Source organism: Sparus aurata, chromosome 4 (genome assembly GCF_900880675.1).
Source record: "Sparus aurata chromosome 4, fSpaAur1.1, whole genome shotgun sequence".
NCBI lineage: Eukaryota > Metazoa > Chordata > Actinopteri > Spariformes > Sparidae > Sparus > Sparus aurata.
In genome coordinates this window covers 13749964-13883525 of record NC_044190.1, presented here as the reverse complement: position 1 = coordinate 13883525, position 133562 = coordinate 13749964, and the positions used below count along the sequence as shown (strand labels likewise).

The window sequence follows — 133562 nt, the reverse complement described above, 5'->3', positions numbered from 1 at the left end:
AGCAGTACTCTGACTCCACAACTGCAAGGAGAACGATGGAGTAGGTCCCCTTGTAGTTATAGAAAAGAGACCCGGAGTTATCTGGGGCTCTGATGACTACATGCTTCCCGTCAATGGACCCGAGGCAGTTGGGGAACGCCCACCGGCGACGGAAGCCCTCTGCAATGCTCCTCCAGTCCTCTGTGGTGGGCACTGGCATGAACTCCGGTACCAAGGCATCCCATATTACCCTGGTGACCTGGGTCACGATGCTGGCCACGGTGCTCACGCCCACACGATAGCTGCACGCTATTGTGCGGTACGAGTCCCCCGTGGCCAGGAACCGCAGACAAATCGCCAAGCGCTCAGCGGGAGGTATCGGACGCCGGTAAATCGTAGTAGCCATGGTAATGACAGGCCCAATCTTTGACAGCAAGCTGTCAAATTGTTCCCTGTCCAGACGGAAGTAGCACTGGAATCGCTCGCCATCCAGCCGCAGCTCCTGCACCAGCCGGTGAAATTCGCCGTGCTGCTCACGTCGCTGGAGAATTTCGTGCACCCAAATCCGGCGACGAGGACGGCGTCTCCGTAAATGCAACAGGGCAACACCAAATGCAACTATCTCCCTATCATCCATAACGATAATGACACGCAACTGAGTTTAAGTGCAGCTATTTATAGAACATGTTTATGTTCTAGAGCGCTACATTACAGCGGGAATGCAATTCATTTGCTCACATTATCGTAGATCTAACCAATTGCACTACACATCACAACTAGACTGAAATGTAGGCTACACAACATTGACAGTATGCTAGAATAAAACACTATGATTAAAGCTATTGCCCATCAAACAAAAACGCTGTTCTAAAAGCTTTTGTTAAGCTAGTTGTGTTATCATTTTGCTACCCTCTCCATTTCGTCATACATCCGGCAAAATCAGTGTTTATTTGGGACAGTGGCGTAAGTAAGAAAAACATTTTTTTTTAAAAACCCAGCTGTCCAGAATTGCCACAGGCCCTGTTTTTGTGAATGAAATATCTGGGGGCGGGTCGGTAAGCTAACGCTGAGTGGCCTTGATGCCTGTCTGTCATGATGAGTCGCGTCTCGTCACCTCTCCGCTGTGTCTGCAGCTGAGCACTGTGATGCATGTCTCTCTCGTGGCGTGGCCGTTTGCTGATAACCCATCCCCGCATATTTATCTCAGTCTCCTCGCTAGACTTCTTCCTCCCTCCAGCAGGCAGCCTGGCCCTCTCGCTGCCCTCCTCAGACAGACGCTGAAGCTCAGTTTGATTTTTTCGCCAATCTCTCACTCTCTTGGGGTCGACACAGAAACGTCTAGGCGCAGCAGACATCAATAAATAAATAAATAACAATAAGATAAAAAACGGCCGTCCATCGGCCCATTACTGATCAGCCCACCGGGGAAAATCCCGGTACTCCCGATGGCCAGTCCACCCCTGCAATAGCAGTTCTCTCCAGTGGCTGTGTGTGTGTGTGTGTGTGTGTGTGTGTGTGCGCGCACACGCGCGCGCTATCAAGTTGCTGTTCATCAAGTAACTTTACGTGATCAACGATGTCGGTAAATGGATGGGCTGTGCTACAGCAGTAGTTGCGTGGTGGTGTTTAACGCCAGTGGCTTGCGGACCCTTTAAATTTAGAAGCAAGAACAAACAGAGTGGACAAGGCGGACAAGCCGGAGTGGACAAGGCGGATTTTCCTCTTTGTGCGCTTTCGGTCTGAACGCACAGTAACTGCAACCAGCACAACAAATACATCCCAACAGGAGGAGCCATTATTTTTTTAAGCTTTAGTTTTTATACTTTACCCTGTGACTCTGCCTATAAAGGTTGTGGATCCCCCTGTTGGGTCTGTGTGGCAATTGGGGTGTTGTCCTATTCTTCTGTCAGCAGACTGTAAAATAAAGAGTTACACAGTAACACATTCCATTACTTTGTACCTTAATGAAATGATAACCTTTGTTTCGATTTCCTTTAATGTTTTGGATCATTAGCTTCCCTGTTACCAGGTACTAACAGGTGTCGCGGTGAGAACGCTGATCCATTGTCTCCCAAAAAATAGAACCATTAGAACAGCTGTAGAAAAATAGAAATTGAACAATGTATGAAGCCTCAAGGATGTACAAAGGTGAACTGATCTCAGATATGATTAACTATTATTAACTATTTACAAACAATGGTTTAGTCCATGCACAGTTCTACACAAGCTTTGGAAGCATGTGATCCTTGCAGAAGGACTCCAAGATCCCCAAATTAGGCAGCCAGAAGTCATCACAGGAGATGGGTATGATCACACACTGCTTGGGTGTCCAGATGGTGAATTAGCAGGTGGTCTTCTTCAGCACACTTCCAAAGTTGCTTGCTATCAGCCTACCTTTCCTCAGAGCATGCCTGAGGTGATTGTCCTTCTGCCCCACTGTGGCTGTCTGGATGGCCATTAGCTGCTCCACTGCCATCTTCGTAGCCCCAACGATGCCATCATTGCCCAGGTGTTTGTGGGTGGCTATGATGTAGTCAGAGGAGAAGTGAAGCAGAGGTTCCTGCGGGATTTCAGGCTCACGAGTGAGCAGCCGGGAAATCCCAGTGAATCGGCCCTGGAATTGACTAAGCAGCCACTTACGGTCATCCGGTTTTACTGCACGTCAGATGCTTGTAGTCCCGTTCTGGAAAAAGCTCCTCCACTGCCTTGACCTTCTCTGATGGTGCACTGGGCTTTTTCCACTGGCACTCAACATCTGTGGAGCTGAGGTTGTGGATGGCCCAGATCATCAAAGCAGCGGAGTGGCTGCACTTGTACATCCCACAGTGACAATCGCACAAGACTGAATTGATGATTCAAGAGTCACCAGTGCAAACCTGTACAGAGGAAGAGAAATACTTAAAAAAAAAATCCCACTCACAGCTACTTAAACACTATGAGTAGCATTTGATGTGATTTGATTTAAGAATGCCATAATCAATACATAATCAATAAAGTTTGCATACCTTCAGTTACCCCTTGATAGAAAGGACAACATAACCAAAGTGATTTTATTTATGTATGTAGTGTGAACATTTATATTGGGAAGGGGCATATTGTTCTTTCTAATTACTTCTCTTATTGTTTATATTGTTATAGTATACTATACTAGTTTTCATATTAGGTTTACTTTTCTTATTATTTTTCTCTCCCTTTTTAAACACCTAAATTCTTCTCTTACACCATCATCTTTTTCACCATTTAAAGCTCATTTCATCGAACGTTACAGCTCACTGAACTTAGTTACAGTTCTCTAACTTTCCATAAGTTTTTGTTATCGGCATTAACTTGGTAGCTAGACATGTAATTTGCTATACTATATAATTGTATTTTTTTTATTCACAGCTGCATGATAACGACATGATTAGTACGACTCATGTAGTTTCATATAGACTCATGTTAGCTACATTACCTAACTTGACAGCCTGCAGTACTCACCACAACCCTTTACCTCTAGTCTGTCATACTGGCCCTGACAGAACCCACAAGCTGGCCATCAAAAACACTACACTCCAGGACATGCCCTGACTTGTAGTGATTTTCACCCCTTTCGACACTCTTCTCCTCATCTCTAAAAAACCACAGTAGATCAGAAAGTGAAATCATGGTAGCTCTGTGGTAAACGATCGTAGAGTTAAGTGGTAGCAGTAACTAGCGTCTAGTGAACATGAAATTCGCAGGTTCGGAAAACATTTCCATGTTAACAGCGAGCTCCACCATTCAGAGTCGCTGTTACACTATAGGATTGTGGGCAGTGTAGTACTTTTCCATGACATCGCGAATAAAACATGTTTCTCTGAAAACAAGGTTGATATCATACGGACTTGTGGCTTCTACAGGATCATATACCATCATTTCACAATTTCATAACTCGTGGTTGGTCTACTTTAGATGGTTACGACATTATGGCCAATAATCAATATCCTCTATTCAGAATATGAATGGCATTTTCACTTCCGGAACCTCACCCTGAATTTCCACTGGATACATGTCCGCTGCGTTACGTTTTGAGTCCGCCACTGTGCAGTACGGTAGACAGCTGGCGTCGCAAGGCCTAGGAGTTCCCGCGATAATCACATGATCACAATCAGTTATAGGTCTGTGTTATAAAAACAACAACACGAAGTGTTCCCGACCGAAGGATTAGCAGAAGAATTTGTGTTTCTCTCTTTTTTGAGATTTGTGTGCTGGTGTCAACACGGAGTGTTTTATTTTGAAAAGTAACTGGATGTTATATTGTTGTTTCCGTGCTTGACTTCCTGTCTGCTTGGTGCTAAATTTGCCGAATTGCTGCATCGTGCTCCGGCATCCGTGAGATATAGAAGTCCTGCGTATCTGCTCCGGAGGGCTCCGGACTGCCGGAGCTGGGACGGAGCAGATACGCAACGCAGTGGACCTGGTTGAAATTAACATATAGAGTAGAGTGAAACCAGCTCTGCAGTCGACACGTATCTGGTGGAATCTCGGGGTAAGTGACTGTTGTCGTTTATTCTGGATACCTTGTTTCCTCATTATATTTGCACAACCTAACTTAACAATGTCACTTTTAATAATTTGCATTTTCAGTGTGTTCCTGTTTTTGATATTAATTATTCTTATTGTGGTATTTTTTTAATATATTTTCATATTTTAATTCTATGCTGAGCCTCTGAATCAAAATTTCCTTTCAGTGTTTACTTGTTGCACACTGAATGACAATAAAGTCGAAGACCAAGTCTGCATTGGTGTGCCGGACATTTACGAGTTTGAAACATTGGATGTCATTAGCTTTGACCAGTTTTGCATCATTATGCCAATGAAAAGCTTCAACGACAGTTCAACCAGCAAGTCTTCAGCCTCGAACAGGAGGAGTACATGAAAGAGGAGATCCTCTGGAAATTGACTTTTACGATAATCATCCGTGCATTAGTCTACATCTCATTGAAGCCAAGCTGGGTGTTCCAGACCTCTTTTATGAAGAGTGCAAGATGCCCAAAGGCTCTGACGACATATGGGCTCAGAAAATGTCAAACACCTTCCTGAAGCACAATGATCACTTTGATAAATCCAGGTTGTCAAATATAGATTTCATCATCTTACACTTTGCTGACAAGGTGGAGTACCAGTGTGAGACCAAGGATGCAGACAACGAGAACCAGATAAATGTGCTGAAAAACAGCTAGACAAAAATCTTCTTAAAGGAACCCTGGCAATGAAGACTTGTAGGCCTCTTCATTTTGATGCCAGTGCAACCTTATGACGACACTTCCCAGAGTGCTCGCAATGCACTCTGGGAAGTGTCGTCATAAGGTTGCACTGGCGGGCTTCGGGACCCTGTTGTGACTGTTCAGCAACATAAACATGTCATCTGTTCAGCCTTTTCAATTTGAACCCGAGTGAAACATTACTGAGGAGGACAGCAATGACAATGTTTCACAAAACGAGCATCAAAATGAAGAGCAAGAAAGACGGGATGAGGCGAGAGTGGGACAAAACCGGTGGTGTATATGCGGCAACTGTGTCTCCATGGTAACCAAGAGGGAGGGTGTTTGTTGTCAAGAGCTCCAATTTTTCAGCTGGCCACTGTACCGCTGCATCTGACGTGTCTGAATCTGTCTGAGTGGCAGCCTCGGTCATATTAACAACAATGGCGACCTACGAGTTAAACTATTTTTACAAATTTTATAAAAACGAAGACATCAGGAAGGTTTTTATATCACTTTATTATAACTGATACTAACATTTATCTTTTAAGAACTACAAGTCTTCATAGCCGGGGTTCCTTTTAAGGGCTGGTCAGGTGGCTGCGTCCTGACAAGCTGTGTATGGCTTGTGTCCGCATCCAGAAAACTACTTGCTGCTGTTCCTGATCCCCTTGTTAGTGAGTCTGTGTATATAGTCTTTGTTGTCCCTCATGTGTTTGTCAGTTCGTTAGTCTCTCCGTGATGTTCCCTATTATTGGTCTCAGTCTGTCGTTCCCTGTGTTTCCTCCCAGCATTCATTAGTGTTTCCTCCAGTGTGTCCCCACTTGCTAGGTGCACAACGGTGAGGATATAATTTTCAGGTGGTCGCTGGTCAGCCTTTTCATTTCCGGTTTATTCTGTGTTGTTGTAGTAGCTAGCATGTAGTAGCCTTACGACATGATTCTCTTGCATGTGAAGGAGAAGCGTTTTAACTTTACAGTGTGCAATAAAGAAATCATCTCTACATTGCTGTGTCCCGCTGTGTAGTAATTTGTCTAAATATAATTCTCAACTCAGCTTTCAACATTTCCCCGCGGATCCTGAGGCAAAGTCTTTGTGGTAAGGGTAAGGTTAACATTTTCTGATGCACTTTTTAATTGCTACTTTGTTTTTTGGTGTTTGTGACTCATTTTTGGTTTGTCTAGTTCTCCTGGTTTTTGTGCATTTCAGGTTTGTTAAATTAAAGCTTGCTTTTAGTTTCCCCCAATCCTGCCTCCTGTGTATATCTGCATTTGGATCCTCATCTAGTTTCCCCCAGTGTAACAACAGCAACTACGACAACACAACAGTTAAGGAGACAAACACTTGGTGACTTGAAGTTTTTTTTTTTTTAGTAAAGGGCCTGTGTAGTTATCAGACCGTGAACACCATCATACCGACACGCCCCGGCTCTGTGTCTTCGGCTCATCCATTCACACAGACAACGGCTCACCTCTGTTGCGGCTCTGACACTACCTCCGGAGGGGCATTCCCGCCTTCCTGCACACAAGCTGAACATCTTGATAGCTGAATGAGGGAATCGGGGAGAATGAAGCAATAGAATCAAAGTGGACCAGGAGAGGAGGGGAAAGAGAGAGACAAGATTCAAATTGATTGAAGGCAGATTGTGTGTGTGTGTGTGTATGTAGGAGAGAAAGAGATAGAGGTAAAGAGAAAATGAAAGAGACGGAGAAAGAAACGACTGAAAGATAAATGTAATCTGAAACAGATTCAAGTTTGACTATATAAACCGTTAAAGCAGTGGTCCCCAACCACCGGGCCGCGGACCGGTACTGGTCCATGGGTAGTTTGGTACCGGGCCGCAGAAAAAGAATAAATATGTTATTTTATTTCCGTTATATTGACGATCATACTCGGAAAGTTGTTTTATTTTGAAAAACGGATTCTCTTTTAACAACATCCGTCTCTTCCTCTTGGCGCGCTTGACGTGTACCTGTAAGTCACGGACCGGTATACCCTAAAAAATCAAGCTAGCTGAGATTAGTGGAAAACAAACGTCTTCGGAGAGCTACTTTGCAAAGAAAAAAGGAAACGGCCCAAAGATGAGACGGAAGAAGAGGGAGATGGACAACTGTATTGAAGTTGGCTGTTGAAGTGGCTGAACTGCAGCTGTGGGGAAGGTGAGTGGACAACTGCTATAATTTTATTATCGTGGAATCACACGCGCACCCCCCCCCCCATTTGTCGTACAGGTTAGGGGACCACTGCGTTAAACTCACTAGAAAGAGCTTAACATCAGTCCACCAATCAGAACAGAGGAACAACATGATTGGAAGATCAGTCAACACCTTAATTCCACCAGATCTGTGTTTGGTCCATCTCCGCTTCGCCATGGCAGTGTAGCTGATCGGTTTCACTCCAGTCGGTGTGTTTACTTCCACTGGCTCCGCTGTGTTGTGTATCTACTCTTGTCCGGACCCTTACGTAACAGATACACAAGGCATTATTTCTGCCAGACGCCGGAGCACAGCACATCAGTTCAGTCATATTCAGCATATAGCAAACAGCGAGTCAGACACCACAACAACAACAAAACATCTGGTTAATTTTCAGGATAAAACACTATGTGTTGATGCCAGCACAAAAATATCAAGAAAGAGGTATGAATCCATGCACTCTCTCTAATCCTTCGGTAGGGAACACTAACCTTTTGTCTGTTTATTGTTGGGGTTTTTAACACATACATAGAACTGCAGTCACGCGTTTATATCCGTAATTATCACGGGAACTGCTCATCTAACTCCAGCTGTCTGCCAGTGCTGCGCCATGCTGCACTGAAAACGCAGCTGGTGGGGGCTGACGGACGAGGGAGCACAGAGCAAATCTGCAGCTGAGACATTCCGCAACGTACGTGCAACAAGTGGAATTCCCGGGTCAGGCTGGAAATTGCTGTGTCATTGAGAAAACTGTGGAGAAAACTGAAAATCTCCACTTAAAGTAGGCAGGAAAAACTGCTACTGGTACTGCTGCTTCCAGTGATGATGCGCTAGAGCGACAGACAGAACCGTACCGTACCGAGCCTCAATTGAGGCTCAAAATGAAAACTGCTGCTCATGGGGGTGTTGCTGGAGTACTTGTTGCTTAAAGAGCAACTAAACCCCTCAGTTTTGGATGACGTGCTCTAAGCTGGAAATTCAAAAAATGCCTTGATGATGGGCAGGGCTCCAGGAGTACTCTCCGATTCCCCCCTCCCCCCTCCCCCCTAACCGTCACCACACTACACTACCTACTCAATAATCACTATGCCTCTCTATTCACAATTCTCTCAATCCAACCTACTCGCCACAGATTCCAGATCAGCAGGCGCTAGTTTTTATAGGAGGGGGCGGAGCTAACCGTGGTGGACTGTGACGAAAGCTGCCTCCAAAACGTCATCTGCCTCCATCTCAGCCAATAGGAAAATTCGATTGTAATAACCGGGTTTCAACCCATAGAGGGCAGTCACACTTACATTTTTACTACAAAATACGCCAAATTGAAATACTTCGACTAAAATGTCAAGAGTTGGACCAGAATCACTCAGCAAAACTACTTCATACCCAAATACATTGGTTTTCAGCAGAAAAAAGTGGTTTGGGGGTTTAGTTGCTCTTTAAGGGCAGGGGTATTCAACTAAAATTCAAATAGGTCCAGTAAGTGTTGCCAACTTAGCGACTGTGTCTCTTTATTTAGCAAGTTTTCAGACCCCTCTAGCAACTCTTTTCAAAAAAGCGACTAGTGATAGATTAAGTGACTTTTTCAGGTGTTATTGGAGACTTTTTAAGACTTTGATGTGAAAGCGCGTATTAAAGATGGCTCCTTTGCGAACAAACCAGTTTAAAGGGATGACTCTTTACTGCGAAGAACTGACCTGATTTCACGTTTCACTTTTCTCTCGTTCGTTCTTTCGTTCTCACAGACTAGTCGCTGTGTTGTTCACTGTTTAGTTATCAGAGTGGTGAAGAGGACTGAGAGCCAGCCAATCGTATGCTGAGTCTAGGACACTATCGTCGAACTTTAGCCAATGAGAAACAGGAAAGCATAGCAACCGTTTCCATGAAAAAGAACATCTCATTTTGTTCGTAGCGCATCGTTCTCGTTCAGTCAGTCAGTCACCCTTGGCTTACCTTCAATACATGACAATTTAATGTCAAAGTGAATATACACATTATCCTAATAATGAAGTTGCAACTATGTATTTGCCATGAACTACAGTGTTATGTTGACCATTGGCACAATCGTTTGAGAATGAGGAGCTGAGAACTGTGCATCACATGATTCACCGCTAAACGACGTACCGGAAACACGACTGAATGAACGATATAAACAATTCTTCCTGCCGAACTGACCGACAGGAACTGAATCTCGACATCGAACGATGAAATCCACCTCTGGCGCGCATCGTTCTTGTGCTTCTCAGCGAGTGAGTGCTGCCATGGGCCCCTCCCCCGTCACAAAGCACTTATAGATGGCCCAGTCCTTGCGCAGCAGTCCCTCTGGAGGAGATGTTTACCTCTCTGCGTCCAGACTGCAAAATTGTGCATGTGCTTCTGGCTGATAAAAATGTTTCTCTCTAAAATAAATCACTGCACTAATAAGTATATTTGTAGTAATAAACATTGTAAGGGTGTTTTTTACCCCCTTTTTCTCTCCCAGGACATCATTCCTCTCTCCTACAGTGCATTACAATTAAATGCACATAGCCAGTTATGTAAAATGGGTGATGACGTCATTTAGGCGTCTGGCATCTTTTAGGACAGCCAGTAGCGAATTTCCTTACTGAGGAGTTGGCAACAGTGGGTCCAGTTAGCAAAACATTTTTTATGCAAAGGTCTGGAACATCATTAAGGAAGAGCTTGGAAGAACTGAAAAAAAATAAAAAAATTCACATGTGGCCCTAATCCTCTTCCGTACATCATAATGTCTCAATGGCATTATGATTAACCCTGATCACCAAAGTTTTGTTTAGTGAAAATTTATCTTTACATATCTAAAATACATTTTATTTTTGTCATTTATGGTATGATAAACCTTATTTACATAAAACTATACCTAATCTTTGAGTACAAAAAAAGCAGAAATTCTGAATTATTTTGACTGTAGTTAGGATCAGAGGCATTATCACAGACTGGTATATGTCAAAGTTCAGTCATGATATTGTTTTGAAACCATTAAATTTTTTTCAATGGCGATAGTCATAACTGTTGTCATCCCGGGTCAAATTGGCCCATCTAGTTAAACTGTTTTTAAAGCAGAAAGTGTAAAATGATCACACCATTCTGTGTTACATATTTCATTCTTGAGAGTCGGGACAAAACACCTTTTCAAAAAATGCACACTATTAATTACAGTTACACGTTTCTGCAGTGAAATGTCTTGGCTGTTTAACCATGTAAAGGAACAGGTTCTAAATAAAAACACATTTTTAACAAATAAACATGTTTCCCTTCTGTGTCAACTCCGTCATACACACTAGAAAGTATACAATTTTAATTCTTCCAATGTATGTTGTAACTTTGTTTTTAATTTCAATATTGTAAAAACAAATTCCTTAAATAAATAAGACATAAGAGGATGTAGATCAGATCATCCTTTAAAACAAAAACAACATAAACTGAAGGAAGAATTTTTTTTCCCAAAACAATTAACAAAAACATACATCTGACGGTGTTGACGAAGATCTGACGGTGTTGACGAAAAACTGACAGTGTTGACAAAAAATGTGTGTGCATTGCTGATTATTGAACAAATGTGCTTTTTAAACACTACTACTAAAACTACTCCATGTATTGAACTTACTGTAAAGCAAATTATAATAAACATATTGCACATACACCATTTCCAACTATTGTAAATTAAACTGTTTCTAACTATCAAAAAAACAATAAGGGAAACCAGGGGCCCTGTGCGTGTGTGGTTGGATGTGAGATTGCCCTGCACTGCCTACTTCATACTGGGTGTGATCCTAAATTGACATCCCTTAACAACAATACTGCAACTCAAAATCTGTAGCTTAGAATCAGGTTCAGTTAGCTTACTTAAGATTTCATTTTTGTCTAACCTGCGCTTATGCCTTAAGCAACAGGTGTCGGACATGCTCACGCTATGAAGTCCATCACATCAGGGGCTATGCTGTAGATCTCTCGTGCTCTTAATTGGACTGGTGATGCATTTCCCATTAGTTTCACTATCTTCAACTGGGCAGAAACAGACATCCCTCGCGAGAAGCTTAGGCTGATACTTTGCTGTTGGACCATGGGGATGCAGAAACTACACTTTCACATCTTGATGCTCAGTATCCCCAGCAATGGTCTTGGCTAGCCGTGAAGTGCAACTTCATAAAATCAAAAACAGGAGACTACCAAGACTATGATGCCGTACTTGCCAGGTTTACTTGGCATAATAAATGTGTAGGTCAGGTTTTGGTGGCAGAAGGCTTAGCGGGGTTGTCAGACGTCCCTTCGTCCCAGCAGACATTAGCTGTCTTTAGACAGGGCAGCAAGCCGCCAATTTACCCATCCTTTTGGCGGCTAGGTCCATGGTTTTAGACAGAGGCCGGCAAATTGGGGGTCTGTTTTGGTTCGCCGATTTGCTGCCTCGGAGGATACACTTATTTCCGCCTCATCTGCTATCTAAATCCGAGGTACCAATGTGCCGTTCCCTGCATAAGATGGGCAGAGGTGTCGATGACCTGCACTGTAGTGCAACCCACAGCTGGGAAGTTTTAAAACCAGGAAACAGCTGATCACAGCAGTCAGTCCATCACTTCATCCGCGGACATTAAGATGAGCAACTGGACAGCCGCAGAGATCCAGGAGATACTAGTCACTCCTCGGTCTCTGTAGCTCTCTTCATTGTCCGATTGTTGTTGTAGCAGCAAGCTAGGAACAGTCGCTACTTTCAAATTAAAAGCCCCCCGCTAAGAACCCAGTTCTAAACTCCAATGGGGTGCAATGTAAAGCTCTTATTATGTAGGCAAATTTGTTGTCACCGTTCACAGCCCAACTTCGAGCTTCACGTCACGTCACATGTTTACGCCTACCCTGGTGGCGGCTTTTGGAAAAGGAGGCCCTTACCTTGGAGCAAATGTGCTGCCTTTTCTATTTAAAAAGGGCTACATTTGCTCCAAGGTCTTTCTAAAATGGAGACGTAATGTTCCTCCTTTTCCAAAAGCCACCACCGGGGTAGGCGTAAATGTGACATGACGTGAAGCACGAAGTTGGGCTGTGAACAGTGACAACGAATTTATCATCAAAATAAGAGCTTTACATTGCACCCCATTGGAGTTTTAGCAGGGAGCTTTTAATTTGAAAGTAGCGACCGTTCCTAGCTTGCCGCTATAACAACAAGTGCACACAACCAAACAGCTACAGAAACCAAGGAGATGCTAGCATCTCTAGGATCTCAGCGGCTGTCCAGTTGCTCATCTTAATGTCTGTGGATGAAGTGATGAACTGACTGCTGTGATCAGCTGTTTCTTGGTTTAAAACTCCCCGGCTGTGGGTCACACAACAGTGCAGGTCATCGACACATCCACCCATCTTACGCAGGGGGCGGCACATTGACGGCTCGGATTTAGATAGCAGGCGAGGCAGAAATAATTGTTCCCTCCGAGGCGGCAAATCGGCAGACCAAAACAGACCCCCAATTTGCCGGCCTCTGTCTAAAATCCTGGACGTAGCCGCCAAAAGGATGGGCAAATTGGCGGCTTGCTGCCCTGTCTAAAGACGGCTAATGACGCCGTCTCTATCCTGCAGCTTTAGGACTGCCTCCTCCTTCCAGAGGCACACCTCCACCCTGCCAGTACCCTGTTAAAAATAGGGGAATCTTTTTTTTTTCAACAATAAAACTTTAATACTACCAATTACTTTTCCTCTTCCCGCGTTCTTTCTTCTTTTCTCTATCTCAGTTCCTCTCAAATTTTCTGTGAAAACAGCATGCAGAACATCCTACCTACAGTTCAGATTTGGGTCAGACACACACACAATTTCTTTTTCTGTTCTCTTCTGGTTTCTTCTCTTCTTCCTCCTCCTCCTCCTCTCCTGCTGTCTTCCTCTCCCTTCCTTTTCCCCATCGCCTCCTCTGCCTGCCTTCTACTGCCTGATCTCCATGTCCTTTCTTTTCATCCTCCCTCTTTCATTCCGCCTCTCTCTATTTCCCCTTCCCATCTATTGTTCATCTTCTTTCGTCACTCTGCCCCTTTCTCTTCCCCATCTCTATCTGCCCATGAACCATACCTATGTCTTTACAGCTTACAGAGGGAAGAAGTCCTTCCCGGACACAGCTTTAATCACCAGTGACGCCTGAATGACAAGATGGATACATGTTTTATAATGATTTTCCAAACTCAAGTTTATATCATTATGATAGTACTCTTAATTGTAAAAAGAAGTTTTGGTCTTATCAACTAACAGACAATAAACTTCTGAACACAGACACATAGGTTATTAGTATCAAAAAAACATTTGTTACAGGAGTAAATGGAAAGTGCCCCCCATAGTACTGTGGACTCTCACTGCCACTTTACTATCTTAATACTAGAAGCAATGAAAAAACTTGCCTCCACCACCTGGCCCTCCACAGTCATGAGGCCCTGCGAAGTGTGACACTCACTCAGGGGAGTGACAGGTGATGCGGAGTGCAGCAGGGCCTCTGCCTCGTGGTGTAGGTCTTTCCTGACCTCCATGTGCGTGGTACGGAAGAACATTGTTCTTCCTGTGACATTTATAAAATATGGGGGTTCATTTCCCCTGATGCTGTGGCCTCTGATTATGTATGTGTTTCCATCTTTCATCTTGGTGCCGAATTGATCGAATTGGGTCAGTTTGGTACATGTTTGGCCATCGGATATGACCGCTACCATTTGTCGTTTTTGTAATGGCTGGCCAAACCGTGTTTTGAGAAAAGTGCCATGATATAACTTTCAGGCTTTTTATTACAGCAATCTTGAGAGGTGGTGGCCTGAAATATTGATTTTCTGATTTCGTCCACAGGAGGTTTTTGAGTGCCATTCTGAAATGACAAAAAACAAAAACACACAGACATAAGTGTCAACAGCCCAACTGAAGATGGAGGGCCTTGTCAGTCCGTCTACTACCTACGCACAAGAACACTCTTGAATAGTGACACATACCTATCAGAGCTATGGAGAAGGACATTTTGTATGCTACAATGCCTAGTAATGCTTCAATACATGTATATCCAAATGACAAGATATACTATACCTAAGGATATACCATTACCATTTAAAGGCAAAGTTATTAGGTTTCAATCTGGGGGAGCCAGTCAAAATACCTGTGACCCTACATTTTATGAGACAATATGCCGCTCCACACCATGCCGATATCTACACAGGAATGTATAACATATTCTTTATAGTGACATTGTGGATTATCAACTTCTGGGTGATAGTTATGTCACAGCTTATGCCACTGTATAAATGTGTTGGACGAGGGGCGGCATCTGCTCACTCTGACTTATGACAAGCCTTACTACACATCACTCTCCAAATCAATTATGGATTACATGGAGATCTTGTTAGCAGTATTTCCAATCACTTTACATAGCCTGTACGTACACTCGCGATGATGCTAGATATATGTCATACTATATGAACCAAGATGGGGGAGAATCACCAGGATTTATAGGAACAAGTACACCATATGGTAATGGGTAAGGAGGAATATTTTGCAGTCTATTCAGGATGCCGGTGCCTTTGTTAAAAAGAAGGTTTGGTCTGGCTGAGCCCAGATGTGGGCATAACCAAACTGTGTCTATATATAAATTTATATTAGTATCTAAAGTAAAGACATATTGAATGAAATGTGTAATACATTTGGGCTAATTGAAGGCTAAAAAATAGGGCAGTATGCTACTTTTCCTTTAAATATGTGATGAAACAATTGCAACTGAGTACCACAATATAAACAGTTGAGCAAAAATAGATGCTTATCTAAGTTAATGAGCATTATAATAATAATGTAGGAGGTCAATTGGTTTGTCAAATATCAAGATGTGCATGCAGAGGCAGCAAAATTACCAGTCTTACCTAGGCTCATCTATGCAGTTATCCCAGCCCTGGCCACATCTAAGTATCTGCTAAAGGGAAAAGAAGTGAAAAACAATAGAGTGTGTATGTTGGTGTTGAACCATGGTCTGAGTCAAAGCCAATTAATAATAATAATGATACAAACAAAACCAGATTAAACAACAATCCATTAACTAATGTGTTTTTGTCACATTTATATTATAATGGATTTGTTCTCCTTTTGGTCGGAGACTGGAGGGATTGCTCAATTTTCCTATGGTCACTAATCTTTTGTCTGCTACAGTCAGGCGTTTAGTCAGTTTTCACGTGACTGAAAACTATTCAAATGACTGCTGCGCACATTTCGGTTTAGAGCATCAACACGGTTGTGGCTGCTGGTTTTATGTCTGCAAAGGCACCTCCTGTTGTCGGCGATTAGGTTGATCCACCACCTGAAGTAAAAACCGGTTTGGGTTGTTGTTGTGAAACGCCACGTGAATGGGACGCACCCCTGCTTTCGGTTGTAGTTGATGCCAACGTCGCTGATGTTGCTCCGGTGATGTTTTGGACGCAGCCGCAGTTTGTCTGGTTCCTGTCTCCGTCTCAGTCAGTCACATATTGGGGCTCCCTGCACTCCCCGCACTCGCTAGCTGGTTAGCAGACTTAAAACCATAGTAACCTCTTAAAAATTAGGCTATTTTAAACCCAGAAGAGAAAACGTCACATTAACAGGGAGCGAACAAAATGCCTGCGGTCTCCAAAGGGGATGGGATGCGTGGCCTGGCCGTGTTCATCTCTGACATTAGGAACTGTAAGTTTGTTGATCTCACTCATAGCCAATACTTTGTTGGCTCGTAACAAGCTTGTTCGCTGGTGTAACGTTGGACAGCATTAGCGACCCGAGGGGAACATGTCCAGAAGTGTCTCCATTCCCCCTTCACTCACAATTTTGGTAACTTTCAGGTGTTAAAGTGGGTTTAGACTACCGCTCAGCTGGCTAGCCCTGCACTAGCTACGTTAGCTGCTAGCTTCCAGTTGCTAATGTCATGTCAAAGGGCGTGGACCGCACCGCTAGCTGGAGATAATGCAAAACAGTTTTATCAGTCAGGTCTGTAGCATCTCAGTTGTGAGCATCTGATGGTTTTCAGATTACATTGTGAGGATTATTTCAAGTAATGTCAAAAGGACGTTCACAGTTACGATCAGAAACAAATACAGATTAAAAATTGATAAAGAGAGACAGTGTTTTTAACTCATACAAATCCTTCATAAAGTGAATTATAAAAGGGCTGTTAGAACTTTTCAGTACTTGATGCCACTTCCCTTTTGGATAAAATCACCAGGATCACTGGTTCAGTGAGTTATCTGCAACTGCCATGAAATGAAACTCGCCTCATTTCCTTTTTATGGGTAGTACTCAGAAGATTTCTCTATAGCATTGTGTAACATTACATTGTCTTGCAAAGTAAACACGTATATTGTGCAATATACAAACTGCATTTCCTTAAATCTATTACAAAGAAAAAAATGTGCGAGATACACTCCAATTGTCATTTTCCCAGTGTTCCACCACCCTTTCTATATTTTGATTACTGTTACTTAGAAAATTGTCATAAAATATGAAAAAAAAATACGTTTGTTTCTTGGTTAATATGATAATTGATTTTTCCAAAGGCCCAAGTATGGTCTTATCCCAAAGTAACTTAATATCTTTATTAATATAATGGTGAACCAAACAAAAAAAGAACATCATCATGGTCAAACCGATATCATATCTCTCTGATACCTCTGTCATGCCATGAACAAAAATATTCCTCTTAATCCCTGTTAGGGACAGGTAGGTAGGTAGAGTTAAATATTAAGTGTTTATAATCAAGTTTATAATTTCCTGCTAATCCTTAATAGAATATGTGAGTATAGATTTTTGACTTCCCTAGAGTGTGATATCTTGATACTTGTGAGCTCTCCTAGAAATACAGAAGGATCACATAACGACACAGCATAAGTTTAACAGTATATCTCTCTATTAAACACAGCTGTTTGCAGGATCCATGTTGAAGTAATGTATGTATTTCAGGCTATGTAGATCAGTAACCATTATATGACACTGGTGAAAAAAGTCAACTTTGTTTTGGTGCTACAGAGCAGCAGGCTTTCAGGATTTAAGACTCCTCAATTCATCCTCAGCACTCTGCTCTAGAAAGCAGTTGTCATTTTACTTATTAGACTGGCAATAAGAATAACCATAATAACTATACTGAATTTACCAGTCTTCATGCTTATTCGATTATTTGGTTATGTAGATCATATAGATTGGTGTAGCCAAGACACATTTTTGTAGGCTAACTCGGAAGTTAGCATCACCCCGATTCCCTTCACAAAAAGCCTATGGGATTTTTCAAGTTGACTTTGGAACATCGCTGAAAATACGCCCTGTAGCTTTATGTTTATGATACTTGCGTGTTGTCTTCAGCAAAATAATCTTCACAGATGAACAGCACTTTTGTGATTAAAAATGTAAATTAAATTGCCAAAGTTAAAAGCTAACGTAAGGCTACAAACAGACTACATTTCAGTTGCAAGACTTAAACCTTAACAAACTTAACAATGTATTTTATGTCGTAGAGCAAAACGTGTAAAAATCTTAAGCCTCTAATAACCACAGACCTCATTTCAGGAATTTGACCAAAAATCAATCCCAAAAAAACTCTGACTTTGAGACGAGGGAGCCAAATTTACAATAGTGCAAACCAATTTCAAGGTTTTAGGACTAAATCACACTAAAGAGGCATCAGTATTAAATTGAGACTGTTTCAGAACCAGTTAAAAAGTCATTGAAGTTAAACACTTTGCAATAAATTGACTTGCTAGTAATTCAACTAAATTCATTTTTGCATAGTGAATCAAGTAGTTGAATTGCATCCCCCCTACCCTTTTTTTCTGAAACGACCAATAACTTTGGGCCACATCGTGTTTTTCATTCTTCTTCTGCTGTAATTGAGACTTTCATCCTGACCAATGTGAATGTACGTTAGTGCTATAAATGTGTACATGTTCAGAGAAGTTGTTTGATTTAATAAGTTATCTTGCTAACTGAGAAACCCTTTGTGGTGCAATACCCCTACCTTGGCTTGTTTCTGGACATCACGTTTCTCACTGATGGAAATCGTATACAAAACCTAAGCTGACATTTCCTAGCACTTTCCCATGAACCTGGGGGTGTTTTATTTTTTGGGGTTTATGTTTGATATATGAACAAGTGGGTACATTTTGTGGTATTTATTGCTGGCATATGTTTTTTGTATTATGTTTCCATATCATCCTATCATATGTACGCTGTCAGATTTATCATTTTCACAAAGCAGACTAAGCAAAACATTTTTTAAAGGGACAATGTGTAACGATTTAAGTAATTTATTAACTCAAATCAACGTCTTCGTTCATAAGTAAGTCCTCATTGGTGTACAATTACCCCTGCCAACAATCTGACTTATCCTCCTGAGCGAAGAATTATATAATTTATGTAATCTGAATATACATAGCACGGGCAAGCTCTATGGAGGCCGCCATGTCTTTCCGGTTTTAAAAAAACTATGGACTGCCGAGAGGGACACAAAGCACTACGTGCAGGGTTTCCTGCAGACCTTATTTGGCCAGGCGCCCCGCCCGGCTTGAAATCTGTAGCGCCCGTGCTAGAATGCCGGACCGCCATTAACCACCAATAGGTTTTAACAGACCAGGTGTTTATTTGGGACAGGCGTTTAATTCCCTCCTCACAAAAATCCGGGATGAAAATGTCACAAACTTCTCCAGCTTCTTGGTAAATTCTCTGGCATCCTTCTGGGCAATAGTTGTCTTCTGCGAGTGAAGTTGTTCCGGCAGAGGAAATGATTCAGCCAACCAGCACTCGCTGCAAACTCCTCATCTCTGCTGTCACTCACGGTGGCGGACATTTGTTTCTCCATCGCCCTGATAATTTTGTGGGACACTCTCTCGTGGCGTGCCCGTTTGCTGATAGCTCATTCCCGCATGTTTATCTGAAGCTCCTCTCTAGCCGTCTTCCTCCCTCCACCAGGCAGCCTGGCCCTGTTGCTGTCCTCCTCGGACAGACGCTGAAGCTCAGTTTCATTTTTTCGCCAATCTCTCCCTCTCTTGGGGTCGACAGAGGAACATCTAGCGGCTGCTTCTCCCGAGTTTCTCCTGCATATTTTAAGACAGAAAGTTTGCTGCACTTGAGTCATGGCGATCATCAGTGTGATGACTGACAGAAAGCAAGCGCGATACGTGAAAAAGGCGAAGAAAAAAATCGTGCAGCGTCAGGGGACCACATGATGTGTTTTATGATGTTTTTATGTGTTTACAGCTGCTAAAGTATGTAACGCTGTTACTGTGATGACACATGACAGTTAAATATTGAATCTGTCTATAATAACCACATCCCGACATGTAACTGAGATTTTTGATAATCTAAGTACTAATAATAGCAATCATGACAAAAAATTAACAAAGACTGCAGATCACGATAAGAAGCTGCAACTGGCAGTGAGCTGCTTTCTTTTCTTATAGCAGTGAAGTGATATACTTCATGACAGAACATTATAAAATATGATAATGTATAAAATAACATTTAATGGTAAAAAAAAGTACAGTTGCAGTAGACTTCTATTATAAATATGCAGCATATATATAGTTTTTTATTATTACTGTATTATTATTATTATTATCATTTTTATTGCGACTACTATTTTTCTGCATATTCTTGACTTTGAATAGGAGCTGCTGTAAAGCATTTCTGTTTCTGATTCATATATTATGCAGTCAGTTGTCCAAATTGTAAGTTAAATTAAATGAACCAAGACAGATGTCACATTTACATGTCAGGGTGTGGTTATTATAGACACAGATTCAATATTTAAGTGTCATTTATCATCACAGTAACAGCGTCAGAAGTGAAATTAAACAGCGACATCTGCTCGTCAAGAAAAATGCCATAAAATGAATGCAACAGGTCAGTGGACGAGATGAATTATGCAAGAGCGCAGGAGATCTTCTTCGAGAAGCCAAGAAGAATGGCATGCAGTGACCAGTCTTGCAAACTTTGCCAATAGCATAAGTGCTCTCAGCTCCTGATTTTTTTTCTGTTTCTGTTTCCTGAATTTTCTGTTTGCTTTGTGTATCAAGGGTTCCCAAACTTATTAGGCCATGACCCCAAAAATAAACAGTTCGTGTTTTCCATCATCATGTTTGTGGGTTTGTTGTTAAGCAACTTCTCTTTCATTTTGAGGGCAAAAATAATAATAGAACAATCTAATTAATTAATTAATTTATCTTTTTTTTTTTGCCGAGAACGGTTCTCGGCAACCGTTCTCGGGTTGAACCCCCCCACTCATCTCCCCCCCCGGCCAAAGTTTTTTCCTGCAGGAAACCCTGACGTGGTATTACGTAGTAAGTCTAAACGCGTTTTCGCTCAGAGCCAGCTTGACTGCGGAAATGAGAGGGAGCTCAGCGAAAGCGCTTGTCACTAACAATAACAATAACTAACTACATCTTTACCTCATTACTTGAATCAGTAGAAATACTCAACGCTGTTGGGAAAGAGTCCATATTTTGAAAATGAGTTTCTTGTCCGTCAGGGCCACCGTAGCTTCCGGAACGTCTCCAGCGACTTCAGAACGGGAGGGGTGAGCAAAGGAGTGTTGCAGTGTAGAACCTCACAGCTAGATGGCGCTAAAAACTTGATATATTACACACTGTCCCTTTAAGTATATTTCAGTAAACCAAGTTAAGTTTCTCCCTTGGGAAGATTTACTATACAGCAGTTCAACATATTCCATTGTGAAGTAATTGGTAGCTATGCTTTCAAAGTAGATTCCCACACACAGATGATTATAGACTCCATTGTGACCACTCACAAACACACACAAATATCACATATTCACTGTGTATTTCTATAGGGTGGAACTGTTGCCAAACAAGTTGCCTAACGTTTCAATTCCTCCATCAGCTTTCACTTCTGTCTCATTATAGTACATATTATATATGTAAACAGTGGTCTGATTATGGTACTGACTGTATGTTAGTTTCTCATCAGAATTGTGCTGAATAGTGACTTTGAGAAGTGTAAACAGTACTACGTCAGAGTAGCAAACAAACAAAGCACACTGCACTCACCAAAGGAAAACAAATTCAGAGATTATTTTGAATTTACTTTCACATGCCATAATTATAACTTATGATATTGTAATTAGGACAAAACATATTTGTAGTTATTATATGAATGTCTTGTAATTATAGGTTCTTTATCTCATCAATTATGACAATACTGACAACTTATAATAATGACATCTTAAAGGATAATGATTCAAGGACAACATGAAGTGTTTAGAAGATAAGAGAATAGCGATAGCTTATGAATGTTTCTTCCTTGGTTTGGAAGATGTTATGACTAAGAATCATATGTTTCTGTCAATGACTCAAGCATTGTTATTTATTGGTAATGTCAGATCACAACCACACACACAAAGCTCACACTTACTTACTTATTGTTTTGTTAGTCCACCAGTCACAGCTGCTATAGGTCACTATACAGGTTTGAGCAGAATATATCCACAGTGTACAGTGTGTGTAATGTTTACTTTCACTTAATGCTAACTTAACCTCTGCACTCGAGATTTTTGGAATAAGGCCTACTCGGATGAAAGAGAGAGATCTTTGGATCTGTTAATTTACACCTTCATTCATTATTGGAGATAACTTCCGCCTGGTCTGCTGACTCTGTTTTTGGTATGACATGTAGATGGTAGGGTCAAAATCTGGTTAAAACAACATGAGAGTATGGATCCACCCTGTCTTGTATCAATGGTTCAGGCCTAATGAGTGTAGCTTATATGGTATGATATTTTGCAGCTTTTTGTTAAAATACATGAAAGAGCCGTAATGTTGCATTGAGTGACATGTTTTCTTTATGATGAAAACAAGAAGTGTTTTTTTTATTTCTCACATCTTGTCAAAAAGGAGCAGAGCAGTATATACAAGGAACGTAGATGGCTTATTCAACCGTATCACTTGATCACAGCATTACATAACGCGCATCATATCTTGATCTGTTTACAGGTAAAAGTAAAGAGGCTGAAATTAAGAGGATTAACAAAGAGCTGGCCAATATCCGTTCCAAATTTAAAGGTAGGTGAACAATCCTGACAAACCAGACAAAAATGCTGTGATCGGGAATGGACAACTGACTGTAGCACCTGATGTATTATTGATTATAATAAAAACCTTTCCTTTGCATGACACAAGTTTTCCAGTAGCTGCTAATCCACTTTGCTAATTTATCATGTGACTTTATCTCAGCTTTGCACTTTTTCAGTTTCTCCGCAGTTTTCAAATGGCTGTTGCTTTGTCTGCACCGTGAGAGATGTATTATGTTGGTGTTGTTTCTTTTGCCACCTGTTCCTCCTTGTCTATAATTAGTTTGCTCCAGAATTAAGCTGCCTCCTCTGTCCATATTGACCAGCATATTGGCCTATGTTCATTGTGGCATATTCCCTATGTGTTCTCCTGCCCTTGATTTATGTCAAGGTTTTACCTTACCTCAACAATCTCTCCAACTACTGAAGTCTCTGATGATGTGTGTCCTGGGCATAATTAAAAACTAGGAAACAAAGAAAGTAAAAAGCTCTCCATAGTCAAGTCCATTTAATGATAATGAAACACACAAATTCGACCCATCACTGCAATGTCAAGAAACATCTTTGTAACTACGGTGAAAACAAATTTCAACTGAAGATAGAAGGAAGGTTTTTTAAACTTTTATTCCTTAAAAGCGGTCGTCTTGACCTGCTGTTGGTTTCTGTGTCAGCCTGACCAAAAAATTTTTTCAACATGTTATCATGTGCAACTTGGTGAGTGTTTTTACAGACTTAAATGTGCAATGTGCAATATGTAATCTGTTAAAAAGACTAAACAATGTATTTAGTTGGAAGCATTCAAAAGAAAGTTGCGGGACAAGCCGTCCATGTTTTGGCAAGCTTCGTGATTGTCTCATGGGCCTATCAGACACAGTGCGATTTGTACAGTGCTCACTTCTGGGTTCAGTGCAGTTATAGCATTGTTAAGCCCAAGCTGACTGAACTTTGGGCACAAGCTTACCAAGTGGTGTACTGAGCGTTGCTTGATGCAGTAAAAAAAAGCCACCATGGTGTGGCACAAACCTTTGGAAAAAAAAAGTGTAGTACTGTCGTAGCGTTGTGTCTGAAAGGCCCTTCAGTCGTCCTCTTCAGAGTATAAGTTTTCCTCTAATTTGTGAATTTGGTCTCACATTTATGTGCATGGAAAGTGAACGTTTCCCTTGTTTATGATCATTTATTTTGCTAGAAAGCCTAAAAGAAATCTGGTGACATTATTTAGAGATGGACAAAGGTTAGGAATCAGAAAGTCATGCTGGCTGAGTGGATCTTGTACAGGAGTTCTATGCAGGTGCTGCCATCAAGCTAATAGTTTTTAGGGACACTGCACAGATTGTAGAGCACCCTAAAGAACTGTGATGTGTTATATTTTGGCAATGTAAATGAAATTGACTTGAATTAATTCACAGTGTGATGCAGATCAACTTGGCTCTGTTTGCTTCTCCAAAGTGCTGACCCTGCTGCTGTACACTGGCAAGCTTTTTCACCAGATGATGGGGAGATGCTCTGTGATGGGATTTATTACTGAACTTTGAACAGGAAGCACACTTTTTATTTCTTTGATTGTTAAAGTGTGTTTATACAGGTAAAACTTTAGACTCATGCTACAGGAGTTGAGTGTGGTGTAGGTGCAGCTGCCCTTGACTGTACTGTAATGGGTGGAGGCCATAATATTATTGTCATTCTCATAATTTTGGCAACATGGATTAAAGAAAAAAAGGATATGAAAATGAATATCTATGGGTAAGGCAAAGCATGAACCACAGGAACATAACAAATTTAAGTCCGACATCAGCCAACTCTGAATCGACTCTGAAAATCCTTTTCAATGCTTTGTTCATTCCAAAATTGAGTATTTGGCTGTAAAAATTGGGGTCAAATTCCATCCTCCCTATTCCCCCATTACTCACAAGTTTGGTATATGATGACTAAATGCATTGTTTGGAATCTCTGCTTTTCGTTTTTTTAGCTTCATGTAAACATTCAAATCCATTTTTGGGTGTGTGGGTGTGGATGTGTGTGTGTATTTGTGCATGTGTTGATAGGAGACAAGGCTCTAGATGGCTACAGTAAAAAGAAGTACGTCTGCAAGCTGCTGTTCATCTTTCTCCTGGGCCATGATATTGATTTTGGTCACATGGAGGCTGTCAACCTCCTCAGCTCCAACAAGTACACAGAGAAACAAATTGTAAGTTTGTCCTCATGTCCACCCAGTGTCTAAAGCTGAGAGCTTGTTGATCATTTATGTGACAAACATATTTGTAAGGGTTGGGACTAAACCCTATACCCCTATACAGTATTGTTTCTCCTTTATATGGTGGGATTGCACTAAAAGCATTCCTCCCATGTCTCCTTGCAGGGTTACCTATTCATCTCAGTGTTGGTGAACTCTAACAGCGACCTGATCCGTCTAATCAATAACGCCATTAAGAATGACCTGGGCAGCCGCAACCCCACCTTCATGAACCTGGCCCTGCACTGCATAGCTAATGTGGGCAGCAGGGAAATGGCTGAGGCTTTTGCTTCTGAAATTCCCAGCATCCTGGTGGCAGGGTCTGTACATAAACCCTAATCTTATTTTTTTTTCAAAAAAGAATCTTCTTCAGTCTTCACCTTCTATCACATCTAGGAGTTTTTTGGTCTTGCAAAGACAAATTGAGTGATGTAGAGCTGGCTGAATATAGCTTTGGAGCTGAAAATATAACTTTTTAACCTATTTTGACTGTAGATTTTTTTTATTTTAAATGTTCATTCCATTTAGTATGTGAATTTTTGAAAAAAGATCATTCTTCCTTCTTTTAGCTGTAATAATACATTCAGTGGCTTCATTTCGTAGGTAGATATTTGTACTGAGTTGACTTAAAGGTTTTTTGTCTTTGTGATACCTATTATTAAACTTTTTTTTATATGGTTCAGGGAATTTGCCTGTGATTGTCGCTGATAGACAGATGTTTCATTCAGTGAGGATTATTAGAATTGTATATTGCGTATGAACTGGGTTGTGATGACTGAAGTTGTGTATTGCGCTTGCTTCTATCAGGGATACCATGGACAGCGTGAAGCAGAGTGCAGCACTATGTCTGCTACGACTCAACAGGACATCTGCTGACCTGGTTCCCATGGGTGAATGGACAGCACGAGTGGTCCATCTCCTTAATGATCAGCACCTGGTAGGACTGTACCCATGTCCCAGTTCCATACTGCATACTGATTAGTGTGCTCTCTTTGGAAAAGCTTATGTGCCTCAAGACATGAGGCATCCACCTTAGACATATTTTACAACACTGCCGATAGACAAACAATAGAACATGAGACAAGTACTCATAACTCCACCAATCAGGACTTTGGAGAGAATCAACACTAAAAAACACTGAAATTAATAACCATTAGAATCAATAAGGTTACGTCCAGGTAAATACAAAGAACAAAATAAGATACAGTGAGTGCTAGTTGCTCAGATTGTGGTAAAAAATCACAAAATAAAAATTGGATTTCTCTCTGGAGTTTTAATTGGCAGTAGTAGTGTGTTGATTTTGATATCTATCTATCTATCTATCTATCTATCTATCTATCTATCTACATGTAGTACCTACTTTACAGTTTGTGTGTAGTATGTTTAGTGTGGCCTACTCGCACACTCTAACGTCTGTGCACCTGAAACAGACCTAGGATAATGAAATATTGTGTCAGGATGGTCTGTGGTTTAAAAGGTGTATCTGTCTGTTTCCAGGGAGTAGTTACTGCAGCCACCAGCCTCATCACCACTCTGGCCCAGAAGAGTCCAGACGACTTCAAAACATCCATCTCACTGGCTGTGGCACGGCTAAGTAGGGTGGGTGTCTTTCTGTAACTTCATACTGAGGTAAAAGATCAAATCTGATTTCACCATCTCTTGATGTGTTCTCTTGTTGTTGCCTTTGTACAGATAGTGACTTCTGCATCCATCGACCTCCAGGATTACACATACTACTTTGTTGCTGCGCCATGGTTGTCTGTCAAATTGCTGCGCCTGCTACAGTGCTACCCTCCACCTGGTATGGTACAGTACTGTCATGTGTTTCTGGAGGATAAATTATGTTCCAGTGTAGAAAAGTACAGTCCCATCACCTGATAGGTAATTAGTGGAATGCATTTATTGTTGCCTACATCTAGTTTGTACGTAATTTAAGAAGAGATATTTTATGTTCACAGCAACAGTATTTCAAAGACCAATATCTCTCTCGCTCTGTCCTCCTCTACTTAATTGATTGTAGATGTCGATGTTGTCTTGGACGGATTTCCATAAACAAAAACATGCTGAAATGCTTTGCCAAATATTGGGCAGCCATTAATTTACCTGGGTGGCCAGGGAATTAAGATGAATCAGCAAGGAGGTGGATGGGATAGAGGGGGGTTGTCAAATGCCTGAAATGAGAGGCTGACAGCAACAGAGAGGTTTTAAGTTTGACAGCAGAGATATGACTGGCCGATAGCGTTTGTGGCAGAATCTGGTTGGTTAAATGGAGAGGGAGAAAATGAATGGCCATGGTCAGGGAGAGAGGTGAAAAGAGAGTCTTCTTGATTGAACTTAATCATTTTTCTTTCCCACAAATCCTCCAGAGCTTATAATTAAGGTATAATTAAACAGTTTTGAAAAATAATTGTATTATTTTCTTTCTTTTATCAGTGAAATAAGATCAATATGTATCTTAAAGTACAGAGCAGGAATTCAATCGATTGTGTGCCAGCGTCATTATTTCAGAAAAGCAGCACGTGTTGTTATTGAATCGAGTTGAATTTTTTAAAATGTTATTTAAATCTTTTATTTATTTATTTATTTTTATCACACATGCTACAATGAGTTGACTACTCGATTGCTGCTGACATGTAGCCACATTTTCAAGTCACTGTCATTATCATCATCATCACATATTTTTTTAGGACAGTTTAGAGCATTGAACAACCTGCACTAACCCTGGAGAGGAAAACTGTGTGGGTAGATAACTCTACCCCCAATCACAAATTGTCCTTTTTACATGTCTGTTCATGTACAGGTTGAATAAAAAGGTAGGCATGTTATTTCCCCTTTGGACAGAGACATTGTGTGTACTTCTACCTCCAGTCATTACACTAAACTGAATTGAGGATTAGAATATGGAATAAAAAAAGGTTGCATGAAGTGATTTTTGACACAAGATAATTAGTTCCAAAGTAGAAAGACTAAAATACCAGAAATCTACAGTACAGTAATGATCCTTGACATATTAGTTTATCTCATTCTTTTAGATACTGAGGTTTCACAAACATTGCCTGTGCTAACATCGAGCAGAAAACCAGCAACATATGGCTTCCCATTGAAGTCTGTAATGTCTTTGCTTGTAATGTGACACTACAAAGAATGATTTGATTCATTGTTAATTTAAAAATGCATGAAGGCCTTAGAATAACAGTGAATTGAAGTAATAATGTTGACAAGAGTTGAAATAAAGGTTATGAGGTGCTAAGAACATAGTCTTTGTTGTCGCAGAGGATGCAGCACTGCGTAGTCGTCTGACAGAGTGTCTGGAAACCATCCTCAATAAAGCCCAGGAGCCGCCCAAGTCCAAGAAGGTCCAGCACTCCAATGCAAAGAATGCTGTTCTGTTTGAAGCCATCTCACTCATCATCCACCATGACAGGTTGGTTATATTCACTCTGATGAGCGTTCTGCTGGTCATTGAATTACAGTGGTGTGTTCTGGAAAAGGAAAATCGGGAAATTCTGATTAATTTCCAAGGGAATTTTAATATCGCGTCACTGGATAGGTGTAGTGAACACCAGACTACATTAAAAACACCAAGAACACTAAGCTCTGACTAACATGCTTTATCTTTAGACTTTGGATGGTTATTGGATGATGAAATGTGTGTTGGCAGTGTGACCCTACAGCTAGTTGTTGTGTCTTGTTTCTCAGTGAGCCCACCCTGTTGGTACGAGCCTGTAACCAGTTAGGCCAGTTTCTGCAGCACAGAGAAACCAACCTCCGTTACTTGGCTCTGGAGAGCATGTGCACACTGGCCAGTTCTGAGTTTTCTCATGAGACAGTAAAGACGCACATAGAAACTGTGATCAATGCTTTAAAGGTGAGTCCTTCAACAGTCTTGTAGAACCTGATGGTTTTGCTTCAATGTTTCTTTTAACTATCTGACCAGTGGGAATCTATGGAGTTTGAAATGTGCTGCTGGAATTGTTTTTCACCTTTTCAGTGGTTATTTTTTGACCATTTAATTCACAGACAGCAGAGCTTTCCACTAAGACACAGACTAGCCAGCCATAATACATAAGTAGCCAGCCGGGGGGGGGGGGTACGATCTTATATACTGGTCTTAAATGTAATAATAATAATAATAATAATGTTACATTATTATTATTATTATTAGCCTAAGTGTGCCTGCAGAACAGGCAGCCTATATTAATTTCTCAGACATTTGCTCTATTATTATTATTATTATTAATATTATTATTATTATTATTATCAGCATCAATATCTACTCTATATATTATATTATTATTATTACAAAATATCGCATCTTCTTTTATTCATTAGTGTTACTAAGTATGCCAGACGCTAATGCACCAATAAAAACTGTGATTTGCGCACTGAAAATAATAAATAATAGGCTATACAAGCTCACATAATATTGCATCATGAGGCGTTCTGGGCTTGTAAATATCTTATTGTCGGTGCATGACACCTTCACAGTCTGCAGTGGTGGCTACACAATTAAACACTCAGTGAACGTTTCTCCCTTAGCAACTAATGAAAATACACTCTTAGAGTCTGTTTGGTTTCATTTGTACAACCGACAGTGTTTTTTGATGCCAGCACGTGTCGCAGGTATTGCTAAATGGACGCTGGAAGAGAAGAGTGGATTACCGGTGGCAAAATAAGCGTATTATGGTGAGCCCTGCTTCTCGCCTCCGACGGCCGACACACTGACTCCGCTGAGTGCGCGCACACACACCGCGTGTCGGGGCCGCGGATGAGTTTCTCTCCCTTGTGATCAATGAAGTCGGCGATGATGATGTAATTTGTGATTATTATCAGTACAAGCACAGCGAATCACAATTTTAATGAGTGCGGTTCAGTTTGACATTATTGTCAGTCTGTTAGAAAAATTAAAAATTAAAGTAGCCGGCTGGAGTTAACTGTGTAGTCGGCTATATGGCCGGCAGCCGGCGCTTGTGGAAAGCACTGCAGACAGACAGAGATTCCTTGGTCCATTGTTACATTTATAATAATACAAGAGAATCCACAATGTGGTTGTCTATGACACCAATGAACCTAGATATTACTCCAGGTCCTTTTTTATTAATATTTCCAGAGTTTCCAAGTTTTCACTTTAAGACCAAATAGATCAATTAAATGCCCACAGGACATGGATAAACCGTATTCAGATACAGTATATAACTAATATTATAGATTATTTTATCAGTGTCTCACCATCAGCTCATCTGCATTCCACACAAATGTACTTTTGAATGGTCAAAAGATTCTCCTCATTCATAATACTTTTGATTAATACCAGAATATAGATACTTATGTTTTACTGCAATAGTCATTTGGGCAAATTGATTTGCTAGGAGGAGAGAGTGATAATAAAGCTCTCAGAGGATCAATTTGGCTTGCACACATGAGTCAATAGTTTTGAATATTAAATATAACAATTCATAAATGGCAAAACATGCACACACAGCACATACATACATAAGTATATAGGCTAATGCCATGGTCACTGTTGTCAGTTGCAGTTTACATGCACCCTAATTTTTTCGCTATTATTCCATATATGTCAATATTTAGAGTTTAACACAGGACATGTAAATAGAATTCTGTTTGGATATTACTCATTATTCCACATGTAGCATTTCCCGGTTAAGATGTTGGATATACCAGTTTTTATTCTAGTTTTGGAGCAGCGTATTTGGAATGTGCGCCTAGATTGGGGTTTTACAACAGTTTTCAACACACAGCCTTTTTTATGTTTGCAGCATAGGATCAGTTCTGTGCATTGCAAACAAATTAGCCAACAATTTGCAACGCTTGTCGGCTGCAAACCGAAAGTCCAAGAAAATGCAAGGTAGAGATGCATGCACAGAAAAAAAGCCCACATTTTTTGTCAGGAGGAGAAACACACTTACTTCTAATCATTGTGAAAGTCTTGGCTATCAACAGATCTTTGCATATGTGTAAATATCACATTGCTGACTTCTTCAAGAAGATGGTTGAACAGTGTGCATCATTACCTAACCGGAGTATGCACAGCTGAGTATACACAGGAATACTTGTGGAATATCTCAAACCAGAATATTGTGCGCATTTAATTCTTTGAAGACTGTACATTAATGAGCTTAATAGAGGGCAGGCTTGTGTGGCATAGTTGCTGTCTGCATAGGTTTTGCCACACTTCTCCCTTTGTTACAATGTTGGTATAGTGGCCTACAGTGGAATTTAAGTAGCTCATACAGTATATGAATTTATTTTTTATTTCATATATTCTGTTCATGTTTGTTTTCTATACAGACAGAGCGAGATGTAAGTGTTCGCCAGCGGGCTGTTGATCTGCTCTATGCCATGTGTGACCGTAGCAACGCCAAGCAGATTGTGGCAGAGATGCTGAGCTACCTGGAGACTGCCGACTACTCAATCAGAGAGGAGATAGTGGGTCCTCAGCACAGGCATGTACACCATTTCATCCTCTGTGTGTTGCTCTCGCCCTAAGCCAGTTGTTTGTCTTTCTCAGGTGCTCAAGGTGGCTATTCTGGCAGAAAAATATGCTGTGGACTACACCTGGTACGTGGATACGATCCTCAACCTAATCCGCATCGCCGGTGACTATGTCAGTGAGGAAGTGTGGTATCGTGTCATCCAGATTGTCATAAACCGAGAAGATGTCCAAGGCTATGCTGCCAAGACTGTCTTTGAGGTGAGCATTACGATTTATCTTTACTGTCAGTGTGCCTACTCAGCATCTGCCACATCAGTAAAATGTGGGCCACCTGTCCCTGCAAAGGTTTTGTTGGGCACCCAGAGGACTAATTGTAGGCTCAAGGCTCTGACACACCAAATTGCCAACAAAGAACTAGCTGTGTCGCTATCCCCCACCTCCATTCAAAACTTTACTGCAAATAATGGTGTGCAAATCGCTTCCATGTTGTTTCTAATCTTCTACTGTCATGCTTTGTGACCACTTGCAGGCACTACAGGCTCCCGCCTGCCATGAGAACCTGGTTAAGGTGGGGGGTTATATCCTGGGGGAGTTTGGGAACCTAATTGCTGGGGACTCACGCTCCAGGTACAGACAGCGTCCACTGAAAATTTTATCATATTTGCCTAACTCCCACGTCAGGTCTTAAAAAAATGCCCATTTGTGTCGTCCTCTCTTTCAGCCCTCTGGTCCAGTTCAACCTTTTACACTCCAAGTTCCACCTGTGCTCTGTGCCAACTCGTGCGCTGTTGCTGTCTGCCTACATCAAGTTCATTAACTTGTTTCCAGAAGTGAAGGCCACCATCCAAGATGTCCTGCGCTCAGACAGCCAGCTCCGCAACTCTGACGTGGAGCTTCAGCAGAGAGCTGTCGAGTACTTGAGGCTCAGCTGCATCGCCAGCACTGACATACTGGTTAGTGAATCTGTGTGAACAACTGACGCCAGGCTTTCAACTCCCTGCAGACACAGATCACAGTGAGAACTGATGTGATTCAGATTTCATCTGGTGTATTGTTTCAGTTTTGGTTCTGCTGCTTCAGTCACTTGGTTGTCCTTTGTTGTTCAGCTTGGGCCACCTATAAGCCATGATTCCATGTTGTGACCATAAAATGACTTATTTCAGAAATAAGTCACAAAGAAGTCCTATACAACCTTTTAAATAATTCAAGGCTCTGTACTTATTTCCCCTCACATCGCCCCCTTCAAGTTTTTCCTCCTTTGACTGGTGCCATTTGGAACAACACTAATCATTTTTGCATTCTGACATGGTAGGACTACATGTTGTATGTACTAGTTTGTATTGGGCATTCACTGGCAGTAACAGTAAAGTCCAAAAGCCTTAACACTACTAATTTGGGAATGATGGTATTTGGTGGTCCTCCCTCAAGAAAATGTTATATTTATCACACAATTTCGCACAAATTATACCATTGATATTACCTATCTCTGCACAAACATTTGGAAAAGCTAGAACAGATAATAAATAATGAACACTGAGCTTAATGATAAAACTACAACCGTTAGATCTGTTAGTTAGTTGGCCTAGAATCTAGATGGTGCCCAAAATAGTTTGGATGTTGTGCCTCAGGCCCAAAGATATGGCCCATTTCATCAATAGTCAACACTAATGGGATGACAAAAAAAGTATTATAGTGGCCATGTTGTGTCATACATCTAAGACCTTATTCAATTACTAATAACTGAGAATCACCATTGGATATTTCACAGTGGTGTAGTAGCGGTCTGTAATGCCCAGGCCTTAAGCTTTACAGCATTGTCTTGCTCTTTCTGTCCCTCCACAGGCCACAGTCTTGGAAGAGATGCCCCCATTCCCAGAGAGAGAGTCTTCAATCCTGGCCAAACTGAAGAAGAAGAAAGGCCCAGGCAACCTGCCCGACATCGACGATGCCCGGAGGAACGTCAACGGCAGCACTGAGCACAGCGAGAACACTGAAGCCCCAAAAAAGGTAATTACGCAGTAGTGCTACAATAGATAGCTGAAGATTGTGGTCAGTAAATCTTGGACATTTGTTCATATAAACCAGGAAAACTTTTAGAATTTTATGCAGTGTGTTGTGCTTTTTGGCCTTTGCCTCTATTTTCTTCAATTTCCTTGATCTTTACCTTCGCTTGTCTTATTTCCTCCCTTCCCTATTTTTACCCCTCTATCCTTCCATTCCTCTTCCTGTCTGTCTCTTTCCTTTATTATCAGTCTTCTCCTTCACTGGTGGCAGACCTTCTCCCTACCAACAGACCTCGCCCTGCCTCTTCTAGTCCCATCATGCGCTCTGCTGGGACCATGGTATATTGGAAGCTAGAAACATCACCTAGTATAGTGAATTACATGCTGTAATTATTAATTGGCACTGTAGTGGCAGCTTCTTTGTCTCATTACGTGTCTGTGTGACCTTTTATAATCATTCATTTGTATTATTAAGTAATTTATCATGTTACTGCAGAACAGGATATACAGTACACCCAGTAAGGGCATGTTTACATAGTGTTTTTTTCTGGCTGTGCCCTTGGGAGTGCTGAGATGAAGCGCTTGTGCGCAGAGAGCAAAAAAGCTGCATGTCGGTTTTGATTGACAGCTGCTAATGCTATGGTAACAGAGGGCTGACAATGCGTTGGTTGATAAAAGCACAACACTCATTAGCATCATTCAGTGTACAGACATTCTGCTCCCACAAATGGACTTTTCTGTCTCTGTTTGGAGAATTTCCGTCTGACAAAGCTCAGGATTGAAAAACACAGCCAGAGCAAGCTTCACCTCCATTTTCTGGATTACCAGGGTAAACGGGGGACAATTCCGACTGATTTAGCAAATGATTGGCTTGCTTAAAAACGAGCAGAAGTGATGTCACCAACACCTGTCTGAAAAGGTGAGAGATTTTCAACAGCACAAAAAAAGGCAGAGTGCTCTGACAAAAGATGCTGAGCGCAGGACTTTTTAGGCAGCCACGTGTGGACACAAACGCTCCTCAACAAGAAACAAAAAGGCTGGTGCTCAGAAAAAACACAATGTGAATGCGGGCCTAATGCATACTAACATCAATGTTAGCTTCTTCAACTGGCTAAAACCAATGCTAGCTTCTCCAGTAAGCTAACATTGGTGTTAGCTTCTCCGACAGGCTAACGGTGGTGTTTGCTTTTCTAACAGGCTGTTAGCTTCTCCATACGTCATAGCTTAAACCACTACAGTGTTCAAGTTGTTCTCCATTTTCATTGTCATTGCTATAGAGACGTAACAACAGTGGTGCTAACAGTTTTGGCGGTTACTTTGAATTGACGACAGGGTTCAGTTTTTGGTGTTCTCTGTATGTCAGAACTGTTAACAGATTATGTTTACTGATGTTTCTCTCCCAGGGTACCACGCACCCCTTCACGGACCTGCTCAATCTAAACGCCACCCCTTCTGCAGGAGCCAGTCTGCTGGTTGATGTCTTTTCTGAAAGCCCCGCTCCTGCATCCGTAGATGTGTGTGAGGAGAACTTTCTCAGGTGGGACCATACTGTGAGCTTGGTTGATGAAATAAGCAGAGAAATAGAGGTTGGAACTACTTGCAAGTAGTTTCACATACTCTACAGTAAATCACATTCCGTGAAATGTTAAAGGAGCACTCCAGCGAATTGGTAATCAACCATCAGAAAGATGAACAAAAGAATGGTCAAAAACAAAAATTTAGATGCAGAGGTATCATGACCTCTAATCTCTTTCATGGGGCCAACTCAAAGTACTGTGAGTCTTGCATTTGAATGAATTAAACAAAACAATAACAGTAGGTTAGGAGTAGGTAGAAGTAAAACTTATGTCCTTACCCCTCTCTCAGTTTTCTCTTTTCAACTCGTATATTATTTCAACAAATTCTCAATTCCGATTTATAGTGGTGGACCTATTCGTCTCATTAGCTGCATTCACACTGCCCGTTCAGTGGAGGAATCGTGCGCCGATTCTCCACATCGCCATCTGTGTGAAAGTTAAGATACGGGGGACAGTTTCGCTGCGGCTCTGATGCGCCCGACATCTGTGTGAATGGAAAAGCCAATGCCGCGGATCAGGGGTGTGTCGGCCTGATGTTGTTCACAGTCTGGCAGCTAAACGGATCCTTCACTCATCAAATAAAAAGAAAAATGTCCCATAAAAGACAATTACAGGGCTAAACAACAGTAATGTGGTAACTGGTAGTTTCTTTGGCAACTTGTATGAGGAAAGAAATTCTGCAGTTAGACGTGGAAAAGCCTCAGTCATCCTGTCTGTTCTACTGACTCTTCGTCGCAGTTCTGCTCGAAAATCAGCATCTCTCCAGAAAACAGGGTCCCTCTCCAAGTGAGAGTCAGGCAGTATCCTGTGTACTGATGGTGATTATGTAATTTAGCGCAAAAAACGTAACTTTGTCACTTTTTTCGATGCCTGTTGGGTCAGGATCTCTATCACAACACATTATAGCAGCGTCTATATGATTATAAACAGTCGGCCGATACATAACTTTTTTTACTAAGCTAATTATTTTATGTAAATATAAGATTGACATAATTATATATTATTAAACACAAATGGAAGTTCTTGTAAATTTGTAATTGTGTGCTTGTAAATTCCAGGTTTGTATGTAAGAACAATGGTGTCATCTTTGAGAACCAGCTTTTGCAGATTGGACTGAAGTCTGAGTACAGGCAGAACCTGGGTGAGCAGCTTTATCATACTATTTGTCCCAGTATGCTTGACTTCTGCAGAGACTTCTTACAAGCTAGGGATAGGGAATAATAGAAGATGGGATCAGTAAATCTAAAGCAAATATTGTTGATGCAATTCAGACGTGTTTAGTTCAAAGATAAGGAACTCAAACTGTCCCACAGGTCGCATCTATGTGTTCTACGGCAACAAGACTTCCACCCAGTTCCTCAGCTTCTCCACATCAGTGGCCAGCTGTGACATGCTCAAGACTCATATCCTTTGCACAGGAAGCACTGGAGTTTACACAAGTAATTAAATCAACAAGTGCTACCACTGCCCCCCAGCCATGGAGCCTTGTGCACTTCCGTTCTGCAGGACCACTGCCCCTGCATACCATTCAGAGTGTCAAGAAAAACTTTATTGAGTTCTGCCTACTAGTGCACTAGTCATGTATGTTTCTATAGAGTCCTTGACAATTGTCTCCACAGCTGAATGTCCATGCGAAGACAGTAGACCCCTTAATAGATGGTGGGGCTCAGGTCCAGCAGATGCTCAACATTGAGTGCGTGTCAGATTTCACAGATGCACCGGTACTCAACATCCAGTTTAGGTTGGTGTCTGAATCCATATTTCATATATACTCATATATGTTATGCTTTGCTGTATATGCCAATTACACTCTGTGTGTGAACAGATATGGTGGAACTCTTCAGAACATTGCAGTCAAACTTCCCGTGATGCTGAACAAGTTCTTTCAGCCCACAGAGATGACATCCCAAGACTTCTTCCAACGCTGGAAACAGCTTGGAGCGTAAGGTCACTTCTACGTTCTCGATACACACCGTCCTGTCCCATGTGTCCTGTAAACATAAACCGATGTCCCTGCGTTTGTCTCTGTAAGAAAAGGCAGAAATCACTGCGGTGCTCAGAGGCTGTAAAGATCCAGTGTGTAGGATTTAGTGACGTTACAACTAACTGAAGACCCCTTATCTCACCCTCCCCTACATAAAGCAGTGGTTGCTGAAAACCCGAATAATCTAGCTGAAACATGTCTTCAGAATCAATAAAGTGCTATCAAATCCCAAGTGTCATTGTTGAAACACGAAGCTTCCTTGGACTGTTCCTGGTATTAAGTTATACATAAAACAAACAGAATAAGGTTCATAGGTTGCGTATATTGCAGTGTTTGTGTCTTATTTTGCCCTGCCCCCCTCCCAGTAATGAGTAACTATCTTTTTTTGGCTTTCTTTCTCAGTCCTGAGCAAGAGGTCCAGAAAATCTTCAAAGCCAAACACCCAATGGACACAGACGTTACCAAGGCCAAGGTAAGAAATCAGTTCTTCAAGGGAGGCTGCCCCACTTGAAGACATTAACCAGCTCTTTGTGAAAACATCATAGACACAAGAGGTTTTTTGATGGCTAACTTTGGTGGTTACTGCTTCATAATTACTGATACATTTAGGCAGTGGCATAGTATGTTTATTTTATTCATTCATGCCTCATTCTTAAAGTGTAAATCATTCTCCAAACATTCCCATTTTGGTCTTAAATGACGTAATGAATTTAAAGCAGATTTTCTGGAAAATGATGAAGCAGTTTTTGACTTTCTGTTATTTTGTACTGTAGTCTTTACACTCTGGGAAAACAATTGATTGTCGATGGAACTTACAGAAAGCTGCATATAGCTGATTAGTTCCCATTAGAAAAAGTGCCTTTGGAATGAATGCAGATAGTTTGATTTGATTAACTATCTGCATCACTATGGGTGATTTATGACAATGTGACAAAACAGTCTAGACTTGAGGCTGCCTTTCGGTCCTACGTCAGCCCTGCTTGAAAGAGTAGATGGAGGAAATCTGTCAGGGCAGCCGGTGGAGGAGTTGCTGGCAAAAAAGTCACAATGCGACGTCATCAAGAAAAGTGTTGCGATTACCAATCGCATAGAAAATAAGCTAGCAGGAACGTTTACTTGCATGTAATATGAACGCTGTATTTCTCCTGATTACCTCGCGGCCATTGCAATGAATTATAAAGTAGTTGCTGCCATTAGGATATGTCAGAAAACACAACAAAACATGTCAGAAAACACGTTTCAGAAAACACAACAGCATTTCAGAAAATTATTTCAACACGTTTGAAGTGTTGTGTTTTCTGAAATGTTGTATTTCCTGAAATGCCATTGTGTTTTCACCCCTCCGAGCCACCGTACGTTAAAGCCAGCACTATCCCACCAGCGCAGGCCTATACACTGTTTTAAGGCAGGGTTGAATCCCCACTAACTCATTTGTATCTGCTACAGCATTAGCAGCAAGTGTTTCATTAGTATTTTGAGCACCCTTTTTTTCTATCTTGTTGGCTTAAAAGATAGAAAACAAATTGCTTAAACCTGGAGTCAAGGTTTTTTTGTCGCCTGTTGTTTCCAAGGTCAAGACTGGACTGTCAAACTCAACTGTTAAGCAGACATGGATGAGAACTACAAGGAAGGAGAAACAGTCACTGTATTCTAAACAACCCAGATTCCTAAAAAGTTAAAGCAACAGAATGCAATCTTTTACAAACAAACAACTGATACCTATAAGAGTCAGATTGTGTAAACTAGTGTGTCGAGGTCAGGGAATTAAAATGGTGCCTTGTGATGTGTTCTATGATTTTCTGTTTCAACCTTTTACTTTTTGTAATCAATGTGCTTTTCTGTGTACATGTAATCATAATTGGTCTTCTACCTTCTCTTGTGAACATTCTTCTACAGATCTTGGGTTTTGGTGTAGCTCTGCTGGACGGGGTGGATCCCAATCCTGCAAACTTTGTCGGAGCTGGAGTCATTCACTCCAAGTGCACTCAGGTGGGCTGCCTCCTCAGGCTGGAGCCCAACACGCAAGCACAGGTAAAGGTAAAGAAACACACACACACGCACACAGGTTTATCACTGTACTGACCTGTGATATAGCCTGCATAACTGTGTCTTCTCTGTTGTAGATGTACCGCCTCACCCTCCGGACCAGCAAAGACACTGTGTCCCAGAGGCTGTGTGACCTTCTCTCTGAACAGTTTTAGACTCAACTCCCCGTAGCTTCACTTCAGATCGGTTTGATTTATTGTACAGTGTAAATTGTTTTTATTTTTTTTTTCATTTTACTTACTATTCATGTAAATGACTTGAAATGTATTCTTCTCACATAGCTTTACTAATACGTCACTGCTTTAAGCCCACCTTGTTCTCTGTGGACAGTTCAGAGAGGTTCTGAATTCTTCTCTTTAGTGTGCTGCAGTGCCTGTTTGAACATTTTGTGTTGTTGCTGCTTGATACTGCCTTTCTTACAAACACTTTGAAGAGTTGGGTAGGAAGTGTTCATGAGATTAAAGGGAAATTGGGGTATTTTTCAAACCTGGGCCTACATATTTTGGTGTATAAGTCATTCTTTCCTACCAAAACAAAAGTTTCACAATCGGTCAAGTAGATCAGCTCTAAGACTAAGGCCCAGGTTAAAAAATACCAGAATTCCCCTTTTATTTAGATAAAATTCTCAATAAGATTGTAAGCTTACCAATGAACTGAGTTGTTCTGATAGCCTTTCTATGAGAAATATATTCTTGTAGTGTTTCAAACAAATGTTGCACAGAACTTAGAAGCGTTCCTGAACTTCTCACCACTTTTTGCACTTGTTAGGTAAAAAAAAAATAATATCACATAAGTAGATAAAATAGATTTAGATAAGATCATTTTGACTCTGATGTCAGAATTATTACTTTTTCACAAATTTTACACATCTGTCATCTCAGGACGCAAAGAAAAGGTTTGCTTTGTGGTATTTTTTTAGCAAAAAATAGACTTTGGATGCGCTAGTTATGGTTCTGTGTTTTTCTTTAAGGCACAAATTTTACACAGAATTCAGACACACAAATGAAATAGCGGAAAGTCAATCAACAACACTAGGTTGTGTGTATCATTTTCTGATCGTGATGAAATTGCCAGAATAATTTTTCTGCACAACCGTGCCTGTTAACTTTTGTTACTCTCAAGAGAGCAGAAAGAGCCTTTAAGTAGACAAGAGTAATATTGTACGTCTAAAGCACTGCCACGCTTTCACACTACTTTCAATGAAATGCACTCACAGAGCACTGCCAAACTGATGTTTCTATATTTCAGTAACATATGGTGTCTTTTCTGTTTCATCTAATATAACCTCCTGGCTGTAGCTTTATATATATAATGGACAGATATGAAAGTGATGTTGATCCCCTTGTCTAACTCTTATCAAGAAAGTTAATAATATGTAGCAAAATGTCAAATTATTCTTTAAAGAAATATTTATAAAAATTAGAAGAATTTCAGTCATGTAAATTGACATCATGTTAACATTTTGGCAGATTTACTAATAAGGGTACGTAAATGTGGACCTGAGATGGCTGTAGGCCCTTTACCATTTATGCATTTGTCTTTTGGAGAAAAAGTTTCACATCACAATAGAAACTGTACTTTTGGAAGTGTAGGGATATCTTCTTTACACTCAGCCTGGACTGACCGGCACAGTGTGCCCTCTGTGTTACTGGATGTCATTGGGTGAAATTTCATATATGCCAACAATAAACAGAAAAAAGTAAAGCTGTAAATGCCCACCTGACAATAAGCATTGATGTTCTTTTCAGTACTATGGAAAAGACAAATGGGTATATGTTTACTGTCAAAGGTGTGACTGGACAAAGAGAACAAAGCCAAAGAGAATTGGCACCCAAATCTGCTCTTCTTCTCAACTGCACAGGCCTTTTTAAAAAAAAAAAGCATCTTTCAATTCTGCAACTTAACTGTTCTGGGCTCAGAGTGTACACTCCCATTAGAGGCGTTTCAAGATACAGCAGGCAGCAAAAAGGCTATTGGAGGATAGGAAAACCTCCAGACAGAGCTAACAGGAGAGTGAATATTTGAGTTTGATTAGCTAGGCTGCTCAAAACACACAGTAAATGCTGATGTTGCTCTGATTTTACTAAATGTGTAATGAAGCTACTGTTTTGTTACCTTTGTTATGGTCTTTGTGTGATTTGCCATGTTTGTGTTACTTTCAGTTGCTCCCAAGTGGCCAACAAATCTGTTAATGCAGGTTTAAAGCGATTCTGTTGTTTTTTTTTTTAGCCTTGCTTTTGTTCAACCAGTATACTCGCTGTATGGTTTGCTGCTCTGTACTTCCCTCTGCTGTTACAGACATACGCTCAGCTGGTCCACAGCTTTACAGTCCAAATGGGGCCACCAAAATACAAGCACCAAAATGTTTGATCAGTCGAGCTCCATCCTAACCTCCAGCCCCTCGGTTTCTGTCATTAACCTAATTGAAGCTGTAATTTTAATTGTTTACTTAAAGCTAAAGATTGCGGACTGTGACAATTAACACCATCAAAGCAACTGAGAGTCATTACTATGGAATAGAATTGGGGCCACTGTGAAAAATGTGAGAGAACCTTTCCACAGAATGCTCACACTGTAGAATGAATCACAATGTTTGCAGTACCTTCAGACTGAAAAACTGTGCATCACACACTAGACTATTATTTTATTTCAAATTGATTTTAAAAGCATGTTTGATGCCATCATATCTCAATAACTCAAAGGAAGTGACAGCTTGAGTTTACCCAACACTACTGAGATATTGCTGTAGGGTAGAGCTCAAATAGGTTAGCTCAAAAACACTGTACATTAAATAATCATAGCAAAAATGTCCGCCAGGCTGGACCAAGCTGTTCAATATATTTATATCAATATAGCTTTAACATTACAGTGATTGCTGAAATTGACAACAGAAATAAACAAGAAAATCAATTTTGCTGATTCCACATATCTCAGCATAATCCACTGCCAACTGACTAAAGTGGGAGTTTTCTTTTTTTTTTGGAAAAATGTCAGAAATCTGGCAGTAAACACATTTCTTTGGCTTGCACAGTGTAATGCTTTAGAAAAATTACACCATTCATGTACAGGTTATCTTCACTATGCTATTCTGTCTGCAACTGGGCTGGGATTCTGCCCCCAAAATGAAGGTTGAATGATGGCATAACGGAAGTGTGTCTGCCACTGTGCAACCAAAACAGAATGTGGCTTTTTTTTTTTCACAACCGCAACTCACAGAAATCTCGGAAAATTTGGAGATTATAGTCAGAATTCAAGATTCACAGTGGCCCCTGGCCTCTACTGTATATTTCTCAGGGCTCCCTGGATTCTAATATAAAGCAGTGTTTAAGTGAATATAGGGTTCAACCTTATGCTAAATTATACTGTAGATATATGGGCCTAACCTGTGACATGAAGACATCGTTTGTGTCATTTTCACAAAAACCTAACAATGCTGTTGTTTCTTGTGCCTTCTAAGAAGTGTTCCGTCAGGACTGTGCTGCATTTGAAAAAAGGAAAAGACCGCATATGTTGTTGTTTACATGTAATGGCATTTCAACACCCACATCCAAAAAGGTTTTTTACGAATAAAGAAATGTGCTTGCTTTTGAATGAACAAAAAAATTGATTATTTTACATTATAATTGTACAATGTTTTAACACTCAGTCCTGGTTGAGTCACGCCTCCTGGTGGCTGAAGCTCTCAGATATGTGTGTATCATTTCCATCTCTGCTTTGCATCACCAGTTATATCTGAATGAATATCCACTGCTGGAGGTACTATTGCCATTTCAACACCAGTGATTTTATACACAAGGCTGACACATTAACAGATATAGTCTCATAGTTAACATGCTTGAATTGACTTACACCTTATTTTACCAGAGACATACTTAACATTTTCTGTTTTTTCACAGTTACAGGTGCCATCATGATTTTACCTTATTGATGTGAAAGACTCCATGTAGAAGCTTTCATAGTTGTTGAATAATAAAAAAATATAATTGTTAGAATAAAGAGGTATACTTGATGTTTTTCTAACCATTGCCCTGCCACCCTGTGCTTTGTTCTGAAACAGGTTGCTTTTGTAAGATCCAGAATCGTTAATTAGATCAACACTATGTTCGTTGTCACCATGTGGTTATTGTAATATAGACATTTGTGTCTTTCCTCCCATCTCTGAGTCCTATTTTGTTACATTTCACGCAGGTTAGTGTCTCTGTGACACAAAGCTGTGTGTTCTCAGGAAACTGACTCATCAAGTTAAAAAAGTGTGAGCCAGAACGTTGGAATAAGGTTCAAGTGTGAGTGCAATGTGCTTCCATATTGAGTCAATGGTAACTAATCTGTGGAAAAAAGAAAAAAAAATTCGAGCTGATTTTTCAAAGGAAAGAAAAGAAAATCATGACCACTTCATGATGCTTGTTGATTGCTTTGATGGTGTCCCACTTTTCTTTGTAGGCTTTGTATTTGTAAAAGGACAGAGCACTCAACTGGAATGTACATTTGCTGCACAAAAAAAAAACATTTAAGACTCAAAATTTCTACTTACCACCTAATTATTTCATCATCAGTTTTAATGTTTGACATATCTTTATAACCAACCTAACATGAATCATTTTATAAATTTATAACAAACGAATTACCCAGTGCAGGATTTATAGTTTTATATTATCTTGTAACCTTATCTCTCCATTTCCTAGGTAGTAATGGGCTTCTTTTGAATAGACTACAGTATTTATAGTAACTGTATCACTACAAGGGCTTGGTCACATTTAATATGACAACATGTGTGTTATTTGAACTATAAAAGCTTAATTAGATGGTTATGGAATAAAAGTTTCAGCATGGAAGATCATAACTGACCTTTGGAGGCAGTATGTTAAAATTGTCTGAGCTCATTGAATTGTTGCAGCAATTCTTGCTTACAGATTTAAGAAACTTTAAATGATAAAATAATTACAAAAGGAGACAATTAAAAACCACAATAGCTTCCAATGTTTACTTTCCCAGCACAATATGCATTGTAATGAGATGATCATTGTTACTCACTTCACTTGTCAGCGGTTTTAATGTTCTGGCTGATAGGTGTATTAAAACACCCTGATACAGAGTGCGGGAATAAAGATGATATTCTAATGGATTGATAGTGAAATCCTTCACTATCAATCCATTATTGAGTAACACAGGTAGGATTCTATGATGACGGTCCAGTGTTTGTAAAGTATAGTATAAAAGTTTGTTCTGTTTGGCAGCCGGGACCATCCTGAAAAGTCCATGTGTAACCATGACTCAGTCCTGATAACGCACCTCTGCTCTAAGTTCCTTTGTAACATAGTTCAGCAGGGCAGCAGTGACCTGCTGCTGAAGGGTGGCATTGCCCATCACAAGGGTGATGAGCTGGGCTGCGTCCATCCAGTCCATGTTGCCTAAGACAGCTGCAACATCATTATAGAGTTTCTTTTGCTGGTTAGGTGGCAGTTCCATCAGGATTTGAGGCAGAGGCCTGAACTGCCCGCTGGTCAGCCAGCTGCCCAAGAGACCGCCGACTGCTCCACCTGGTACAGAGAGGGTAGTTACAGGTTCAGTATGACTCAATTGTAGGTTTCCACTGAATGAAGCCTCAGCTTGATGCTCTGACGATTCCCTTTGTCTTCATCCAAATCATAAATAATCCACAGGACTGCTCGTTAAAGTTCAACAGTTTACTTCAGTGTGGTACAGAAAATTGTCCATTACTATTAATGACCGGAGCAAAAAAATGCTTCACTGCTAGAGGTCAAAAGAGTGTCTGTTCTCATTCTTACCAATGTAAACATGTTACCATGCTACCATGCTACTATGAGGTAAACCTGCATCAATGACGGCTGTACACACAAATTTTATATATATGTACTCTAAAAGGTCTTATCTGTGAATGATCTGGTCTACTAGAGGTTAACCAACAGTGATTTTTTAAAAACCCATATAATTCTGATAGTTTGGAGCAGTGTAATGTAATGTGGCTATGACTAAGTAAGGGCGTAAAGGCAAGTATCTGGCGAGTACAGAAAGTTACATCAAATTACTGTGATGCATCCTTTAAAACCAGGGAAAAGACAATGGTTAAGTCATATTGCAAAGTAATGATATCCATAATCTAAGCACATAATCCCACATCACTTGCTGTGTCTCCCAGCACAGTCTAAAGAGCAGGAGGAGATACCAGGAGACCGGCCGTTACACAAGGAGAGCTGGACAGGGCCTCAACCCAGCAGCAGGACTGGTATCTGCTCCTTTGTGTGAGGAGGACCATGAGGAGCACTGCCAGAGCCCTACAAAATGACCGTACCGGGATTAAATCCTTTGAGCAATTGTCAGACCTTACGCTGCTGTAGTGGGCCCTTCCTGGTGTAGGCAGTTCCTGGAAGACAGATGCATTGATGCTATTGACTGCCCCCCTTGTTACCCTGACCTAAATCAAATTGAGTGCCTATGGGATGTTACGTATCGGTGCATCCGACAATGCCAGGTACCGCCACAGTCTGGCGTCCCACAGGGACACCATCCACCAACTCATCAGGAGCATGCCCAGATGATGTTGGGAGAGCATACTGGCATGCGGTGGCCATACACACTACTGTGTCACATTATGAGTTGGATCAGCCTGTGATTTCAATTATTACTTTGATTTAGGTGTGATTTTGAATCCAGCCCTCAGTGGGTTGATGATTTTGGTGGTTGTTACGTCATTTTGTTCTCATCAAATATAAAATGTACAGTCAAGATCAGTAAAGATTTTCTACTTGAACAATTTGATCATCAAGATCTGAGGTGTGATTAAAGCTTTCCCTTTATTCTTTTCAGCAGTTATATCAATATATTACCCAGCCCTACTCTGTAGCCTGCACAAGGTTTTGTATTTTCCTTCAAGGTAATGGGACCCTACATATCTCAAAGCCCCCAGTCAGTGTGGGCTGTATCTGGACCTGTTGATCAGGCAGCTGTAATGTCTCCTTCAGCAATAGGTTTCAGAAACACACATTTTCATCTGAGTATTTATTCTTACCCACAGCAATCCCTGCAGGTCCAGCAACCAGCCCGCCTACAAAGGCAGTTCCTCCTGCCACCACCGCTCCTTTGGTGGAGTTTTTCACCGCGACCTTGATCTGATCGTGAGCTGATATTTCATAGCACAGACGCATGACATCATCCACTCGTGGAGCCATCCCTGCATTGAGACACTGGCATGATAGGAAAGAGAGGACAGTCAACTCTACTTTAAGGTCCTACCTAAAATACAAAAGAACGCTCTTTTGGCATGCTATATTGTAAGTAAGTGGTGTAAATTCAAATAATCCAGCCAACAGTCCTGCAACTTTGAGGTCAAAGAAATCATGTTTGCCATCTCAGGGCACAATGAATATATACTGTATGTTACTGTAATGCAGCAGTCTAGAGTCTCATGTCAGGTAGACCTAGACAAACTGGATTGGTTATAAACCAGGAAGAAGAAAAGGTGCATCAGGTAGGGTTTTGTAAATATGGTTTCACTTTTACTTCAGGTTCAACATAGCCAACATAACAGCTATTAAAATAACAACAACAATTATATTAACAATAACAATGCATTATTAGATATAGTCGAGTCAACTAAATTTCCCCAATATGTTTGAAGAAATCTAGATTTTTAGTGAAATGACGTGATGCTTTAACAATGTGTATGCCGACTGCCAACTTAGATGTCTCAAAAATCTCAGTGCAAAATGTAACTGGTATTTACGATTGGCAACATTTTATTTTTTTTTAAACAACAAGGTTTATAAATGAAGTGGGGCCTGGAAGTTTTATTTGTTAACTTGGCAGTCAAGGAAAGTTACTGGCATAAACTTGGAAGGTCCATATAAACTAACTTAATATAAACTAATTAAGCACAAGTATAGTCTTTAAAGTGGTTTCAGACAAGATAAAGTAAATATATAGAGGCCATTGGGTTTAGTCAACGATGGTTAGATTAAAATCAACTCTACTTCAAGTTTCGTTTCTATTCTATTCCTAACAAAACATGACTTCAAGCACCTTGAGTTCACTTCTCCTGTTTTCATGGTGAGATTTAAGACTTTCACAAGTGTATAACTGTTGCAATTACTTTCAATCTTACCTGTAATCCTCCCCCGAATGAGCAAAGAGATGTTTGTTCCTCACATGCATTCAGCTTTCCTCAAAACGTTCATTTGCAATGTATGATGGGAATCAGCAGTCGCCGACTTCCTGCTTGACACAATATATCAGAGAGTATACAACAAAGAATCGACACAAGATGATTCTTTTCAACAAAACCCATAAACGCACAGACATATGCCAGTCTAAACTGATTTCCTTTAGCAGTGTAAACCATGTTGGCTAAAGCAATGAAACAAATAAAACGTCTATCCTGACAGAGTTCTTCCTTTCCTACTCAGGTTACACTGCGGAGTTTAAGTTAACGCAAACACAAACAGCATCTTCGTGAGCGGGACAAGGAAAATCGAGACTTACGTGAGCTGAGGCGGTAATTGCACGGCTTTATCCACATTTTGATTGAAAATGCATGAGAATCAAAGATTAGCTTCAGAATGGTTCTATTTAGTTCTGCCTTGTAAGATTTTTTTTTACCAAACTTTTTTAGACAACATTAAAACTGCGCCTAGGATTACTGAAATGCCTCAAAGTAGCCTGCGCGTGCGCACAGAGCAAGCAAGGCAATGGCTGGCGTTTGGAGTAGGTTATGATCTGGAACTGAAGTAGAGTTCCAATAAAATACCAATCTGCTCGAGAGTTATACATGGGGTCAGCGTGTTTGGCATTACCATAATCTACTCGCTCATATATTTGTTTATAAACATAATAATTGAATGTATTGGAACGGTAATGGAATGGGTTAGAACATAGGCTACATTAGCCAACTGTTCAGAATACAGCAGCAAACGGAGAGTTTAGCACTAGTAGCCCATGATGGCACATATGACTTGTACACTGTGCTGTTTTCTGACTCCCAGTCGGGACTTATTAGTTGTGATGACTCAGCCGTGTACATAGCGTTAAACTGTCACATATGTAAGGAACAGGGGTAGTGGGTTTGTTGACATGTGACGTGGGGACTGACGCACGCTCACCCCGCCTCACTGGGCGGGATTTGGTGACGTTTGAGGACACAGTGAGGACTCTTGCCGATAAACAACTTTGAGATCAAAACAATCTCTGAAGAACAGACAGCAGCGTAGCTCGATCATCTCTGTACACCGTCCACACCCGAAGAAAACGGCTTTTTGTATAACTTTATTTGGACAGGTGAGTCAACATGTGAATTGCTATGTATCGCTTATCAACAGTGGACTTTTTGAGGCTTGGATTTCCTTTTTCTTTTGTTCTCTTACTACAATCCTCTTGGCGATGTGATGTCTTCGCAGTCATTGCCTGCTCGTAATTTGAACTGAATATCGTGTATATTGTATGGTAAAGTATGTCATATCAAGACTACATTCTCCACCGCACAAAGACAAACTAATTCGAGTGATTCCAAGAAATGAAGCAACACGAATCTAGGTACACAGTCATCATATGTTGTTCTCTCTGTTATAAAATCTATAAAGATAATAGGCCTGTTGACATTGTGCCGGGGACAGGGTTTGTTGCAGTCATCTGGCTGGGCGGACAGCGTCCTGCAGGGTGTCTGTGTTGACGGGGAGGGGTCCGGTGACACCAAATTCTGGGCAGACACTGTCAAGGCATCCAGACACGGGGAAAAACACGGCTCTATTTATGGCTTTATGTTTGTCTTGAACAGCAACAGCTGATATTAACCAATTCCTGTAATATAAATGTAATATATCATGGAATATTATAGCCATAATATATGTTGGGGTAGACCTAAGGATATTTTGAACAGCTGGGGGGAACAAGGTGTTCTGTAGTTGTTTTTGAGATCTGCCGACAGAAAGATCTCACAAGTGAATGTTGTACCGACATGACACCTTCACATACTTTAACATATTTTAACAGTTAGATATCTCAGTTTTAGCGTTGGTAGGATAATTAAATAATGCATTACGATTGCAATTTGTAATATCAAAATATCTTTGGTCCAGAATAACACGCGAACCTGTACCAAGGAATAACAAACAGAGAAGTTTCCTGTAGTACCAGGGTGAGGTTACAGGGTGATCCGTCAGCTGCCTTCATAAATAAAAGTTACCTCCCTTCTTCGTGAAACTTGTCTGAACAGATGACATAATATCGCAGCAATCGGTGTAATTCCAGCCTCTCCGTGTTCTCTCAGATGATTCTGTTCTAATTTGACTCCCACGTCACGGCGACGTACTAACTCAGACTGCTCAGGTTTCTGAGCCGCGCAATGGAAGGACTTGTTGGTACAAAGCAGTTCTCTGGTATGTAAGGAAGGCAGGGGGTGTTTCTTGGGACAGCCGCTAGGGGGAGCCATTTACATGGTTTATGTGTGAAAGAGGCTCAAGGTGGAGGAGGAGGTTGGTGGAAAAACCAACAACTTTAGTGTCTAAAAATATTAATTTAATGTCATCAGCTGACACAAAACTTTCACTCCACTGCAGATTGCTTCTATTCTTTGAAATGTACCTGCTTGCTGTTATTTTACAGATTGCAACAGAGGGAGAATGATGATCGGAAAGATTCTGTCACACCTGCTTGGCAGTGCTGGCGATGACTTTGAGGCAGCAGACGACTCTTATGAGGAGCTGATTGAGTTTGAAGAGGGAGAATGGGTCATTGTTAATCTGCCAGGTGAGAGATAGATCCTGCCAGAGGTTCATAAATATGTTGTACACACTGAGGAGGCTTAAAACGTTCTTGGCTCAGGGAGGGTGCTGCTTATACTGGAATGAAAACTGATCTGGTTGAATTCTGATGTTCCTTTTACAGAGAGCGGGCCGCTATCGGCCCCCGAGGTAGACCCTCTGGAGAACATGCTGATTGAGCACCCCAGCATGTCTGTCTACCAGATAAGACGCAGGATGAGTGGAGTGGAGGAGGACGAGGAGCTGGGCTCTGATGAAGATGAAGAGGACAACTCCAGGTTAGTTTCCATCTACAGCTCCGGCCTACACATGCACATTTACTTAAAATGAAAAAGTAAAAACACAGACTGAATTTACATCAGTGTTCATGAGGTAAGTGAACATGTATTGTCATCCTTTTCTAAAAACAAGTCAGAGTCCTAAAGAGAGGCCAAAACAGCTTTCATGGCATAAAACTGGTAACTACAAAGTGTTACCAAATTCCAGTAATTACAATAGTTGCCTCATTACTTGTGAGATTGTACTTCCAAGATGGAAAGTCCCTCACAATCTGTTGTGTTTTCAAGCCTGTACTACTATAGTGTAGTAGTACTCTGTGTACAAAGACTCAGACAAAAAGGGAATGCAGTGTTTTGACTGAGACAATGTGATCTGAGTTGGGGTCACCTCCACTGATTAATCACTCATGTTTGGGAGGCAGCCCCGATATTAAGTGCTGTCCACATTGACCTTGGCCTTTTGTAGTGACCAGTCCAATGCACACCTGTGTACAAATCATGTTGTTTAATCAGCCTCTTGGTATGCCTCACCTGTCAGGTGGATCGATTATCTTGGCAAAGGTGATTTTGAAAGATTTGAACAAATTTGTGCACCAAATTTGAGTGACATCGTTAATTTTTGTGTGCACAGAAAAAGTCTTACATCTTTTTATTTCAACTTTTGAGAAATGGGAGCGAAAACACAAAAGTGTTTTGTTTAAAGCCACGAGAGTTGTATCAATCTTATCTAACTTTGAGCAAGGTTAAGGTTTTCAAAATCAAGAATCAACTTTCATGTTTAGCTAACAAAGAAATTGGGCTGACATGTATTTCTGCAACTTAGAATCTTATTGATGATATAACTCACTAACCTCAAAAATGAAATGACAACCATCCAAAACCTTGCAATACTGTCCTCACGTTTGTGGTCTAAATCTTACATTTGGTTCTTACAGAATAGAAGAGGCTTTCACACAGAACTGGTGTGCGGTTATACTTATCTCTCTTAACACTTCATCTGTGTCCATCCAGGCCAGTGGCAGTGAGGCGGCACATATCCTGGCGTCTTGCTGCCTGGGGAATTCCTCTACCCTGCGACATCCAGCTGCTGGCTGTCCAACGGGCCAGGACCCAGGCTGAGTGGAAGAAGCTGAGCCGCGGCGCACTCCACAGGCAGAACCTGGCTAAGACCCGATTCTCCCCGGCAGAGAAACGCTACGGCCACTTCAAGCAGCCCTGCCAGCGTCTCTACAACTACTAAAGAGGAGTGAATGGAGGTGCAGGCGAGAGGGTGCGTCTCAAGCCCAGTGTGCAACACAGTGCCTTGACTCGAAAATTACTCAGGTTTTCCACCACTGTTGCACATCACACATATCCACAAAGGGCTAAGCATATGAGATTCACCACCTTCCTGGTGCAGTGTAATCTGCTACATGAACCACAGTGACACACGTTTCTATTTTGATGTTAATATCACCTCTGCACTGTAAACTCTGACGTCAGAAACCACTGACTACAGCAAACATTGATCTCCTGACATCTTGAATGGCACAGTTGTTCCCTTAGGCTGGAAAGCAGTAGTAGCACACACAGTTACTTTTAAATTAAAGCGTACGTACACCATTCAATGAGAACAGTTGAGTTGTTTGATTGTTTTTTCGTTTTTTTAGATTGATTAGATATGAGTAGGGGTAGGGTGTGTGAAAGTTTGATGTTGTTACTAATGTGTGACACTGATCCAAATATGGAAAATTCAAACCTGTAGAATAATTTGCTCGGAATTATGATGCTGTTGGATAATGGCACATTTGGATCGGTAATTCCTTGGTTGTGTTCAGTATGTTATCATGCCATGTGCCTCAGCATAGACGTTCATGTAATGAGTGTGTTAAAGTGTATTTCATACCACATTCAAATCAATTCAATTTTGAATTGATTTGAATGTATTGACCTGTACAGTATTCATGGTGTTCAAAGACATAATGATACTCTGTGAATTTCTTTAGATAAATGTTCCTTTAGATTCTTGTCAAGTCTCAAGGAATAAAACACAACCACTGTCCATGTATTGTACTGAGTCTACCATTTTGTAATTTTTCAGCTTGTTCTCACAATTTCACAAGTTGTTCATTTTAGACTCGTGTGTAAATACAGTTGAATATTATGTTTTTCTATTGATGCGTATTTATAAAATGTACAAAAAAACTGCAAATAAATATTGTTTTCTTAAGGTGGTGGCTGTATGTGTTTTAATGTGGCATTACATACAGTTATTATGCATGGAATTAAAGGCACTGGGGTGATGAGAGAAACCTCTCATTTTACAAGGTCACCTCTCTTCCCCATGAACCTCTTCACTCGCTCTGGGTCAACAGCGTTGGCCCAGTGGCCACCCTTCTTGAAATGAGAACCGATGATCATCCCATTTGCATCAAGATAGCCCTCAATGTTGTCATAGGTCACTCCAGAACCTATAAGCACTGGGATTCTCACAGATTGCGAAACCTCTGCAAAAAAAGCAAAGAAGCACACACTCTTTATGGGCACACAAATCCCTGAGATGAAAAAATTAATTTATGGTCGACAAAACATTTCTGGAGCTTCACAGCAAAGCAGTGTCGCGGCATTCACCAAAACAGCTTGAGTAGATGGGTATGGCATTTAAAACATTAAAAAACATTAAATGGCAACACACAACAAGTCTGGTAAGTCTCCGGCAGCCCAAAGATCCCAAATTGATATGAGAAGACATTCAACATACCCTTCGATTTGCAGTCAGGCTAATGTACCCATTCAGAGGGGCTGCACACTCATGCTTTTGGCTCAGCAAGCTCCAGTGAAGGTTTCAGCTTTAAAAAGGTTGTTATTAACAACTTTTGAACTCAGTTCAGGATGTCGGGGCTATCAGAGACTTGGATTATCCCAGACAAGCTAACTGGAGCCTTTTCTTTTGTTTCAAAACAAGTCCCTATCTACTTTGGTAGCTGCAAAATTGTTTTGATGTGAAGCTCTAAAAATGTTTTTGATGATGAATGAATTTTTATTTTCTGGGTCAACATTTCCTTTAATAATGAGGTCGGAGGCGTGCAGGTGGTCGAGTGGTTAGAGCGCATGCCATAAACGCAGCCGACCCCGGTTCGATTCCAGCCGGAGGTCCTTTGCTGCATGTCACATCCCCCTCTCTCTCCCATATTTCCTATCTGTCTACTGCTTAATAAAGGTGTCTATGCCAGAAAAAATCTTGAAAAAATAAATAAAAATGGGGTTGGTAAGATTATAGAAACCAGCAAGTGCAAGCTTAATTTTAAAAGTGTCTGGCCGCAAAGAAATCTCACTCCGTCCCTTCAGAGTCACTCTTTCTGAACACATGAACACTCACTGCCTGACTGCAGCAACAGGACTGCTCCCTAGCTCTCACTGGTAGCTAGGGAAATGTGTTAGTGGCTAGTTCGCCATTCTCAACGAATGCTTGCTTAGCTCCTTCAGTCTAATAAATACATACACAAACAACTCTGTCAAAAATCATATTAAAATCATACAAACACAAGCAAAATAACTGTCATGAATAAACCTCAGTTTAAAAAAAGTACCCGATGTGACAGTTAGTCCCTACTGCTGTGGGTGTGTGCTTTGTGCTAACTGGGATGGTTGACTGAGGCGCTGTGTGCTTTGTGCTACTCGGTTAGCGGCTGCTGCGTCACACTCCTTCATTGGCTCAGGGCCAGTGTACTGTGAGTGCAGCAAGTCCTTGTCATCGCTAACCCTATCCAACTATCTCACATCTCACATGGAAGACAACGCTTGACATTATCATAACGTACATAAACAATGCACATGGCTATTTTTAGTACTCGATGCTGTGAAGCTAATGTTAGTACTTGAACATTTTGGCTGCACTTTCTCTTCCAGTGTTGTGTGACTAGCTTGTTGATAACCAAACAATTAATCCACCAAGCCTTGTGGAAGACTCTGGCCACGTGCAATGAATGCAGAGTGACAGCCGCAGACAATGATTTATTTTTGTAATATTTGACAGAGCATTAGATGTATTGATTGCTGTCGGGATGTTAAGATATTTTCTACTAATACAACAAAAAAAATGCTTCTATAATAACTTACTAACCCCAGCCTTAATGAATGCCACCCACAGTGTCTGGTAAAATGGTGAGAGGGGACTAGTCCATGAGAGGCTGTGACACAGTAAACTTTGGAGGCAGTGGAGGCAACACACTGGCATGTGAGCTCCAGTGTTGTTCTGTCTGTCTGCTGCTTGCACGCTTGTGTTAGCAAGAGACAGTGCACGTGTGAGATTGGGGTAAAGTGTGTGTGTCTGTTCCTGTGTGTGACAGCACACTCACGTGTATGAACCTGAGGCTGTGCGCCTGTATAGCTCAAAGTATTTACAAGCTTTTTTGTATGTCGTGTTGGAGACACTGCTTAAAATAGAAGCCCCTGTCTTGCTTTGAGAAGGATATATTCCAGACTTTAGACCCAGTGGCACTCATTGGAAACAAACCTGGTTGCATTTTGTCACAGTTTCCTTGTTTACTGTTTAAGTCAGTGATTGAAAAATATAAAAATTCCAGTGGACCACCACAATGTAAAAATGCTCTATTATTGGTAAAAATCCTGCATTTAATATTTTACTTAAAAGAACAGTTCATCCAAAAAATTACACATCAAAAACATTGTCACAGCATTCTCCTAAACAACTGAAGTAGATGAGGACTTGGCTCCATAAACTCATACCGCATAATCCAACTCCCCAGAAGCCCTGAGATCCCAAACTGATTTGGAAAGATGTTTATTTACACCCTTGTGTGGTCACAAGTGGTCACACAAGCTCAACCCTACATTGAGGTTGAGGGTGTAAGTAACATCTTTACAAATTAATCTGGCCCGAGGACTCCTGGATTTGTTTAGGAGAGTGCTGCAAGGCTGACTTTTCTGTAAGCTCCAGAAATGTCTTGTGAACAATGAAACTTTGCTTGACTTTCCACTGGCATGGGGTTAGTAGATATTGGCAGAATTTGTATTTCTGGGTGAACTGTACCAGGTAAATGTAGTTAAGTATCAAAAGTGCAGGTACACATTATATACAGTTGTGGTCAGAAGTTTACACACACTTGTAAAGAACTTGTATCATGGCAGTCTTAAGTTTGAATGATTTTACATCCCACTTTTCTTTGATGGAATGAGTGAAATACTGTACAGAGTCTCTCTTCTTTACCCACAGAGCTCTCAGAGAGTTATGTGAGGGTATCCTCTGGTGGACAGACAGGGTAGTGACTTAAAATGAATTATACAGTACGTATACAGTATAAGACTGTGGTACTGTGGGAAATTACATAATCTTTTCCATTTTATTTCATTGCTAACTGAATACTTTTAGATTTGTATACCATTTTATATGAGTCATTAAAATATCAATGTCAAATCAATGTGAAAAACAACTAGGAGTTGCAGCCCCTGTATGGCTATCCAAAGCTGTTAAGCGGTGAGATCAAAGTTAGCATCGAGCTCCTGGTTGTATGAAGTGTGGAGCTATTGAGGAATTACCTCTGAGCTCCTGCTGGTCGGCCTGCAGTCCCGTGGCCGCTCCTGTGATGATGACTCCGTCAGAGAGGAAAAACTCTGCTGCACGCGCCGTCTCTTCAATGCTCATGTCTGATGTCAGGGCATGGGAGCTGGGAAAACACACATCCAAGGCTAATCAAATAGAAATTCAAATGAATTGACTGACTAACAACTTGGACCAAGAACAATAGGGCATCAATAATCTAAACCCTGATAGTCCCTCAAACTTCCTAACCCATGAAGTACTTTATTTCAGAATATAAAGTAGGAGTTCTTTGTGAGTCTGAGCTCTTATGGAACACTCAGTGACGACGTACAGGATAATGGTTCCCCTCAGAATCGTAGAATGCTGGTCTGGGCCTGTTTTTACTAAACTTTACTTTACATTCACTCTAAAGAACCACATTTTTCTCTAAAAGGAGGAATAAACGACGTACCAATCATCTCTCTCTCATTTACAGCAACACGATGGAGTGACCTTTATGATTAATTACATGTGCTAAGAGAAGGAATAACCAATTAGAGACAGGGATTTAACCTTCATCTGCCATACATGTTTTTTTCTTCCTTACACTGTAATAGGTGATATGTTCTCCAACATAACAACATGAATTACATTTTTTATTAAATTAATTTAAACTGTGTGAATTCCCTGATATTTCTATTAGCCTTCACCTAAACGCATGATGACTTACATTTCTAAAATACATAAATAGACATATAAATGAAGGGTAAACCATTCACAGGATGACTGGCGTGAAAACACAAACTAAACTGAGCAAACAAGCAGAATATTCAGCTGCACTGCACATCAAATACGATAAGGGGAATTGAAGTGCAGACAGACAGACAGACAGACAGACAGACAGTTATTCAGAGCGCAGTATAACATGTTTCTAAGATCCTATGTTGGAATCAAACCTGGGACGTTGTGGTTAGGGCATGTGCATTACTCTCTTTAAGATAGACATTTTGTTAAGCCGCCGGACAACATTAAGTATGAATCCTCATTAATTACAGTTGTATTCAGACATGGTGTCTCGTTAGTGTCAAATGTGCTTTAAGGTCTTTCGTGCATTTCATTGGCTCAATGGGTTCTCCTTTCTATTCAGACTGTATAGATAGTGATCTCACCTGTGCTTCTTTTTGATGTCGGTGAATATCTGCACATGGTCAGCCCCAATCTGTTTGCGATACCTGAGTAAGTCGCCAGCACAGGCATTCAGGAGGCCCTCATCAGCCACGTGAGAAAAGACAAAACCCTCAGCCCGGATGAAATCCAGACCTATGACCAGACGGTGACATTATAATGGTTTACTAACTGGTAGCCACTGTGTCAAATACAGGTCGGATTTGGAAGTCTGACAGTAGGCAGTTTCTTACAGCTTAGTTCACTGATAACCACACCTTAAGTTAGAAAGGGCTATGTAGTGTTTTGTAGGAAATTCTGTCTGCAATCAGGCCACGACAACACATTGTTGAAGATCTCTGTTCTGTTCCGTCCTAAAAGCTTTGCCTGCCAATGACTATCATCTCAAATACAGCCGAACAATGATGTGATTTATGAAAAAACTGAACCTGAAGCCATAGCTACAGCCAGTGCCTGCTGGTTAGCTGAAGACAGTATTTGCACTCCAAGCGGCAGTGATGGACAGACGCCTCTCACAGCAGTGCATACTGCCGTCATACAGGCAACCACCTCAGGGCCCACAGAGAAGGAGTAGGGGATATCATGCATGTTCTCAATGATCACACCGTCCTGAAAGAAGAGTTCACAAGAAGCGTTTACTGGCTTGCCTGGAAAGAATTAAAATGTGTGAGGAGTTCACACAATGTGCAATAACCTACAATCCCTGCATCGCGGTAGATCGCTGCCTCCTTGCATGCTTCCTCAGTGATTTGGGACATTCTCATACAACCCAGGGGGGTGCCTGAGGCAGACAGGAGAAACCTGGTTACACACAGTAGGACTTTACTCGACTATCTACATTTGATTTCACTTCACACATCTGCTTTGCTACAGTTCAGAGAGAACACTGTAGATTCCACCCAACTACATTCATTTGACAGTTATACTTACTTGTTTATTATGTAAACAAATTAAAATTTTCACAAAAACACATGATCATTGGATTTTAAAAATATGTCGCACTGTATTAAACTACCCAACAGTAAAGTAGTTTGCAGTAGTTTAGCTTAGACTGTAACAACAAACATGCTTCTTACTTGCACATGAATGCATGGGCAGAAATAATCGATTATATGACAATCACATTCACTGGGGCCATTTTTCTGGCACTGAGTATGCTTTAGACAGCTTTTATTAAAACACACCGCATGATGACTTCAGTGAAATGGCAGCACAGCTGTAATGTAGTAAAGTGTGGTAAGCCTACAGCTACTTTAAGTAAGCAAAAGAAATGAATACTTCCTCCACCACTGAAAACCTTTCGGAGGGCACAGGCCAGTGCCACTTTTTTAAAAAAAAATTTAAATGTGTTTTACCTGGTAAGGCTTTAACATGAATCATTCCAATAACCACGGATTTTAGTCGCCCAAAAAGCTTCAAAAACGTCATGTTTTACGGCGAAATCCAGGGAGAGGAAAAATATCTCGTATTTTTGTGTAAGCCTCGGGTCACGTGACTGGCCAAAGGTCATTTTGGCGTAATCAAACAAAAACAACACAAGATGAATCCTCTTCAAAATCAATATTTGGCTTCAACTGTTGTTTATCTTACGTTACCCAAACAGCTGTAAGAATAAATCACTACGCAGCACAGACAGTTTGTTTAAAGACAAATGAATGGCTCTGATTCGGCGAACCCATGCGGGAAATGGGCGCCGGCAGAAGCAGCAGCAGGCTAACATAGCTCATTTTTCGCTAAATAACAGATGCGCCCAGGGTGACAGCGAGCGACAAGGATATATAGAGTTCACAGACCGTATTGGCGCAGTTACATCCTAATACTTAAGTCGCGTTGTGTTTTATTTTAGGTTTAAATCCAAAGGACGGCGCCTTTGTTTACATCTGACAGACTAGCCACGCGGTGCCTGGGCACTTCCGCTTTGGGAAGTCCGCCCCCGCAGCTGTCACTAACAGCAGTCACGCCTCCCGTTTATTAAACTTAATTTTCCTTTTCTTCAGCACTTTATAGACCAACTTTATCAAACAAGCGTGCTCTGCCTATCGCTACAGGTGTGAAACTGTGGCGAACGGAGAAGAAATTCATCTATAAAGAGGCGGCGAAGATGGACGTTTAGCGCCAAGTTAAATCTACTCCCCCCCCTGACGTTGATGCTTCAAGTCATCTGTTCCCTGCAAGGCGCCAGCTCAGAGGAACTAGCCCGGCCTGGACTCACACACACACCCAGAGCACCTCCCTGCCAGAACAACCGACGGTGAAGTTAGACGATATTAATTGATTTTTTGAGACTGGGATAAGAGTGAACTTCAAGGGCGAAGTCTTGAGGTGAGTGGATGAAACCGAACTTCGAGTGAGTTTAGCTAGCTTCTGCTGCAACTTTTGTTGCTATGCTGAGTTCAATGCTGCCTACACCGGAACAAGATGGACTAAAGATAATAAATTTAAACTTTATATGGACGCTCATACTTAAACGTCGTTTGTGTTAGCTTGGTGTTGAGTGTTGCTTTTAATGTTAAATGGTGAATTGAGAAAATAGGCGCCCTAGCTGTGCCTGTCTTGCGGCCATTATGTGGCAAGCCAGCTGTCCAAACTTGTTGGGGGGAAATAATCAGGTTCCCCTAAGAAATACACAAAATGATCAAGCTAGGCAGCGAATATAGCGTCTTTTGTGCATTGTCGCCTATTTTCGTGAACATACTTGCATTGTGTGGTACTTTTTAGCGACTTTTAACATTGCGTACTGTTTCCATTTCCCCGCGCCAGGCTCAGTTGGGCTTTGTCAGAAGGAGGGAGTTCAGAGTGGGGGTTGGGAGTGATTGAATGTGTTTTCTTAAACCCCAAAATAAAACTTGAAACCATTTCTCATTCACAGGTTTACTCCACAACGGACACAAATCTTTCTGAGTATAATGCGGGGACAACGGTGAGTTTAATATCCGTTTATCTGTTGCAGTTTTAAGCGCGTCAATCAAAGTGTGTGACGACAGAAAGAAAAGTTGATGGAGCTTTAGCCATCCGGGTAGTTAGCTAGTAGCTATAGTACCTTATTTTGACCATATGAACATGCTTATTCAGGCTTCTTCAAATGTTGTATGTTGACTCTGAAAGCTTACAGCCACGTTTATTTTGTTCGTTGTTACAGGGAAGAGACACAACCTAAGTCTGTTGCTCCCGATGTGCCCAAGGAAACTACAGTACGACCGAGAAAGAGGAAGGCAGATGTTGCCATTGTGAGTAGTCTGAAAGGCTTGTAGACTAGCCTATAGGTGGCCTTTGCTCAATTTTCAGCTGCTGCTAGTTTGCAAATGTTGGCCCAAAATATAAAACTGCTGTCACATACATTCATCAGTCCTGGCAAATAAGTACCAAAGTATAAGTATTGATGCAGCTGATATTGTGGATTGTAACATTTTAAAAAATGTTTTTATTGGTGCTTGCAAAGCAAAACATCCCAGGGGGGACATGATTCTGTTTTTACCTTACACAGTGTATTATCTGTGGTGGAAATAAATGAGATCGAACCAGCTCTGTGCTGCTGTTGACCTCAATCACTTACAAAGGTTTCCATCATTGGTCCTCAGTATTTACAAGATCTGGACGATGAAGAGGTTGCAGAGATGACAAAGAAGAAGCAGCGCGAGTGTGAGGTAGACATGGTTATCTTTTAATACTTGGAGTCAAAATATGTGCCTCGCTTAACCCAGTTCTGTTAATGTATCCTTGGCCCAGTCACTGAGCCTTAACCCTCATATTTTCTTTGTGTCATCTCTCTGCTCTCCCTCTTCCTGTGAAGCCGGGCTGGAGTCCTGATCCTGGTTATACAAGTCCACACAGGTGGATTCCCACACCTGATCAGGAAGAGGACCAACCAGTCACCCTGATAAATGCAGGGTTCCCCCACTATAACTTTAACAACATATTTACAACCCCTGTGCATTGTGCACCACTTCCTGCACTGTGGTGAGTACTGTTGTTGATTATCTTAGGTTAGATGCTATGTCCTGCAGCCACCTGTGCTCTCTCTTGTATCCAAGCACATACTCATGAGTTTTTTGAATTAAAGACATACTAAGCCAAGGTCACAATGTCTAGGCTTTGCCTATGTCTTCTTTTGCGGTTCTGTTGCAGTTAATAGTTTTTCTCCTTCACCTTTTAATCACTATCTTTGGGTTTCCGTAAGTGTCAGGCCTGGCAGGGGCCACCTTCACCCTTGCATGCTGGTGAAAAGCATGAGAAAGGGAACTCTGTTTGGATTTTGAGAAGTTGTAGCATTTCTTAACCAAAAACAGCAAAACCATACTGTTTCGGTCACTGCTATACTGCTGACTAATTAGTCACTGTCTTGCACATGCTGATGATACTCGTTAACGTCTCGCACACAATCTGCACACAGAGTTACTCTACAGGAGTTCACCAAACACTCAAGCAAAAAATTCATCTTTAACCTACACTTTCAAGCTATTTTCTGATGCCTAGGCCCAGTGGAGACTCTACTTAAGCCTCCCGGGCTGCAGGGCTTTAAATATGCAGGCAGAAACCCTGCTACTGTCCTCACTAGCGTTGCAGCCCAGGAAAGCCCTGTAGGAACTAGATTAGTGTTCTCTTCAGTTTTTCTGTTGATCCTGAGGTTTATGTATCCACAATTATACTTAAAATGCATTTGTAGCAGCTTTGCACATGTTGCAAAACAAGGGTGCCAGTCAAGAGATGCCATTGTTTCCATCTCTCTTTTTGTTACCAGTTGGGCCAGTAAGGATGTGGTATGGAACAACATGTTGGAGAAGGATAAGACTTACACCAGGGATGTCCACATGATGGAGAACCATCCTCATCTGCAGCCAAAGATGAGGGCAATTCTCCTGGACTGGCTCATGGAGGTATGTAAAATATCTTAGTGACCAGTATAATGCCTCTTTTGTTGTTCCACCAAAGCATACATTTGGAAAGAAGAAGTATGAAATAATGCGCTGCAATGACTGGTGATATCTCGTGTCTCTGAAAGAATCCAATCCCTCATTTGGGCTAATCACATTCAATAGTGAGCATCCCCATCTCCTTTCACCTTTTTATATTTTAGTTCTTCTTATCCAAAATATTCCCATTGTTATTTTGCTGTTGTTGCAAATTTTATCATCATGGGACTAATAAAGGATTATATTAGCTATGACCTGTATATTAGAGCAGGATGATTCTTGAGCAACTGATACTGATAACAACATAAAGCAGCTCCACTGAGTTCAAGTCAACATGTCAGTGAATTAGATGTTTGTTTGTGCTGAACATGGACGGATTATTAAAACTGGAATAATGATTCACACAGATCCACCTAACAACCCCAAAATGATGAAACAGGCCTCAGATGGAGGACAAGAGGACATTTTTATTGCAAATAAATCCTTTCTATTGTAACATTCCATTCTGTCCAACAGTTGAACAGAAGTCACTCCCTGTCAACACTAATTAGACTGTCCATCACATATTGAAAGCAGGGTTTGGGCATTTATCTTCCTTGTGTCTTACCTGAGCTAAAGGGGCGTCACATCCAGCATCTGAACTTGTAAATAAACAAATTCAATTCAAAACATAATCACAATTGGTGACATTTCTAAGCGTTGATGACAGACGGTGTACAGTACATAATTAACACCTAGCCTAAACCCACCACAAATTGTGAGTGACGATGTGTTTGTGTTCATGTTTTTAGGTGAGTGAAGTGTACAAACTGCACAGGGAGACTTATCACCTCGCACAGGACTACTTTGATCGCTTCATGGCCACGCAGAGAAATGTGTTCAAATCAACACTGCAGCTCATAGGCATCACCTGTCTCTTCATCGCTGCTAAAGTAGAGGTAAGATGGGTTGACTCTACAGGATGTTCTGTTATGTAGTCTGTAGTTCTTTGTAGTCTTTTGTTGTGGGTTTTCTGCAAATCATCCTGCCGCTTCAGCATTTGAAAAGATATTTGTTTGTATGATTAGTTATTATAATGCTCTTCCCTTGTGTCTGTGTCCCGCAGGAGATGTATCCTCCAAAAGTCCACCAGTTTGCCTATGTTACAGATGAAGCCTGCACTGAAGATGAGATTCTCAGCATGGAAATTATTATTATGAAGGTAAAAAAACAACAACTACTCATTGTTCCTTGACACATCAGTAAGTGCTGGTTTGCATTTGTCTGTGTATCATATGCCCAACCTACCCCTGTCCCGGGCTTTGATGAAACTTGGTGTTGATTGGCCCTTAGTTACTGGAAGCACTAAAGGATCGCAGCATGTGTCGTGATTTTATTGCACGTCTATTGTAAAGGAATTACAATCCTGGCAGTGTGAAAGAGCTTGATTTTTATCTAGATTTATGTAGTAGTATTTCTGTTGGTGAAGATTTTACATCTCCAACACCAACTGTTTGTCTGCTCTCCTCTTTTCTTTTTTCTAACACAGGAGCTGAATTGGAGTCTCAGCCCACAGACTCCCATATCCTGGCTCAATGTTTACATGCAGGTGGCCTACCTGAAGGAGACAGACGAGCTGCTCATCCCCAGATACCCACAGGCTACCTTCACACAGATCGCAGAGGTAGTGCGTGTGTCCTTACTAATGAATTGATATATCATTTGAATTCTTCATTAAAGCTGCTGTAAATGTTATCGCTTTAGCAGACTTCCTGTCTGTTTTAGAGTTGGCAATCTCCTCCCTCCTCTCTACGTCACCGTATGAATATGCAGCAGTAATCACCAGACACAGCAGAAACGGAAGCATCCTGTCCCTTTTTAATATGGCAGAGTCATGTGTCGCTGTGATTTTTGATGGTGGCTATTGCTAATTTAACCGGAAGATGGAAAGTTAAATTATCTTGTTATGCTGTATTGTTCTCAGAACATATGAGTTATATTAGAACTGTTTGACAAAAGTACAGGCAGCATCATGCAATTCAGCTTGAATGAATCTGGAAGAAGTTTTGATTGAATAAATCAAAAACCAAAACTAACATGAACATACTGCTGTGAGAAGCAGATATGATGGTTTATGCAGTGTAGTTGTCCAGCATAGATCAGAGTAGGAAAGGGAACAGCTCTGCATGCGTGCTGTGAGCCTTGCTCAGTGTCCCTCCACAACCTGCGATAAGTGGTATTTACATAATTGCCAAAGATGACCACTTGTTTGGAGGTATGCTCTGGTGTTTAATTGCATTTGGTTTTCCTGTTTTTTCTCTCTCCTAGTTGTTGGACCTGTGTATGCTAGATGTGCGTTGCCTTGAGTTTTCTAATGGCATTCTTGCTGCTTCAGCCCTGTTTCACTTCTCTTCCCTGGAGCTGGTGGAGAATGTCTCAGGTAAAAAAAACAAACAAAAAAAATGGTCTTTTTAATGGAGATGTACTCTTCTTATGATATCGCAGTACCTATAAATGGGTTTTTATAGTTTATGTTTTCCTGCTGTAACCCTGGTTGTGTTGCCTTGATTTCCCCCTTGTCTATTCAGCTCTGAAGAGGGTGGAGGTAGAGGAGTGTGTGAGGTGGATGGTGCCTTTTGCCATGGCGCTGCGGGAGGTTGGAGGGTCACCCATGAAAACATTCACAGGAATCCCTGCAGATGACATGCACAACATCCAGACCCATGCCTCCTATGTTACATGGCTGGTAAGTGGAATTAATGTAATGAGAAGAAAATGATGATTTTTCTCGGCTTTTAAAAATCCCAAACATTTGGAAGTAATCGATTTTGTTGGTGCAAATATGGCTGGAAATTGTGCTGTCCTCTTGTTGAAAATATCTTGGTTTTTCACACTTACAAAGACTGATACTCTTGAATAGTGGTCTCTGGCTCGGCAACTGTCTTGCCTAGCTGTAACTTGATGTAAATTTGATTGTGATCTATATATTTATATGTAAAAATCTGAACCCATCCGTATTTTGCGCAATGTTGTAATGCCAACTTTTCATTTTGGCCACAGTATGCTGGTAAAATGTACATAATAGACCTTATTCTACTGCTTTCTGGAAACTGGACAGTGATTATGTGTATTTCTTCTGCACACAGGAAAAGGCCCACTCTTACCAGGATGTGGAGTTGGAGCGTCATGGCAACTGTCCTGTCCCTTCAGGCGTCCTGACTCCCCCTCTGAGCATTGAGAAAACTGAAGCGATGGTCCGAGTGGATGCTACAGAGCTGAAAATCAGACCGAGGATGCGTACACCATCCCCGCAACGGCCTCTTCCAAAGTAGTGGAACGAACACGGAATCTTACAAGACGACAGCTGTAAACAGAAGAAAAACAATTCGAATGTGTTGACTCTGAACAGCAACTCTGCAGTAACGGCACACTCATGTATCATTGGATTTTCAGTTGGAAGTCATTGATGGATATGGTATTTTCTCCTTTCAAAGTCATGCAGATTTCTTTGTTCCAGGTGCTTTTAAATGTCTTTGTAGTGGGTGCACGCACTGACTTTGGCTAAATTTGGGAAACACTGATGCACAGTGAGCAAATGGTTTGGATGGTCCCTGATGTTGCCTATTTAGCCTTCCAGTTTGGATGAAAACACAAAGCAAGTGACTGTTTGGGATGGGACGGCGCGAGGAGATTTTTGTTTTTGAACAGCGTTGCACCCAAATGCTTGCATTAATTGGCGACCACACTGACAGTAAGTGGTTGCCATTCTTCTTTTCTATGCAGAGGCCAAATTGAATGGACATTTTATGGAGTCTCTACTTAATTTAGTGTGCGTCTGTGTGGTGATTGCTGGTTTTAATCTATTAGTGGCGTCATTTGCCCAAAAACTATTCCTAGAGTCATATTTGGCTCTATGTGCTGCTATAAAAGTGGGCTATTCATGATGGAGGGTAAAGACTGTATGTGTGTGTGTGTGTGTGTGTGTGTGTGTGTTTGTGTGTATGAAATGGTGTGTTATTCTAGTTTTTGGTTCTACTCTTGCCATCTTATTGGACAACATGACCATGTTTTGCTTGGGGACCAGTAGCTTGGCTACCTAAATGGGCAAGTGAACCAGCCAGGCTTCAGAAGCTAAAATGTTGATTGTATTTAAACTTTTATTTTAATCCCCCCACACCACCAAAATGTAAGATTTCTATTTTGACGTTTTAAATAAAATGCTGCTAAATGTTTTCCATTGAAGACAGTTTCTGAGGACTCCTTTTTTGCTTTATGGACTATAAACTATTATGACAATTGTTGATGAGGGTTCTCAGTCATCCAGGTCATACTAGAAATAAGTGCTATATCGTAGGCAACTGGACTTTTCCCACTTTCTTGAAGATGTTTCACCTCATCAAAGAAGCTTCAATTCAGAATTGTTGAAGCCTCTTGGATTAGAGGTGATGCAAACTTGTTGCATACAATTCTAGCACTTGGTATTTTGGACAAATGTATTGTTGAAATATTATTGGCAAAAAGATGCAAGTGGAAATCCCTCCATTTAGTCTTTTCTGTACTCTTTAATAAATCAGATTCACTCTGGTGTTAATTGCACTAGATGTCCACTAGATGTCAGTGTGATCCTTTATGTTGGGTTTATTGTATGCACACCAAGAAAGAAACATGCACATATACCATCATTAAAGTAGCAGACTAGCAGTACAGTGACAACATCACATATCGGAAACAAAGGCATCAACACCAAGTTCCCAATCAGCTCATACTGTGGTTTTTTTGTTTTGTTTTCAAAAATTCGAGCTGTGAAGCTATAAATCAATCAAAACAAGTTCAAGTGGAGTCTTTCTGTGTCTGTATGAACAAAACTATACAGAACTGAAGCTTGACTGTGTCATAGTTCTAAGATCTTGGAATTAAAAGCCAGTGCAGTGCAGAACATTTCTGTCATGATTGGGTCTTGGTCCCAGTTCAGAGAACTCCAGAAGTCTCTTCAGTCAGTGAAGGAGCAGCAGAGGCAGCAGCTAGACGTGCTCTTTAATGTAATATTGTAAGTTGAACAAAGATCTGTTCAGCAATAAAAACAATATTGACAAGTTGCATCACTTACTTCCACCAAGACCCAACAGTTCAATCAAGCCTAATCCCATATCAAACTCAGAACGGTATTGCCAAATTTGAAACCCCCCATCAACGTTTTACCATAAATTAAGGTCAACAGATCCACATCAACCCGAACTCACTAGTATAGTAGATACCAGCCACGTAATAGGTCTGATTTTTTTTCATCAAGGATCCTTGCATTATTCCCTGAGAAGTTAGGGTAGTCGCTCTTTTTTTTACATTTTCACTATCTCAAAATGTTTTAAGAAAGTGAGAAAAGAAATTCCTGGATCCACACCAAAAGTTAATGGGGTCTATTCTTGGCCGAGAGTCATCCACCATCCAAGTTTTGTGGAAATGGCAGTGAGTTAAATCTGCCAACAATCTGCATTCTGACCAATCAGATCACTGGAATATTGAGGCCCTACAGGTTCCCGACAGGGACAAAACTGTTGAGTAAGAGTTTCTTGAAAAGTGACAAGTAATTAATAGGGAAATATATTATTGTAGCTTTCTGTTCTGTAGCACTCTGCTCTGAACAAAGATCTGACAAACACAGGGACAATTTACGACGCTAAATCCAAGTCTTTCATTTCTGATGGGATTCCTGACGGTATGACCTAAACAGACATAAACGTCTTCTCTTTCCTCTGGGTTTCGGCAGCAGAAACAGTTCAGTTTGACATGAACTTTGACTCTTTCATGTGTGTTCGTCTTTTTCTATTTAAACTGACTATACTGTGGAGGCCTCCATGCCATCTGTATCTTCTGCTGTGACTTCAACAAAATTAGCCTGATATATCTTTCATCTAACTGGACATTAAATTCTTCATTCATTGTTGGTGATGTTGCTTGTTGCTGGACTGATAAACCCAGAGATTACAGAGCCAGTTGATAACCAGCTTTGGGATGCAAGATCACTAATGATAGGCTCAGTAAAGCCAGGAAACCTTGTCAGGTTAGTTTTCAGGTTTTGCTTAAGCCCAGGCTGAATCATTTTATTACTGTAAAATAAATCACCTGAGTGAATATTTGATAAGTCAAAGTTATTTAGTGGAGTGTTGCCTGTATTATCTATGCTTTAATTAATTTTCAGCACATATTATACTACACAACAACAGAGTGATCTAGATCAGTGCGGTTGAATTCCTCTTCTTTGATATCAAAGCCTGACCTCATCTCTAGGCTGCAGCATGACATGTAGTTCAACTCTGCGTTGTCTATTGCGGTTTTCTTGTTTTTTCCTAATAACTACTAAAGTACAGAAAACTTAAATAGGCAAAATCATGGAGTCAAGTTATTGTCAGCTTTTACAAAGGAGCGACAGAAAGCATCCTGACAGGCAACATCAAAAACTGGCATCATTCGTCTGAGGCAAAGGACCGGAGGGCTCTAAAACAGCCCAGAACATCGACTGAGCATCAGTGACATCAGAGTAGTGAGATGTCTGCACAGATCCCAAAGGAAACTAAAAGACAACACCCATGAATAGTTCATTTTCCTTACTTTATAGATATTCACCAATTACTCTGCATATGTTTTAATGTATTGCATAATGTATATCCATGTATACTGTATATATACTGTACTAACATTGTAAAATCTGGCACCTAGCTAGGTGCCTGGCTGGGGCAGGGCCTTTCTGTGTGGAGTTTGCGTGTTCTCCCTGTGTCTGCTTGGGTTCCCTCCTGATACGCCAGCTTTCTTCCAAAGTGCACATCCATATCCACAGTCCACAGTCAGGTGAGGTTTATTGGTCACTCTCAAATGAATGTGGGGTTGGTCGTCCCTACATGTCAGCCGTGTGGTGAGCTGGAGACTTGTCAGGGGTGTACCCTGCCGCATGCCCAATGTCTGCTGGGATCAGCTTCAGCTCCGATGTGACCTTGAAAAGGACAAGCGTGTACACAGGTGGAAACGCTTGAATCTTCACTATATATATATATATATATATGTATATATATATATATATATATATATATATATATATATCTTATATTAATGGTGTACTGTGTAGTTTTAGGGAAGGAATTTTAATTTAAAAGAGAATGATCTTAATTGACTGATTTTTCTGCTGAAAAAATACTTTTACTTTTACTTTTATTCCTACTAAATAAACAAACTCTTTGCTTTCATGACTGAATAAACAAACTGAGCTTAAAGGACAACATCATTTATACTGTTTTACTGTGTTTATATTTGGCAGACCCTGCCACCTTTCTAGCTTCAAACAGTGTTCTGGAGACCTTAAGCTCCTCTGAGAACAGCTTGTTTATGGAAAATGTAAATTTTTCGGAATTTGTGTTATTACTTCATCTATATTGCAGTCATCAAAATTCTGCTTTTGAATTCTCCAAAACTACAAAGTGCCCCTTTAATGTCTTGGGTGTGTGCTTTAAAGTTATGAAATAAATCAAAATTGATTTTAACCGCTCAGAATAACTGAGATGGCTTCATCTGCTTAAACTTTATTACATATAATACAATTTACATGTCTAATATAACATTTTCATATCGCATTGTATCAGTGTTGTAATAAGTACTTCATTCCTCATGCAATCCCTGTTGAATTGTATTGTTGTCTGCCTTTAAGTGCCTTTTATGTAATCTGTACAGGTAGAGGACACTGCTTCAATGCTCACACGTCTCTGTTTCGTGCCTTTTAATACTGCACTGTTTGCGCTGTCACTGTTAACCTGACCCATCCATGCTTTTATTTATTAAATATAGATAGAGGATACTGTCACCTCATATGTATCTTATTGATTTGTCATTTTTGTACCGTTTCATTGTATACCAACAGTGACAAATAAAGTGTCTTAATCCAAATTTTAGACTGAAGACTTCTTTAAGACTCTTTCAGCAGCCCCACAGGAACCAGCTCTGTGATGGAGTAGCCGCACAGAAGCCGGACCAGCCACCGCACTGAAGTTCATGTTAACCACCAGCGCAGATCTAGACTTGTTTGTCTCCGGTGGTTAGTTTCTTCTCTGTATGTTGACACTGCCAATGCCAAACAACACGTTTGCTCTAGCTGAGCAGAGTTAGAACCAGGCCACGCGTCCCCCAGGGCCTTGCCACCATCCCATGTAAACAAGTTGCTGCAGTGTGTATTAGCAGACACTTTGATGTCACCAGCTGACTTAGTTTCTATTCTCTTACTGTTAAATATTTTATCGACTAAGGCTAATTCACAACAGTGGAGTGAGATATTGACTATACAGAGGCTGCGACTGCTGTCTCTCTTTGAAAACCTCAAAGGGATACGTTTATTTTAGGGTGTACGGTTATCAGAAACATGACAGCAGCACATACTGTACCAAAATGATTTCCAGTTGATTAATTTGAATTTATGAAGGGCTGGTGATTGTTTAGGGGCCTCTAGAATCCCTGAAGTACCCTTAGACTACGAGAAACTGTGTTGAAATACAGTACTCAGGGACCTCTGATGTTCATGCCTGCCTGTGTGTCTGCCTCCCTCTTGTGGCCACTCTAATAACATGCAGGACCACTTGACGAACCACGGAGCCCCTCACGCCAGCCTCATGCTCCCTCCTCTGAGATGGCTCATGAAAACGCCTTGTGCCTGAGAGAGAAATGTACCTTTTTAACATGACTTAATCCAGACACCTCCATGACAAAATTAAAGTATATGGACATTTTAACAAAGGGGTCACACTAATTGTTGGCTGATATTTAACTGGCCTGTCTGTGACAGTCGCCTCTTAATTCTCCCTTTACCGAGTACAGTTCGTCCCCTCACGCCATGTTTCCAATGAGAATGCAACATCTAAAACAGAGATCACCAATCATGTGAAAAATGTAAGCATGCTCCACGAATCCACCATTTTTTCATAAAATTCGGAGGCATTTTGTGCGGAGCTTTACTTCTTTTTGTGTTTTATGTTGCTATTAGGTTGGTAGTTGACTGTGTGAAGCACTCAGCTTCACATTTTGTTGCTCCTGCATTGTTCATCCTTGAATAAGAAGGTGCTGTAGGCCTACACAAAAATGATGATAACCTCACTCTGAAGAAATTGAGCTACATGATTTTATAATGTGTTGTCTTTCAGTCCCTGGGGTCTCTTGTTTTGAATGAGGATGTAAACTGTGTATGCATCTATGTCATTAGACTTACTTTTTTTTAACTTTCCAGATGTGTAGTTAGAGGCATACTTTGTAGGAATCTTGCATAAAAATGTCTAAAAACATTTGGTTGATTTGTGTACTCAAAGTAATGATGCGTTTCATGTGGTTGGCTGTCACTACGTCGCTGTTGGGGAAATTGATGGAAGAGACTAATCTTAACATGAATAGTGTTTAAACCAACTGTGAAGCGAATTTGACCGCCAGGTGTTTGTGTCTGTGGAGGATCTGGCTCTGCACCTCACTCTCTAGCCGGCTCTAAGCAGCTCAGCAGCAGGTCACGCCTGCTCAAAGTCTTTTGTTTCATCTCAGGAGAGAGCCTCCTAGCTGCAGAAGTTATATATTGTACGTTATAACCTGTGTAAAACCCGGCACCTACATTACCAGCTGTGCAACTTAGTCATTAAGTGACGTTAATGTCCCTTAAGTCAAATGTTGCCGTTTGGCAGCCATCTTGGCTATTCCCCCGAGGCAATTATATCGGGTTAGCAAGACCAGGCTTCAATCTAGATCAATAAGCATACATAAAAACTGCATGTGTGGAATCGCCAGTCAAATCTGATAAAAAACACTTAGAAGTTTGGTGTTTGTCAAAAAATAGATTTAAAAATCCTGCTGTTGGTTTATAAGGCACTGAATGGTTTCTGATCTGCTGCAACCTTATGAACCATTCAGACCTCTAAAGGTCGTCAGCTACAAGTCTGCTTTCAGTCCCTAGAGTCAAAACTAAACGTGGAGAAGCAGCGTTCATTTTAATGCGCCACATATCTGGAACAAACTCCCTGAAAACTGCAGGTCTGCTCCAACTCTAAGCTCTTTTTAAATCAAGGCTGAAGACCGTTCTGTTTGACACAGCCTTTCACTGAAACAATTTTTAAGGCTTTAAACTGCTCTGTGAATTCTATTTTCTAGTCTTGTCTCTTTTCAACCAATTCTTTCATTAGCCTGTTCTGTTTCTGTTCTAATGTTTGGTTTCTTGATGTCTTCCTACTTGTTTTAATGCATTTTAAATGCAATTTCTAATGTCTTTTAATATCATTTCATGCCCATGTAAAGCATGTTTGAGTTGCCTTGGCTCAATACACAGTGCTGCATCGTGATGTTAGCTCGTTCTACCAGAGCACTAAAAAGTACAATGGCTTTTGGGGGGCAGGGACGCAAAATGTCTCATACAACTGCCACCTCTGGTGTTATGGACTTCTCTATTCAAAATGCCTTAAGTTGTCTGTCTCTTTCTTATGTCTCTGGTGACATCACTGGATGTAATTCATTACATCACGTGCAGCTTCCTCTGGAGTCACAAGAGGCTTTATTCTGCTTTTTCTTTTCTGTCTTTTTTTTTTTTTTTTTTTTTTACATGTGTGCAGGAGTGCTCATCAAGACCTGTAAACACACTTTAGTGTGTGAAACTGGTGAAGTTACCCTTTAAGGATGGTTCTGTTTCATCAAAAGTCAATGAGCCAGTGAGCTAGTATCCTGGACTGAAACTTGCAAGTCCAGTATCAGCTGTATGAAAGTTTTTACTCTTTTTTTCTACTATAGTTTAAGGTCTTTTATATTTTGGATTCTTTGAAGAAAAATTAAGTCTCATTAGGTGAAAAACTGATTAAATCCATCATGCACTGTGAAGTCTTTTGTGATTCATAGTGTAGAATTAATGTTAAAATTTAAGATTTACAACAGCTCAACGAGGAGCAGATACTACAATCAGGCTTTACTGCTGATCTCGAGTATTCAACAATATCTGTCACTGAGAAGATGTATCTCTACAGAACAAGGGTTAGATTACTCGCATTTTCATTAGCTGATAATTATTATTTTCATCTGTCCCCCCACAATAGAGTATGCAAACCAACAAGCATATACAGTCACAGCACAATATTCTGACATCATACGAATATATAAACATACAATTTCTTAGGAAATCTTCAATAATGGAAATTAAATAAATATATACACACACCTCACAACTACACACATAGTTTGACCAATAATAACCCTGACAAAATAGGTAACATTAATGCATCAGTCCATGGCAGTTAAATCTATAAAACTAAATTCAACCATAAAAGATATGTACTTTCTGTTGACAAGGAATGCTGCTGATTGGATGGATGCATTGTCCATCTTTTCAGACCATCATCAGACTGTAAACTCAAACTGGTAATGTCTGTACTCCTTGCGGTTCTAACACAGAAGTGTATGAGCTGTTGTGTGGGTAATGCTTCTCTCTGGGTCACTCAACCTCCAGAGTGTCTATTGGCTAGTCGGGTAGTGTGGACAGGTCGGTGGGGCAACTAGTTGGGCTGGTATTTTGAGAAATGTAGTGGGATCCACTGTAACGCATATGTAAATGGTGTCTTTCTTTCCTGTTAAAAACAAGGAAAGAGCATCTGTCCAATCAGCAACAACCTTTGTCCATAGAGAGTACCTTCTTCTTCTTTGACATTTTATTCTGCTGCTTATTTATTTTACAATATACAAAGATTATTTCATCTTCAACCACAGCTCTGTATCTCCCAGGGATCTAGTCAAAGGTAAGAATAACCACTGATGAAATGTTACTACAATTTATTCAAGTACAGAGGTACTTCAGTATTTCTGTTTTCTGTTACTTTATACTTCCACTCCACTAAATGTAATTGATAACTTCAGTTACTAGTTACTTAGTGGATTCAGATTATTCCGTGTTATGCAGCTTCCTCTGGAGCCACAAACGGCTTTTTACCACTTTTTCACATTTGCAGTAGTACTCCTCAAGACCTGTAAACACATCTTAATTTGTAAAATTGGTGGAGTCACCCTTTAATCACATTACTTCCTGTATGGAGAGGGTTGCAAATATATAGCAGATCTCACTAAGAGCTGACACCATACTCTAGCTCTTTGAGACGTTGTGCTCATAATTCAGGGTAATTTGTTTAAAAACAAAAAAGATATATATATATATATGTAAATATAAACTATATTGATATAGATAAAGATAACAAGCATATAGCACACAGCTGACCACTTCCAATCTGACAGCTCCCTGGTTAACTTCCTAGTCATTAGGCAGTCCACTGGCGGCTGTCCAAATTTCCCCCAACTTCCTGCATTAATATGTATTTATATGGCAATGGTCATAGAGGATACTGTGGTATAGGTAATGATCAGTGATTGCACTTGGGTACTGGTGTTAACAGGCACACTGCCATTACAGTATTACATTACATTACACGTTCTATGTACCACGGTGGGGAGACATAAATTATATAAAAGGATAAATGAATTGAACAAATACAGATGAAAACTGTACGTTATCGTTTTTGGGGTTCCAAAGGCATCAAATGTTTTAAAAAATGTTCATTTGTGGATTTAATCAAGATTAGTACGTGGGTCTGTTGCAGACCCAGAACTTCAAAAAAACCCTTGGCAAAGTGCTCCATTCTCATGTTTTTCTTGATAAAAGAAGTATCTGTATCTTCTCTTATAATTTAGACTGAAGGGGACATATTTGGAATAGATCTTAGAGCTGTATGGCACAATAGAGCATGTGTGGATTAGGCCTATTTAATAATGCGAGCACAAAGGCACTCTGTTCTTTTAAGTCTTTATGGGATTTCATAATGTGTGTTTGTGTGTGTATGTGAGTGTGTTGCGTGCGTGTTAGACATGAGAGGCCGTTTCCTGTCGATACTACTCCACACATCCCCGGTTCCTTTTCCATTGTAATTCCTTTAATTAAAGTGATTTTATTCACAGGCACACAGCTGGCACCGGCTACTTTCCATTAGCCATCTGAGTGGACGCCTCGTTCGGAGGGAGGACCCGCACTGGGGCTGCTTCCTATGGAGCACACAATACTATTTTCATCTCCCAGCTGAGTTTGTTGTGTGTTTTGAATTTATTAATCATTGATTTTAATGTGCTGCCTCTTGACAGTGGCAGCTACCCACACATTAATTAATTCCTGCTTTCCAGCCTTACAAAATGGCATTTAAAAACAATGAGAGGTCGGCTGGTGTTTCCTCTGACCTATAAATGGAAGGTGTCAAAAAGCAAAATGTCAAAATTTGCTTTTATTTGTTCTTCCCTTGGCAGATTTTATTGCCTCCTTTTATTTGATAGAGCAAGATAGAAACGAGGTTATTTTAGGTCTATTGAAATTATGTGTAAATACAGTTGTGTCACCTTTAATATTCCGCTCATCTTTTTGGAAGGCTGTGAAATGCAATAATGTCTCTTTTGTCGGGCATGTTTCCCTCAGTGCACCTGCTTTGCATACGGCATCTGCCAGGAGCACTCTCAAAGGAACTGTGGGTCTTAAGTTGAGGATAAAGGTGCATTGCCATCAACAATAGGTAGTCTGTGTTTATCCTTTGAGGTCTTAAACAAGTATGTGTACAAAGATTTGGCTTCCGTGAATTGTTGGAAATAGAAAAAGGGAGATTAGATCTTAAATTAAGCATATGGTGCTAGAATCTGAATGGTGTTGGGATTTGAATGTATTTATGGAAGTATATTCTTTTTTTATTTATTGAGCAGACCTGAATTGTTCATCCATTTAAATGAGTGACTGGTCTGTGTGTTTGGAGAGATAAAAGCTCGCTCTCATAATCCTTATTGACACTCTGGGATGCGTAAAGACAGCTATTGCTAAGTCCCTGCAGTGCCCTGCCCCATGGAAAGGGCCTCATCCCTATTCACAGTGGGTTGTTTAAAGCTAAAGATTTCCTGACAGATTGTTCTCAACAGATTGATTAGCACATGTTGTGAGAAAGACAACTACCCAAACTGGGTTTTGTGAATGTCTCGCACATTTGCATGTGCGTTTGTGGGTGCACACGGGTGCTGCTGTGTGTGCATGCAACCCAGGAGTAAGGGGGAGTCGTGGAGTGCTTATCGCACGCTTCAAAAAGCATTCCTGCTATAATTAAAAAAGCAAACAACCACAGTCGTAACCTGATGGCATTTAGTGGGAGCCCCGTCGAGCTTCAGCACAAAACCGCGAACAGTGCTGACAGCTGCAAAAGATAATACACCCGCTCTTCTCAGCTCACCTCTATCATATTCGAAGCGGCTGTTACGTAGAAAGAGAAGAGGTAAATAGATACTGTGTTCACACACACACACACATACTCACAAAAAGTGCTTATGCTTCACAAACCTATAGCATAGTGTGGCTGATCTGTGTGGATCGTTGCACAAAGACCATCTGATACACTCAGATTTGTGAGGTCCTGAACCACTTTTAGAAACAGCAATAAAATAATCAGGCAAATTGGTTTGATACGGAATCAGTGACTTCATTCAGCGTTCACACATCCACACTGCTGTTCTTTGGTACAGATCCGAGGCCTCTGGCTCCGCCTAGCCTCAAAGTAAAAATAATCATTCCCATGCAAATGCACTGTTTGACATGTTCAATTAGACCCTTGTGAAGAAAACGATCGGCGCTTTGAAGAGAGACAGTTCCCACTGTTAGTGCACCTATGAAGCCCTAAAGCTGCTTGGCCTTTCTCCCCCTCCTCTCTTTCGTTGTCCTCCCCGTTCCAGCCTCCCCTTCCTGTGCCTGGCCTCTAAAGGGAGAGAGAAAGAGAGATCCATCGATCAGGGCGATCGTTGAGCACCCGCCCCGCCTCCTGCCTCCTGCCTCGCATTGTTTTTATCTCATCTCTCAACCCTGTTGCCATGGCACTGAAGATGGCACTTCAACCCTTGTGCTTAATGATCTCTTGGATGATAGCCTACTTGTCAGGCATTCATGCCCTGTTCTGTTGAAATGCAAGACAGAGAGGAATGAGCTGCTGCTGCTCGTGAGAGGGAGGGGTGGTTATTTGAACATTTTATTCTGAGCTTAACTGGTAGTGAACATAGCGTTATGGGTTATTTACCAAATGAGCTTTCTTTAACAGCTGTTTTGTTTCCTCTTCCTGGCCAGCTGAGCTGTGTTCTCAGAGATGGACATTGAGAAAGACAGAGAAGCCAATTTGCATTCATTTAGTGACTCCTTTTGTTTTGCAGCATTACTTTAAAAGCCATCCCTTTTTCTGGCAGTTCAGTGCTGGGTGAACGATTACTCATATAAATAGCTGCCACTGATTTGACTAAGAGAATGCTTTGTGTCATTATGAAGGCAGAAAATCCTAATTTGGAAATTGGAACACAAAAAAAGCGCTGAGCATTCAATTCATATCCATAATCCACAACATTGCATGAAATCAGGGGTGTCGCGTTACAATGCTTGATTTTAGTCATCGCTGTGATGGAGACAAAGGTAGCGCCTGGAGCCATCATGGCGGTGCTACTCAGTAAGGGAATGTGTCATTTTATTATGTTTTATCTGGCAGCCTCCCTCTGTGCTTTGCTGTGTGGAAGGCCTGTGTCGGGAATGTGCAGGGGTTGTGATCCTGACAGACTGGGGTTAAAGGCACCAGCGATCATCACGAATCTCCAAAAAAAAAGAGTGAGTAATTAACAGTCAATGTGTTCAAATGTGAATGCAGTCGGGCCTAATCACGTATAACTTGAGGGAGATGATGTGTGCAACAATGCCCCCACCCCCTGTTATTTAAATATGGATTCAGGCGTCTCACTCAGTCAAACACATTAGTGACTGCTTATTGATTGAGATTCTTGGAAAAGAAGAGATATGCCGGCTCGTCAGCGTTTGAAATGAAAATGTTCGATCATATCTGACCTATTATTCATGTGTGGCAGGTTGCAGTTGTTCATTTAGTCTTGGCGTGATTCCCCTTTTCGTTCTTAAGGAATTCACTCAGAATGATCACTTTGATTGGTTCTTGATGAGCAAAATGTGACTATTATAAAAAATAAATTAATAAATTAAATTAAAGAATGAACAGGGAGAAGGCTTTCATGTAGAATCTTTCATTTATCCTCAGCTTAAGAACCTGATGTCTTTTAGGTTTTAGTTAGGTGTGTCGACACTTTGAGTCAAATATAACACATTAAATGTGTTAGCTAGTGTTTTGTCTCCTGAACACAGACAGGCAGCATTATAAAGCGACTTAATCTTCTCCACCCTTACAGAACAGAACACAATGAAAAACACACTCTTGGTTTTATCTGCTTTTATCCCCCTTTGTGCTGAAGAGCTTTAAAGAATCAGCGTCTTTATCTCTCCCCACTCCCCATAATGCAATAGGGCAAATGCTTCCTGTGTGTCATAAATAACGTATTGAATGGTCCAATTGAATTAAACTAAAAGATCTGGGAAGAAAATGGGAAGTACTCTCACTTTTTCTCTCTCATTTTTGACGGCGGGCATTGCTGTAAATTGACACTGAAATGGTCCGTCTCGCCTCAGCCGCCCTCCCTTAACACCCTCCGCCCCCCCTCCCCTTGCTGGCTCCATACGCCCCCTCAGCGCAGTCGGATAACGTGCATATTAACGGGCACTGGATAAAGTGTGTTGAAATGGGACAGAAATGCAGTAAATGAGATATCCATTGTCTCGCAGATAGCATTTTCCCTCATCAAGCGGCTGGCTTGATCTCCTCCCCTACTGACACCTGATGGGTTTATGACGTATCCACTCCAAATTAACTGACCTTGGCCTTGCAGTCAGCGCACATGCACACACACACACACACACACACACACACACACACACACACAGTGCCCAAGAAAATACCCGAACTCTGTGCAATTTAGCAGTTTTTTTCACAGCATAATTGATTCACAAAATCTCTGAAGTGGCATTCGTTGTCAGGGTGACAAAGTCACATAAAGTCAGACTGGATGATGGCAGGAGAAAAGGTGTAGGTGGGTATCTTGGACAAAAGGCAATGGGAATCAGGGGAACCAGGAGGCAAGGCTTAAGAGTAAAACAGGGCTGGAGGGCATGGCAGGTGGCAGGGCCAAACGGTGAAGGAGTTATGGGGGTTGACCAGGAGACTAACACAAGGGGCAGAAAAAGTATTGAGGGCAACCTTGGGGCATGGGCAAAGGGTAGAGCAGGTCCGGAGGGTGACCAGGAGGCTGAGGAAACGTTGACATACATTTGTAAAGAATTTCACAGCAGTCTTCCGTTCCAGTGATTTCTACAGCTCTCATCATTCTGTGATGGAATGAGTCGAACACATGGTACTTTGTCACAAAAAACATTCATGAAGCTTGCTTCAAATCTGAATTTATCAGAGGTCTTCTAAATATGTGACCAAATCTGCTGGTTTATAAATATACATAAAGTAACTTGAACAATCAATTTCTGGGATTATAGAAAGTTGTGTGAATCAAGTGAGGAAAGTCACTTAGAGCCATTTTAAAACAGTTACAGGTCCCAAGATCAACTGTGCAAACAATGGTAAGTATAAAGTGCATGGCAAAGTTGTGTATCTGCCATGATCAGGAAGAAAAAGTAAACTATTACCTGCTGCTGAGTGAAAAATGGTCAGGAGTCAACTAAAAACCACCAAATAGCAAGTCTGCAATGAATTAGAAGCTGCTGGAAGACAGGAGTCAGTGTCCACAGTCAAGCGTGTTTTGCATCAACACGAGCTGAGAGGCTGCCGTGCAAGAAACAAGCCCTTGCTCCTGACATGGCATCTTAAAGCTAGACCGACGTTTGCTGCTGATCACATGGACAAAGAAAAAACCTTCTGGACGAAGACTATGTGGTCAGATGAAACAAAAATTAAGTTGTTTGGCCACAATGACAAGCACTATGTTTGGAGGCGAGGAGGTGAGGTTCTTTCACCTCAAGAACACTGTACTCACTGTCAAGCATTGGTGTTGGTAGTATTGTGCTGTGGGGTTGCTTTGCTGCCAGTGGATCTGGTGCATACCCAAATTCCTCAGGAAAACCTAAAATCATCAGCCAGAAGATTGAGTTTTGGGTGCAGTTGAGTGTTCTAATGGGACAATGATCCCAAACACACAACAAAATTGGTAAAGGAATGGCTAAATAAGTCTAGCATTGAGGTTCTGGAATGGTCTTCCAAAGTCCTGACTTCAACCCCATCAAGGACATTTGGACTGTGTTGAAGAACCAAGTCTGTGCTAAGACGCTCATAAATTTGGTTAAACTTCATTGCTTCGGTCAAAAGAGTGATAAAAATTCAGCCAGAGGCCTGCATAAGCTTGTGGATGGCTATCAAAAGCACCTACTTGAGGTGTAAATGACCATGAGACATTTAACCAAATATTAGAATGACTTTATGTTTATTTTCAATCGAGCAGATTTGGTCATATTTTTCATGAGACCTATAATAAACTCAGATTTTAACAAAACCTTAACAAAACAAAGTAGTACGATTCCGCTCATTCCATCACAGAAAAAATGAGAGCTGTAGCGTCCTTGGAACTGAAGACTGCTGTGATATACATTTTACAAGTGTATGTAAACTTTTGACACTGACGGAGAGTTCTGCAGCTTTTCCTCTCAACCTGGAACGTGTTAAGTTAACGCTAGTCCATGGGTCATCCAGCAAGATTCAAGACTGTGGCCTAGATTAAGGTAAAATCCAAACATCTAGGTGCTTCCTTTTCATAACTGCTGCACAGGAGAAAGCTAGTGCTTTCAGCAATCCCTTACGTGGGACTGGGGTGAGTTGCAGGCATGAAGCAGTACTTAAACTCTACTGAGATCCAAGCTGTCACACCAGGAATGTGTGTTCTGGTGCGCTTTCAGCCAATGGGAGAAGAGACCTTTGAATGTGGAGGAAGTAAACAACCAGGTGTGACTTACTGGACCACTGGCGCAGTCACCTTTGTTTCAGGCTTTTGGTAGTGTGTCCCCCATGGTAGGCTTTGGTTTTACATGGAGGCCTCTCTATTGTTAGGACACTGTGTTGAGGTCCAGACAACACAGTTTGGGTCACCACTGCACATTGTTCTGAAAGCTCATGGACATTTCACCACAGGCTTGTATGCATGCCAAACAACCTATACCCATACATAACCAGTAGAGTCAAGTTAAGACTTCGCTCAGAGATAAGATAATTTCCATGCCAAGGTAATGTTTCATAAATAACTTATACAAGGTCGCACAAGTCGTACTAGAGATCAAAATATAAAATCGTAAGTCTGTCTTATGAAGTCTGGCCAATGCCAAAACTACTCTGATTTTCAGATCAGTTTAACACTGTCTATAAATTGCGAAGACCTTATTCCTCAGCTCAGGAAAAGACAAGAAAATGCAGTGCTGTGGCATTTCCCCATTGATACCTGTGAAATGTAGGTTAGATGTTTCGTGGAACTTGCATCAGTGTTTAGTGATTGTCATTGCTACTTTAGCACGGCAATATGGGGATTCTCTTCCTTCGAGTGGCAACTGTCAGGGAATATTTTGGTGTGTGTGAAAAAAGAGAGATGCCTTGAATACACATGCTATTAATAATTAACTATGTGCTTTATTCCCCTTTGAAAGTTATTATGCAGAATTAATATTTCATATGGGTACAGGCTGTACATGACAACTGTGCTAAGACAAAGGATAGTAATGGCACAAAGTTTGACAAGTCTGTCTGGGCTTGCTCTAAAATCATTGGCCTTCATCTTATATTTAGTATTCTAGAGACGCCATGAGATGAATCTCTATTTTTGTTCACTTTCTTATTCATGAATTCTTCTTTCCCACCCTATGTGCAAAATATAAGAAGTGCTCCATTTTGAATGCACAGTGGTAGGCTTCCCCTCTGGAGATGGTAACTGTCATTAGCCCATCAGGATCTGGAAGCTCTTGTGATCCACATCAGCCCTTAACACTTAGACCCTGAAGAGACTTAAAAGATCCTCAGAGAGAAGAAGCATCAGGTCGATGGCAAGTGCGTCCTCTTTCCTCATATGGCACTTGAGGGACGTTCTGCCAGCTCATTATGTCCTGAGTCTTCAGTGTCTATTTTGCTTTAGCGTGAATATCAGCCTGCTATCATTTAATCTGTTGGTTTGTCTTTCTGTCTTTGCAGCATTTTCTGATCTGTTGAATACATGTTCACCATTTGAGTTGATACAGGATGATTCTGTTTTGACTTGACTGCATTTGTTATCTTTGCATATCATTATCAAACAATTGTTTACGTAAAGGTTCAGTGCGAAGGATTCGTTGGATATACTTTCAGAATTTGAATATAATAATCACAATTATGCTTTCATTAGTGTATAATTAGTGATAGGAGCTGCTTTGTTTTTGTTACCTTGCCCGGAATTCCCCTGGTTGCATGTACGCTGCGGGATGGCCCCTGTACGATCTTGCTCAACCCCCACCGGCTCTGTTTTGAGCGGAGCAATGCCAGGGTTTGGAGTTGCGAGACCAAGGAGTTCCCTCAATCCTTACAGAATCAGGTGCAACTTAAGTTATACATGTGTGTTATGTCTTCTTTGAGATTTTCGTGCTTAAACAATCTTCGAAAACTCTCTGGTAGCTCTGGGGTTACATTTTGTAGCTGGCCAGTGCATTATTGTCAGCTCCAGGGAATAGCATACTTGGACGGTGGGCGGTTTAACAGCAGTATAAAGGCTATGGAGAGAAATCCAAGTGGAGACACTGAGTTAGCTATTACTGACTGAGTTTTTGGTCCTATGCTAAGGGTTGGCAACCTCAACGATGGACACACAGATGCACAGGACAGACTTATCCTCTTCCTTGGTGTCTTGCTGTGCACATGCCATTTTGACACAGATAACTGCAACTAATTGAAATTCCTCATCATCACTTTTTCTGTTAAATGTCTCTGGGGCTCTTTCTTTCCATCTCATCCTTACCCAATGATTCCACTGGGCATGTGTCTGTTACAGCTAGATTCCACCAGATACGCGTCCAGTCCCGCTCTGTCACGGCTCTGCCACTGCAGCGGAGGAATAGGTTTCACTCTAGTTTATGTGTGCACTTCCACTCCGCTGCGTTGCGTATCTGGTCCATCCCAGCTCTGGCAGTCCTGACCCTGCAGGAGCACGGTGCAGCAATTCAGCCAAATTCAGCACAGAGCAAACAAGAGCTCTAAACAGCAGGCGGTAGATGTCGTGGTCTTTTTTTTGTTTATCTGTATATGTATGTATGTATTTTTATGGTGTTGCACGTGTGCTGGTGTCTTTGGAACAGAACTGTGAAAATTAATTTCCCCTCGGGGACAATAAATCATGAATCTGAATCTGAATCTGAATCTGAAGAATTCACACACGGAAACAACAACACAACATCTGGTTAATTTTCAAAATAAAATGCTCCGTGTTGACAACAGCACAAAAATCTCATAAAAGAGACAAATACAAGCACTTCTTCTAATCCTTCGGTTGGGAACACATAATTTTGTTGTGCTTGTAACACATACCTATAACTTCGGTCGTGTGTGGTTATGTAATTATTGTGAGAACTCCTTGGTCTCGCAACTCCAGCTGTGCGACAGTGCTGGGCCATGCTGGACTCAAAGCGCAGCTGGTGGGGGTTGCCGGACGACGGATGAAGGAGCAAAACCTTACCTGAACCGGAACTCAACGGACATGCATGCAGTGAAATCTTAGAGTTATCTTGTGTGTGCCGCTGTTTGGTTCAGTCCTCTGCGCAACATTAGATACCACTGGTAGCATTTCAGAAGCAGAGCGGCATGCTGTCTGATGTTGTTGACTTGCACAGATAGTGTTTATTTAATAATTTTCCCATGATTTTTGTGCTTCTACCTTGGCTGAGTAAACTATGTTGTGTTTTTATTTGTCCGTTGTGTGTTTATTGTTAATATTTCAGACCTTGTTGTGCTAGGTGCATCATACTGTGCCTGACATCCTGTCTGGCTCGATCTGCTCTATGGTGAATGACGGGGCTGCAGTCCACTTCCATCAATCTGCTGATCCGCTGATATGTGCCATGGCACAGCTGGTGAATTCTGGGTGTTATCCTCCCCATGGCATTACAGAGAAGAGTGACAACAGGTGTGATAGATGCACAATCCTCCTGTCCTCTCCACTATCCTCCCGCACAATGTCATAGTTAACAGGGCCAACCTGTTTAACTACCCCTGTATGGTCCTAGCCACTTGGGAGCTAGTTTTGCAGTGATTTGCTTACGCCATACTCTGTCCTTTTCCTGTAACTGGGGGTCTCTGTGGGTTTTGTCATTATTTAGTTTTTGTCATTCACTGCTTTTGGTTAGATTGATATGTGTTGTGGAATTTCGGCTTGCTTGACCATTCAGGAGAGATGAGGAAGACTCAGAGACACCAATGACTTACGTTGAGATAGTTTATAGAAAATGGACATCGAAGAGCAACATAACATCACGTCTGTCTGCACAGAGCGTTGCTATAATAATCCTACCAAGTCTTCCCCAATGTCCAAATTGTATCTTAGAGCTTCAGGAGGCAGTGCTTCCATACATGGTTATCTAGTAGATATGCTACAACATAGCAAGGGGGTGATGCAGAGTCTCTCCCCAGTGGCCAGAGGACTAAGAGTGTAGGATACTATGGTGTGCGGTCCTGACATGGGCAGCACCATAAATATATGATGTAGGAGACACTGCTCACACACTACTTTGATATATATATGATTATTAATCACTAGCAATTAATATTACACTCGTTAAAGGGGGCACCACCTCCGTGTTTAGTTATTGGAATAATCCGGAGGACATTATTCCAAACACCTAACTGTACCAGTTGGCTTGGACAGTTAGAGTCCATTCAAAATCAATTTATTCAATATCAATCAATATTCAGTCTCAATATTCTGAAGTAGTGAATTCTTTGCACGTATCCATCGGTTCTCCATATTAAAATTAAGTTCCAGACAAAGACAAACGATTATATGTTTATTGACTAAATAATTTGGGTAAAATAAAAGACATGACAATTTTAGACGAACAACAGATAACAGAAAATGTAAAGACTGCAATTAGGAATGTAATAAAGTCGTGTGACCGTCGGTAGATGGTAAAGTTAAAGGGTTGGGTTTTTATATATTAAATATTACGGGAGTAATCTTTTAATACTAACGAGACCCTAACCTCAATTCTTTTAAGTTCATAAGATAGAAGTTAGAACTTTGACAGAAGTCAGAACTTTAGACAGAAGTCAGAACTTTAGACACCACTCATTCTCACGTGTGTGGATCCAGCTGTATGAAGACGTTCAGCCTGTTTTGTCTGGGCGTCAGGAGGCACTGAAGCTTGGTCTCTTTGAGAGTTCTGGGTTGGACCACGGCACGGCGCGTCGGTCCAGTAGCCAGAGGGAAGACCGGTACTCTGTTGAGGGACTCTTGGTCCGAAGGCCCAGCGGGTTTCCGCCTTGGGAGCGCTGGGGGCAGAGTTGATCTCGGCTGGGAGCACACAAAGGCTCTATTTACGGAGACTCCTTGCACGGCTTCTGAGGCAGACGATGGACTGCAACGTTCTTCATCAGATGATTACAGTCTTGAAAAAGACTTTTGTTGGTGGTTTCAAATAGTGGTAGTCAAGTTCTGATTCTGAAACTAATTCAACTTCTTCTGGATCAGGCGGTGATACTTTAACAGTATAAAATCTAAAAGAAAATAATTTGTCCTATTAAAAACTTGAATAAAAGTGAATACTTAAAGTAGGGATTCAATTCGCTTGTCTTAGCTTGTTGCAAAAATAAAAGTAAAGATTACTTTAAAAATAAAAATAAAATAAAAATGAAAAACAAAGAAGAGAAGAAAGAAGAAGAGGGAGAAGAAGCAGGGGAGAAGAGGACAGGGGGAGAGCATGTCCTGAGAAGAAGAGAGGTGGAAGAGTAGTGGGATGAGAGAGCGTCTCTTTTTATGACCTGTAGCAGGGGCTGGCTGACAGTGTCACACCTCCTGTGATCTGAGTTGAGGCTCCCAAAAACTTAATCTAACTATACTATTGTATTTAATGTTTTGAAATCATGTGTTAACCTTCCCAAAACTTCACCATCTTAAAAGTCGAATGTTTGCCTTCGTGAAAAGATGCAACATGATAATGATCATTTGTCATTAAAAAGAATTATAACCTGATTAAAACATGAAGCACTTAAGTATACAACATATGACAATAAAGTATACAATACACAGTAGAACCAAGGACTTATACATATTCCTTTTAGTTCTATCTTTAACAAAACATATCAGACATTTAACTGGTAAATAATACAAGTATTACACAAGGAATGGTGATCTTCAAATCTCTCCTCCATCGACAAAGGGGAGGGGGTTTCTGTTGACCTCAAACTTATTGAGTAATAAACTTCATTTGGGCTTCACAATAACATAAGAAAGATCTTGTTGAATGACCTTCTTAACTCTATTTCGGGATCCGTTAAATTTAAGAAATTGAGATGTAGTTTATTTGTTATTTAAGACTTATTTGAATTAGGGTGAGAACAGAAGACTGCAAAAGGGCGAATGGTATGTCAGACCCAGGAACAACAATGATCGTAAATAACAGTTGGACATGTGAGGAGAAGAACACACAGATAAGGTTCCCCATTAAGCCTTCCCCCACTGGAGAATGTTCCAGAGGGAGAGAAACGTAGAGTAAAACATCTTAAATCACCACATCTATGTTAGAAACCAGTCCTTCTTCCTTTTGGTGTGACCAAAGAAAACTCTATCGGGCTTGACCCTGTTTGACCTGAGGAGCAGGGGTTCATCTTCTTTGGAGGAAGGGGAACAGACCAGATGTGCTTAGTAGTTGTAAATTACTAGAAGAAGATCTCTGGTGATCTGTTTATTGCAAGAAAAACAACATCTTCCCACTCTGTGGAGAGGAGAGGAATTTGCCAGGCCAGGATATGGGGGGCTTTCAGTCCCAAATGCTGGAAAAAGGAGTTGATTTGGGTTAAAGGTAATCATGGCCAAAATGAGACCACTTTACGATGCAGAGACAACGGCTTGTGTTCCTACAAGAGGTAAAAACCCTAACCCTAACCCACTTTAACTTCTGTTTAAGACACGTATGACCTCCCATTGTTTGGAGGCATACTGTCCTTGGAGAATAATAAAATTCCCCCACAATATGCACAAAGTCTGTGTCCCTTCCACTGTCCTGAAGTTTGCCGAACCCAGAGTGGTATCCCTTGCTTGAAGCAGTGTATCTGCTAGTTTTTGGATTCCGGATGGAGTTAAGAGCAAAACAGAACAGGTGTGAATTCAAGCTTTTGAGGTGTCTCCAACATAGGAGGCTGTAATGGTTTTAGTGTGCCATTGATCCTTTCTGTTGAATCTGTGGGTTTGTGGGTGGTAGGCAGAGGTAATTTTTTGCACAGGACTGGATTTCTCACAGGTGGCTCTGAAGATTGAGGAGATGAACTGGGGTCCCTAATCAGATAAGAAGTCTGGGAGACCCTCTCGGTGAGGATGTCTTGGGTAAGTATTTTTGATATTGTCTACGTTACTTTCCTCAGGGTGTAAAACTCCACCCAGTGAGTTAAGTAGTCCACAAATACCATTAAGTTAACATTACCCTTGGCGCTCCTGTGAAAGGGCCACTTTAAAACCACTCCCAGCATCGCCTTGCGCTTGGTCAAAACTGTCTGCTGACGCTTTCCTGCAACCCTTCAGTGCTCAGGTGTACTACTGGCACACTTGACCTTCCCAGACATAATTCTCTACATCCAAGCTCATCCCCAGCAAAAAGGGTCAGTGCTTTGAAAACGCTTAAAGGTTTGATACCTGCCGAGTTGACCGCCCAAAGGGTTCTCATGATGCATCTGCAGCAGCTGTGTGTGCAGATTTTCAGGATGGTGTATCTTATAGTGTCCTTTAATGTGACTCTTCCCTCCTCCATTACAGACTGGTACAGACACTGAATAACCAGATCATCCTGTTGTCCCCTCAATATCTGATCATCTGAAATGGGTAGATCCGTCCCACGGTCCCCATTGTCTGACAACACTGCGGCACAGTTAGATGACTGTTGAGTGTGGTGATATCATGAAGTGCTTGGCATAAGTTATCCGAGGCAGTGTTGTATTTTCTCGTACTTTTCTTCCTTTTTTCTACAGTGAGGGCAAACTCCTGCAGCTCCAAGGCTCAACGAGTGAGGCGTGCACTGGGTCTGTGTTTTAAAACCCAACAACAACAAGGCAGAGTGGTCAGTGACAATGGTGAGATTTCCCCTCCAGGTAGTACCTCCACCTTTCCAATGCCAAAATATGCTAAACATGTTAAATACTCCTTTTCATTTGTAGAGTAATAGCGCTCTGCTTTATTCAGGCTTCTGCTGCCATGGAGCTCCTTCTTCCCCATCCTAGCTTTGGGGCCAGCGCAGACCCAAGACTGACATCACGGGTGTCAGTGCTGATGACAGAAGAAAGGTTTGGTGCTTCCAAGATTGGTGCAGCGACCAGACACCTCTTGAAGGTTTCGCAGGCAACCTGCCACTCTTTGATCTGCCAAAATTTGCCCCCATCTTGTTTGCAAGCATTGAAAGGCTCAGCAACTTGGGAGAAGTTGGGGACAAACAGGTGGTACCATACCAAGAAACCTTTGGACCACTTTAAGGTTATTGGTATGCCACTAAAACCTGGGTGTTCCTCCATACACTTGCACTTCCGCATGCTGAAACACTGTAACCCAGGGATTTTAGAGAGCTCTGAATGAAACTGCATTTCTTTATGTTGATCATCAAGGTGGCTTCTCTCAGCTTCTACAGGACACCCTGGAGGTCATTAAATGCTGCTTCCAGGATAGTGAGTAGAGGATGATATCAATCAAGTAGACAAAGCGATATCGCCCTTCGGCCCTCCCAGAGTCTGGAGTCTGGGGTCGATGGCCGAATGGTCTCTGAACCAATAGCCTCATTCACACTGCCCTTTGAGTGCGGGGATCCTGCGCCAATTCTCTGCATCCTCCTCTGTGTGAAAGTCTCAGAGGCGGCGAGGGGTAAACTTTCGCTCCGGCGCTAATGCGCCTCCGGAGGTAGTATCAGAGGCGCAGTATTGGCGAGCCTAACCAGTGTGATTGGCAGTGTTGGGCACGTTACTTTAAAAAAGTAATTAGTTATAGTTACGAGTTACTTCTTCCAAAAAGTAACTGAATTAGTAACGGAATTACTCCACTATAAAAGTAACTAGTTACAAGGAAAAGTTACTATTGCGTTACTTTTAATTATTCCCCCTTTTGAGCTCGGCATTCATTTTAGCATACTCGGCTTCCATGTATTTAGAAAATGTCTTTCTGCATGGCGGACCGGCACCTCTTCTCCCCGATATTTTTGCCAGTGAGTGTTCTGAAGGAGTCTGAGTCAGCTGTTGATAACAGGTGCAAGTTCTTAACAACATACCTGCCTATCATTGCATTCAGTTCAGCCTGTGTCAAGTTTTTGTGAAGCTGGAGCAGAAAAATCCAGCTGTAGCTGCTCGGACAGCTCCGTGTTCTTCTTTGTTAGCGGAGCTCACGTTAGCCACACCTGGCCTGCTGTCATCATCAACAGTGTCAACAACGGTGTTTTTGGCCACTAGTTTTGTAGAAGCGTGTGCCATTGAGAGATGATTCATTAGATTAGAGTTGCTTACAACGGACATAGACAAAAGAGATTAAAGTAAGGTCTGTACTTCCACTTTGAAAATGTTAACTTCCCCTCCAGATTCGCCTTTGCTGCAGCTCACCCTCTGCTAGTTTGTGTGTGCGAGGCTGCTGTGTGTGTGTGTGGTTTGTGTGTAAACTGAACACTGCCTCTGATTGGCTTACGAACTCTCACTCTACCTTAGAGAGCCAATCACCATCACTTATGCGGTTGTCCCGCCCCCTCCCTCGCCAAGCTAATAAATTAAAACAGCTTTGCAACTCCGGTGGCTGAGAGCCGAGTCAATTTGCAGCTTCAGTTTGTAACGTGCCACATTTAATAGTCGGTAACAGTAACGGCGTTGTAACAGTGGCAATAGTAATTAGTTAGATTACCCGTTACTGAAAAAAGTAACGCCGTTAGTAACGCCGTTTATTGTAACGCCGTTATTCCCAACACTGGTGATTGGATAAGATGGTCCTTCAATCAACAAAATAAAGAGAAATGTCCCACAAAGCAATGTTACATGACCAAACAACAGTAACGTAGTAACTGTAACTGTCTTTGGCAACTTATATGAGGAAAAAAATACAGCAGTTATACGTGGAGAAGCGTCTGTCCTCCCGCCTGTCCTACTGCCTGTTTTACTGACTCCTTGTCACATAAATTTTCTGCCTGAAAAACAGCGTCTGACACTGGCAAAAAACTTTAATTCACCAAGGCCCTCATGTATCAATCTTGTGTGAAAACGGGTGCAGATCTGAGCGCAGAATTGGTCTTACGACAGGACACATGTGTGATTTATGAAACATTCAGATCTGACAAATTCCAGCATAGGAACGATCGGGTCTTGATAAATGCAGTGGCTGAATTCAATCGTCATTAACATGTTACGCTCTTAAATTTTCCTGGTTCGGAGGCCTCGCCCACTGAGGTCAAACATGGAGAGAAGAAACACTGGCAAGAAGAGAAACTTTTCCGAGATGGAGATCGGCATCCTGGCAGCGCCGGCACATCAAAGGCACACCGTCCACTAATGCAATGTTGTGCAAAACTGACCAGGCCAAAATAATATTGCAAACTTTCTCTGGGGTATACAGCAGCGTATGTGACTGCTTATGCTTAATGACAGCTGAGGTTTGTTTAAAAATCATTTTTTAGACTCAGCCAGATTTTGCTGTGCTGCACCGCAAATCCACAGACTCAGATTTGCATACACAAGCTCAGACCTGACGTGAGATCTGATCGTAACTTCCGCTCATGTCCAAAATGATAAATGCCGAAGCTTGCGTGGAAATGGTCGTACGCACGTTTTTCTGCTGTACGTTCGTTTGATAAATGAGGGCCCAAGTGTTTATGTTGGAAAAAAAAATGGCATGACCATGACAATAGTGCCTCCCGGCCGAGACTTCAGTGAACTTTCCCCCAGAAAACAGCATTCCTCCTATTGAGTTGGAAAGTCAGACAGCGTCCAGTTTACTGGCGATTAGGTAATTATGTAACACACAACAACACACTCAAACAGCATCCGTATGAATTTAAACAGTCAGTGGGTACATATTTAGATTAACAGGTAGACACCAGGAGAAACACGTTGAAAAAAGACACACAGACGTCATCATCATGACATGTACTGTCACTCCTCTTCAGGCTCCATGGCGCCTGCTTGCTGTGTAAATTACACATCGGTTCGTCTTTACGCTGGAGTTGCTTGGCTCTGTGTGAACAAACAACGGCGGAGAATTGGTGAACTGCCCCTGTGGCGATAATGTGGCGACTCTGTGTGAAAAGGCCTACAATGTGCCATGTCCAACAACCATTTGCATTCCTCTGACGCTTCATAAGTCAAGGCCTAAGACTCTGTGAGGAGAGGATCACCACTGGCAGAGAACATGTGAGTTCATGAAGCTGCATTGTAACCTACTGCCATCCGAGTGGCCATCTCCCTCCCCCATCAGCCAAATAGAAAGGCTCTCTAACCCAGGGATTCAAATTCACACCTTCCTCCTTTATAGCTAGCCACAACTCTCCATTTAAAAGAGTTTAAGATGAACCTGAATTTACCATAGCTTCCACCTTCACTGAACCACTGGTTACAGGAACAGACCAGCTGGTGAGGCAGATGTCTTGATGAGGAGAAGAGGAACTGTGCCATCCTCAGCTGCAGATATGAGATACTGGATGGTGGGATTGCTATGGAGATGCTATATTTTGGGTTGGAAAAAAAATTGCTCTTTCATTATTATTGCGTGGTGGGTGGTATATTGTACCCAAACTGTATAATACACTAGTGGGACAGCTGTAGATCAGGCGGTACAGATCTATCTATCTACATGAGAAGTGGCAGCCCAGATGACATCAAATCTGATTAAACAATGGGCAAAGAAAAGATTGTTAAGTATTCAGGTTAAAATGAAATAAGTCATTGGAAGTTAGCCTCCTTCAGAGTTACCTGATGATCAATATCCTTGTCCATCACAGGCTGCTTTGAGGCTTCATCATAGGCATGTACCTTTTGTTGCTTAATGAAAGTTCATAGATGAACAAGTGGACAAGAGTTGAGGCATGACACCCAGGCTACATGCACAGTAAAGGCATTACTCCCATGTAGTTTGGCATCTTTGCTCCCTCTGCAGGAAATTAATTTCTGAACACTGATGTGTAGAGTGTAATTCTGCAACTGAGATTTTAGAAGTTATAGATTTACATGAGGAAAAGTTATATTTAGGAATATCATTCATTGTAAGAAAACCATTTCTATGCTGCAGTTGTCACTGATTTTCAAAGTGTAACAGCTGTTACCATTGCACTGTACCTTAACAAAATTAGTCAAACAGTCTGAATAATATCAGAGTACAGCACATACATTCAGTTATACTGTGCTTCTAAAAGCTATATACTGCTTAAGTGTAAGGCATTGCGAGTGCAATACATGTTCCTTTTTTTATTTTTGTACATCTTTTGTCGCAACATTTCTTTCTCCCCCGTGCTCTCCCTCCTCCTCTCTTGTCTGACTCTCTTGTCTCATGATATGCCACAGAGAGACACAATTATCCACTTCATTTGAGTCATGGTGCTAATGGTTGAAACTGGCCTCTTGGGGGATGGGGGGTGGGGGGGAGGGGGCAGGTACCAGTAATTGTAAATGGTGTAATGAGTGTGGAATGGCCACAATGTAGCGCACCGCTATTACAGGTGACCCACTCCTGCCCCCCTCCTTCCCCTCAACATCACACTGACAACAAGTGAGCCCCCCCCTCTCTCCTTCAGGGTTCAGCTGAGACAGAGGAAATATTAGTCTCACAGACCATTACTCCCAAGTGGTTTGGCGATTGCTCCTTCTTGCCTCCTTCTGCGGATGGCCCCCTCACCTCCTGTTTCACTTCTCGCCTAATCTGACATTTGATTTTTCTCCCTAACTTTTGTCTTTTTCCTGACAGATCAAAATAACCCTGTGGTCTTGGGCTGGATTCAGTATTTGTATATAGGCATTAAGAAATGATTTGACATAAAGCCCTTCATTTTGCCCCCAACACCCAATTTTGTCTGACATTCATTTCGTTTCATATTATGTGAAGGTATGAATCGGTTTTTATCATTTCAGTAATTAATTTGATTGGTCTGACAACTGTTGTATCTACCCTGACACTGCTGATTGAGAGAATAAACATCAACAAGTCTGGCCTAAAAGAGTGGCTATTATTTCCGATAAAAACTTGGTCAAAAGTTCTGTAAAATATATAATGTTTTTATTAATCTAATAATAATGATCTCTCAACTTGGTGGAATTAATACCCACACTTTCTGTTGTAAACATCCATCACAGATTGACTTTCTGCTTCAACCTATACTGTACCTGTGTTCTCACTGTGAGTTTTACCTCACAATAAAGTTACTTAATTTTTCTAAACCCTTGGCTTAGTTACAGCCTGTCTAACTGTCGGACTAAGATGTAGTGATGTCACCACGTTCGCAGGTGTCAGCAAATTACTTTAGTGAGTACAACAGTAACAAAACAGACAACAATGTCCGAAGCTACAAGTGTAAGAAACAGGTCTAAATGCAGACTTATTCTACAACTTTAAAGTGCCCAGAATTCAAGGGTTGCTCTGGAACAACAGGGGGCAGCAAGAGGGCTTACTGCTGCTCATAAAACTGGACTTGCCACTCTTTTCTGTAGTTATCTTTGACTGTAAATACTAGCTGCTGTTAACAAGTAGCCTACCTTAGTTAGCTGTGGAGCTAAGTGGCCCTAATAGCTAAAGAGATATACTTCCCAATTGAGTATTTATTTCAGCCAAACCAGAGGAAATTGTGAAAAGACCCTGCACATTGCACATTTGCACAGGCACATTTATTATATATTGCACACATCATGTACACACAAGGACAGTTACTGTATATAGTACGTTTATCTTTATTCTAATAGTTTTTATTATATTTGATTCAAATTGTTATTTTATTCTTTCCAATATCTCCCTATTATTGTCTCTGTCTTTTGAGACTTACTCTTGTGCTGCTACTTATTTCCCTCTTTCCCTCTGTACTGCTGCGTTACCTGTGAATTTCCCCCAAGGGGATCAATAAAGGAACATCTTATCTTATTTTCCTGTGTAGTCAGGAAAATATGTGTAAAAAATATTCCCTCTCCTGGCATTTTGTGAGTCAATTTTGTTTTCTTATTAGACTAAGCAGTGAACTCGCCACTTTTACATCTCCCAGCTAAAACTATGGGGGCTATCAGACACAGGCTCAAAGTGGTATTATGAGACAGGATGGGACAGGGCTAGCTGGTTAGCATGCTTACTTAAAGGGATAGTTCAGGTTTTTGAAGTGGGGTCATATAAAGTACATATCTATAGTCGGTCAGTTCCCTACTGTAATTGCTGATCAGCGCAGCCTCAGTTTGGAGAAGCAGAGAGCCGCTCCAGCCCAGACGCTCAGCTTTGTACTGCAGTGAACGGAGTCCAGATGCAAAGCAAATATTAACCACCTAAAACAAGGCCCACCTAAAAAAATCTATATCAGTTCAAGTGTACGTTATAAATTCACACCGCTTTACATCTCCGTCAGACCGCCCTTTCTTTTGGCACTACATTTTCTCAACCGTAGAACCTCCGTATCCCTACTGCTGAAACTCAAAACAGGTGATCTGCGAGCGGCGAAATACAGTGCGAGGCCCAGTTGCGCTAATGCGTAGGGATACGACATGTTGTCAACACAATTGTTTCTTCACTCTCTGCTGGCGTTAATTCATTTGTTGACTATTTTAAAGGGAAACTCTCGTCAAAAAGCAACCAAGGCTTTATTTGTGATTGAATATGAGTCAAACCTTCATGTAAAGGCATAATTATGAGGAAAGAGGCACTTTTAAGATTAACTGTGTTTCGGGCAAGCTAATTTTCAATGGAGTGCAGGGGGCACTGGTACGCTAGCATCAAATTTTTTAAAACACTGAGAAGGCTCGACACAACATGAAACTTTGCTCGTAGTATCACCAGGGTCTCTACACATGTACACGAGCATTGAGAACATTGTTTGTGTACACAGAGTTTACTAAAAAGAAGATTTTTGGACAACTCACGTGAGTGGTAGCATCTCCGGCACGCTGCTGTCATGGCAGACAAAAAGTGTCGATCCCCAAGTGCGACCTAATAGGAAGGCTTGAGAGCGGTCCACCATTACTCTCCTGCCTGTTAGGTCGAAAACTATGGTAAATCTTAAAAGTGCCTCTTTCCTCGTAATTAAGCTTTTACACTAAAGTTTGACTCATATTCAATATAAATTAAGCCTTGGTTGCTTTTTGGTGAGAGTTTCACTTTAAATTTAAATCCTGGCTTTATCTCAAAATCTTATCTTTAATGTTTTATCATGAGCTGAGAACCTTATTATTTCTGTCATCAAACCTGTTTTACTACTATTACCACGAGTACTTCTGAAATAGCTAGCTGGTCCCCTAGCTAGTACCCACCATAGCTACAAGTGAACACAAAACTGCTCTCCGCAGTGGCCATGTTTTACATTCTTTCACTAACTGTAATTTTTTGCCTAATTTTTAAAGGTTTGCAGTCCTCACAGTGTATCTCTGTGGTTGCTGTAGCCCTGAAGTGTGGTTATATATCTGAGGACACGCATGTCAGCTAGCTTTGGTGGCTCTGTGTGCGCATAACTATAACTCAACCTTCAATTGTGTTGCAATTTCCACCAGTCACAGACAGAGGACAGTAAAGGTAACATATTACTAAACAAGTTTTAATTCCCGTTACTCTCTCAATCACATAAATGGCAGCTGTTTAGGTGGTGAGAAATAAAAGAGGAGGAGGAAGAGGAAGATGAGGAAGAGGTGCTGTTCCTCTCCGGTGGGCGATGACATCCCAGCACCTGCGCGGAGACAGGTGAGCGAGCGCACTGACTTTCCCCAATTATCACAAGTGACACAGTGTCAGCGAATTACCTCCCTGCTCACCGACGCCTGGAGTGCTTGGGAGCAGCGGGAGGCCCGACAAACCTCAGGCAACATTCGTCGAAGAGAGCTGCCTGGCTGCCTGTGGAGGAGCAACACACACACACACACACACACACACTCACACAAGTAATTTCTACTCCTTCTCATACTCACAAGATGAGAACACTATTCTATCCTCCCATTTCACACACATGCGCACACACGCACACATGAACACACACGCACACACACCTACACACACACACCCACACACACACACACACACACTCCTCTCCCGATGAAGTGTGCGATGAGCTCCTTGTCATGGACTCCTGCTTTTTTAAAGTGCGGGAGCAATATCTGCTTGCCTTAAACGCCCTCTATTAATTTGCTGTCCGCCACTCACCCCTCCACTCCAGTCCAACCTTTCTCTCTATTGTAAGAGGCATCACTGTCAACTTAAGTCTTAAGTCTCTTTCTGGCACTTTTGATTTTGTTCATCGAGCTGAGTAGTTTTACTGAGTGATACTGTGGAAGCAGGAGCACCACCTGAATCGTACTCCCCTTTCAGTCCAATTTACCTCATTGTGGTGTATGACTTATGGCCATCACTTATCAAAACACTCTTGGTTGAATAGGCCATCTGATACTATATAACTTCTTCAGACTGTAATCTAGTTGTGATGCCTTTAAACATCACTTATACTATGAAAAAAGCTATTCCCTTTATTTCCAGTGAAAAATTCAGTATTTCTAGATATGTATTCCATTAAAGTGTGATTTGATTCCATTTTTGATTGAGAAATATGCACTTTATTTTCATAATTCTTTCACAGTAAATCGGCCCCACAGATAATGTATTTTTACTTCTTCTGTTGATTTCCGATGGCTAGTGTAACCCGGATGTTAATTGCCATTATTTCGCCAATTTTAAAGGTCCCATATTATATTGTTTTTCATTAATTTCACACAGCTGTCAGAGGTCTAACAACACTGTATTCGAAATGTATTGCCCCATACCCATCCGTGGTCCTGAATTTCAGCTGTCTAAAAGTTGCTCAAGTGAGCTCTACTGAGCTCTACTGAGAGCAGGCTGTGCCTGCACCTTTAAATGCTAATGAGCTCCATCTGTCAGCGCCTGCCTTGCCTGCTACACGCCCCTCTCAGGGAGAGGATGCCGCTTACGCTAGCGGTAGCATGCGCTAATGTTTATGTGGATGTATCGCTATGGCTCGCCGAGATGCTGTCGTTCAACCACACCAGTTTGACCCAGAATCGGACCCAGAAGGAGAGTTTCCTGAAGAAATACAGACTCTGCGGCTCAGAGCATGTGAGCGGAGCTGAGCGGTGAGAATTTCCGCTCCCCGCTTACGTGGGTGTTCGCTCCTTCGCTCCATCGCTCCATCGCTCAAAGTCATACCGGACAGCTCCACTCAAAGACCGCTCTCCGCTCACCTAAAATTTCATTCAGCTCCGGTGAAATCGCTCCACGCTCGCTCAAATTTAAAAGAGGGAGCAATTCCTGACGTTGCACCTATATGACCTGTCTGCTTGCTTTTCGAAATATTTTACAAACTTCATCTCTCAACCAATGACCTCTGATGAAGGCACATGTGAGTCTGTGTGGACTTGTGCATGCCCTAGACTCTTGGAGAGCAGTATCGGAATGGAACTGAGCGAAACGGAACCATCGCTCTGGCCTTTGGATTAAAACCCGCTCTGCGCTCTGACTATATTTCGTACGGTCCGCTCCCCGCTCGCTCTGCACTCCGCGCTCAGCTCACATGCCCTGCTGCGGCTGCATCAGGACGTTTCAGAATGGTTAGTGTGTCTGAATAATGTTAGTTTGCTAGTAGGCGTTGTGACAGTTACTATCATGTAGCTAATGCTAGCTCCTGCTAATGGTAAAGGTAACTTGTAGTTCTTCATAAAATATTGGATTTACCCTGTTACAGGGCAGCATAAACATTTTTTTATTTAATCAGCACAGTAAATGTTTTGTGTTGGTGCATACCCGTAAATATGCTGCTTACTGTCGAGTTAAATGATAAATGATCGACAATACGAATAGGTTAATGGTCAAGTGTGTGTGTCTGTGTGTGTGTGTGTGTGCGTGCGCCCCCCCCCCCCGCCAACTTCCGGTCCTGAAATATAACAAGCCACATAGCACATCATAGAACTGGAAGTTCTAACTGGATTGAGAGTACAGTGGGGAGTTTAAGGGGATGCTGAACACATTTCTGCAATTAGATTTGAAATATGTAGTTGTTAAATGGGTGAAAATCTATTTCAACCATAATTAATTAAGATTTGACAGTGCCCCATTTGTTGACTGTACCCACATGATAGCTGAGGACAAGGGCTCTTTATAACAGTTGGTCCAATATCTGTGTCCCTTTTTGTTGCTGAATTGTAAGCTGTTAAACATGCACCCAGGTCAAGGTTCAAAGGTCAGTATTTCAAAGCAGGAGACATGATAGCCGTCATACTGACATTTGTTACTCTTCACTTTGTGCCTTTTTCAACGATATATTTGGTTTAGCTCTACCACAAATTTTGAATTTCCTCACGTCACGGACAAAGCCATCGGAGGTAGAGCTTCATTGAGGGCCCAGTACATAAAATGAACATATTTGTTTGTTTGTTTTTCTTTTTCTAGTGGAAACAGTGACCAAAATAAGTAACCTTCAGAGCTAAACCTGTTAAACTGTTTAAAATTTTAGCTGCTGGTGTGCAGTCATAGTCAAAAGGTTGTACTTAAAATTAAAATATATGACGTGGCAGTCTTCAGTTCCAATGATTTCTACAGGTCTCATTTTTCTGTGATGACATGGGAGGAACACATACTACTTTGTCACAAAAAACATTCATGAAGTTTGCTTAAAATCTGAATTTATTATGGTTCTTGAAAACAGGTAGGAGGTCCACCATTACTCTCCTGCCTGTTAGGTCACACTCGGGGATAGACACTTTTTGTCTGCCATGGTGGTGACGAACCAGAGATCCAGCTCCAACGGTGAGTAGTTCAAAAACTTTCTTTTTAGTAAACTCTGCGTACACAAACGATGTTCTCAATGCTCGTGTTCATGTGTAGAGACCCTGGTGATACTACGAGCAAAGTTTCACGTTGTGTCAAGCCTTCTTTAGTGTTTTAAAAATAGCGATTTTGATGCTAGCTTGCCAGTGCCCCATGCACTTCATTGAAAATTAGCTTGCCCAAAAACGAAACTACGATAAATCTTAAAAGTGCCTCTTTCGTCGTAATTATGCATTTACATGAAGGTTTGACTCATATTCAATCACGAATAAAGCCTTGGTTGCTTTTTGGCGAGAGTTTCACTTTAAATTCTTATGAGTGATTATGATTATGATGTTTGATACACCCATTAGATACAGCCACAAACACTACAATGTGAAAGTCTAAAGAGCTCAGCATTGATCTGAAAGAGCACATTATTGATTTGAACAAGTGAGGAAAGTCACTTGGAGCCATTTCAAAACAGATGCAGGTCCCAAGATCAACTGTACAAACAACTGTATGTACTAAGTGCATGGCAAGATGGTCAACGAAAAACCACCAAAAAAGAGTCAACAAAAAACCCCCAAAAAGCAAGTCCACAATGAATTAGAAGCTACTGAAAGACAGGTGTAAGTGTCCACGATCAAGTGTGTTTTGCATCAACATGGGATGCTGTCAAGCAAGACAGAAGTTTTTGCTGCAGACAAGTTTGATGCTTATCGCATTGACAAAGAAAAAACCTTCTGGATGAAAACTCTGGTCATATGAAACAAAGAGAAAGTTGTTTGGCCACTATGACCAGCAGTATGTTTGAAGGCAAGAAGGTAAGGCCTTATACCTGAAGAAATAGGGTTGGGCGATGTCTGCTGAATTGGCAAATGACGATGTCCACAGTGAAACACCGTGATGGATGGTGACATCATTTGAGCGTGTCTCCTCAGTGTTGCCTTAAAGTGAAACTCTCGCCAAAAATGAACTGAGGCTTTATTTGTGATTGAATATGAGTCAAACCTTCGTGTAAATGCATAATTACGACGAAAGAGGCACTTTTAAGATTTACTGTAGTTTTGTTTTCGGGCAAGCTAATTTTTAATGGAGTGCAGGGGCACTCTTATGCTAGCATCAAAATCGCTATTTTTAAAACACTAAGAAGGCTCGACACAACATGAAACTTTGCTTGTAGTATCACCAGGGTCTCTACACATGAACATGAGCATTGAGAACATTGTTTGTGTACGCAGAGTTTACTAAAAAGAAGGTTTTTGAACTACTCACCGTAGGAGCTGGATCTACGGCGCGCCACCCTCATGGCAGACAAAAAGTGTAGATCTTGGATCCCTCCAACTTCACAACTGAGGAAAGGAAGGCCTATGCATCACTGAAAGAGACCGGAACATCACCATCTTGCCGGCAGACAAAGGGAGATGCATGGTAGTGCTTAACACAGCGGACTACCACACCAATGTCACTGATCTGCTTTGTGATACTATCACCTATGAGACCTCGAGGCAAGATCTTACATACCAGTAGCTACAAAAAAAAGATTATAGAATATCTGCAAAAACTGGGAAAGGATAAAGCCATTGACAGGCCATTATATTACTGACTGTGCCCCGGGGAAGCCATCCAATGTATCTATGGACTCCCCAAGAAACACAAGGAAGGAGCACCGCTTAGACCCATCAGCAGCAGCATCAACTCAAATCTTTTAACATATACAAACACTTAGCCAGTATTCTAGGTCCTTTGGTCAGTTACACTCACCACCACATCAAAAATTCACAGGATTTCGCAAACAAGACAAAAGAAGTGAGAGAAATAACACTAGACTCAGGTGAAAACAGTGGTTTCTTGTGATGTTATATCACATGTATTTCTACTCAAGAAGCGGTAAATACAGTGATGCCTGCTATAGGACAGTCCTCTGTCCAACAGAAGCTACCTCACCCCCGACCAGATTTGTTTCTTACTTGACCTCTGTCTGACGACCAACTACTTCAAGTACAGTAAAGGTTTCTATAGACAGAAGTATGGCTGTGCCCCAATAGTGGCAAACCTCTATATATAAGAAGTTGATCGCAGAGCCTTGATTACCTTCACAGGAACTGCTCCTAGCAACTGGTTCAGGTATGTGGACGTCACATGGGTCAAAATCAGAACAAGGGAATCGGAAGCTTTCACACAATACATAGATGCTGTGGACAGTAACATCAAGTACATGCAGGAAGACAACAAAGGAGACAGTCTGCCCTTCTTAAATTGTGCAGTACACATTGAGGAAGACAGAAGCCTCAACATTGAGGTGTACAGAGAACCGACACACAGATCAATACTTGCTGTTCAACTCTCAGACCGTACCCACTAAGTCAGAGGGGAAGGAGAAGGAAAAGGAGCACATCAAGGGAGTACTTAAAACCTGTGGCTACCCAAACTAGACCTTTGTCAAAACCTCTTAAAGATCCAGAGCAGACCGAGAGGAGGAGAAGGAAAAACATAACATCGCCATTCCTGATGTCAGGGACTTTCTGAGAAACTCAGGAGGACCTTCAGTAACATCATATCCTGGTTCACTTCGATCTACCAACATACTGAGGCAGAAACGTGTCCATCCTAAGGACAAACCTGTCCACTGTCCACTTACATCTGAAGGAGAAATCATTCCTTTGAGGACAGTAATCTAAACATCGTGAGAAGACAGATTTTTTGAAAGAGAAGTAAAAGTAACTATGTATGCCAAACTGGAATGGCCGTCTTTCAACAGAGTAGGTGGCCTACGACATTACTTATCACCCACATACAATGTAGTACTGAGTTCGCTCCAGACAGCTTAACAACCATTCACACCTTGGCTTACCTAGCCCTAACAACCCACATGAAGAAATGAAGACGTGTCCAAAATGACTCTGTAAGGACACTCCCACACATAGTTTAAAAGCCTGCAACTGCCCTCCAGTTAGTTAAAACTGAAGCCCCTTTGGTGAAACGTCTTCAAGAAACTGAAACATACCCAGTTGCCTACGATACAGCACTTAGAAACATTTACTAGTGCCTTCCAAATCCATTACAATCACTCAGAAGAATTATTCACATAATCATTTTCTGACCAAACACCAGTGTTGTGACCTCATCACATGATTGTAACAATGGAGAAGCCTGCATGTAACCAAAAGCCTAATATGTGGCCTTCACATACCAGCAATGCCTGCAGACATAGAAAAACAATGCATACTTTGTCTCCAAGCCATTGCTCATTGATGCAGTAACACACACCTTTCTCAGGACAACACATTTCAGCCTTCCACTCTACACATCCTGAGCTCTTGAGTGACATGATCTTGACGAGCTCACGTCCGCCATCTTAACTCTCCTCTCCTACCTACCTACCCACTCTCTCTCTCTCTCTCTCTCTCTCTCTCTCTCTCTCTCTCTCTCTCTCTCTCACACACACACACACACACACACACACACACACACACACACACACACACACACTTGTTTGATGATTGAGTTACTTTAGTGTTTAGTTGCTATAGGTCTTTTTAAAAAATGTTTATGGATTGTAGTATCATAGATTACTGATCCATTTTGTTAATAATAAATTGACTCTTATACTGTACGGAGCAGTTGTCTGTGATTATGTGTGCATATGAATTGTAGTAACAGCTGGTGATGGTCAGTACCTTCACAGTTTATTTTGATGTTAAATATTCTATAAATATTTACATTTTGGAGTGAACATCCTTTTTTGAGACTGTTATTAATCACTGATTCAAGGACAGTGCCCTGCAATTATACATTTTAATTAATCATTTTTATTTTATCTTTAAATACTATTAGTTATTAATTGCTAATAACTTAACCTGCCCTACTAGTGTACCTAACACCATTATGGTCAAAGTGCTTTGGGCAATGGGCATTTTCATAAGAATCTATCAAATGATAATGCTGTGCAGCACTGGTTCACTCTCACATACTTAGCTTCCTTTTGGCAATGCCAGCTGCTTCCAAGGAAAAATAAATAAAAGCCAACTTCACACGATCTGTTCAGCAACAAACGACCGTGACTAGCTAGTGAACACAGAGGATCATTTAGCAGCTGAAGTTACAGGTATTTTTCTCAAGAGTTGGTAGTGACAGGTTAACTGACCTAAAGGGATAGAATGCAGGATTTACGTTCACAAGGTTGCCAGAGACACAACTCCAAAGATTCAATGATCATATTGCTCTGCACCTACTGGATTACTGAATAACACTTTGCAGTACCTAGCAAAATTACATTTTATTGTGTTGCACCTTTCCATGCAGCAGGGGGGATTCAAGGTAAACAGTTACTGTTATGTCAGTAAAACAACCTTCACTTTCTGTCTACTTTCTATTCTGGCTGTTCTTACTCTTGAAGAAGACATTTTGACATGTAATCTGATAATAACTACAGCAAACTGAATATTTAAGACATAAATAAATGTAAGAGGAGGTTCAACATTTGATAACAGTATATTACTACACCGCTTATTCATGCAATGAATGGGGCAAAACAGTATGAATTTGCATTACCTTTATCATTTGTTCTTGACCACCTTCTTGTTCTCTCACTCAGTCCAGCTGAGTTTAGATCTTTATCCACATTTTAGTAAAAAATAAACACACTCAAACAATCTTCAGAGTTCAATGATCAGGTTGCAGGTTCAACAGGACCGAGTTGGGTCACAGCAATCACCTAAACTGATGGCAAAACCTTATCTCCTTTCAAGTTCCTCCCAACTTTGGACACCGTCATTTCACCCTTCATGTAATCAGTATCATTATATCATTCTTGCTGTACACAATATTTACTTACTCACATTGGAACTCACATTTCATACCAGTTATTGTTGATGCCATTACCTCTCTTCTTTCAAGGTTGAACACCTGTATTTCCATAATGTCCCCTTATCCATCACTTTCTAACAAAGTCATCCTGACCTTAAACACACACTTCTTTACAGTTATTTGTTGCTGTCCATTTGCAGTATTACAAATAAATTATTTAACTGGACTATTTATTGACTATTCATATATTGATCAAGTTTAACAATGTATTAGTACATTTAAAAATCAATATTCCGACACCATTTTATCAACAGTAACATTAAAAACAAGAAGAAGCTAACTACAAATGTCGCATTTAGCTTCATTAGATTTGCTCTGTGCTTAATTACCAATGGGTGTTTCTTTCTAAATATTCAGGTGCTGATCGGTAGAGAATCCATCTAAGCCCAATTCCCAGTACAAATACGCCAAAAAAAAATCAGCATAGGCAATAGCCATGACAATTCCATTGTACAAAACTATAAACTTAAAGTACCATTTTGTTTAAGATAATAAGATACATTGATGATGTATTCACAATACAAAGTCAGTCTGATACGATCACAGTACTGCAGAAGACTAAATACAGAATCTTTACGATTTCATAGCATATCATTAATATATAACATTACAAAGTAGGTTAATATATGTAATGTATTAGTAAAGTAAAACATTTTCAAATATTTCACTCTCCTCCATGGCAACGTTGTCATGTAACATCAAAGCCTCACACTCACTTGAACCTGGGCGTTTTGCAGGGGGAAAAAATTAAAGTCTATATCCATCTATGGTAAAACAGACATTTAATTGATTAACTTTTTGACTAAGATTCCAGGGAAGAGAGAAGCTATGAGGCGCTCTAGCAGATCTTTGACTCATGATAAGACTTGAGGAGAGGATATTAAAGTCTTCATTGCCAGAGAGACATCTGTATCACAGCTGAGCACCCCTCGCATTAGCCTCCAGCTTCTCCCCCCCTTTGTCCTACAAGTCCCAGTGGCCTTTGCTCTTCCAGTCTCCAGTGAGGAAAGGGAGAGGGTAGGGATTGTGCTGACAGGCTTGGATCCTCACCCTTTTGCTGGCTGCCATTAGACACTTAACAAAGGGATTGTCAGCTGGGTTTGGAACACTGCAGCCTGAGAAAGTTTATAAGTGTATTTTTAGCAATCTGTAAGTGTTTGGGTAGTGACACCTTTTTCTGTTGCATTGGCACTAAACCCTAGAACATCAGATTTGAATTTAAACAATAAGTTCAGAGCTTTAATTTGAAGAGGTTAATTTTGAGACACTTTGAGGCACTGGATTGAAGCCCTGTCATGTTCAAAAAGTTAAAAAGTTGAGGATAACATGTATATAAAAAAAGAGAGGCTTACTCCCCCCCCCCTCCTCCCCCCCCCCTTTCTGTCTGGAAACTCTGACAACATTTTCAGAGTACCATTGCTAATGTTTTTACACTGGTTTGATGCAGAAATATAGAGACCGAATCATTGTTTTATTTCAAATCCCATGTCCTTGGATAGAGAGCCAAAAAAGGTTTCACTGTTCAAATACGAAAAAGAAATACTCTAGTTGGTCCATATTGGTTTAAGGATACAATAAACAGTCAAATATCTAACAGACACCTTTGCACAAATATTTTTTCTTATTTTTTTTTATTTTTACTGCTTTCAAATAGTTCATAAAAGAGCTTCTCTTAAACCACAGAAAGACATTCTTAATTGTACTTGTGGGCAAGGATGTCTTCTATATCATCAGAAATGGATGGCTTTCAAATTCAGTCCATCACCCCGTTTTGTCAATTTAGTGGGAACACACGTTAAATTGTTCATCTGTGTAGGTTTTATTGTCATCTGTAGTGAAATCATTCAGCTAATTTGAATAAAGTCTTAAATTAGTATAAATTTACAAATGTACTTACATTTTATTTATAACAGTGATAGGACCCAAATGCAGACAGTGTAGCACACTGATTTATTGCAGTTTAGATAACATGTGAAGGGCTTTGGGCTTCAACCTTAATAAGAGGGCACTTTCATGTTGCATATTCCAAATTCTGGCCTTAGATGTTCTCATTTAGTCTCGTTCAGTCCCTGTCTCCAGTCGTCTCTCGCTTCCGTCGGGCCCATGTCCTTCCTCTACCCCAATTGCACACATTTTTCTTGCAGATGTCGGAAATATGCAGTATGGTGAGTGTTTGCTAATTGAGAAGAAATCTTTGACAACACCCAGTCAGATCATTCAGATGCTCCCTGGTCAATCTTTGCCAATGCCCTGCCAGATCTTTGAGATCTTCAGCGAGACGCCCAGCCTGGTCATCAGTCGGCCGTCTTCCCTGACATGCTGCCAGAGCCTCCAGATTATCAGTCTCCAATGATGCCCAGCCAGATCATCAATTAGTGATTCCCCACCGACGCCCAGCCAGGTTTTCAGTCAGCCATCTCCACTGTCCTGTGACTGGCCTCCTGCTCTTCACTCCTGCCGCCGGCCTTGTACCCTCCACTCCAGTGTCCCACCTGTCCAGTGCTTGCCTTGGCCTGCAGCCTTCTAAACAGCTCCATCTACACAGGGTCTCTCCCAAGAGTGTCCAGGCTGTACCCCAGAACCGTCCTGTCAGTTTTGCTGTCTTCTCGGTTGCTGGTCTTCTGGTTGTCCTTTAGAGCAACTCTGAAATCCCATTGAAGCCTCCTTCCTGATCCAGGCTTAAGCTTTGGTTTGCTTTGCCTTATGATTCAGTAAGCCTATGTACCCCGACTTTGTATCTAAATCACTGAACTCATCCCGTCTGTCTGGACCATCTGATCTGTCCTTTTCCAGTTACCACACACTCACCATCGTGACAACAACACATTTCTTCCAAAGCAGAAAGTCTTACAGAAAGATGGGTGGGAGATGGAAGACAACTCTGATTCTGACCAGAACTTTATTTTACTATATTTACTTATTTACTATACCTATACCTATATCTATGACAGTTTATATAGAGTAACACTCCTTTTTGCCTGGATAAATTATATGAAGGTCTGGGTAAAACATCACCTGAATTCAAAGAACCCCATGACAAGTCTTGAACCATTACCATCTGATCATCCTGAGACCTTGTCTTGTAAGGGGCTTTGAGTTAAACCCTGTTTTAACATTTTTATTTTTTTAATTTAACATTGTGCTTATATATTGAGAATTCTTGATTAAAGCTGTTTCTATTTAAATGAAAATTAACTAATAGATGGACAAGATGGACAATAAACCTGGCACGAGTAGAGGTAGTACTGGTTATTTCATGGGTCTCTAGTTCAAATCTGATGTCCTAGTCAGCAGTAAGGTGACAGAGGTAACAGGGCACGATGTATGGAGAACGTGAGAAGTGGGCAGTCAAAGGAGGCCCAACAACCCATTTTTTTCAACAAGACTCTATTGTGGGTTAATCCAGCTATGAAAGATCCTCTATACTTACATAGTATATACAGTACATGGGGTAGACAAGTACCAAATAAATCTAATACCAAAGTCCTGCAAAAATAACATTTTTGTCAAGCTTTGAATGCTCAGTTTTATTGAGCAGAAGTTGAATTTGAGAAAGTTTGTGTTTTCTGAGGTGCTGTTGTATTGTCAGGTGTCCAAATTATTTTATGCACCCACTGGACTCTTCTGTCTTCATTACCTGGGACAGAGCATGAGCCAGTAGCCCAAATCCTCCAGCAGGGGGTGGTCTTAGCACTTGTTTCTCAGCTGGGGCCTCTTGGGATAGACAGCTGAAATGCCAGCACTGCCTACAGAGACAGAAGGAAAGAGGAGGGGTTGCAAAGAGGAGGGATGGCAAGGGGGGGTGGGGGGGTCTAAACAACCCAACAGTATCAGACATGTAGTCTGAACGGAGTCAGGAGAAGCTGATTGTTATTCAAAGTTATGTGTGTCAGGGTCGTTAAACGAGTCGATGACAGGGATTTCAACTGCAGCCTGCCGCTCGATCCCACACCGTACCAGGAGCTCACATCTATCTCAATTCCCTCAACATATGTGTTTGAACGGGAAATAAATCATGGTTCATCATTGGTGTCTCAAAACACTGTCAGTCACTCCTGCTCATCATTCTGTTTTCTGCTACTTTGCTCTGTGGAATTCTATTTTATTCTTTTTTTTCTCTTCTTTTTTTAAAAGACATTTCTCGCATCACGTAGGCATTAAATCACCCATCCCTAACATCACCCCCTTTATAGCCTAATCCGGGTCTGGTCAAGTGAAAAAAACCAACTCCCACGGATCCACAGTTAAAGAAATAAGCTTTTTCATTTTTTATTCCTGTGGATTTAAAGTCAGTCAGGAACATTATCAGGCTGGGCCCAACCGAGCAGAAACATTCCATAACCCCAACCTTCCCGCTGACCCCTCCTTTGCTTTTAACAACTGCCGACATAGTTTGGCTCTGTTATGTGATCATGCTTGGATGAAATCTGTCAAACAGCTCCCTGAGTTATTAGGCTGTCTGCGCCTGACCTTTCCGCAATCAAAGATATATGACTTAAGGGCTCGGATTTGCCATGGCAACGGCTCCAATTTGCCGCCGTGAGAAAAGGTCTAATTGTTGCAGAAATTTAATGATCTAGCCCCGACATCAGGGGCTGTGAGATTTTATGAACTGTTTACGCTATAATTTTCTTTTGTTAATGCATTCCGCCTTAACCCCTTCCCCACTGGCTGCCTGCAGGGAGGGGAGGGAGGGTAAGAGAATGTGAGTGTACATGTGTATGTGGTGAAGTAGGGGGGTGTGTGTTGGGTGAGGGAGGGTGGCGATGAGGAGGAGGAGGCGGAGGAGGAGGGTGATTTCTGCCCGCAACCTGTTAGCTTACGTGTCTGGCTCCTCTTTAAAAAGGGCAGTTTTGTCTTTAAGAAAAGCAGCTGCCTGCCGCATTATCTGCTCTCAGCGATGTAGACATCAGTAATATATTCTACAAGGTCAAAGACAACTGAGATTAAAATGTCTAATCAGTTAATTTGTTTTATTGAGAAGGACTGCCGTGTGATTGGACACACAGAGAGATAGAGGGAGAGAGCGAGAAAGAGGGAGAGGTGGAGGAGGGGTGGAAGAATATGGAGAGATGGAGGGGAGGAGGTGCTCAGATTTGCACATTGGTATTTTGACTGAGCTTGATGCGGGAAAATATGGCCGTGCCACTCAGTTATAGCATGTTGATGAAGCTCTGACACCCTTTGTTTTTCTCCCTCGTCTCTCCACCCTCCTACTCCTCCTCCCCTCTTCGCTTTTGTCTCACCCTCTCTCACCATTCATTTTCAATCTATGGCACATTCATACAAGACTGATTTTATTAGTTGCTGAAATAGACTTATATTTTATATCTCATTAAATATTCAAAATAAATTCAGCATATTTGAGCTGTTCATACATATTCAGTTTCTGTAACTAGGATCAGAATATTTTGATTGAGCCGGTACAGCAGAGACATTTTGAATTTCTTTTTGTGTGCAGATAATTCCATTCAGAGGAATGAGTTGAATCACAATTGATCTCGTTGTTTTCTTTCCCCCCACTTACAATTAAATGTGGAGGAATATATTTCTATGGATAAAATGACTACAGAGGGTATTGGTTTGTGCAGGCCAGCACATTTCATCGTTTGACTTCTCTAGAGACTTCTGAAGAAAAATGTCTCTATGATGAAGACGCCAGCGTTAAATCACCGAATACTGTATGCATGTACAATATATGGGATATATGGGCAACCTGACTTTTAATACATGATATCATAAGGATTACTGTAATGACCTTTAATGCCTCATAATGACCTATATCAGCATGTAGGTGAGGGCTGTGATGGAGCACTTTCTAATTAATTTCATGAAATAAGATCTTGTAATTGGTTATACGTTACTGTAACGCACTGTGCTGGATTACAAATGTAAGCTTCAAGTTGAGCTCTACCTCCATACAAGCACATCATTTTTAAGATGTCTCTCGCACAGCTCATAGAATAGCAGGAATTGAAATGTTATTACAGATATTTTTTATAATAACCATTATTAATAAATGGTAAATTCATAGTTAGGTAATCATCAATTACTATTTATTTGACTGTTAAGGAACAATGAAATCCTTTAAAAAAACATGTTTTTTTTAAAGTTGGGACTGATGTTTATTATAATTTGTAAATGTTTAGTAAATGCTGTGTAGTTCATCTATAAACATTATTTGGATGGGCATTATAAAGTTATGGCTGTTATTTGGAAACCTTCACAATTGCTCAATAAATGGTTTATAAAGCATTTAATTGTTTGGTAACAGTGGGATTTCTATGTGCTTTTATTCTATTCACGATGGTTATTATAATGTATAACCGAAGCTGCTGTTACAATTAAAGGTGACATAATATATTTATTTCTTAATAGACAGAAAATTAATTGGCAATGATAATGTATACTCTGATAATTTAAAGTTCCATTTATTCATTTCAGCCTCTCACTTAATCTAAAAAATGCGGATACTTGATATCTGAATTTGGAGATGTAGTCTTAATCATAACAGACATTTTTTCACTATTTCCAAAGATTTTTTAGGCAAAATGATTGAGCAATTATTGAGTTAATATTGAAAACTGTTAGCCTGAGTTAAAATATCATTTAAAGCAATGATAATGCAGTTGTGCAATATATAAATATACCATGTTATCCAACCAATCCTATACCATTGATAATAAATGTTTGTATTAGTCATAGCCGCAAATGTATCCATGCTAATGTTATACGAGTATAGTGACTTTTTCAGTACATGTTCTCTTGGCAGGATAATTAAAATGACTTTTCCTCTACTTTATGCAAAGGCATTGCTCACACACAGGACACCACATAAGTGTGTTTGTGCTTGCTCTGTTTTTTTCTTCAGGCGTGTGGATAAATGTGTCTCTCTGAATGTGACCTCCATTAGGAACAGCTGAGGAGATCCATCCAGGGGCAGTTTGTTTTCCAGAGAGGAGCAGCAATGGTGGACGGCCCTTGATTTATTAGAACCATGAGCCAAGTGACCATGATGAAGTGCATTTGCATTTTAAAAGACTATACAGCTTCATCTGGAGAGGGAAGAAGAAAGTTAAAGAGCTGCGAAAAGACGAAGAGAATGGGCTGATGACGAGAGCAGAGCAGACTGCTGAGCTCCAATAATCACAAAGACAGGAATGACTGGAGAGTAGAAGAGAAAAAATAGAGTCTGTTTTTAGCATACCCAATATGAAAGATATTATAAAAACATTTTCAAAATAGGAAATGTTATTATTACTCTCCTAAACATGGGGATGAGTATGGTTGCTGGGGAAAAAGAAAAAAAGTGGTAATTGTGATGCAAAAAGAGGGAAAGTAAATGATTTAGAGATGTTTTTAGATGGGACATTGATATTAGATATTTAATCCTGTGTGAAGTTGTTAACACAGAGTAATGCCTGATACTTAAGCAGGAAAACATTTTGGGATAGTTGCTGCCAACCTTGCAATCATGCAAGGGTTGTGTAAGGGTTGCGAGGGTTGTGTAATGAAAGTAGGGCTCTGGCAGTGCGTGTATGGCATGTCACAGAGTTCCGGTGAGGATACCGCTTTTTAAGTGTCTCCGTCATCATTAAGCTCATTCAAAATCTTCAAACATCTAAATGAAAATAAAATCGAAGAAAATAAAATTGTGTCCGCTGCGAGCTGCATGGCTCGCATGCATCCTTCAGATGGAGTGTAACAAACAGGCTCCCAGCCGAAGAAGTGATGGAGTGTTTCTTAAATGAAAATACACCTGTCTTTAGGACAAATATGTGGCACTAATTACCTGTCTAACCTAAATCTCTGGGCGCCAGATGTTGCTAAAACACAGCGAGACAGAGACAAATTGCAGCATGCTGTTGTAGCCCTGCACGTAAATATAGTAGAGGCTTAAATCATCTTTTCCTTGACCCTGTTAGAGAAGTTGCTCAATGTGATTTTCGAGTATGCTGCACCTGTAGGAAACTAATTGTAAAGATAGGGTAAGGTATCACAGTATCACATAATCTCTCTTCCGCTCTCGCTCTTCCTCCGCCTGATCGAGTCATAAGCAGGATTACATTTTGATCTGTATCCTCGCTTCTAATTCAGATTTCTATTTCAGTTCTGTAGACTCCCCATATCCTCCTCCTCCTCCTCTTTTGCCCCCGTCTTGGCCAGATGAGAGAAGGTCAAAAAAAATGATGCTTGATGGCATGTACAAATTGGTAAAGACTTGTGAGGCGAGCTTCGCGGAGGACCTTGGAAAAACTTTCCAGGTCTAAGTTACAGTAACCCAATAAGAACCCTTTAATTCAGCACTCCCACTTAGTCCTCTAAATGCACCCTCCTCTTACTCCTGCTCCTCACTTTTCTCTCCTTCTCATCTTCTCACCTCACATCGGTGGTTTTCTCCCTCTCTCTCTCTCTCCCTCTGTCTCTCTCTGTCTCTCTCTCACACTCTCTCTCATCTCCACGGATCCACTTCAACATTTATGTTTGGAGTTTCTTTCTCTGCCCTCAGCTTTGTGGTTTTCTGTGTAAAGAATGGGTGACCAAAATGGAACGGAACACCAAATAATACACAGTACAAGATTATTAATTTGCTTAAGTAGTAGGACCCAGGCCAGACGTTGCAGCAGCAACAGGAACTATCCAATCCCCCTACTTTCCACATTAAGCAGTTTGAAAGACCTAATGATGCACATGCAACTCAGGCAGGTATTTGGCTTCGGGATTCCTGAATGGGTTAAGAAGGCACAGGCTCAGGGGCCCAAGGGGTCAGGAGGCCCCTAAGCCATCGTTTCTTAACATGTAAATTGCATCTCTGGTGATGATGTATGCCTCGTTTCCACACAGTTTTGTTTTGTATCCAGTCTGGCCTTGTCAGGAAAACGCCATATAGATCGACTGTGAAAGCAGCGTATTAAGACTCATATTTACATGTACTATAAGACGGCATCCTCTGGAGGCTGAGGCAATGGTGAGTTATTTTGACGTGTTATCGTCGGATTAGTAATGTTACTTAAGTTACTACTTACCATCATAACTTCCCCGACAGACACTCATCTTTGCTACTTGGTTGGTTGTCTTTTTGTTTGTCTGTTTTAATCCTACTGTGTAAAGTGTACTTGGATGTTGTGAAAGTTATTGAAAATTATTAATATTATTATTAGTAGTAGTATTTGTATTATTATTAGTAAGATAGTTATTTTAACCCAAACCACATTGTTTTCCTAAACCTAACCAAGTATTTTTCTTCACTTGACCCAACCACTTGCAACTGAACAATGAAGGTCCGGTATGCCTGTTACTAATTCGCCGCAATGGTCATAAATAGGGAACAGCGATATATGTTTTGTTTGGAGACATTGGCAAGCGACCTATGCTGTTTTTCCATTACATCTGCTGGCCTGGCTCTACTCCATATCATTATGAAGCAGCATTTCAGGAAACGTTGTGTTTTCAGCAGTAGTAACTAAACACCTACCCTGGGTGTAAAACTGCTGAAAGCGAACAACGATGAAACAGTAAAACACAGCAGATGTCTGAAAGTACAAACAGGACGAGAAAAACTAAAGAGATTCAGTTAGAAGCTACATAAGTACTGAGAGCTGAACCCCGACTTTAAAAAATGTCTTTCTCTCAGCTTTCTTGCACAGACAAGAGTTGAGTATCCATTTGAGAGGGAGATGGGTGCTTGTTACGGGTTGGTCACAGTCGCAAGATATCACCACAGCCCACCTGGAGGTGGGGCAGCCGCGGCTTGGCCCTGCTCCTCCTGTCCTTCGGGTGGCACAACTCAGTGCAGTTCAGTTGGTAATGGAAAAGCAAATCAGTGTGGCTCAGTTTGACTCGCTGCTGCCAAAAAGTGGAGAAATTGCATTAATCAGTGATTTAGGTATAGGCATGTGTTATTTGTGTCCATAATAACAGACATGCACCCCTAGTGTACACAAGGAACACAAGGAAATGCAATTCTTAGGGATAAAGATGATTTTCTCTGCTTTTATATGCACATAGAGCTTTATCAAGATAAAAACAGGACCAATGATGCAGTCAGTTAGCTAACTTCCTGTGGCACACAGTGCAAAAATGTAAATTTTTCGACATGCTTGAGACATATTCCAGACAAAATAAAAATGGAGAGTTGGAGAGTCCATAGGAATGAATGGACTTGGGGTTGTCTTGTGTACATACACAGAGCTATGTGGAAACAAGAAGCCTTAATTTCCAGCGTGTGGAATGAACAATGCATTAATAAATCAAACGATTTGATCAGTTTAAGCTGATTTATTTAAAAAGTGAAAATAGAGTCATGTTTTATCATTTACTGTGTCTTAAATTCATCATTTATCATTCATAACGCAAAATCTGGTTATTTATTAATTAAGGAAGGTGTCCTCAAGGGTAAAAGTAGCAAAAATAATTGAAAAAAATGGAAATGATGAATACATGAATAATAAAAGTAATACAAAATTCTCCGAACTGAAATAGAGACAGGTAAACTGTCAATTGATTTAATAAAACTGACTGAATTTTTATTTTCAGTTATCTCTGACAATGAACTTGGCTACCATTTGTCATTCACAACACCCACATTTATGCTTTACAGCGAGCGATTTTTTGTTACTTCTGGTGAACTTAGTGAACCACTTGACACTCATTGGATCAAACTGCTTCTCTTGCAAGACCCGTATCTTATAATTCATCCAGCACATTTTTCGATGTAAAAAGGTGGGAATAAGTTGTCCAGCTGGCAGCCCGCTAATGTAAGTCAATAGGGGGTAGGAAGGGAGGGAGATTGGTTTGGTCTGTGCATACAGCAGAGGGTCTTTTCTCGGCTGTCCTCAAGTGTTCACATACGCGCCCTGTCTGCTGGACAACCAGAGGGAAGGTGTCTTGGGTCAGTGTGACACCGTGAATTTGAGGTTTAATCAAATTACAAATGAGGCAGTAATTAGCTTGCTAGCATTGTGTATCATAATGGGATGTCGTTTCATGTGGTTGGCCTGTAAAATGGGGTTGTGAGTAAGTTGTTTCCCCAGTGAGTCTCTACACTGACCTCTTCAGCTGTCCCAGCTGTGTCTCTGGGTGAGGCATAGTGGAGAAGTCATGGAGCTGTGGGTCTTGCAAGAAAGCAGTGGGATCCATAACAAAAAAAGAGTGTTGAGCGTTTTCTTTTTTCGACTGGAAGTAACAAACATTGCTTGCAGGAAACGATAAATGTCAGTTGGGTGGTGTGAATGATGAATGGTAGCCAAGTTGATTATCAGAGAAATACTCCATCCATCCATCCATCTTCATCCGCTTATCCAGGGTCAGGTCACGGTGACAGCAGGCTGAGTACGCTTCCCAGCTCCTCCTGGGGGATCCTGAGGCGTTCCCAGGCCAGATGAGATATGTAATCTCTCCCGCGAGTTCTGGGTCTGCCCCTCGGTCTCCTCCCAGTTGGTAGTGCCTGGAAAACCTCCAAAGGTAGCACCCCCCCCCCGGAGGCAACCTGATCTTATGCTCGAACCACCTCAACTGGTTCCTTTCGACGCGAAAGAGCAGCGGCTCTACTCGGAGCTCCCTCCAAATGTCTGAGCTACTCACCCTATCTTTAAGGCTGAGCCCAGCCAGCTGACAGAAAAAACTCATTTTGTCCTTTTATATCCGCGATGTTGTTCATTGGGTCACTACCCACAGCCCGTGACCGTAGGTGAGGATTGGAACACCCTCTGGCCACAGGGGAGGGCCCTGGTGTCCCTGTACCGAGCAAGGGAAATTTCTTGTAAGCATTTTAATTACTGAGATTTTTTTCAATTATTGTTTGTTATTTTCACCCTTGAGGACACCTTCCTTACATAATAAAATGAAATTTTTGTGTTATGAATGGTATATGATGAATTTAAGACACATTACATGATAAAACATGACCCTTTAAACTGTTCCAACGTTCTTTCCATATGTGAGATTTGTAATTTCTTGTAGTTATTTACTTAACCATATACAGAATAAAAACTGTTCCCAATCCTGTTTCAAACTCAAGCATCTAGTCCGTCTTTGAGCCAGAATCTGAATCACTACCCAAACCTCTGTCCTCTGACATCACTATGGATGGGCAAAAACTCTTCCACTACATTCTTCTGAAGTGTTCTTCGAACATGTGTCTGTATATGCCATAAATCTGTAAGGCCTTGATATGGATGCATTAATACCTCCAACACAAACCCCTGCATATTTATCCTCTGCAGTTGGCAAATGAAGTGCCTCTGATTCTTTTTCTTCTCTTAAATCCTCTTTTCCCTTCCCTCCATCCTCATGTCTCTGTCTTCCTCTATTTCCAGACTGTCCATATTTGAATTATAAGTGAAGGGGTAATAATAATAGGGGAACCACAAACAGCCTTGCTCGGCTTTTCCTTAAAGGACAGGATAATGAGACGGAGTATCTATTTGCATAGCATAATGTGTGTGTGTCCAGACACTGTTAAGAGACACGTGGATCTCTCTCTTTCAGCCTGGCTGAGAGGTGGGGTGGGGAAGCCTATGGAGCTGTGTTTCGTAGTGTTTTTTCCCCACATTTACTTCCACTAAACAGCCTCAAGATCTCATACTTAACAGCTGTAGGAATTTTGGCACACATTGCAGGAGATAGCTCTTGTTGGGGTTATGATGTGCACAGTCATTGGTGCATCTACCTGCCAGTCTTAATCACAGAAAACCAATATGCAGCAAAGGTAAATATGTCCATTAAAGGCCCCCAGGGGCGGGATTATAAGCGGCCAGCAGCCTATGAAATGCAGATTCCCCCATTCAGAATGCTACACACACCACTCTCCTGTGTGATATCAGCCATGAGCGCTCATTCTAATTATTTGGGCAAATGTACTAATTAGCTATCAGGTGCCCCCACCCCACCCCCATCCTCACTTATCATCCTCCCCCGACATCTTTTGTATTCAAAATAGGTTCCCAGCATGGTTGGAATTTTTCAGGCCATCAGCAAATATTTACCAGTTCCATCTCATTATGTTCCAGGCTAAAATGCTGGCTATGAATATCTTAAGGCCCCTGGTACATGCCATCTAAACTTTGCCTTGACCTTTTACTGCTGGCCGCCTGCACTGGCAATTGAGCTGCAGTTTCGCTATGTAGGCACACATGCACATGCCCACACTGAGTATCTGTGTCATCATGTCTCAGTGCTGTTTCACTGTAGACTTAAGACTAAAGCAAACTGATGATTATGCATATGCACCTTCCTCTGCATAGTTCGCCTCGCCATCCCTGCCTTCTGCTCTGATCAATCCATTAACTTACATCCTGTTGTATATATCTGGTTTAGCACGATCAACAGAAATGCTGACAGCTCTTATTTCTTTTGCTTTGGCGATTAGCAACTTGGTCCTTGTCAATACAATAGTAATGAATGGGCCAGATAAATGTGATTTGGGGGCATAATCATTTTTTTGTGATAGTTTGATATTGCTGGTCTGCATTTTTGCTTTAAAAGCAAAGTGATTAATCAATAATTAATTTTGAAGCGGGGGCACTGATAGAGGCGAAACGATGAAAACATTTGCCATAAATCTGCACTTTATTGCTAGTGCTATTGAAGGATTCGTGGCAACACCTCGTCAGTCTCGGTAAGTATGTTGTGAGCATTTTCTGTATGGTTTGCAGAATGGCTGAGAGAAAATATTCATGTATCTTATTTACTGCCAAATGTCTTTTTATGTAAGGGATATTTGTGCACTTATCAATTTTATTCAAGCTGGAAGCTCATCCCTGCAAAGTCTGATGGTGGTAGGTTGGCTGCATCACAGAAGTGAGGGTGCTATGGATGTTAGTGTAATACTTTTGTATAAAGGCTTTTAGGAGTGTTTCCTGTATTCTTGGTGGCTCCTTACTGTAAGAACTGGATGTAATTTTTCAGGTGCTAACCTGCTTGTATGTGGAGAATTTTCCTTCAAAAACTGGGTGTGAATTTTCTGTTTAAGGTCACATTGTACTGTAAACTCCAGCTGATGGAGATACCTTTGAAAGAATAGTTTGATATTTTGGGAATTGTATACAATTTTTTGCCAGCAGATAGATGAAAAGATTGATACCACTTTCATATCTCTGGTCTAAATATGAAGTGCCCGGAGAAGGTACTGTAGCTTAGCGTAAGGACTATAAACCAGGGAAACAGCCTGGGTCTGTCCAATGGATTAAGAGTGTACGATATGACCATTATTTTTTACTAACATTATCAAGAGTGTGAAGAAACAACAGTGCTGACATTGTGTTGCAGTGATATCTACTGAAGTTAACCGTCTAGCCCCAGCACTTCCTGAATCATATTAGGTTACCACTTTGTACGGGAAAAGGCAATAATCTATTAATATAGCCCCTTGTAGTTTCAGCAGGGAGATATCATTATATGCCACCGGCAAGTTCACTACAATTAACACGCATCTAATGTCCTTACCAAACTTAAAAATACAAGATGAGCCTAATTGCCTTGTTAATTCATAGAAAAATAAAACATTCCTCAAATTAAACTTACCAAAACAGTCTTGGTTTGTCTTTCCACAATCACGTCTTATTCAAAAAATACATTCTTAATTCACAGAGAAAGACTGGAGAAGATTTTGCCCATGGTGGCTCCCACCATGGACTTGGTGCAGGCAAACTCTAGGGCCACCAGCTCACTAGCTCCACTGCTAACTGAGCCATTAGCCAATAAACTAACAATAGCTAGCTTCATCTAAGGGTAGCCCGCAAAGAGAAGCAGTTGTCAGATATTTTTGGAGCTACCTCCAAATTGTTGCCATGTTTTACAAATTACGCCTTCAGACACATAACATATAACGTGTGAATAAATTAGCTTCAGAGGGGATGGTGGACTGGTTTGTTTATACCTTTTGATAAAACCCAGCTAGATGATTCTGAAAGTTAAAGTCCTGTTAATAAGCTAAGATAAATGTCTGTCTGGTTTGAAAAATGAACACCAATCCCAAAACACTGGATTTTCTAGACAACCTGCACAAAGTTTGAAACCAATCTCTTATATTCAACATACATCTAATATCAGCCCGGCTCAGAGTCGCTTATCCTCCTGCTTTATAGCAGCATCTCTGACTCAGAATACAGAGTTACAAAACAAAAAGGGTTTTAGTGCCAAAAATATCCCTCTACATCATCATTTTAGATGTATAGAGATGTGTGTGTGTATGTGTGTGTGCGTGTGTGCATGTGTTTAAAGGAGACAATGGTGTGAATTTAAAGACAATGCTGTGTTCTTGCCAGGGCTTTGAAGCTGAGCCAAGCCCCATCATTCCCAGAGGTATTTACCCCCATCTCTTCCTACCACATTGTTAAACACTACCTCTGTACGTTTTTATAACACCATTGTTAAGCTCAATAGATTTTTATTTGGCTGCTTTACCCCTCCCTCCCTCACTCACTCTCCCAGACTCGTTCTCTCTGGCTCGCTGTGTTTGTGTGTTTGCATTGCCCCATCCTTTCACCTGGAAGTGTCTAGGTGTGTATTTATAGTTCCTTAGACAGCAGACATGTGACCCAAGACCAAACATCCTTTTCCTCTCTGGAAATTACAGAGACTGGAACAGCAAAAATGTTGACTCTAAGATGTCTTGTGTCTCTTCTCAACACAGTTTCGTTCATGTGTGTTTGGGAGAGACAACTCTTTTGTTTTAAGCTAACCACAAGCTCCTCAGTGGGATAACACATTTGTGTTACCTTTATTATCAAAAATATGTCTCAGTTTTCTTGTGTTATGTTCTTGTAGACTGATTCACTAGATCTTTTCATGATGTAGACCTACCAAGAATGTAGCCTCAACCCAATATAACAACCTTGCTGTGTTCTCCAGTGTGGCTAACATCGCTTGTTTATGATATTCATAAAATTTCTCGTGCTCTATAATCTGTACTGTAATCTGCTTTTCAAGTTTTAAAGCATTATGTAGGGGATATAAAAGAAGCTACCCTGTGAGAAACACGCAGTTGGTCTTGATCTGAAGGCCCTAACACAACAGGCTGATGTTCAGCTGTCAGCCAACATCTTGGCCATCAGTGAGCGCCTGTGGGCCTTGTGGTTGCACCTCCTCGGCCCTTGACTGTGGCTTTTTGACCAATTGAGAGTCTAGGAATGGCAGCAATCCATCAGTAAGAGAGAATACTCCTATATGCTATTCAGCTAAGTGAATCAGCGCGCAGGAAGAGAAACGGAAACAGAGCTGAAAACCGCTTGAGCCTGTTGCGATACTATGCATGATTACAACTTTTTTTATCAGACATATTATCGTGTGAGCGTTGTGAAAAATATATCACAACAATTATTATAACAACTGTTTGTAAGTCTGCTGTCTGGAGTCTTTCAGTTTCCCTTTTTGAATGACAAATGCAGACCCCCGCCGCCTGGTGGTGTGGGGAACCATCTCCTCTCTGACGTGCTCGTCCGCTGTCAGCTGCAGTCCTCGCAGTGTGTTCAAGTGCAGCTGACGTGAGGCGACAGGACAGGGAGCATTTGTCACCACTAGTTCATTATGTTCAGTATGTCAGTTTGGTGCGTCCGGTGCCTTACTTGGCGCACAGACACATGCATGAATTTGTGTGCTGCACTCATGCAGCTGGTAGAGGGCAATTTTTGCAACATTGACTGGAGTTCAATTTTTTATACAGTTGGAGGTGCAATGAGAGCCCTGGCAGTCAGGCTTTTGAAAGGGACAATGTAATGGAAAACCCAATCACTTTTTTTCTGAAAACAGCGTGCTCCAATAGACCCTGTAAAGACAGTACCAAAATGAGAAAAGCGCAACATTTGTCGTCAGCAGCTTAGTTTTGAATTATTCAGATTAGTTTGAATGTGTCGTAGCCTCTTATTGTGAATACATTAGTCTTTTTTAATGTCAGATTGGTGTCACTCTCACGCTGCCATTCGCCCAACGCTTGATGGCCCGCTCCTCGCGTCCAGCAGGACAGAAGACGTGGGAGAGTAGAGAGGTCGGACGGGTAGGGATGGGAAGGATGAATTTGTGAACGGAGGGGAACAGAAAGAGAAGAAAGTGAGAAAGGGGTAAGGAGAAAGGAGGTTGTGCTTCAGCCATCTGTTGTGTGTTCCCCAGCAGCAGCAGCAGCAGAGCAGAAGAAGGTGAGGTCTGTCCACATCTATCCTCTGGCCGCACATCACAGGCCCGCCGTTGGCCCAGTGTCGGCCCCGCTGTCTCCCTGTGTGCACGAGCATGTGTGTTTGCCTGTGTGTGTGTGTGCATTATGTGGCCAGCGTCGACCCCAGACACGAGCTGCTCTGGCTGATTTAATGAGAAGGGCTGGGTTGCCATGGCTAGGGCAGGCACTGTCTCTTCCTCTCTCACACCCACACACACACACACACACACACACACACACACACACACACACACACACACACCACTCGACATGCCCAGCCGATTCCCCACTGCCATGTCACTCCCCTCCAAAATCACACACGCTTGTGGAAACTCGCACAGCTCTTCTGGAAAGTCATTGGGAAAATATGAAAATTGAAAAGAAAAAGGCCCATCCTGGACGCGTCAGCCCTCCTGCATTTTTGTGTCTTTATGGAATTTGGGAGTGCTTGGAAAGAATGGGGGGTTGGGGGGCAAAAAAGATGCTAATGTGCGCCACAATGAGAGACTTGCCTGCTCTCTCGCCTGGCCAACAAGTGTGGCAGTGTTTTAATGATGCATCTGCTTGTGTCAAATGATTCTGGGCACATGGCGAAACCCAGGGCTGCTGGCCCCTTTGATGTCACCGAGCATGCACGCACACACGCTTTCTTGAAAATACTCGCACAAGCACTTCTGCATGTGCCCACACACACACCCCTTCGCGTACTCCCACCGACACGCACACACTCACACACATGCACTCCCATACAGCTATGTACTGGGCAGCGGTTCACTCGGGCCCCCCTCTGGTGCTGTGGTGGCTGGTTTTAATGTCCCTGCCTAATGATCTGGCACGCGTCGAAAGGTAAATGATAATTTGCTTTAAGTGGAGCCTTTAGGCGGAAAAGCCTTGTAGGGCTTAGCTGTCTCCCTGACATGACAGTGTTTACCACAAGCAGCCCTCGACAGATTTCATTTCAAATATGATTTCTTTATGAAAATTCATCGGAGCGACACCCCGACTCTGCTGACTGTTGCATGAACACACATACATCTGTATTTGTGTGCGTTTGTAATTCTGAGAGATCCTCCATGAAGGCGTCCAGGACATGATTGAAGACAATTCAGTTGGAGACGGACGCCGGCGGACGGACACAGCAGCAAGAATTACCCAGAGAGAGAGAGAGAGAGAGACAGAGGAGAAAATCACTTTTTTCTCTGTGGGAATGATTTTGAGACTGTGAAAGCACATTCTGAGGAGACAGCGCGAACATGCAGCCTTGGTGTCGTGTCTCTTTGTAGGAGAAATCTGGGCAGTTTCAAATGAGTTTCTCATCACTGAAATGGGGACTCATTATCACTTTTGTATACTCTCTCCGTTCCATTCTTCATCAGGCTTTGTAAGCACAAAAAGTGCTAAAGCAGTTTTTTTTTGTTGCCGAATTCTCTTCACTTGTAAATCAGTCAGGAGTTACTTATGTGATGAGCGCGTGGAGAAACTGCTGAAAGTAAATGTCTTAACACCACAACATGTTGGGATTGTGACAGCTTTCTGTATTTTGCATCTGAGCAAAAATAGAATTGATCACATTTCTGTTGTGCCAGACGTACAGACCGTAAACACTGAGCGTAACACCACCAATTTTCAGTATCTGGTGAAATACTTCTCCATCATGAACCACTTACTGAATCACAAAAAAAAAAAAAAATCTTTCTAAATGAGACGCCATCAACAGCAATACTTTGTCACGACAACTCCACGCTACTTGTGAAGCGAATCGCAATGTGAATGAACTGATCTCAGACAAGGAGATATGAGGGTGGAATCCGCAGTGGAGCGAGAGCAGAGAACAGAAAAAGAGGTGAGAGTAAATGTCAAAGAAAGGTGAGAAAAATAGACAACACCTAAAAACACAAGGCAGTTTAGATCAGCAGAAACGAGATGAGTGGGTGAGTACCTGACAGCTGATCACAACATGCAGCTGTAGGGTGGATGTCTTGTCCCCTCGCCTCTCCTGCTTCTGACTCACTTTCATCCATTCCCTTTTAATCCTCCCTTCAACAAGTCTTTCTTCATCCAAACCCCCTCCCCCCGCCCCGAAAATCACTTTTTTCCTCTTTCCACACCTCTTCCCCTCCCGACTCAAATACTGCGTATTCAGAATCATCTCTCACACCTCTCAATGCCTTTACCGTGCCGGAATCATGTCTTTGTAGCACTGGAATCATGTCTGTGTAGCACAGCATTTAACCTATTTTGCAACTTTGTTCTCTGATTGTGCTCTCCTGACATGTAGCCTGTAGGCTTTTAGGCCGGGGTTTTTGTCCTGTCATTTCCTGCCGATGGAAATATCGACACACATGGCCGCAGAGTTTCTTCCGCGCAATATATATTGACTCAAATTATGATTTGATTTTCTTCTAAAGCAATTAATAATTTTAAGGCCTCTGGAAATACTCAGATCCTCAGTTTTTCTTAATAATTGGCAATAAACGACAACTTTGATTTTTGTTTATTTATTTATGAGATTCAAACTCTTCCTCGGGACTGTGTGGATGCGGTTTGATCACTTTTGATTGACAACAACAACCAACTGTCGTCAGATTCTGATCCAAATGTTGCAAAAAAATCCTGTTTGGAATATTTGACTTAAAATTTCACCCACTTTAAATTTTGTGAGAAAAGCTCAGACAGAAACACAATATCTCACAGGTAAAATAGCTACGAGTGAATTTTTGCAGAAAATCTTGTGTTGAAAAAAACCTTTTTAGTGCCTTAAAAAGGCTTGTTTTTTGATTGTTTACTTTATTTGCGTTTTTTAATATTAATAGTCTACTAGTGCAGTGGTCTACTTTGTAATGTATTATTCATCAGTGTGACAATATATCCTGACGCTTGTAAAATTGATCTTGAAAGAAGTGGAATGTTCAAAGAAAAGAAAACGTTGAAACAAATATTATATAAATATAATATAATCAGGTGAATCTTCTTTTGAAATAATAAAACATTTTAGTTGACTTTTTCATACAGATCTCGGGTCTGTCTGCTGGATATTGGAGGTCTAACTATGCTGCGCTCTCTGAGGAGAGTTACACATACAGTACAGTTAGCATGTCTGTCACTCACTTTATTTCTTCAGACTAATAACAGTTAAAAAAACTCACAAAAAACCCAACAGCCAGTGAGGAAACGAGTGAGAGACTGTGCGATATGTTGAACGATAATTTGTTATAAAGTACACCCATGAGTCTGTGATAAGGTTAATATTCTGAAAAAAGATACATACATTTAAGAGTACCAATTCATTATAGTGGTTGACTCCAACCACAATAATGAATGTGTTAAAAATCATTCACGTTTAATGCTAAAATATTAGATTAATTACTAAATAAAAAACAATAACCACACTTGTTATTGTTAATCTGTGATCCACAAGGTGCTCTTAAACATCTAGCCTGAGATCAGCTGCTTGAATTCATTTGTTTTATGTTTAGTTAACTGTCATCTGTTGCTGATTTGAATATTTTTTTACTTCCTCTGTATTAGTGTTAAATTGAGACAGTGTCACAACCAGTTAAAAGTAAGCATAATGTATTTATTTTCAAACCTATTTTATATAAGTGTAACGCCACTGTGTTTTTAAGAGGGTATTGCATTTCTTTCCTATAAGATGCTTCCTTTAAAAAGTCTCTCAACATCTTCCTCCTGCATTATCCTTTTTATCTCTTTAACTTGTCTTAAACTGGTAGGAAAAGGCTTGCTTTTTAAGTGATGGGAAAATGTGATTTCCAAGCATTAGCGCTACATGTGTATGGTTGGAGTAGCTGCGGGGAAAGGAGATGCTGTTGCTTTAGCTGCAGATTTCTTCCTGCTACGGGCAAAGAGAGGGTAGGCCCTAGGGGCACAAAGCCTCAGGAAACGTCTGGATATCTCTTAAGAGGCTGTTTCCCCCCAGCTCTAATGGAGTGTGGAACATAGAAAAACTGTGTATTTGTAGCATAAAGTTCACTTCATGATCACTTAACTGTGTGGATCAGGATAAAGACGAAGGAGAGATACTGGGTTTACACACTGCGCTTGAAGTACTGCCCTTAAGATATTTTAATTTATCAGAAACACCGACATAAAGCACATTGTGAGTAAATTGTAATCAGTACAAGTGATGATATGACACAAATATAATTGGAGCTGCAGCTAATAATTAGTTAATATTGATTAATCCATCAATTATTATATTCCTTTAGTATTTCACTCAACTTAATTATGCAGTCCACGAAGTTATCAATATTATGAGTGACTAATAACTACAGCTCATCAGGTACTGGAGTGATGTCCTCAAATTCCTCAGTTTGACTCAGCTATTCAGTAATTAAACAAATTGTTATGCTTTAAACATGCGGAAGAAAAATTCAACAGCATTCTAAATGACATGGGCAGTTTGGACCGTGTACAGTGGTATACAGTATACAGCAATTTCCTCTGTTTTGTGTTGTCTGTGTTCCTGTGTTTTCTCACCCTGTGTGAGGCAGATATGGTCATCAGGCTCGGGAGTGGTCCCTCACAGCTTTAAAGACGTCGTTCCTTTGCTTCCACTAGGAGGCGCAATGACTGTAACTGAATATTGGCATGTGTGTCTGTAAAGAGACTTTTTTTTTGAGGATGTGGGTATGATTGATATGGTCACAGAAACTGAAACAAGTATGTTTTAACGAGCCGCAGGGATTGCTGGCATGGAAATGAGCTCAAGGTAGGACTCTCACCAAACTTGTGAAGGAGGAGACCGCGTACCGTGGCGTTAAAGCAACTTCCTGTTTCGTGGTGAATCATCGATAGTTGCCGTGTCACAACAGCCACACCCTTCAATGAAAACTTGAGCTTTTAATAACTTAGCTCGAACAGGTTAAAGCTGTTGGAGTACGTCAAAACACAGCCCGTGCCAACATCATTAACCGCCCCCGCCGGTTTGCACCTTCATAGTGTACGCTTTTTGCACCTGCAGTAAAGGCAAAGTGCCACACTCACAGTGCCCTCTAGTGGATGAGCATGTCTATCAGACACTTTGCTGTGAGACTGGGCTGGTTCACCTAGTTGCTAACTTTGTCAGCTTGGCATTTGCTGTGCTGCGATTGAAAACGAATGAACAAAAAACGATGAGCTGCAGGACCCTTGAATAGAGCTGAGGGAAACTTAAGAGCTGGATGACAATTCTGTGTGGAGGCATCATTACAGGCGACACATTCACATAACACATAGTAAAGTCATCCATTATTCATGTAAAGCAGCTTAACTGATTAGTAAACTGATCAATATGTGTAAAAGTGGTGAACTATCCCTTTTGAGGCTGAGGTCTAGCTGTAAAGTTAATTAATTTCATTAATTAACTGAAAGTTTGTGACAAACACTTCTGCACATGGCAGACATTTTGCCTCTGTGTATGTTCTTTCAGTGGCCTCCGCCCAAGTCAATTTATTTAAAGACACTGACTAACTCCAATTACGTAGGACCCCTCCTTTGATACGCTGTTTTCCTTTCTTCGCCAGCCATCTTTGATTCCTGGGCCGATCCGCCTCCTCTTGCACACAGCTGCCTCCTCGCTTGTTGTTCTTGGCACCACATCCAAAAGTCCTCCAGCCTTTCTGCGGTCCCCTCAAAAAGAAGAAGGACATCAAAAGGCTTTTCGCAGGGCTCTGTCGACATGAACATCGCTGAACCTTCCTTGTCTCTCATTCGGCCAGTATAGCTGTTGCGTGTAGGGGTGGTGCGGGGGGTGGCGGGGTGGGCTGTAAGCCTCAGACCCCCTTTGGCTCTTTGTGTGTAAACGCAACACAAGAGGCTAAGGGCCCTCTGCTTTTCCAACATAAAGAGCCCCAAGGTTAAAGCTCAGCCACTGATCCCCTTCCAGCAGCCACGTTCCTCCTCTTCTTTCCCTTCCTTGCGTCTCATTCTATGCCATGCCATGCCATGCCATGCCATGCCATTCCTTGCCGGCCTTACATAAAGGTGCTGTTTGTCTGACCTTGAGTCTTTGAAGAGATTATATATTTAGCAGCCTCCTCCACTCTTGTTGATAAACACTGTTCCCTTTTCCTCTCCCCGGTTCTTTTCTTTAAATCGTTTCCTCTTTCCTTGATTACCAAGCACCTTTATTTTTCCTCTATGTTTGGTGTTGGCTACCAGATGAAGCTGTGCACACAGGCTCATGGACATCACTGGCATCAGCCAGTTTTGGTCAAAGGGCAGGGTTTCTACTCAGACAGGACTTTAAGTGAAAAGATTCATCATAGGAACCACTCATTAGTGGTCAAATCAAAATGGGTCAAAATCAAAATATATTTTTACGATAATTTTTAAAATGTAAATATTGACAAGGTACCCTCTACTGGTTTGAGCCACTGTACCCTGGGTGCACATCCACTACTCCTACATTTCACCTCCCGTGTTTTCACCCGTATCCACTGGTTGGTTGATTTGTCAGTGGGATTAGAAAAAAACTACTGAACAGATTTCCACGTGGCTGGAGGATGGGTCTCAGCCCTGGTGCAGATCTGGATAAAGGGACAAATCCAGGAATTCTTTGTCACTTTCTTAAACAGGGTGTTTTTTTTTTTCTTCATTAATTTCTGAGGGAACGATGAATGGATCTTGATGATAAAAATCAGGCACATTTAGGTGGCCGGTATTTATGAGTATGAGTACAATTAGATACGGATCCTAATAAAAATCTGTTAATCTTCCACAACACAACAGAGATTATGATTCCATCTGCACTGTGTTATTGTCCTAGCGGTTGGCTGTTACAGATCTGGTGTGCGTGAATTATGGTTAAGCAGTTATGGGTGGTTCAGAGTGATACAGGGCTATCGGATTTGACGTTGGATTAGGCTTCTTTGAATTAAAGGAGCCTTTTGGGCCTTCACGGCGGTATGCGCTCTACGTAGTGCTCCAACGAAAGAACAGGAAATAAACTTCTGCTCTGATCTTGTTTGTTGTTTATATATTTAAAGCGTAACATAAATGTTAACTTGAATTTGCTTTTGGTAAAGAAATACAAAAATGAAAAATAAATCAAATTATTACAAGCTCTGTGATTGATTAATTCATGAATTAATTAACTGAAATTAATTGTTTTTTGAGTGAATCAGTTCATAAATGGACACTCCAAATTTTAAAAGGGGTTGATATTCTAGCTTCTAATACTCTGATAGTTACAACATTCATTGCTGCAGGAGTTGCACAAAATGGTGCCCCTGTCAGCAGTTCCACTTGGGCGTATGAGCTTTCCTGATGATGTTTTATCATTTTTTGGACAAAATATAAATTATCATTATCAATATTGTGCTCCAACTTCAATAAAATCAAACTGTTGCTACAAGTGAATGGGCTATAGTAGAATGTGGGACTTGTATGTCATCCAACATGCTATGGTGTCTTAAGAGCAGCGTGGCCCCTTTAAGAACAGGGCCGGTATAGTGAGTGAGTGGAGGGCAACGGAACGGTTAGCAGAGAGGTTTTCTAGTGGCATTGAATGTTCAGTACAGGTCACGGTTGACAATCATTAAACTCTGCAGCTCCTTAACACACAAGAGGACCTCATGTTTGAGTAACAGCTATCACTATCTCCAATATCCGCTAATATCCATGCTATTTGCATCCGTGCTAATGATGTTAATCACGCTCAAACGACAGTGATGGTATACTGTCTGACTATTAACCCCAGCCCATTTTCACTGTGAGAAGGAATGTTATCCTGTTAGTCAGAAACACTGGCTGGAGCGGGAGTTTTATGCTCAGCAGCGTTAAATGTTATCTGCCAGTACCATGTTTACAAAGCTGCTGCTGGATTGTGTTCAGTGACGTAAGGTCAAGGGCCTTCAAAGAGTGTGATAAATCTGCCTTGTTTTATTTGATTTTTTCTGTAATGAATTAATTGAAATTAACGCGTTATTTTGACAGTCCTACTTTAGACTTACTCATGTAATCTGTTAATGTAACCCAATATATTTTATTGTACCCAGTATATATGAATACCCCACTATTGGTGGCATTAGCCAACCACATTCACTGTCACATATCCTGACCATACTCCGTCCTCACTGAATGCTGTTAATTCAATGCTTCAACACGCTCTGTCTGATGTCCAATAACACGGGCCAAATAAGCTGTTCCGGGGTGCATTTTTGAGGGGGATTTCGGCGTTCTCATGCAAAAGCAAAGGGGACATCTTGGGTCCGGTTAATCAGAACAGTGGGCAGTTCACTGCATATGTCTGGAAACTGGGTGTAAACGTGTCTAGCTGTTCTGTTGTGGCCCTGCAATGCATCCTGTGTGATAATAGGCCTGGCAGCAAACAGGGCAAAGAGGGGAGGGTTTTGCACGACGGGAGGAAGGCGACAAAAGGACAACACGTGTGTGTGGCATATATATAGTCACATGGGTGCATATACATGTTTATATGCAAGTGCGTGTATGCCTATGTGTGTGACTGGGCTCGTCGGTTACCAGGGAAATGGATGTGTTGGCCTCATCAGAGAGTCTCCAGCTGGTGGAGAGGCTTCGGAAGCGACGCCTTGGCAGCCGCCCGGTCAGGGGGGAGTTTGCATCTGTGCTGCCTTGGCACTGGAGGGGATTTTGGTTGTGGTGGATGGAGTGCATGTGTGTGTGTGTGTGAGAAGGTTTGCTATTGCAGGCTGTGGGGGCTGAGGGCCACCCCTTTTCACCTCTTAACAACCCCTCACCTCACCCTGCGCACAAACACATCACGCATGCACATCATGCGCGCGCACACAACCACCCACCCACCCACCCACACACACACACTCACACACACACACTATATAGTACGATTTGTTAAAAAGTGACATCAGCTCTTTTCAAGTATATTACAGTTAATATTTGATAAATCTCTGAACCCACTGGTTTTCATCATATGATACAACTCTGGGAGCAACGGACAGTTTTTCAAGTCTTCCAGTGCACTAAATGGATGAACAAAACATTGGAAAGTAAAAAAACTGGGTTCAGAAAATACACTTTGGCACATCAGATCTACTTCCTTTGCGCTACACAGAGACTGTTTACCTGCATTCCACCAAAGTCGGCTCACATGGCTGGTCAATTTACTTGCAGTACAACAGACTACAAACAAAAACCAGAATGCTTCAGATACTGAAAGCAGACATGTGCTTCCAGAGATTAATTCCAGAGATTGTGTTCAAGCATTTTAAACACTTTGTTGACACCTTTCAGTAATTGCTAATTGACACTTAGCAGATTAGCTAGCTCAGAAAGCTTTATATAGAAAATAGGAAAATCAAATGGCTACTATTCAGACTAACAGGCTCTGCAGGTAGTCAGTACTTCACCAAATATTTTACAAAGATGCACAGATTTATTTTGCCATGCTATTTTCCCTCACCTTAGTGTTGCTGAAGAGACAAAACCATCAAGGAAGTGTGAGTTTCTAATATAGAGAGGTGAGGCCCCTCCCCTTCCGGTTGGTGGATTAAGGATGAACAAACATTAAAATAAAAAAATGTTGTTTGAATTATATAAACTACACATACTATATGATGTTTGTCGATTTAAAAGATCATTTTACAAGTCAAAATGTTTGCAGTTTGTTGTTAGTAAACTAAATCACTGTTTAGTATTGTGTGAAACGAATCAGCGAACTAAATCATCTCGCACGATATAGACTATGTCATCAACACTAATACAGTGGTCGCCTTGGCACAGAGGAAGAGTATGAAAATGAAATATAACAATTAGTCCGCCCATATTATTAGCTGCAGTTATGCAAAAGGAGTGTTAGTTGTGGAGCTTGCAATGTTTCAGTTCTGGGTTTTGGGTGAGTGTAAAACAAGACAACGTCACTGTTGGGTGTGTAGTTTTTTTAAACATGAATTTTCAGTCTTGTACCTCACCAGCTTGATGACAAACTGCAACTTTCTTGAGCTGAAAAATAATCCTTTGAATTGATGAACATGAAATATATAATTCATGACAAAATCCAAATAGGGATAAAAAAAAATTGTCCCCCACCATTAACGTCTGCACATCCTTTATCTGAAATCAGGTCCCATGGTGGTCGACCGGAAGAAGGCGTGACATCGCCTCACTATACAAAGAGAGAAAATGATAGATACAAAGAAATCTCTTTCTCCACATTTTTCTAGTACCTCTGTCTTTCTCCCCTTTCCAGACACATTTTTTTCTCCCTCTTCTACTCCTCCTCTCAATCTGGCCTCCCCCTCTATTTTTTCCACCTAATTTTTCTCCCGTTCCCTCCATTATTCACTCTTTCTATTCACCCTCATTTATCCTTCTTTCTCCTCTGTTGTTCTCTCCTTCTGCTCTTTTCAGCCCCCTCTCCTTGAAACTTTCTATCCATCTATCTATCTATCTATCTATCTATCTATCTATCTATCTATCTATCTATCTATCTATCTGTCTCTCTGTCTCTCTGTCTGTCTATTTTCGTCTAGTCTGCAGTCTATTTGGATACTCCACATGCTCCGCTGTATTTGTTTCAATCGAGCGTCTTATTCCTTGCTCATTCATCCCTGTCCCAGCTGTTTTTATCCGCCAGCGACTGTCGTTAATATGTTTTTCCACCACATGTGCTGCAGATTATACAGCCTGATACAGCGATGATAGCAGGAAGTTGTCTGGATGAGCGTTTACTCGGGCTCTTGCCGTAGCGGTTTGGACGGGCCACGTATCACAGACCAAGTTGAAACACAAGCCACCAGGAAATGAGCCTCAACACGACTGGCTGACCTCTGACCCAGAACTGCGTTGCTTTGTTCCGATGGCGGCCAAGCTTGAGGCGTGTGGTCGCACGTGTGTGTGTGTGTGGTTATTTCAGTGTGTCTATAAGTGTTTCAACAGTATACAGATATGAAATGTAGTCTTTGAAAATGGGGCTGACATTGCAATTGAGGACGGCGTTTGCTCTGGATATGGTACGTGTGTGGGGGTGGGGTGGGTGGGGAATTGTTAGCAATTGTAAGTGGGATGTAATGGATGCATTGCTGAAGTGGCTGGAGTCAAGAAAAAGGCATCAATTAAGCCACATGTCAGTTTTCCTCTGTCCATATGTGCACACACAGACAAACGCACAGTGTTTCTGTCACTTTTGGGGACATTGTATAGTTTTACATTCATTTACTTGGAACCTAACTATAACCATAACCCACTTATTGCCTCACCCTAAATCCTTAGCCCTCTTACATTAACCCTAACCCAAACCTAATCTTACTATAACCTTAAACCCTAAAGTCTTTATCCTAAAATGAAAGGACACATTTGTGACCCTACTATGTGAGCAATGTGACACACACACACACACACACACACGTCATATCATTATTCCCATCCACCCCACCACTAATCACTCACCCAGCCCGGATCAGACATATTTCAGATTTTCGGTACATTCTTGGTCCATCCGGCTGTTCCCTTTTTGTTTCATGTCACTGTGGCCATCTGATAAAAAGTGTGTAAGTCGTGATGATAGTCATCTGTGGAAAAGATGAAGGGGAAAATGGCTGGATCAGGACCAAAAGCCACAATAACCCCTGTCCCTCCAGATCAACTTTTAGGCATCGCTAATGGAAAGATGGAGGGAATTATTGTCTTCACTCCTTCACCTACTTTCATTCGTATTTCCCTTTTGTCACAACAGTTAGGGCCTCAGGAAGTGTGTGTGCACACATTATATCCATGTCCATATGTTTAATTCTCTGCGTCTCACACATGTTTCTCAGTAGAAATGGTTTTCATTGTTGGTATTTTCTGAAGCGCACTCTGTGTCTAATGATGTCTGGAGCAGAACCACATAAAGATGTGAACTGAGCAGTGCCTGATATTAATGCAAAACACTCTAGACAGCTGCACCATTGAAACCTTTCCATTAGATTTATATCTGAAGTCAACGTCTTCTTATGGAGTGTATTTTTTAGAGTGATTCTCAGCTTTTTAAGTTTAGAGTTAGCTCTAACAACATCCAGTTGAGCAATTATTATTTGAGAAGCATTAATTCATGTAGACATAAACACGACTGGCTTTGCTCGTACAATTTTATATGTCGTAAAACCTGTCCTCATTAGAAAAATGACCATATACTGTAGGTCAAAAATGAAAGCAGTTTATTATGACCCTTATTCAAATTTTTTGTTGTTAGGCACCGACCTCTACCTGTTGTAATAATTACAGTGGCAAAAGAGGATGTGTGGAGAAGTTTTATAGGTCGGGAATGGACAGTCATGTTCAACAAGCACGGGACAGGACTTCCATTCATTGTTTGTGTCTGGTGTGAAACCAGAAAATCAAAGGTGACTTCTTTTAACTAAGTCAAGTAGTGAAGTAATGTCATGTACATATAGTAACATAAGTAACTTTGGTAACGTAAGAAACAGAACTAACATAGTGATTTGAACCCAAACCACATTGTTCCCATAAACCTAACCAAACTGCAGCCGTGCGATGATGATTGGGCGCATGTGTATCTGTCATACCATTGTTATGCTATTTAAAATGTGTTATGTTGTTATAGGAGTGGTGATTTATGTCGTTTTGGGAGATGCTGTCAGTCGATCAGGTGTAAGGATGTGTTGAGGATTGTACAGTTGTGTGTCAGCCATGGTAATAGCTACCACTGAGGAATGCAAGGTCAAACCTTCCCCAGACATAAACATTGGTATTGGACCATTCTGTAAAATGTTGAATGTAAGGATAAGGACCTTAATTGGGGCCATCTGGGTGTATTTTAATCTGGATCGTCTCAAATAGAGCTCATCAAAACCTGATATTCTCTTTACTCGGTTTGCCAGCCTCCACAGTGCAAGCATTCCTCTAACAGGAGTGAACATTTGACTGTGTGACTGTGAAGTTGCACCGGTGACTGAGTTTGTTCTAGTTAGCAAAATATGCAGATTTGCTAAGCTCTGATGATTATTATCAAACAACTCTCAGTAGTTAATACTCGGAGGAACTTGATGACAGAATAAAACCTTTTGGTTTTACTTAATAATAATAATTAAAGTTTAGATTCTGAAT

At 41.3% G+C, this 133562-nt stretch overlaps 5 protein-coding genes and 1 long non-coding RNA gene across 11 annotated transcripts; 3 read left to right on the top strand and 3 right to left on the bottom strand.

Annotated features, from left to right (window-relative positions):
• Positions 1-13049: 13049 nt before the first annotated feature.
• On the bottom strand, positions 13050-15773 carry LOC115580651 (uncharacterized). The gene is made up of 3 exons (XR_003983896.1): positions 15666-15773; positions 15268-15314; positions 13050-14231 (listed from the first exon to the last, which is right to left on the bottom strand). It is a non-coding gene; the product is annotated as an uncharacterized LOC115580651 (long non-coding RNA).
• A 25-nt stretch (positions 15774-15798) lies between these two features.
• LOC115580645 (AP-2 complex subunit alpha-2) lies at positions 15799-42722 on the top strand. Of its 3 annotated transcripts, none has more exons than XM_030415193.1 (23): positions 15803-16057; positions 22360-22428; positions 24479-24621; positions 24793-24986; positions 25474-25603; positions 26164-26265; positions 26359-26467; positions 27940-28090; positions 28366-28534; positions 30976-31113; positions 31196-31378; positions 31650-31747; positions 31842-32073; positions 32963-33127; positions 33373-33462; positions 34527-34660; positions 35759-35841; positions 36014-36103; positions 36318-36441; positions 36526-36642; positions 37087-37156; positions 38581-38715; positions 38808-42722. In XM_030415193.1, the coding sequence occupies exons 1-23, from the start codon at positions 15991-15993 to the stop codon at positions 38883-38885; spliced, it is 2871 nt and encodes a 956-aa protein (XP_030271053.1). In that variant the 5' UTR covers positions 15803-15990; the 3' UTR covers positions 38886-42722. The 3 variants fall into 3 exon arrangements, with proteins under 3 accessions (XP_030271054.1, XP_030271053.1, XP_030271052.1); XM_030415192.1 differs by having other exon boundaries at positions 15804-16057; positions 38581-38721; XM_030415194.1 differs by lacking the exon at positions 33373-33462 and having other exon boundaries at positions 15799-16057; positions 38581-38721.
• Positions 42723-43680: 958 nt separating this feature from the next.
• LOC115580650 (protein C19orf12 homolog) lies at positions 43681-49118 on the bottom strand. Of its 3 annotated transcripts, none has more exons than XM_030415201.1 (4): positions 48923-49118; positions 46850-46962; positions 45758-45932; positions 43681-44267 (listed from the first exon to the last, which is right to left on the bottom strand). In XM_030415201.1, exons 3-4 carry the CDS (start codon positions 45915-45917, stop codon positions 44002-44004), a joined length of 426 nt encoding a protein of 141 aa, XP_030271061.1. In that variant the 5' UTR covers positions 45918-45932; positions 46850-46962; positions 48923-49118; the 3' UTR covers positions 43681-44001. The 3 variants fall into 3 exon arrangements, with proteins under 3 accessions (XP_030271061.1, XP_030271062.1, XP_030271060.1); XM_030415202.1 differs by having other exon boundaries at positions 46850-46955; XM_030415200.1 differs by lacking the exon at positions 48923-49118 and adding an exon at positions 47227-47462 and having other exon boundaries at positions 46850-46959.
• On the top strand, positions 47860-51986 carry LOC115580649 (tumor protein p53-inducible nuclear protein 1). Its single transcript, XM_030415199.1, has 4 exons — positions 47860-48018; positions 49342-49485; positions 49624-49777; positions 50789-51986. The coding sequence occupies exons 2-4, from the start codon at positions 49359-49361 to the stop codon at positions 51015-51017; spliced, it is 510 nt and encodes a 169-aa protein (XP_030271059.1). The 5' UTR covers positions 47860-48018; positions 49342-49358; the 3' UTR covers positions 51018-51986.
• LOC115580648 (uncharacterized protein F13E9.13, mitochondrial) lies at positions 51983-58394 on the bottom strand. Of its 2 annotated transcripts, none has more exons than XM_030415197.1 (6): positions 58277-58394; positions 57182-57264; positions 56912-57092; positions 56468-56618; positions 55316-55443; positions 51983-52263 (listed from the first exon to the last, which is right to left on the bottom strand). In XM_030415197.1, the coding sequence occupies exons 2-6, from the start codon at positions 57245-57247 to the stop codon at positions 52073-52075; spliced, it is 717 nt and encodes a 238-aa protein (XP_030271057.1). In that variant the 5' UTR covers positions 57248-57264; positions 58277-58394; the 3' UTR covers positions 51983-52072. The 2 variants fall into 2 exon arrangements, with proteins under 2 accessions (XP_030271057.1, XP_030271056.1); XM_030415196.1 differs by lacking the exon at positions 58277-58394 and adding an exon at positions 57839-58184.
• Positions 58395-58508: 114 nt separating this feature from the next.
• ccne1 (cyclin E1) lies at positions 58509-65614 on the top strand. Its single transcript, XM_030415195.1, has 12 exons — positions 58509-58805; positions 59353-59403; positions 59623-59710; positions 60062-60127; positions 60274-60440; positions 61222-61357; positions 62185-62331; positions 62499-62594; positions 62922-63056; positions 63701-63812; positions 63961-64118; positions 64519-65614. The coding sequence occupies exons 2-12, from the start codon at positions 59390-59392 to the stop codon at positions 64702-64704; spliced, it is 1305 nt and encodes a 434-aa protein (XP_030271055.1). The 5' UTR covers positions 58509-58805; positions 59353-59389; the 3' UTR covers positions 64705-65614.
• The last annotated feature ends 67948 nt before the right edge of the window (positions 65615-133562 follow it).

Bases quoted from the DNA above. Each gene is read 5' to 3' on its own strand.
- LOC115580648 (XM_030415196.1), bottom strand. From the start codon at position 57,911: ATGACGTTTTTGAAGCTTTTTGGGCGACTAAAATCCGTGGTTATTGGA. The intron at 56,619-56,911 runs GTTCAGTTTTTT...GTCTGGTCATAG, and splicing joins GGCTGTAGCTATGGCTTCAG to GTCTGGATTTCATCCGGGCT. The intron at 52,264-55,315 runs GTAATTCCTCAA...CTTTTTTTGCAG, and splicing joins CGACCAGCAGGAGCTCAGAG to AGGTTTCGCAATCTGTGAGA.
- LOC115580650 (XM_030415201.1), bottom strand. From the start codon at position 45,917: ATGGCTCCACGAGTGGATGATGTCATGCGTCTGTGCTATGAAATATCA. The intron at 44,268-45,757 runs GTAAGAATAAAT...TCTCTGTACCAG, and splicing joins ACCTGCAGGGATTGCTGTGG to GTGGAGCAGTCGGCGGTCTC.
- LOC115580645 (XM_030415192.1), top strand. From the start codon at position 15,991: ATGCCTGCGGTCTCCAAAGGGGATGGGATGCGTGGCCTGGCCGTGTTC. The intron at 26,266-26,358 runs GTGGGTGTCTTT...GCCTTTGTACAG, and splicing joins CTGTGGCACGGCTAAGTAGG to ATAGTGACTTCTGCATCCAT. The intron at 37,157-38,580 runs GTAAGAAATCAG...ATTCTTCTACAG, and splicing joins CAGACGTTACCAAGGCCAAG to ATCTTGGGTTTTGGTGTAGC.
- LOC115580649 (XM_030415199.1), top strand. From the start codon at position 49,359: ATGATGATCGGAAAGATTCTGTCACACCTGCTTGGCAGTGCTGGCGAT. The intron at 49,486-49,623 runs GTGAGAGATAGA...TTCCTTTTACAG, and splicing joins GGTCATTGTTAATCTGCCAG to AGAGCGGGCCGCTATCGGCC. The intron at 49,778-50,788 runs GTTAGTTTCCAT...GTGTCCATCCAG, and splicing joins GATGAAGAGGACAACTCCAG to GCCAGTGGCAGTGAGGCGGC.
- ccne1 (XM_030415195.1), top strand. The intron at 61,358-62,184 runs GTATGTAAAATA...TCATGTTTTTAG, and splicing joins TCCTGGACTGGCTCATGGAG to GTGAGTGAAGTGTACAAACT. The intron at 62,332-62,498 runs GTAAGATGGGTT...TGTGTCCCGCAG, and splicing joins TCATCGCTGCTAAAGTAGAG to GAGATGTATCCTCCAAAAGT.